Below are 137,263 nucleotides of genomic sequence, written 5' to 3'. Positions count from 1 at the left end.
GGGGGACGCACGGTGAGCGGGGCCTCAGATTGGCGGGGGGGTGGGGGGGACGCACTGGGCGAGCCGGTCTGGGTGCTCCACCTGCAGGGAGGGCTCCCGTCACGGGAGGCCGGAGGAGGGCCGGTGCCCTGCTGGCCTGAGTCTGAGGCCCGAGGGACCGGGTGGTCGCCTTGATCGTGACCCCTGGAGGGGGCAGCTCCGTCCAGCCCGTGCGTGGGATAGCTGCCGCCGGCCCTGCGGGAGGGGCGTGTTTCCAAGTTTCCAAGCTGGGCTTGTGGTATCAGAAGTTTCTCCAAAATACCCATTCGCTCTTGGCCGCGCAGCTGTTTTTCCTTAAAAAGAAAAACACAAATCAAACCCAAAACAACCAAGTGGGGCTTCAGTGGCGTGCTGGCCAGGCTGCTGTCGGAGAGCGAACAACGCGAACAGCTGTGCTGGCCAATTTCGGCTTAAAGGAGCTCTGGTCCTCCCTGCTGAAGTCGCCGTGTGAAGGGCCAAGCACTGTCCACCCGCAGTCCCATCAGGCCCCTCTGCGGACAGAGGGGCAGCGGGGCCTCCCGCTCGGAGCCTTTGCGCAGGCTGTTCCCTCTACCTCCAACACTGTTCCCTCGATGTCCTCCCTGCAGCTCCTCCTGTGGGAGCTGTTCCCACCCAACCCCTGCTCCCTGCCTCTTACCCATCCGTGCGAGGCATCTGCTTCCGTCCCACGGACGTGCTGTCTGTGGATGTGGGCTGGGCCACAGCTCTGTGGTTCTCCTTGGGGTCTCTGAGCCCCCTGTGCATACGACAAGCATCCGGTTACTGCTGGTTGCACAAAGGCCTTCGTGGACTGGGCCCCTGCTGCTTCCTGGGGCACAACAGTGCATCACCTGGGCCTCTGCCCTCTGCGATCGCCTCTTTTTTTTTTTTTTTTAATTTTTTTTAACGTTTATTTATTTTAGGGACAGAGAGAGACAGAGCATGAATGGGGGAGGGGCAGAGAGAGAGGGAGACACAGACTCGGAAGCAGGCTCCAGGCTCCGAGCCGTCAGCCCGGAGCCCGACACAGGGCCCGAACCCACGAACCGCGAGATCGCGACCTGAGCCAAAGTCGGACGCCTAACCGACCACCCAGGCGCCCCTGCGGTCGCCTCTTTAAAGCTTCACGCAATTAGCAGGGAGGTAGGATGTCCTTGCGGAGCCCATGCTAATGCTGGTCATTGCAACACCCCGTTTCCGAATTTCACAGCCAGGCAGACTCAACCCAGCCTCACCTCCTCTAGGGAGCCCTCCTGTGCCCTTCCCCGTGCTTCCCTCCATCAGAGCCCCGCTCGGGCTGGCCACCCCCACCCTGCATCGGCCCGTTCTCTGACGGCTGTTCCAGGACGTGGGGCACAGGGAGCAAAGCAGGGAGCCCCTGCTCCTGTGGCCCGGACATCTGGGGGGAGAGGTAGATTCAAACAGGAAACAATAAGGAGAAATTGTTAACGAGTAAATACATAAAATGCCAGACAGCAGTAAGTTCTGTGGGGAAAGTGAAGATGGGCAGGGGCAGGGGAGCAAGGGCAGAAGCAGGGAGACGGCCAGAGGCTCCCGCGGGGCCATGCCAGCTGCCGCTCGTGGCTCGGAGCAGCAGAGGTGGGGAGAAGGTGCTAGATCGTCTGCAGGTGGCACCTCTCGAACTTGCTGGTGGGTTGCACACACCACGCGAAGACAGGGGAGTGACGGCCACGGTCCAGTCGAGTGGAAGGAGGGGCGGATAGTCCCCAGGATGGAGACCCCGGCGGTCAGTTTGGCTTTGAAGGTGGTGGGGAGGCAGGTGGGCAGGGCAGGCTACGGAGGGGCTTCGCCTGAGCCCTGCTCGGCCCTTCGTGAGCCTGGCCACCTGGAGCGAGTGACAGGCTCCCGAGCCCGGCTTCCCAGCTGTGCAAGGGAGACACGGCCCCGCCGGGCAGCTGTGGGAGAGCGGCCTGGCCTGCGCGGAGGAGCCCTCCACCAAGGGGTCCAGGTGGCCACCGTCCTCCCGAACGTGTGTCCTTCTCCCCGTCCTGGGCCCCAGCTTCCCGGAGCCCCCGGGAGTCATTCGGGGCCCCAGCTCAGATGCCACGGGCCGCCCTCGCGCCTGCACATCCTCTCTGCCTCTGGCTTCGCGGGCACAGCAGTTCCCGTCCCTCGTCCCCAAACCTGGGGACCCCTCCACGGGGACGTATGCGGGTGGGGCCCTCGCCACTGCCTGCTCCTTTCCCCAGTGGCCTTGGCCTGGGGTGTCCTCCGGGAAGCCTCCCCTGGGCCCCCCACCCCTGGCTCCTTCTCCCTCCAGCAGAGCCTGGCCTAGCACCCTGTTTTCTCTAATGTCTGCCCCACAAAGCTAGAGAGCTCACCCGGTAACAGGCTCCGTTGTAGGCAGCCAGCAGAGAGTCGCGTGCCTCATCCCCAGGCGTTCTCTCGTTCACGGAGGAGGAAACCCAAAGCACAGAGAGGGCAGGTGCCTTGCCCAGGGTCACACAGCCGGCAGGGGGGGAGTTGGGGTTCAGACCAGCGCTGGGCTCCAGCGTCTGCCGCCTTCTGCCCTTGCTTGCCCTCAGCCCCGGGCACGGTTGGGTCCGCCCACGACAGAGCGGGGGCTCCTAAGGGTATGCAAAATGCAGGAGCGCTCAGATACGATTCTCCCCACTTTCCAGGGGAGGAAACTGAGGCCCAGGCAGTCAGCGCGTCCCTTGCGTGTCCTTAGAGGCTGTGTCCAGACTGGAGCCAGCGGTCCTCTGAGCCCCAGCTGGCCCGGCCCCGGGTTTGAGGCCAGAGAGTTGACGCGTGCGTGGGCTCGCCCCAGGGCTCGGTCACTCCACCTCCCTGAACCTCACCTTTCTCACCTTTCTCGACCTTGGGTGATTGGGGTGGGAATTCAGTCCTATAAGCCAGAGTGCCCTGAACTTTAACCTCCCCGGTAACAGTTGAATGCAGATCCCGGGTCAGTGGGACTCACCTTACTGTCAGGTCTCGGGGGGAAACCAAAGCTGCCTGACGGCAGCCCACGCTATAAGCAGCAAGGACGAGACCAAGCACCCAGAGGCCCCTGAGCCAGCCCTCCACCCGTGTCACTGCCCGGGGCACCCGGGCACCCGGGGCTTGGGGCAGATTTAGGGCTTAGCAAACTGAGTCCTTTGTGTTGGCCATGGAGCTCATGGGGAGACAGAGTGTTCACAGCTGTTGTCAGAACTGCAGAATTTGCCAGTAATTTGGAGAGAACTGGCCCCAGCGCAAGGGACAGCTGGGGCCCGTGAGCACGGATCCGTATCCCCTCTTCCCCGAGCGAGGAGTTGTTTGCTCTCGCGCTGGGGGCAGAGGCACAGTCATTCTATTTTTCTCGGAATATAATGAGTCCTGGGCCTCACTCCTATGTCCCTCAAATGGGAAAAAAATCGCATCGGCCCTACATCTGGTGGCAGAATCAGGAGGACAAAGCTCCAGCATGGCACGAGGGCTGGCCACATGGGCCCATAGCACCAAGCACCAGCTGGTCCCCAGGCCTGGGCCCACAGCCCCCACACTCAAGGGACTCCAGTTAGGATCTAGGAGGAGGCAAGAGCGAGGTGCCGGAATCCCCCGTCCCCGTCCACACGGCCTCTGCTGCTGTGACTTTCCTGCGCATCTCAGGGTGTGAGGCCAAATGTCTTCCTCCTACACAGCACACAACACTGGGAAGGGGGACATGACACCACACAGTGGGGACCCCCAGGCCCATCTATCTGCTGGACTCTGAAGTCTATACCCTCCACCAGGAGCCTGTGGCCCTGAGATCTCATGCTTCCCCCTCCCTCTGCCTCTCCGGCTGGGACGGCTCCCCATCCCCCTCTGGGACACACGTCTCAGGCCACCATCCGAGCTGTTCTTTTCCACGGCTCACAGGACAGCTTTCCTTCTGTCTCATTTTACATCAAAGCTGTATGCGCTTGTGATCTAAGGAATTATATCATTCCCAAGGCTTGTTATGAACCCGCCCACTACACCAACTGTTCTTCCCCAGAGGCAACCACTTCCTTTTTCCTTTTGAAACTAATTCTTTGGGTGTTTATGTCTGTATTCCAAAATAGCCTTCTTGTGTTGCCGATTCTTGCTTTTTTCAGCTTGGTCAATAGTACTGACTTCCTTTACGGAGGAGAGGCACTAGCTTTCTCTCATCCCTACTCCCACCCCACACACATCTTCTCATCATCCCTCCCGATCACAGAGAGTGTGGTGTGGAGTGGATTCATATGATCATGTAAATGTAACCCACAGCAGAGCCAGCAGAGCCAGGTCATATACGATGATCACTTTACCTGCCTTACGTTTTTTCCCCTATAGTTATCAATCGCTATGTTATTTTATCTGGTTTTCGTGTGTGTGTGTGTGTGTGTGTGTGTGTGTGTGCTTATTCCTAACTCAACACCAAACTCTTTGTCTTGTCTAAATCTCCAGACCTTTGGGGGCACCTGGGTGGCTCAGCTGGTTAAGCGTCCGACTCTTGATCTCAGCTCAGGTTTCGATCTCGGGGTCGTGGGTTCAAACCCCTCGCTGGGCTTTGTGTGGAATGTGAAGGCTACTTAAACAATAAACAAGTAAGTGCCCAGAACTTTGGACACACCAGGTGTTCTGCATCTTGCTTGGTCTGAGTTGACTCCCGTGTGGGGCAGAGCTCACACTCTGTTGGCTTTGGTGTCTGGCAGGGACCTGCTTCCTGGTTCACAGATGGCACCTTCTGCTTATTTCTCACAAGGCAGAGGGGGTAAGAGGGGCACTCTGAGGTCTTTTTGGTAACAGCACCGATCCCATTCTTGGGATCTCATGACCGAAGCACCCGCCAAAGGCCTCCCCCTAACGCCGTCACATTGGGGGTTAGGGTTTCAACGTATGAACCTGGGGGTGGGGCTGCAGATATTCAGTCTATAGCACTGGGTAGAATTCTAGTCTGGAAATCATTTTCCTACAGAAGAAGCTGGGCAGGGGCCAACTGCGTAGGACTGGCTCCATCCCCTTCTTGTCAGTGTAGCCATCGTCAAGTCCAAAGCCGTTCCCACTCCTAATTCCTTATAAGTGACCTTGCCCTCTTGTATTACCTACTGAAGAATAAAACATAAAAATAAGTTAACTGTCGAGCAGTCTCATTTGGCCCACACTCCTGTGTCCTTCAACTTAAAAAAAAAACAAACAAACAAGAAAAGCCAGTCTCGGTCTCCTCTTGTGGTCACGGGAGCTGGACTGCAAATCCAGAAATAATCAAAGGAACAAATCATGGCTGTGTTTTCCCCTCAAGCCCATCAAGTGTGGAGCTGCGGGAACGTAATGAAAACTGCCATCACCTCACTGTTGTCAGGAATCTGGCCCGTCGGATCTGCGTGCTGTGGGCGCTGGCCGTAGGACACTGGGGAGTCAGCCTGGCACCGGTGGGCCCGCGGGGGGAGCGGCCAGCACTGTCGTCCCCGCACGGGGCACCTGCACCTTTCTGGAACACACTGCCCTGGCTGCCCCTGCATCAGCCCCTTGGTGCTCTCCGTGGCCCTCCCTGCTGGTGACGGCTGACTGTGCACATCTCCCCAACTCGGGGTGGCCCCAGAGGCCCTCCCCCGCCCCGTGCCGTGGGCGATCCTCTGGGAGGGGAGCAGACTGTCCCCTCCTCCCACCTACCTCGGGTTTGAGTGTGATTATCTCACCTACAAGCACCGGTGGGAAGGATAAAATCACTGGGCTGCCTTCCCAGCTGTGCAGACCGAGGTTAAGGGCTCGGTCCTCTGGGCCTCAGTCTCCTCATCTGTAAAGTGGGGAGAAGAAAGCTACTTTGGAAATGAAAGCAGTAACAAGATGCGGTTTGACAAATGCCTGGCACACAGTAGGTCCTCATATTTGCCGCAGAACAGTCTGCCAAAAAGCCGGGGGTCCTTGGTGGGCCCAAATGCTCGTGACAGACCCCAGAGGCTCTGCCTGGAGAAGCACCAGGCTTGTCTGACGTAAACCACAGCCCCCTTGGCCCCGGCCCCGGAACTGCAGCCTTCTGGGATTGGAGAGGCTCCCGCCAGGAAGGGCTGGGCCGCCAGCTCCCTCTGGTTCTCATTAGGACTCCTCACCCCCCTCCCCTGCTGGGCCGCATCCCTCCTCACAGTCGCCTTGGGACCCTCACGGCCCAAGTCCCTGCAGCTCGCCAGGGTCAAGCCAGAGGACTTGAACCTTCCAGAAAGGAGGTGGAATACAGCCAGACCCCAGGCTGGGCCGGGGATGCTGAACCAGGTGGCCTGCGGGCCTCCGGACGTGGGTGAGGACGGGCTGGGCCGGGCAGACCCCGAGACAGAGGCAGAGACTGGGAGGCAGGATAGATAAGGAGCCGGCCCTTACCTGAGGCTCTAGGGGACCCCAAAGGGTGTGCACTCCCTACACGCGGGGTTGAGCGAGCGGGTGGTGTCAGGACAATTTCTGGGTGACCGGGGCGGGGCAGGTGGGGCTGATCGGTGGGATATCTAGGAGGTCACTAGGCACCTGGTCAGGCGCTGGGACAGGGCTTCCTGTGTCCCCAAGGCCTGCCGTGGCGCTCCGATCGCCCTTTCCTGGGTCATGGCTCTTGGGTCTTTACCCCCAGGGTCCCCTTCCTGGGCAGGCCACGGGCGGTCCACGGGTCTAAATCACCAGGGCCTCGGGTACCGACGCCTTTGTGGGAGACTCGAGCAGATGTTCAGCAACCTCCACCCTCTTCACCAACGCGCTTTTGCGGGTGGACAGTTTCCCTCCGTGACAGCTCTGCCTGGCGTTCGGGCAGGTGGGGTGGGTGCTGGGTGGGTGGGGTACCCACGGCTCTGGCCGGCCGGTCAGGGCCGGCACCTCCGGCGGGCAAGGGCACACACAGGCCCACAGGACCCTGCATATGTTCAGCTTTAAGTCCTTTTGGAATCAGAAGGAAACGTGAAGATATGTATATGTAATATGAAGATATGCATATGTAATATGGAGATATGAATATGTAATAAGAAATACGGCCTGGGCACATTCATCTCTGGACCAACATGGCTGTAAGATACGATTAAAAAAACTTTGTTCGGTGTATGTAACTTATTGTCACGTTGGCTAACATACGGCGTATGCATTGTGCTCTCGGCTTTGGGACTAGATTCCCATGATTCATCGCTTGCATATGACGCCCGGTGCTCGTCCCAGCACGTGCCCTCCTCGATGCCCGTCACCCATTTTCCCCACCCCCACCCCCCCATCAACCCTCAGTTTGTATTTAAGAGCCTCTTATGGTTGGCCTCCCTCTCTGTTGGCCTCTCACGTTTCCTTCTTTTCCCCTATGTTATCCGTTGAGTTTCTCAAATTCCGCGGAGGACTGAAATCATATGATATCTGTCTTTCCCTGATGATATGACATTCATCTATCTTTATCTGTCCCTTGCTCAGTAGTTCCATCTATGTTGTCGCAGATGGCAGGATTTCATCCTTTTTCATCTCTGAGTAGTATTCCATGGGCTGTCTATACACCCCACCTCTTCTTTATCCATTCACCAGTCAGTGGACATTTGGGCTCTTTCCATAACCTGGCTGTGATTTGTGATGCAAATCTTCTGATTATGACTTTCGGGCGCAGAAGACCCTCACTGGGTTCGTTTGGACCCTCTCACGACAAGGCGTCGAAATGTGACTCAAACCAGCTTTAATCTAAAAGGGCAGTTGCCTGACTCAGTGGCTGATACGGGCACAGCTTGTTCCGGGGCCTGGACAGAGTTGTCCGGGCCCAGGCCCCACCTGTGGCTCTTAGACCGGCTCTCTCCTCCCTCGGCGGCCCCCTGGTGCCAGCTCAGCCGGCAGTGTAAGGAACGCCCCTCCGTGACCCTGGGAGCTCCTGGCCGGTTAGCAGCAAGTGGGGGTTTCTGTCCCTGGGGACCTCCCAGTGACAGCACTGGGCCGGTGCATGAGGCACTCAAGCAGTGCTCTTGGGGGTGCAGACATCGGTCTTACCTGGGGGCCAGTCCCCCCACTTCCTTCCTTCTCTGCACTATGCCAATCCCAGGTAAGCTTCAGGAACCTTCCGAGGGCAGCCTCCTTGGGTTCTGACAGGTTTTCGGGTGGGAGGTGGCTGTGCCTGCCTTAGGCCACCAGGACAGGCTCCAGTGTCCTGGTCCAATGGATGTGGCGCTCCCCGGGGGGTCCGAGGCTCAGATGCTGCGCGTGCGGGACGTGGCGGGGGTGGGAAGCGGGAGGAGGCTCCTCGGTGAGCTGGCGGGGCACCGCCTGTGCTCAGTGGCCCGCATCTTCCCGGGGCTTGGAGGGCGCGAGGTGCATGTGAGCGCGTAGGTGTGAGTTCGGTCTGCTGTGAGCGCACGGTCACGCACGCTGATGACCTCCTGTCTGTCCCCCGCATCCTCCCCCGCCCCCGGGGCTGCAGGCCAGCCCAGCCACGGGACGCGTCGCCGGCCATGCCTCGCTCCCCCTGAGCGTGAGTTCGTGGTGCCTTTAAAACAGGAGGCGTTGACGCCTCTCTGAGCTGGTCCCCTTGGTGCCCGTGGGGAGACTGAGGCCTGTGGCCCGTGACCCTGCTTCACCTTCTGTGGCCTTCGGGGGTCTCCCTGTCTGTGGGTCCGAGGCGGCTCGGACCTCACCCCTATGCAGCTCGCCTCCCTCTGTGCCCTCCCGTGGGCCACAGGCCCGGGGACTTCTGCACCCGGCTTGCTTGCGACCACGCGGCTCAGACCCTAAATGGCGCCCAGCTGCTCACAGGTGATGGGTGTCACGTCTTTGCCGTCGGAGCCTTTTGCAGACTTGCCGGCCTGTGACCGAAGGCAGCTGTCTCTGCCCGGGGGCCACCCATCCGCGGGACCGCGTGTGACCCTCCACAGGCGTCTCTGGCTGTAGGTGTTTGACCGTAAACAAGAGACGCCCTCTGTCCCTGTGACCTCATCTTTCCTTGGCTCTCCCAAGCCGTCCGTTGGCAGGACCCCAGGAGCGCAATCAGGGCCCGAGGACCTTCCATTGCTTCCCTCGGACCCCAGGGAAGAGGCTGGCTTGGGGTTCTCTCCTAGTGCACGGGGTGGGGCTGCGGCCCTGGGCGGGGAAGGGGCTGGGCAGGGCTGCCCGGTGCCCCCCTCCCCGTCCCCACCGCTCGCCGTGCAGAGCGTCTCCCAGTAAGCCTGCCCTCCATACCACTTGGCACCCGGTGTGCCCTCACCGCGTGGGCACCAGACCGCGGCCGGGCACAGACAGTACCTCATTCACCCAGGTCTGCCAGCTGCGGGACCACGGCTACGGCCAGGAGAGGGCACAGGAGGTCCTGAGTCCGCCTCGGGCAGGCTGTGGGGCGGGTGAGCGTGCACCCTTCCCACCTCAGACATTCTAGAATGGTGATCTGCCGCTCACACTGGGCAGAGAGGGGGAGGGGCTTCTGCCGGGAGGCAGGCACTGTGCCAAGCACTTGACCACTGGACCTGGGCCGTCTCTGAGACCCTTCATGCTGACTCTGTGAGGTGGAGACTCGAGGACCCATTTGACAGACGAGATGAGCTGACCAACTCAGGATCTCACAGGCGGGGGCGGGGGGATCAGGATGCCAGGCCATGCCCCTGTGGCTCCAAAGCAATGCCCCCCGGGTCACATGGACTTTCTAAGGACAGGAAGACGCAAAGAGCCCCTGAAATCCCACCGAGACTCAGGTTGCGCAAAGCCTGGCAAAGCTTTTTGCGTGGTGATGAGGTCCAGAGGTGACCCCGGGGTCGAAGGTCTTCCGTGGTCCAGCGTCCACGGTCGAGGCCTGCACCCCGGGCGGGGCTGGGAGGGGGAAGAGGGGACCAGGGTGCAGCCCGGGGGGAGGTACCCCCTCTCAGGAGGCAGCACGTGCTTGTGAGGCCCTACAAGGGGGCACCTCCCTAAGTGCTGCGTCCTGAGACCCCTGTCCGCAGCCTGTCCCGGCCCTGATCAGCCACCTGTTTTCGGCAGAGGGGACAGAGGGGGCGAGGCAGAGGGAGAGAGAGCGGGAAGGATTTGGGAGGCAAGGGCTACTCAGAACATGAGGGCCACCCTAGAGCTCCCCCGGCCTCGCACAGAGGGGTCTGGGCCATGGTTCCAAGAGCGGTTCTCCCCAGAGGGCAGCATTGTTGTGACGTTGCCCGGTTTTGATTTCTGGTTAAACGCACTGTATTTCTTGCTGATCGTAAACGTAGCATATTCTCACCCGACACCATGGATTAGTGGGAGCCTGGGTGCTGGGGCCACATCGTGGACCCACCTGCAGTGTCAGGCTTCAGGCAAGTTATGTCTCAGCCTCCCCAGCCACACGCACGGGCACGGGGTCGCCCTTGCCTTCTGCACGGTGACATTCCAAGATCCCAAGGTTCGGAGTTCCAGAATTCAGCATGTGGGTTTTTTTTTTTTTTTGGCAGGGGGTGCTATGGACTGAATGTCTGTGCTCCCCCCAAAATGACATGGTGAAACCCTCACCTGCAGCGTGGAGGCGGGAGGAGGGGGATGATGACCCTCGGGAGGTGACCAGGTCGTGAGAGCAGGGCCCTGTGACAGGATTAGTGTCCTTACAGGAAGAGACGGAGGGGGTGATCTCTCTGGGCCACATGAGGACGCGGCAAGGAGGTGGCGGAGAGAGGATCGTTCTGCCAGTGCCTCGATCGAGGCTTCCAGCCTCCAGAACCGTGGGGAATGAATGTCCGTTGGTAAAGCCCCCAGACCCCGGTGTTCTCTTGCAAGAGCCAGAGCGGACCAGAAACCCGCCCTTTCTTTCCCACCCTGCCCCCTTCCGGTTTCCCGGGGGACACCGACAGCCAGGCGGGTCCCAGCGTGGACGCACAGGGCACAGGGTTAACCAGGTGCCCACTCTCAGCGGGGTGCAAGCGCAGGGCTGCGTCCGTCACGACCCGAGGCCCCACCCCCCAGGGACTGTCTCAGCCGCTGTGTGCCTGGGGGCTGCAGGGCCCAGAGAGGGCAGAGCCTCCTGGCCCGAGCTGCTGGGCATCCTCGCCCTCGGCTTCCTCTGCCCGGCCTCACCTGTCTTGAGTGTGTGTGGAGGTCACCCACCCGGGGGGACACCCAACAGTGGCGCCTGGACTCGGGGCAGCTCCCAGGACTTTTCCCCTCACCCGGACCCCAGGTGACGGCCGGGGCCCCTGTTCCCGCACCCACATCCCAGGGCCAGCATCCCGCCTCCCGTTTTCCTGAGAAGTCACGGCCCGAGGGCTCAGGCACAGGACCTGTCCCCCCATCCCTCCTGGCCTCCCCGGTTCCGCTGGCCTCCCCCCGGGCCGACCCTCTGCCTGCCTCTCCACCCACCTGCCGCAGCTCCCCGACCTCTGGCCGCAAACGTCAGCGTCCGTGTCTAACAGCTGTCCCATTTCCTGGCCGGTCTCAGCGCAGGGGCTCCTGAGGGGTACGGGCACCCCGGGTCCGTCTCGGGGTCCCGGCCGTGGGAGACACGCTGCCTGGGATGCACCTCCACCCTCCTCGGTTGGGGTTGTCACCGCTCGGTCCCAGAGGCTGGGCCTCTCTGTCTTCCTTCTCCCCCAAGAACCCGACCTGGGGCTGGCATGGCACCACCCCCGGCAGAAAACCTTCCCGTTTCCCAAGGAGCCCCAGGCCCTGTGCAAAGATGGGACCGTGGTGGCCTGCCCCCATCCCCCAGGGAGCGTCACCCTGATGTGGAGGCTCTGAGCAGGGCGGCATCGTGCGTTCATTCATTCGTGATCCCTAGGCGTGGCCCCAACTCAGGCAGGGTATGATGACAACTGGGCTCACAGATGGGGGGACAGAAAGGGGTGAGGGAGAGCGTAAAGTCACTCAGGGAAGACCAGACGTAACCCGGTTCGGCAGCTGGACTACAGGACGGGCAGAACCGGGCTCTGCAGTCAGAAGTCAGGTCACAAGAGAGCAGGGTTCCCGGCTCCCGCACTGTGGACCCTTGGGGCCGGATGATTTGGGGGGGGTCACCCTGTGCATCAGAGGACGCTTAGCATCACCCCTGGCCTCCACCCACTCGATGCCAGCAGCCCCCCCTTGGTGTGACAGTCCAGACTTCCGCAGACACTGCCTGATGTCCCCCGGGGGTAGCTGGGATAGATGGTCACCCCCGGTGCTCCTGGGGAGCTGGCATCGTCCTCCCTCAGATCTGAGGCCGGGCAGGTGGTGCGTTTGTGTTGCGAATTCACCAAGCTGTCCGCTCGTCATCAGAGACCCGCTCCATAGGTACATCACAGCCGGGACAAAGTCTGGAACGAAAGGGATCCCGGCAAACAGGACGGAGACGCCACGGGCCTTCGGGGTCTCCAGCGGCCGCCAGCTCTGAGGGTGTCTGCCTGGGACAGAGTCTCAAAGAGCCCCCAAAGGAATCAGCTCGGGGCTGCTTTGAGCACATAGCTGTGCGCCAAGGTCAGCCCCGTGCGCTCAGGCTGGGCCACGGCTGGCGGCGGGGCTCCCGTCCTGACCCCACACTGGCAGGCGAGTCCTGGGCTCCGAGTCCCCAGCGCTTGGCACACAGAGCAGGCCTCAGCGATGACCCCTGCCACAGCGACACGGTCAGCCGCTCCGACGTGCGCGAGCTGTCTTCTGGGCTCCCTGCTGAGCTGCTCCCACGCTTCTGCGAACAGAAGACAAGTGTCTCTTTATTGTCGTTGGCGGTGCTAAGAGTGAGCCTGGGGGTCAGTACTGGGGGTGGCTGGCAGGTGTGGGGTCTGCACGCCCGGGAGACCAGGCAGAACCACAGCCGTGCTTGGAGGGGGGCTTCACTTCCGCGTGGCCCGGCAGGACAGCGAGCCCGGGAGCCACGCACAGTGCGACGTCGGGGCTCAAGCCTCAGGCGACGGAAAATCTGGATAGTCGGGGCACGGGGAGGGACCCCATGTCCGCAGCCCGGGAAGCCCCGGGACCGTCCAGATGCCGGTTCCCCGACTCGATCTGCAGATTCAGAGCAGCCCCCCGCCCCCCACGCCAGCAGGTTACTCGGTGGGCGTCGGAGACGACCGGAAACCCGCACACCTCGTCTCTGCAGGCTGACGTCAGGCGTATTTTCATTGTGTTCTTTGTGCTCTCCTGGTTTTTCTGCTACGGACCGTGTTACTTTTAACACTAGAAAAGGGCAATCAGCATATTAAGTTTTTGAAGGAAGAAACGCAGAAAGAGGGAACAGGCAGGCCGGGGCCGGGGCAGATGAGTTTAGCAGCAGAGCGTTTCGAGCTGGCCGGACGGGCCGGCAGGGCCGCTGGGGCCTGCTGTCCCACGTCTCCTTCCGGCGTCTGGCAGCCCCGGGCCGCGGGCTCTGGCGGGGAGGGAGGCCCGCGGTGAAACTTGACCCGGGCTGGCCTGGGACGTGGGCCTCTCTGCCTCCTACATCTGCACGGGGGGGGGGGGGGGGGGGGGGGGACGCCTGGGAAGCAGTCCGCTTTCTAGCCTGGCTGGGCTGTGAAGGGATGAGTTCTCCAGCTGGGGTCCTTTCTTTTCAAAGCCCGTTAAAATAGATGAAGGGGCAGTTTTTCATGGTCAAGCCCCATCCTCAGGGCCCACCGTGCAAAGGGCCTGAGGAGGCCTGCGGGCAGTCAGGAGCCGGCCCCTCACACTGCGCTCGGCCTTCAGGGCCTGGCTCGCGGGCCGCTTCCTCTAGGAAGCACCCTCCCCACGTTCCTGGGCCCGCAGTGCTCAGTCCCCAACCTGCAGTCCTAATGGGCCTCACCTGCCCTGTGCCGGGTCGCTGGCTCTTTCTCCCTTTGTGGGGGAGGCTGGACGACCCAGCCGACCTTGGCAGGGGAGCCGGGAAGGGAGGACACATGCCTGGCTTGGTCCCACGGAGGCACGAGGGGGCTGGTTTTATCCACAAACAGTCATCCCTCTCTGGCTGTAGGCTGCTCTTGGCTGTTGCCTCTCCGGCACGTGGGGCCTGCCCCGGCCACTGGCTGGCACACTGCCAGGCTGGTCCTCTGGCCTGAGATCAACGTAGGCAGAGGCAGGAGTGACGGGATGGTCTGCAGGCGAGCTGGCCAAGGTGTGGGGATGGGCCCCGCCACACCTACTCCTGTGTCCTCGGGCAACCGGACCTCACGCTGCACCCCCGTGGCCTTCTCGGAGACGGCATTTGATGAACAGCACGTGCCCGGGACCCAGGGGGACCCAGGGGGGGCCGCGGGCCCCTTCCCTGAGCCCCTCTTGCCTTGGGTCTAGAGCAAGTACTCGCGGGGGTTTGATGAGGGAAACAGCAAGGAGGGTCCGTGCCAGTTCTAACCCAGTCCTGGAGCGGCCGCAAAGCAGCCACTCACTCAACCGTTCCTGTATCTGCCCGGCTGTGAACCCGAGCCTGTCGCAGCGGCCGGTAGCGGCTCAAAAGGAGGACCCTTGGTCCCCGGAAACCGGACAAAGGCTGGGGACGGGCGGCGGCTTTGCAAGCAAGCCGGACGCACGGGGCTCACGGCTGGACTTTGGAATCAGACAGATGCAGGCCCACCTCAGCCCCGCCACGTTTGTGCTGTGTGGCCCCGGGCAAACGCCTCTCCTCTCTGAGCACCTCTCCTTGTCTGCAAGACGTGGGAAAGAAGTTGTTGACAAAGTCAGGAGAGGACAGCCCGTGCCTCGGGGGCTCAGATGCCCTCCTCGCGGTGAGTGGGCCACACAGCATCGCTGCTGTATTGGGCAGCTGGATGGGGCTCTCGTTGCCTGGAATGTGCTTCCAAGAACAGAGCGCGCTACATTCCAACCCCTTCTTCTGTACAAAGTTTTCGATGTCTAGTTTTGAGGGAGAGTGTGCGAGAGGGGGACGGGCAGAGAAAGAGGGAGACGGAGAACCCGAAGCAGGTTCTGCACGGTCCGTGCGGAGCCCGACGTGGGGCACGAGCCCGTGAACCGTGAAATCACGACCTGAGCTGAGGTCTGACGCTCAACGGCCTGAGCCACACAGGCGCCCCTCACCCCTTCTAAAGAAGGATCCTGACCCTCTGGAGGGAAACCGACCTTAGCCGTCCCCTGCTTCTGCCGAATGTGATGGACGGCGGCGGATGGATGCTCAGGAGACAGCTGGCCCGGCCTGTCATCTCCAGCCCCGGAGGAGGGGGGTGTGCAGCCCCCAGGCCACGCGAGGGGCTGGGCAGAGCTTGGCTCGTTTGCAGAGACGAGGAACACACAGCTTGGCCCTGGCCCTGGTGCGGGGACCCGGGTCGGGAGCGCTGCTCCTTGGGGAGTGTGACGGGTGAAACGCTCACCTTCTAGAGCGGGTGGCACGTGGGCCTGCCCGAGAGCCTTCCCGCCAGACAAGCGGCCCCAGGGAGAGCGTCTGAGTAGGGTGACCTGTCAGAGGCAAGGGAAGCGATGACACTTTTCACCCTTGCCCCCCACCGCCCGCCCCTAATCTGTCCTCAGCCCCAAAGAGGGCTCGTTAGCCACGGACCTAACGGACGCATCTGTGAGCACATGTGTCTTTGCACAAGCGCGTATGTCTCCGGGACGGGTTTCCGGGAGTGGCGTTGCTGGGCCAAAGGGCATGAGCCTTCAAACCCTTAATGGACGGATGGAGCCAGACCGCCCTACGAGGTCACACACCCATGGCCTCTGCGCGGCCTGTGTCCCCACCTGGCCTGCAGTAGACCTCCATCCTCTAATCTGCCTGTCCAGGTAGGGTGGCATCTCATGGCTGCTGTCACTGTCGTTGCCCTGGTCCCTGGGAAACCTGGTTGGGACCACTTTCCTCAGGGGAGCTTCGTGGACACTGTCCCCAGCCTGCCTGTCATACTTCCTTCCGAAACGTCGGGGACATGATCTGCATTTGACAGGGTGTTTTAATGAGACTCAGAGGAGGTCCCTCACCCAAGGCCACACAGCCGGTTCCAGGTCCCACGCTGGTCCCACCGCGAGAGCAGCACGGACGACGTAGTGGCTGGCCATGGGCACGTGCCCGGCACATGCTTCCCTCTGGGAACCGTCACCTATGGCCTGTGCCACCAGGGTGAATTCTTGAAAATCTCCAAGCTCGGTTTCTTTTGGAAATAACTGATGGGGTGTTAGCACTGGGCCGGATGCTTATTCTATGTGACACTACGGGACAAACATATGGAAGCCGTTGACTGTCCTGGGATACTTTGTGGGGAAGACACCTCAGCACGCTTGAGTCAAGAAAGGCCTTCATGGCCCGAGTGAAGGCCTTGTGCCCCAGGGCCTGGTGCCACTGGGGGAGACTCTGGGAAACAGGACAAGGGACTTGAAATTCCTTGGGGACACCTGGGAGGAGAATTCCTACCCAAATTCCTTGGGTGCCACTGGGGGAGACTCTGGGAAACAGGGCAAGGGACTTGAAATTCCTTGGGGACACATGGGCAGGTGGAGTGGGGTCAGAGGGGAAGGTGGCTTCCAGTGAGGCCCGGGGTTCCAGGAGGAGCCCACCCTCCTTGGGACTGTATCTTCACATTGTTGCTCTAAGACTGTGATGTGATTTCCTTTCCTTCCCTGCTCCCGACAAAATATCTTCAGCAATTCAACATTTTCCTCTTCTATCATTAGGCAAATAGATTCTTCTTGAGGAACACTGAGGACAGCAGAGAAGATGATGGTGATGATGATGGGGACGGTGAGGATGACGGTGGCTGCAGATATTTTGGGGACACTTACTAAGTGCCAGGCAGAGGTTTCATTTTATTTGACCTGAATTATCCCATTTAACCCTAGCGAATCTTGTCCGAAGCGCATGTCATTACTGTTCCCAGTGTGAGTCCGATGCCCAGGCAGCTCCAGGTGCCTCCACCTGCTCTTGAAGGTGCCGGAGTCTAAGGGCAGTGAGAGGGGAGACGCCTGGACATTCCGAGACCCACAATCAGCCCTGTGGGGAGGGACTGCTGTTCTGCTCCACAGGCGCAAAAACCGAGGCCCGTAGACGGAGAGTGACTTACCTGAGGTCGCAGAGACGAGGTGAGGACTTGGGTTTCACTAAGCACGTAGGGCCGTGCCAGGAAGGCAGAGATGAACCAGATGGGCCCCTGGTCTCACGGGAGAGGTAGACAGGTGAACTGACAGGAGGGAAGGAGCAAGGAGGCTGCCCCCTGCCAGGTGGTCTGGAGGGCTTCCCAGAAGAGGCGGCATTTGGAGACAGGGAAGCATGCTCAGACCGCGGGCCCCTGGAAGCCGGCAGGCAGGCTCTGGTACGTGCTCTCCCCATCTGCGCCCCAGACCTGCCGTGCAGGATCCCGGCCTCAGCGGCCACCTTTCCCAAACCTATTTTTAGACCCAATTCAGTTCTAAACGCAAACACATTGTCAAGACAGTGGCCAACTTGGGTCCCATCCACGAACCTTCGCTGAGACGCCAAAATAGAAAATGGCTCTATTTGTGGACGACACGGACTGTTGGCAGAGGTGTTGACTCCCAGTGGACGGAGGCCAGATTATGGCCCAGCCCTTGGATGACCCGACACATCGATGCTTCCTACCCAAATACAGTATAAAAATGCGTGCACGAGTGTGTTGCAAGGAGGCAACTTTCTCCGGGGGCAGACCGACCGGGGGGCCAGCGGACCTCAGGGAGAGAGCACAGGTCCTACTCGCTTGAAGGGAGACCCTACTCGCTCCATATGGTCTGTTATTTTTGCTTTTTCCAAGATAGAAAGCCACCGGGGGGGGGGGGGCTGGGAGGACCCCAGCCCTTTTGGACCATCTTAGCGACGTCAGTCCCAGGTTGCTTATCACACGCGCACTATGGGCGGGGGTGATGCTAGATACCTCACCTGCCTCTGACCTCAATCTCCAGAGCCATCCCGTGATGAATGCGTTATCGTCCCATTTTATAGATGAGAAAACCGAGGCTCAGGGTGAGTTGTTTGCTTTACCAGCTAGTAAGCGGGAGGCTTTGGATTTGCATTCGGGTCTGTTGGACCGCGGAGATCCCGGGTTAATCTCTCCATGACACTGTTTCTCTCTCTTTGCGAAACTTCCTCCTCCCGTTCATCTCCAAAGGCTAGGTCAAATGTCACCTCCTCAAGGAAGCAGGTCTCACTTGCCAGGCCAGGTTGGGGACTTTCTCAGCAGTGATGATACTGAGACACCATTCCTGCCAGACTGGGAGTCCCTGGAGGCCAAGGACCGCGTGCAATCATCCCTGATCCCTGTCATGTCCTGAGCCCAGCCGGGACAACCCGCTCCGAGAGGTCTGGGGACGCAGCGAAGGAACGAACGAAGCTTTTCTTTCCACAGCGGGGGAAACCGAGGCCCGGCAGGCAGGACGGTGTTGGTCAGAGGGACCAGGGTTTAACGGATGCACTGGCACTTTTTAGACATTTGGTGTGGAGCCTTGGTTTCTCAAGTGTGTTTGGGGGTGATGGCGGTGCTCCCACAGGGGGCCGGGGTCGCATCAAACTGGGGATGAGGCCTCTGGCGCCCGGCACACAGCTGGCACACGTCAGGCTCCACAGATGACCGTGTTCGCTGGTGTGCAAAACCAGACCTCCATTCCGCACAAGCCAGGGGAAGCTGATCGTCTTGTTTTACCCACATAAAGTTCCAATGTGCCCGGGGGGGAGGGGGAATCTTTTTTCACTTTCAAAAGTGGGGTAAAATATATACAACCTAAAATCGTATGTTTTGACCACTAAAAATACCTTACTGCGGTAAAATACACATAACACAAATTGCCCAGCTCAGCTATGTTTTTCGGCGTCTGGGTCAGTGGCGTTCAAGTGCATTCCCAGAGTTGCGTGGCTTCCTCACCCTTCATCCCCGGAGCACTTCCTACTTCGCAGCCGAAACTCCGTCCCCCTGAGACTCTCCATTCCGCCCTCCCTCGTGCCCTGGCACCTCCCTCCCCATCTGCTCTCTGCCTCTGCGGACCTGACTCCACGGGGGGCCTCGATGACACGGGATTTGTCCTTCCGTGACCGGCACGGACCGTATTGGATGGACCCGTCCCTCCGTTGGTGGCTATGTGGGTGCTTCCAGGATACGGCTTTGGGTCCCCGTCCTCTGACTCTGGGAAAGATGCACGAAGAGGTCATGGCACGGGGCGCTGGGGCGTCGGCAAACTTACCGAGCACCTGCCCCGGGAGCACGTGCACCCTCGGAGCGGCCCGGCGGGGCCCGCGGAGGCGCGGCGCGGGCAACTGCGTGCACGCAGACCCACGCACACGCACGCACGTGCGCGTGCACGGGGCACGGTGTCTGCGGGCGGGGCACGCAGAAGGGTGGGCGGGGCACGCAGAAGGGTGGGCGGGCCGACGGCTGCTGGGGGCACCAGGCGCAAGAGGTGTCGAAGCACCATTGGAAACGCGGCGCTGTATTTGTTTCACTGCACGCGCAGCAGGAACATCGAATGTGCCAGAGCTCTTCGCGGGAAGACAACTGTGTGTGGCAGCCGTCGCGTGTCTGCGGAGCCCTAGGGCGAGGGCTCCGCACTCTGCCCGCCACTCACAGCCGCGGACCTTGCTCCGCCTCCTCCCCCTCCCCCTGCCCCCCCTCCCCCTGCTGCCAAGTACCAAAGACAGAGAGAGGACCTTAAAGCGTCTGGAGGGAAAAGAGCACTGACCCGCAGAGGAGTGGTAACCCTACGGACCCAACGCCCCCGTCACGGCCACCGAGGTGCCGCGGCTGCCTACGGTGCACGGAAGGGCCCCCTGCATGCCAAGAAGAGTGCCGGAAACGGACACGTCAGGACGCTACAGTGTACCGGGGCTGGGAGGAAGGTCCACGGCTCGGCCCTATTTTCTGTTCTTTGCTGTGCACTGGAAATATTTCACACTTAAATTTTTTTCATGTTAAAAGCACCAACGAGGCAAAAAGCCTTGAAAACATGTCTTAAGGGCTGCCAGACTTCGAACCTCCTCCAGCATCTCACGTGTCTGCCTGCCCCGGGGATGTGTCCATCGGCCGCGGGTGCTCTGGGTTCCCATGCACGCGCTCCCCCCGTGATCGTCCCGGGTGCGCGCACAGCGTCTTATCACAGGTTCCTGCCACTCTGCTCAAGTACTTTGCACTCGCTCAGGACACGCCCCCCCTCGCCGAGCAGTCCTTGGCCAGTGACGCTGGGGACTGGACAAGAGTGCCCTGTCCCTTCAGGCGGACAGTGCTGCGTGACTCACACCGTCTTCCAGGGGTGCCACGGCAGTGACCCGCTCACTGGCCCTTGGCTTCCTTTCCTTCCCTGTCTAAACTCCGGACTCGTCACAGTGCTTCTGGAAGTCACTTCTCAAGTAGAGCACTCGTGCCCGAGTCCTTGTCTCTGGGCCCGTCTCGGGACCCAGCCATGCTGGTGGCACAGGCAAGTGACCAGCTCCTCTGAAGATAAGAGGTCTCCAAGGGTGGGTGGCGCTCCAGGGGAAGCCCTCTTCATTTTGTCAGTAGGCAGACGGTCCCGCCTCCTGCGTGCCCTCAGTGAAGTCTGGCAGGAGGCACAGTGCCCGGCGCCCACAGACCACAGCCCACGTCTCAGCAGGGAAACCACATGGCTGCCACTCACTTACGCCCCCAAGTCGCGTGTTTCAGCAGATAAGCAAGGACCAGCTGACATGAGAGGAGAAGCAGCCAGGAGAAGGACAGAGGTGGACCAGCAGGGCTGACTCCAAAGAAAATGAAGTTCACTCTGATTTCGGACGTGGTTGACTTGAAACCATAGTAATCGCTCCCCTGGAGAGATCTGGCGTCCATCAAACAAGAATTGGTTACTATAGAAAACAGAAAAAAGAGGCAGTCCCAGGACAAGAGTTTATGGAAAAGTTAAATAGAATCAAAGAGGGAAAAGTCAAGGAAATCTTCTTGAGTTCACCAACGACAAAGAAATGCAGAACGGGTGTAACAGAGGGGGAACAGCTAACAACATTGTGAGTGCACACCCTGTGCCAGGCACTGTGTAAAGGGTTTTAATTATTTAATCCCCAGCTGGGAATTATGACCATCTTCATTTTACAGATGAAGGAACTGAGGGATGAGAAGTCACCTGGACGTGGTTGCCCAGCTAGAAAGTCACAGAGTTGAAGTTCAGATACAGATTGTCTGGTCCCGGACTCTACACTCCAAACACAATGTGCAACATCGCCTGAAGGGAGGTCCAGGAAAAACAACCTGGGTGATCCAGCTAAAGCTGTGTTAGGAGGAAGTTATACCTTCCAGTGCCTACATTAAAAAAGAAGGGGGGAGCCCGGGTGGCTCATTTGGTTCGGCGACTGACTTCCGCCCAGGTCATGATCTCGCGGCTCGTGGGTTTGAGCCCCGTGTCGGGCTCTGTGCTGACAACTCAGAGCCTGGAGTCTGCTTCAGATTCTGCGTCTCCCTCTTTCTGCCCCTCCCCTGCTCATGCTCTGTCTCTCAAAACTGAATAAAAGTTTTAAAAATTTTTTTAAAAAGAAGAGAGACCAATTAACCCCACCCCCAAAAAGTAGAAAAAATAATAAAGGTAAGAGCAGAAATTAATGAAATGGAAAACAAAACAAGTACATGGTGAAAAGGATCAACAAAACGAAATCTTGTTTTGTTTTGTTTTAAGAATAATAAATTTATACCCTGGCAGGACTACTCAAGAAAAAAAGAGAGAAGACAAAAATAGTGATGTCAAGAATAAAAACGGGGACATACTGTAGAAACTGGAGACAATTCAAGAAATAAAAAGAGAAGGGATGCCTGGCTGGCTCAGTTGGTGGAAAGTGTGACTCTTGATCTTGGGGTCATGAATTCGAGCTTTCATGTTGGGTATAGAGATCACTAAAAAAGAAATAAAACTTAAAAAAATAAAGGAGTGCCTGGGTGCTTAGTCGGTTAAGCATCTGACTCTCGATTTCGGCTCAGGTCATGATCTCATGGTTGTGAGATCGAGCCCTGTGCGGGACTCTGTGCTGGGTGTGGAGCCTGCTTAAGATTGTCTCTCTGTCTGCCTGGCTCTCTCTCTTTCTCTCTCTCTCTCAAGAAAAAAAAAACCTAATAAATGAAAAGAGGAAATTATGAATAATGTTATGCCACTACTTTGAAAACTTAGATGAAATGAATACATTCCCAGAGAAAGGTGACATACCAAGCTGACAGAAGAAGAAATAGAAAGTCAAAACAGTCCCATGACCATGAAAGAAATTGAAAACCATCATTTAAGTGTTCCCACAAACGAAACTCCAAAAACAGAGGTCTATTCTTAAGTTCTATCACCACTTAGTAGAAAAATAATGTCAGTCTTACACCAACTTACCTAGAGAAAAAGAGTAGACACTGCCCAAGTCAAGTTAAGAGGTCATTGTAGGAGCAAACTCCAGTGTGAACATTAGGAAAAAGGAAACATATAGAACTATTGTACTTACAAACACAAAAATCTCAAACAAAATATTAGCACGAATATGAAAAATGATAAGACTTCATGATAAAGTTAGGTTTTGTCCAGTAAGTCAAGGTTGGTAAAAATATTTCAAAATCAATGCATTTCAATGCAGTAACAGAAGAAAGGAGAAAATCTTATAATCATTTTAATAGAAGCAGAAAAGTTTATGTTAGCATCGGTATTGGTGCATAATAAAACGTAGCAAACTAGGAATAAAAGGAAACTTTCCTAAGCTGACAGAGCATAACTACAGCAAACCTACAGCAAGCATTATTTTTAATGGTGAAACATTGAAAGATTTCCTTTTGAGATCTGGAACGAGATTAAGATGTCCATTCTCATTATTTCTGCATGACATTGAACTTGAGGGTTAGCTAGTTCAGTGGAGTGAGAGGAAGGAAAAGGTATTAGGATTGAAAAGGAAGAAATAAAACTCATTATTTATATGTGATATGATTGAGTATGTAGAAAATCCAAAATAATCGACTGGGAGAACTAACAAGTGATTTTGGCAAGAATGTTGTTTATAAGTCCAGTATAAAACATGATAAAAAAATAAGAAGAAATCATAAAAACAAGTCAATATACCAGCAAGAGTAAGGAAATTTAAAACAAATTTAAAGGATACCATTTATAATATCAAGTGTAAGCCATTTACACAGAAAACTATACACTATTTGGAGAAATTAATGAAAATGTGAATAAGTGGGGGAATACCCAAGTTCCTGTGTTAGAAGCCTGAATATCACAAATGTCGCCTCTCTCGGAACTAATCTATAGATTCAATGCCTTTCTAACTAAATTCACAGGCGGTGGAACTTGGTAAACTTATTCTAAAACACGTGGAAAAGCAAAGAACCGAGGATAGGGAAGCATTCTTGACGGAAAAGCACAGCGTGGCGGTTACCGCACTGGACAACAAAGTAGGTCATAAAGGCCGAAATAACTGGGACTGGATGGTGTTGGGGCAAGGACACAGAGGAGGATCAGCTGGGCGGAAGGAGTCCAGAGACAGACCTACATGCACACGGGGGGCCTGGTTTATGACAAAGGAGGAAAGCAGTGCCTTTCAGAGAAATGGTTTGTGGGAAAACCATGGGAACAAATGAAACTTGACCTCTCCCGTGCACCACACACAAAAGTCAACGCCAGGTGGATCGCGTATCTAGTGTAAGATGTAGAATTATGAAGTGTCGGGAAGCTAACAGGAAGGTAGGGACCTCGGGGGTAGGAAGACGCTTTCTAGATCAGGCACGAAGACACTAGTTATAAAGGAAAAGCTTGGTAGGTCGGGCTGTTAAAACCGACCTTTCTGTTCGTTAGAGGACGCCATTTGGGGAGTGAAGTGCGAGCTGTAGATAGGAAGACGGCATCTGTGGTGCACGAAACAGAAAAGCGTTCATTTCCTGGTAAGAGAACTATCCAGCAAGGAGGAAAAGGCACGTCGAGACAATCAGCAGCCGGCCAGACGTGAAAGGCGTGCGACAAGGACGCACGCCTGCACGGTCCACGGATGTTTGAAAAGTCGCCCGACCTCCGAGGGGTCGTGAGAGTGCCAACCGAAATCCGGAGGCACCGCTCTGCGCCCACAGGATGCCTCAAATTCAAGGCTGACCGCATGCGTTGCTGCAAATTCGCAAAACCACTTTGGAAAGCTTGCGTTTCTACCAGAGCTGAGGATACGTCCCCCCAATGACCTGGTTGCTTCTCTCCCAGGAACACGGGCGACAGAGATGCCCACACAAGTCCCCGGAGACACGCGCAGAGAGGTGCGCGTGTGCATGGCGGCCACAGCCCCTCTCTGAAGCAGCCCGAGTGTCCGTCAATGGGACCCCAGGCGTGTGCCAGCCGGATGTTGCACCATGATGAAAACCAACGCACTACCTCCACACACAGCAGCCTGGACTGAGGTCACAAGCACGCTATCCGGCACAAGCAGCCGGCCCCCAGTGAGTATATGCTGCGTGATTCCATTCACAACAGTTGAAGAAGCGGGCAACCCCCAGCTCGTGTCGAGCGAGGCACGCACAGGCGCCAGAGCCGCGAGGGAACTCGAGGGGTGTTCACCACGAGGCGCGGTTGTCGGGAGCCGCTGGCGGGGACCAGGTGGTGCCGGGGGCTGTCGGGGCTCTTGACGCGGGGGTGGCGACGTGCACCTGCTTTCTGATAATGCGCGCGACCCCTGAACAACACGGGTTGGAACTGCGAAGGTCCACTCAGCCGCAGATTTTCTTCCATAAATACAGAGCAGCGCGTAAACGTATTTTCTCTTCCTCGTGCGTTTCTCGGTAACATTTTTTCCTCTAGCCTACTTTATTATATAGTACACGGCACATACGACATGCAAAATAGGTGTTAATCAACTTTCTTGTTATCGGTAGGGCTCTGGTCAATAGCAGACTATTAGCACTTGTGTTCTGGGGGAATCAAAAGTTGTATGTGGATTGTTTAGGGGCGCCCCGGGGGGCTCAGTCGGTTAAGCGCCAGACTTCGACTCAGGTCACGATCTCACGGTTCGCGGGTTCCAGCCCCACGTGGGGCTCTGTGCTGACAGCTCAGAGCCTGGAGCCTGCTTGGGATTCTGTGTCTCCCTCTCTCTCTGCCCCTCCCCCACTCATTCTCTCTCTCTCTCTCTCTCTCTCTCTCTCTCTCTCAAAAAGAATATAATTAAGAAAACTAAAAGTCGTATGTGGATTTTTGACTCAGTGGGGGTCAGTGCCTCTAACACCCATGATGGGCGAGCATCAGATGTACATTCAAACGTCAGGCTCGGGCCCTTGTCTCCGTCACGCTTCGCGACGACAACGATTCTGAAGACATGAAAACGTTTCAAGCATCTTTCAAGCATCCCAGCTCTTCAATCCCCTCCCCCGGACTCCTTTGTGAAAACAGTTAGTGGAGAAAACATTTCGACCGAAATGAAAAAAAAAAAAAAAAAAAAAAAGAAACTTACAAAATGAGGAAGAAACTGAATCCAGGAAAAGGAGGCGTAGCCCTGACGTGTGCAGCGAGAAGAAACGTCCGCAAGGGCACATGCCAAAAATTGTGTGATTGAGGGCTGAGCAGTTCCATGGGCACGTGTCGTGTGCACGCTCACGTAGGCCGCGTGCACGCGCGTCTGTGCCCTGGGGATGCTCACACGTGCCATGTGCACACGCACGGCTGTGTGCACACTCACGTGGGCCGTGTGCATGGATGTCTGTGCCATGTGCGTGCTCGTGAGTGCCGTGTGCACATTCACATGGGCCGCGTGTGCACACGTGTCTGTACTGTGCGCGCGCACGCCTGCTGTGTGTGCACACGTCTGTACTGTGCACGCTCACGTGGGTCATGTGCACACATGCATGACTGTGCATGTGCACGCTCACCTGGCTGTATGAGCACGCACACACACGTATCTCCATGAGCGCACAGATTCACGCGTGCTGTGTGTACACGCGAGCTGTCACATCCCGATTACGTTGACCCGGCCAGAGTCGGGAGGGCCCGGGTTTGGGGTCTGGGAGGACTGACGGAAGTGGGCTGGGGGTGCATTTCTACAGCTGGCCAGCCCTGGTCTCTCCTCTGGAGCCGAGAGGGTAGCGGGCGGCTGCCTGGGACAGGGAGGTGCCCGTGTGGTGAGCACTGTGTGAGGACATCAGAGCCAGTGTCACTGGGCTGAAGTCAAAGTGTTGACAGAGCTGGTTACTCCTGGAGGCTCCAGGGGAGAACCCTTTCCTCCAGCTTCCAGAGGTTTCCTGTGTTCCCCAGCCCCTTCCTCACATCCCCTCCCCAGCCTCTGCTTCCGTCCTACGTCTTTCACTCTGACCCTGCGGCCTCCTCTGATAAGGACCCTGTGACCCCGGAGGCCTGTCTGGTCATCCAGGATAACTTTCCGTGTCAGGAACCATCACTTGACTGTGGCTGCAAGGTCCCTCTGGCCGCGTGAGGTGACGTCCCAGTTCCCGGGTTCTGATGCAGACGTTCAGAGGGAATAGGGCCCGCATGGGGGTGCCCAGGCAGGGTCCAGGTGGTTGGAGCGCCTTGCACAGGGCGGGGCTGGAGGAAGCAGGGGGAGTGGAGGGAGAGAGCTCAGAGCCGGCCCCCCAGAAAACCTGAAGAATGTGGACCAAGAGCAGAGCAGCCGGGGGACAGGGTGTCTACACGGACAGGGGGCTGGGGCAGGGTCGGCAGGCAGGCCCCCCGCCCCGGCCTCCCCGGGCGCTGCTCAAGCCGGGGGAACACTGCCGGATGCCCAGCCGCCTCCTGGCATCTGATTCATTCCACAGCCTCCTTGTCTGGCCACCTGTGGTCTGGACCCACTAATCCCCTTGGGGGTGGGGAGGGGCCCCGGAAGGAGAAAGACGCTGTGACCCTCGGGCTGCGCCCCTCCTGGAGACCCTGGCCCGACCCCGAGTCAGGCGGCGGATGTTTGTCTTGCTGCGGCTGAGGCCACAGCTGTGCGCTCCAGCCCGGCCCCGGGCCCCTGGTGGCCGGCCACGCGCTCACGTGTGACCCCGAGTCCTCCTCTCTGGGCCTCCGTTCCCGCCGCTGCCCAATGGGGCGTGTGGACTCAGGGACCTGTGAGGCTCCTTCCCGTCCTGTCCTGCCTGGATTCCGGGTGTTTATGAAGGGCCCCCACGGCCACGACGGGGTGCTCCTGCCCGAGGACGCTGCCGTTGCCGGCACCCCGTGCACAGGTCCCAGGACGGATAGCGGAGGGGCGGGCCGCGAGCCCAGCCACCCGGGGTGGCGTCAGGACCCTGAGGGTTGCGCAATAGCTCCAGCGGCAGCTGGCGGGCTCTGGAAAAGTTGTTTTTCACCGGCTGCAGCTGGAGGAGTGTGAGGGAAGCCAGCTCCTCGCAGCTGGGGGCCGGGGGCAGGCTGGGCGGCTGGAGGGGGATAGAGGGCCCCAAGACCGCAGGGCCCACCCTCGCTGCACAGCCCCCAGCACCAGGGGAGAAAGTGGCCTCCTTGGATGCAGCAGCACAGGGGTCGGGGCCCCAGCAGGGTCCGCCAGACGGGGGCAAGGGCAAGACCACAGCGCAGGCCCGGCTGACGCCTGAGCCCAGAGAGCCCCACATCCCGCCTCCCGCTTCACCGGCGGACCACCTGAGGCCGGGGGTGGCTCTTGCTAGACAGCAGGCTGGTGGCAGGGAGTGACGAGGTGTGAAGTGACATTTGGGGGCACTTTTGAGGCCAGACCCCGAGGCAGGAGCCTCCCACGTGGCATTTAATCCAGTGTTTACTATGGCACAGCAGGTGCCGACCGGCCGAGCCCGGCTCCTCTCTGGGCACCACCGCCTTGCTGCTCCCCGCATCTGCCCCCCGCCTCCCCTCCAAAGTCAAGGGTTTCCTGCAGCGGTGGTGGGGAAAGGGGCGATGCTGACGGTTGGGGCGCCACTGATGTCCTCGGAGGCCACGCTCAGGGGGCCTGATCCATCCCAGGGGCGAAGTCCCCCCAAATGCCCAAGGTCCCCGAGAGCAGGGGCTGCAGCCCCGCCCACGACCGCCACCACTGTGAGGTCTCCTGCAGCCGCAAGGGACGGTTCTGGGCTCACCGTCGGCCCAGCTGCCTGTGGCCCTCTGCCCCTCGGCCGGAGGGTTTTCTCCAGCTCTGCGGACAGCAGCTCAGCCCCACACAGTGCACCGCGCGCCCCCCCCCCCCCCCCGCCCCGCCCCGCACGGCGCAGGGACCCAATTCCCCTCAGGGCAGACCCAGGGCCCCGGTGCGGCCCGGGTGTGGGGAGCGGCGCTCAGTTCACAAGGTAACCGGAGCCCCGGGATTGCAAAACCGGGGTGCTGAACCAGACACGGCGCCCTCGTCAAAGCTGCTCGCGGCAGTTTCTGGTCCTTCTGCCGAGTGCCCTGTGGTCTGATCCCCGCCAGCTCCTGGTGTGGCTGGGTGTCCTGTGCATCCCTCTAGGTACCAAACAGAATCCCGGCCGCTGCCACGGCCATCTGAGGCCACCCTCTAGACCTGCCCCGTGGCGGGAGGGGGGGGCCGGGTCACTGAAACACGGGCCTGTCCAGCCCCAGGCTCCCAGAGCTGGAAAGGGCTCGAGGCCCCGCGGTTGTCCAGCCGCCCTCAGGGAAGGTGGCTGGTGCTCACGCGGCTGCCCAGAGGCAGACCCTGCCCCCTGCGAGGCCTGCCCCCTGCGAGGCTGGGACCGGCGGGGTCTCCATCGCCCCGGGCTTTGCGGCCCAGAACCCAGGCCCGGCCCCCTCCCGCTCAGACCTGCTGGGCGCCCCTCCCCCTCCCCCTGGTGCCCCCTACTTGCTACCCTGGGTGAGCTCCTGCCTCTCGGTCTCTTCCCGCCTCGCCCCGCCATCGCTGGCATCAGGACCGGAGGCAGGAACAGCTGTGGCTGGGGCCGGGGGTCGGGGGAAGGGCTGCCCTCGGCGCCCCTGCCGGCCAAGGACCATGTGCTTGTAAACTTTAATTTTCATACAGTAGAGAAACACACAGTACAAGCAACATGGGGAATCCATTGTACAGCAAAGGCCACCGATGCACCTCAGAACACACGCGCGCCCCTCCCCCCCACCTGCCACCTGCCGCTTCAGGGCCGACTGCCCCACGCAGAACGGCACAGGGGAGGAGGAACCAGCTCGGTCCTTGGAACCCCAACCCCTGTCAAGGGGCTTCCTCTGCCCGCCGTCCGAAGGCCACCTCCAGGGGGACAAGCGGCCTTCCAGAGGGTGTCAGGTGCTCTCTGCTCCCGGCCAGTCTCTCTCCTGCCACAGGGCTTGGCTGGGAAGCCAGGGCGCCTCCGCTCGGCACCTGCTGTGGGCCGGTGCTTGACTCCCCGAGTCAGACGTGGCCGCCCCCCAGGGCCTCCAGGCTGGCGGGGTCACAGCCCTGGTCATTCAGTGCGGTGGGCACTGTGGTGTTCAGTGGAGGGGGATGGGAGGCATTCCTTGCGGAGGATGGGCTCGGGGACCGACCTGAGCAGGTAGTTGGAGGGGACGGAGGGGTAGGAGTAGGTTGGACGTTTGGACACAGGTATGGCAGGTGTCGAGGCAGGGGTGTAGGACAGAAGGTGGGGGCTGCAGGGGACTCCAGAGGAGTGTTCTAGATATCCCGGGCACTTGGAGGGTGGCCCTCAGGAGCATCTGTACGCGGGGGACATCCAGCTGCCCCCGTGGCACTGTGATGAGGGAGTCGACCCCCCGAAGGCTGAGAGGCAGGTCCCTGGCCAAGCCCTGCCCGCGGCACTGCCCCTGGACAGCCAGGAGGAGGGCTCTGGCTCTGCTGAGGACCGTCCGTGGTCCTTCGTCCCGACCCCGTGGGAGGCAGCGGCTCCGGACGGGACCTCTCGGCTGGCACCTGTCCTGGGCCGCAGGCTCTGGCACTCGGCGACGTGGGGAGAGCTCCCCCTCACAGGACCACCTCGGGCGCGATGCTGAACAGGAGGTCATCGTTCCCCCGACGCACCTCCAGAAGCAGAGGGGACTCCGTCAGGACGGCCTCCTGCAGCTCGCTCGAGTCCGCCAGCGGGCGCCCGTTGACCTTGACGATGATGTCGCCATCTTGGATGCCCCCCCTGCCGACGGAGAGACACCCGGTCACCGCACATCCCTGCGAGGCCAGGACCCCGCTCGGGGGACGACCTGGTTGCACAGCAGCGGTTGAAGAAACACCACTTCCGCAGGTGAGAACAGCACCCTGACTGCGGGGTTCCTACCCCAGTTGAAAACCAACGTCCTACGAGGGCCGGGGCTGTGTCGGCCTGCTTCTTCTACACGTTAGGAGGGCTGGGTCCAAGTGTGGCCTGCCGCCTTCCTAGCTGGGCTGCCTCAGGCCAGGCACTCGGGCCCTTTGAGCCTCAGCTTCTACACCTACAGCCCTATGTGGGGACACGCTTTGCAAATTGCGAGGTCCAGGCCGCGGTGAGGGTTGACTGAGGAGGTGCGTATGGAACGCTGATTCACGCCACGGCCTCAGCCATCGGCAGCCACCGTGGCTCCTGGTCCCACCGCTCTGGCCCTGAGGGCGGCCGCCTGCTGAAACCCTGAATAAGGGGCCTGAGCTGGGTGCTGACTCTTTGCCTTCACGGATCTGCGTTCTAACAACTTGTCCTGCAGGCCGGCTGCAGACCGAGCGCGTGTGCTGGGGGCCCGTGTCCTCCCACACAAGCAACATGGCACATGCAGGAGGAAGGGGGTCCTGGTGGGGTGAAGGGGCCCCGCAGGGCTGGAGGCCCGCCTGCCTGGTTCCTCTCCGCTCCACCGCCTGCCCTCGTGCCCCACGGCCCGTGAGCTCACCCTCCAGCTGTGCGAATTACCATTTAGACCAGTGACGAATGCAGCCCACCCTCCAACAGCGGAGACCTGGGGCAAAGGAGGGAAGGGGCTCGTCAAAGCCCCTCTGGGCCTGGATCGGCCCACAAGCGTGCCGGGCCCGTGCCGCACTGGCTGCCTCAGCTCATGGTGTTGGGAACAGTCAGTCTTTCCCAGCACTCGGTGGTCTCAAAGGAAACGGGGCTTTATCTCATCTGAGCTTGACCAAGACTCCTCAGGGGACAAAGAGTGGGCTGAATCGTGTCCATCTTGCAGACAAGGAAGGAGGCCCAGGCTGGCGGGAGTCAGGGCGGCATGGGGTTTGAGCTCTGGGGGGTCTCTACTGCTCTGTCTCCCCAGACCCAAAGGAAAGGACATTCTGGGGGCGCCTAAGGGGCTCAGTCGGTTGAGGGTCCGACTTCAGCTTAGGTCATGATCGCACGGGTCGTGGGTTCAAGCCCCACGTCGGGCTCTGAGCTGTCAGCACCTGGAGCCCACTTCGGATTCTGTCTCCCTCTCTGCCCCTCCCCTGCTTCCACTCTGTATCTCTTTCTCTCTCTCTCAAAAACAAATCAATGTAAAATGACAATAAAAATAAAAATAAAAGAAAAGGATATTCTGAACCAAGGACGGTGACTGCCAATGCCCCAAGGAGAACTTCATCTTTCCAGCCTCCCCTGGCTTAGACGACAAGCCGGAATCCCACCTGCCACATCCATGCCATATCACGTGCCAGGGGGCTCAAGGTCGTACAAGGTCACCGAGGCGAGCCCACCCTCGGCCTCATGCCCACCCAACCCCACCCACCAGGATGTCTGCTGGCCCCGTCCAGCCTTCCTGCCTCCTATAGGGCAGCCTACCTCTGAGAAGGTGAGTTTGGAACGACCTCCTGCACGTAGATCCCACTGCTGACCGATGGGAAGTCTGGGTCGCCGGCTTTCAGTTCTTCCAGCAAACTGAAAAGGCAGTTCCGCGGTTAAGGCACGTCTGCCCCCATCCTCACGTGGGGGCGGCTACAACCCCCAAACCCCTGGAGCCCCCAGAAGCCGGGAGAGGCAAAGAAGGACTCTCCCCGCAGAGCTTTCGGTGGGAGCGTGTCCCTGCTGATGCCCTGATTTGGGACTACTGGCCTCCAGATGTGTGAGAGAAGGAAGTTTGTGGTGATTTGCTACGGTAACCACAGAGGCTTCCTGGAGGAGGCAGCACCTGAAGGGAGCCTGAGGGAGCTGAGGAAACCTATGGGACAAAGGGGGAAACGGCATTGCAGGCAGAGGGACTGGCCTGAGCCCAGGCCTGGGAGCGCGAGTGCGTCTGGCCCACGGGAACAGCTGCAGGCAGCCAGGCATGGCTGGACAGGGTCTGGGAGGAGGAGAGAGGGGCAGCGGGAATGTATCATCCTTAGACACTCACCTCGGGGTGATGGTCCGCATCCGTATGCCAATGAAACGCTTCTTCCAGTCTGGAGACAAATCATGACAAGACTCCGTTAGAGCCTCTGTGAAAACCTCTGCCTTCTCTGAGGGGCCATGTGGGGAGTAAATTTCCCCCAGGAGCCAAAAAGACAGCGGGAGTCTTTTGTGTAGTCACAGGCCTAGAGCTGCTTCTCTCCTCTAGGCTGCTCTTGAAGGGCTGGGAGATGTCCTGCCTTGTCTGGTGGCTTCATGCCCACCCCCGCCCTTAGGACCCACACACCCATATCAGTTCCCACATCTGCTCTGTCGTGAGACCTACACCCAAACCCTGGTGGGCATTGGGGCTCTCCTCTCCAGCCTTATCTCCCAGATTTCCCAGCCTTGCCTGCTCAGATCTGAACTTGTCACCTTCTCCTGCCTTCCCCATAAATGATAATATTAGCCGATAATGCCCAGCGAACACTAGCCACATGCCAGGCCCTCTGTTTAGAGCATTATACACACAACTTCCCCCTGGCTGCTCCAGCCTGTGACTTAGAAGGTGTCCTAGACCCAGAAATAACATTTACCTGTCTTGAACCATAAAATATGTCTCAGTACATTTTAAAATGTCCTATCATAAAAACATGCTCTCTGACCACAGCAGAATTAAAGAAGTCTCCAAGAACTTAGAAACGAAATGACATACTTCTGAACAACCCGTTTTCAAAGAAGAAGTCAAACAGGAAAGCAGAAAGGATTTTAAACTAAATAAAAATGGCAAAACGACGTATCAAAACTTGTGCGATGCAGGTAAAGCAGTACGTGGAGGGCAATGAATAGCACCAAAGTACCCATATCAAAAAAGAAAAGGGTTTCACATCAACGACCTCAGCTTTCACCTTAAGAGCTAGAAAAAGAAGATCAGATGAAACCCAATGTAAGCAGAAGAAAGGAAATACCAAAGATTGGAAATCCGTGAAGTAGAAAACAGAAATATAATAGAGAAGATAAAACTTTAAGCTCTCAGCCACACTGATCAACCAAAAAATGAAAAAAAGGACAAAGGAAAAGAGAAGATAATTATCCTCACCAGGACCGCGAGAGGTGACATCACCACGGATCCTACAGGCATTAAAAGGGTCATAAGACATAACGATGAATAACTTGATGCCGATACATTTGATGACCCAGACAAAATGCACACGTTTCTTTAAGTTTCCAAACTGCCAAATCTCACTCATGAAGCAGCAGACAACCACGTAACCTCGCCTCTATTGTTAAAAACTGAATTTGTAGTTAAAAATCTTCCCACAAAGAAAACTTCAGGCCCAGGTGGTCCCACGGGAAAATTCTACTAAATGTTTAGGAAGGAAATAGCACCGACTCTGCACAAACTCTTGTAGAACACTGAAAATGAGCAAATACTTCTGGGATGTCGTGATTTATAATGAGAAATACGTATTTTGATGTCCGTTTGTGGTTCCCAGCACACACCCCCTAACACTTTTGTAATCCCTGTGATAAAGGCTCCGGGGACATCTTTTGCTGTCAGATCCTGAAATGGTGACAGTGACAAATGTGAGATGGGTTTCTTCTGTTACCTACACCACAAGCCCCTTGCAACCACTCCTGAGTATATGTTAGTGAGTGATTTTGAGAAGCCCCTAAGGAAGGGGCTGGTTGCTAGGGAAACCCACCCATGTGGCCAAGGGTCAAACTTTCAGCCCCGACTCCCAACCTGCCTCTGGGGAGAGGTGAGGGGCTGGAGGATGACATAATCACCATGGCGGGGATGTAACCAATCATGCCAACACCATGAAGCCTCCGTTCAAGCCCGAGAGGGTGGGTGGGAGAGCTTCCCAGTTGGTGATTCCTCGGAAGTACTCTGTGCGTCTCCCCAGACCTGCCCTGTGCGTCTCTTCCATTGTTTCCTGAGCTCTGTGAGCCACTCTAGCAAATGATCCAACCCGAGGAGGGGCCATGAGAACCCCCAGTCTATAGCCGGTGGGTCAGAAGCACAGGTGATAGCCCACGCTTCTGATTGGCATCTGACTTGGGGGGGCGGTCTTGTATGACCTTGACTGTGGGGTCTGACACTATCTCCAGGCAGACAGTGTCAGGCTCAGGGGAGAACAATAGGACAGCTAGCTGGCTTTGGGAAGCCCCTCGCATTTGGTCCCCAGGGTGTCAGGAGTGACGCAGTGTCGTGGCAGAGAACTGAGGACAGATAAGAGGCACGGGAGGGGAGTTTTTCCTAAACAACTTCCCAACTATCATCCCGATAGTAAAACCAGAAAACTAGACCCACACCCCTCTGGAAGACGGCTGCAAAAACCACGTAGACATTTTCAGTGAACCAAATCCAACAATATGGAAAAAAGGATAATACCTCATGAGTAAGGGGGCTTTATCCCAGGAATACAGGGATGGTTCAATGCTCAAAACTCAGCCAACACAATTTGCCACATTAACAGACTCAAAACGAAGACCGCCGTCTCCAAAGGTCTAGAAAAAGTGACAAAATCTTCTAGCATCTGTGCCTTCGAAAACCCACGAATGGAAGGGAACTTTTTCCACCTGGGGCGGGAAACCTGCGAGAGACCTTGAATGAGCATTCTGCTCACTGGTAGAAGACTAGAGACGTCTCTCCAAGGTCAGGAACAACGTAAGGACATCCTCTCTCACCACTTTTATTCAGTGTCTTATGCAGGCTCTGGCCAGACAAGAACAAAAGAAAAGGCATCCGGACTGAAAGAGAGAGGCAAAAACTGCCTCTATCCACAGACTGCAGAATAATCTGTGTAGAAGATCAGATGAGGACACCTGGGTGGCTCAGTCGGTTAAGCATCTGACTTCTGCTCAGCCCACGATCTCACAGTTCGTAAGTTCTGGGGGAGGAATTGACAAGCTGATTCTAAAATCCATACGGAGGGGCGCCTGGGTGGCTCAGACGGTTAAGCATCCGATTCTTGGTTTTGGCTCAGGTCAGGGTCTCACGGTTTTGTGAGTTCGAATCTCGTACCTGGTTCTGTGCTGACAGCGTGGAGCCTGCTTGGGATTCTCTCTCTCTTCTCTCTCTGCCCCTCCCCTGCTCATGCTGCTGTCTCTCTCAAAATAAATAAACTTAAAAAAATAAATAAAATCCACATGAAAATGCAAAGGATCCAGAAAAACCAGACCGACTTTGGAGGCGGGACAGATTGGGAGGGCTGACGTTGCCTGACCTGAGGACACTGCAGAGCTGCGGAAATCAGGACGGACAGACGGACAAGTGGGGCAAGACAGGCTCATTTTTTTTTCTTTTTGACAAAGGAGCAGTTTAGGGGAGAAAAATACACAGTGCCGGAACAACAGACTATCCAAAACAAAAACAAACAAAAAAGAACGTTGATTCATACTTTGCGCTATTAAAAAAATTAATTCAAAATACACCATCGTCCTGAGTCTAAGACCTCAAAAAGTAAACTGCTAGGGGCACCTGGAGGGCTCTGTCAGTTAGGCATCTGACTTCAGCTCAGGTCAGGATCTCACGGTTCCTGGGTTCGAGCCCCGCATCGGGCTCTGTGCTGACAGCTCAGAGCCTGGAGCCCGCTTCCGATTCTGTGTCTCCCTCCCTGCCCCTCCCCCACTCACACTCTGTCTCTCTCTGTCTATTGAAAATGAATGAACGTTAAAAAATTTTAAAATAAATAAAAAAACAAAAGAAAGTAAACTGCTAGAGAAAAAGGTAGGAGAAAATATTCCTGGCCTTTGGTTAGCAAATATTTCCTACATACAACACCACATGCACGATCCATTTAAAAAACTTTGTTAAATGAGACGTCATAAAAATTCACAAAACTTCTCTTGGAAGACACCATTTAGGGAACGAAAAGTGAGGCCACGGGAGGAAACATTTGCAGCTCGTCTCTCTGACGAAGGCTCCTATCCACAATGCTCTCAAAACCTGCTAAGGACACAGACAACCCAATCTTTTTAAGTGGGCAAAATATCTAAACAGATTTTTCTGCACAGAAGATGGATGGACAGGACCAGGTGGCTCCAGGTGAGGGGAGGTCAGAGCAGTGGGGTGGGGGGGTGCAGGGGGGCTGGGCCCACGGGTCTGCAGTCCGGGCAGCTTGGGTGCTCACCCCCAGCAGGTGCAGCCCGGGAGGGCTTTGGAGCAGAGATGGCCGTGGTCTGCCCTAAGTTTTGAAAGCGCCCCTCAGCCGGGAAGGTGTGTGGGGGTGAGGACAGCGGTACATCCCAGGCTGGGGTGCCGGAGAGGGAGGAAAAGGCCAGGCTGGAGATGTAAATCTGGGAGTCACCCCCCCAGATGGCACTTCAACCCTTAAGGCTGGGCGGGGCCCTCAGAGGAAAGGAGAAAGGCCCCGCACAGAGGCCTGGGCCCCGCATCCCGCTCCCGACGTGAGCGCCGGCCCCTGGTCAGCATTGCCTAGAACCCCAAGGTCATGCTTCAAAACAGGAAGGAGCCTGAGCCTCCTGTGCTTGTGCGTGAGCAGCCCCCTGGCTGGGCAGAGGTGTAGCCCTGTCACCCGCGAGGCAGCCACCATTGTGTTTGAGTCCTTGGTCACAACCCCGCTCAGCACCCAACCGGGAGCCAGCGGGCCCAGCCCCACGCGGCTTTCTCCAGAAACACGGGCGGTGGGGTGGGGGGCGGTGCGGGGTGGCCTGACTGGGTCCCTTTGTGTCCTCCTACGCCGGGACGGCACCTAAATGCGAGGGTCCCGCGTGGCGCTGGGGACACGGAGGTGGGCTGGAGGTCCTGGCTCTGTGTCTTGCTAAATACGTCGTGCAGCCACTTTGGACCCAGGCGAGGCGACAGTCAGTGCAGGAAACGAAACACGGCGAGGGGGGGGGGGGGAGGGAAGACTTCGGGTCCCGAGTGCTCCCCGTGGGGAGACAGGCAGCTCCCCACACCGCCGGCGAGCTCGTGTCGCCAGACGACGCACTGAGAGCGGTCGGCTGCAGGGCACGTGAACGTCACCTCGGCATGAAAACCAGCCAAGCCACGGAGAAGCGTGGGCTGGGGCTTTGCGGGCACCAGGGCGGATCCCTGAGGTGCCCCCTGAACCCGCCTCCCGGCAAAGGCCCCTCTGCCCCAGCTCCAAGTTCAAGCCTCGCCGGGGACCCCACCTCTTCTCCCCTGTAGCTGCCGCACCCCAGCCAGGCCGCCAGGAAGGCAGCGGGGCCCCTCGTGGTTCCCCGCGGTGGACCCCCCGCCCGGCACCCACGGCTGCCTGCCAGCCCGCGCCCCTCTCTGCACCCCTCTCCCGGCCCTCTGCCGGCCTCCCTACTCTGACGTCACGGCGTAGACTGGTGCTCCCTTCCCCCCCCCCCCCCCCCCCGCCCCAGCTAGAACAGAAGCTCCTGGCCAGAACGCGTGTATTTGGCTCACGGCCCCCCCAGGGGCCGCGGCTCCGCGAACATTCGCCATCGTGGCCTCTGCTCCGAGACCCACCCTGCAGCCCAGAAAGCGGACTGACGGTCCCAGCCACGGAGCTGGGAGAGCGCCCAGGTCAGGTTCCAGGGACACTAAAGCCTGCGGCACCTTGAAGGAGCGACAATGGGTTCTAGGGCGCAGGCCCCGCCCACCAACCCCTGCTCCTGCCTCCTGCTGCCTCCCTGTCTATTGCACGCGGTGCCCCGAGTCAGCCTGTGACTGTGCGGCCGGGGAACGTGCACGGCAGTGCCCACCCCCAGCGCCTCCCTGCACCTCTCCCCGGGCGCATGGGACACAGAGACCCCTGGGGCTGGAGGTGAGTGACGTTTCCACTCCCCAGGCTGGACTGAGCACTGAGGATCCATCTTCCACAGTTCCCAGGGGGGCGGACACTCCAACCAAGCAGCCCTGGGGGTGCACGCAAGTCCTAAGGCTGGCTGAACCCCCAAACCCTCGCGAGCCCCAAAGCTGAGACAGGACCAAGAAGTGCTCCTTGACATCTCCCGAATTTAACTTAAGGATGGTCTGTTTTAAAGAACTTTGGATTATACTCTGGTTTTTCTTCAGATCGTATAAATCTTTCGCCTTTTAAAGAACTTTAGATTAACTGGCTTTACGTATTTTTGAAACTTTTATTAAGAAAAAAAAAAGCAAGAGTGAACATGTCAAGCTCAAAGGTTTTAAATTATAGATTCAGTCACCCCGCTAAGAATTACTGGGCTCTTTGATTAGTCCACATGTCCTAGGGGAGGTGACAGCTCTGGGGGCAGGGGATGACTGTTTCCCAGGGTGTCCAGGGGACGGTCACAACAAAGGAATGAACCCTGGTGGCCCCCGGTGGGCTCTGGCCCGAGAGCGGAGAGGAACACAGCAAGAAGCGAGGAGACACTACCATCCAGTTTCCCGGAACAGTCACCTGACAACTCAACCTGCACCACAAGCAGACCCACCGATTTCCAGGAGGCGGCCAAGGCCAAAGGCACCGCTGGGGCAGATGGCAGTTACGCCAGGGACACTCAGCTACTAGGGAAAGGACCAAGGCTGTGACAGCTACGAAGGCGAAGCCCTGGGCTAAGTCCTGAGCTCCCCAGCAGCCAAGGAGTAAAGGGCTCCAAAGGGTTAGATGGCCCCCTGTCTAAGAGAAGAGGCCGTCAGCCTCTCTAGGGAAGGCCGGCTCTGCCCTGGCTCCAGGCCGTCTTCACACAAGGGCCCCCGATGAACCAAACGGTGTTCTCGCTCGAGAGTAGTTCTTCAGGTGACCAGCCCTCATGGCACTGGTCGCGGCTGCACTGGGTTCCGAGTGCTCGGCTGGTGGGACCGTTGGGGACGGGGCAAGCACGAAGAGGCCCCCTGCTCTCAGCGAACTGCTGGTGAGGGGGCTGGGAGGAGACAGGGGAGCAGTCTGAAGGTGGGAGTGGCGGGGGGAGGCCTGGGCGGCGAGCAGGTGGGCGCGGGAGACAAAACGGCGGGAGGGAGGTGCTCACTTGGGCTAAAATGAAAGGCAGGAGGGTCGAGGCCGCCAGGAAAGCTCCTGAGATCAGGAGACACAACCCTACTTTGGAGAACAGCCGTGGCCACCAACTGTAAGAAGGCGCTTGGCAGGCCCTCACTGGGGAGTCACCTGTGCCTGGCCAAGGCCCGTACCGGGTGGATGCCCCTGGCTGTCCAGAAGCGGGCAGGGGAGGCTGGGCATCCCTGTGTGGATGGGGATGGAGAGAAGGAGCTGAGAGAACATGACTTCCAAGGATCAGGGGCTTGGGCACCACTGCTTTGGAGTCGAGGCTACCCTCCTGGGCTGTCGACCCGACCAGCAGACTGAGAGGGGCAGTGTGCAGGGATGGGCGGGTGGGAGGAAGGAAAGGAGGGAGGGAGAGATGGAGGGAGGGAGGAAGGAAAGGAGGGAGGGAGGGAGGGAGGAAGGGAGGAAGAAAAGGAGGGAGGGAGGGAGAAAGAAAGGAAGACAGGAAGGAAGGAAGAGAGGAAGGAAGGAAGGAAGGAAGGAAGGAAGAGAGGAAGGAAGGAAAGAAGGAAAGAAGGGAGGGAGGAAGGAAGGAAGGAAGAGAGGAAGGGAGGGAGAGAGGAAGGAAGGAAGGAAGGAAGAGAGGAAGGGAGGGAGAGAGGAAGGAAGGAAGGAAGGGAGAGAGGAAGGAAGGGAGAGAGGAAGGAAGGAAGGAAGGAAAGAAGGAAGGAAGGGAGGGAGGAAGGAAAGGAGGGAGGGAGGAAGGGAGGAAGGAAAGGAGGAAGGGAGGAAGGGAAGAAAGAAAAGAGGGAGGGAGGGAGGAAGGGAGGAAGGGGAGGGAGGGAGGAAGGGAAGGAGAGAGGGAGGGAGAAAGGAAGACAGGAAGAGAGGAAGGAAGGGAGAGAGGGAGAGAGGAAGGAAGGAACGAAGGAAGGAAGGAAAGAAGGAAGAGAAGAAGGAAGGAAGGGAGGGAGGAAGGAAGGAAGAAAGGAAGGAAGGGGAGGGAGGGAGGAAGGGAGAGAGGGAGAAAGGAAGGAAGGAAGGAGGGAAGGAAAGAAGGAAGAGAAGAAGCAAGGGAGGGAGGAAGGAAGGAAGAAAGGAAGGAAGGGGAGGGAGGGAGGAAGGGAGAGAGGGAGAAAGGAAGGAAGGAAGGAGGGAAGGAAAGAAGGAAAGAAGGGAGGGAGGAAGGAAGAAAGGAAGGAAGGAAGGAAGGAAGGAAGGAAGGAAGGAAGGAAGGGAGAGAGGAAGGAAGGGAGAGAGGAAGGAAGGAAGGAAGGAAGGAAGGAAGGAAGGAAGGAAGGAAGGAAAGGAAAGGAGGGAGGAAGGAAGGGAAGAAGGAAAAGAGGGAGGGAGGGAGGAAGGGAGGAAGGGGAGGGAAGGAGGAAGGAAAGGATGACAGGAAGAAAGGAAGAGAGGAAGGGAGGGAGAGAGGGAGAGAGGAAGGAAGGAAGGAAGGAAAGAAGGAAGAGAAGAAGGAAGGAAGGGAGGGAGGAAGGAAGAAAGGAAGGAAGGGGAGGGAGGGAGGAAGGGAGAGAGGGAGAAAGGAAGGAGGGAAGGAGAGAAGGAAAGAAGGAAAGAAGGGAGGGAGGAAGGAAGGAAGGAAGGAAGGAAGGAAGGAAGGAAGGAAGAGAGGAAGGGAGGGAGGGAGGGAGGACAGACGGACGAGTCTGCAGCCGCCCAGAGAAGTGGAGCCTGGGGAGCCCAGGTCGCTGGAGGCGGGTGGCGGGTGGTGGGTGGGAGACGCAGCCAGAAGGGGACAGTCTCGCGTGGTGGTGGGGGTTGCACGTGGACAAGAAGCACGGGGCGGGGGGGACAGAGAAGGAGGCCGTGGCTGAGCGGGTGGGGGCCCCAGGGCGCCGGGGGACGGCTCGGAAGGCCGGCGTCCCTGCCCCGGCACCCCCGGGTGGCACCGTACCTTTGGCGTGCCTGTCCTGGAACTCCGTGAGGAAGCGTGTGATGCGGTCCGAGGGGATGGCGAAGGAGATGCCGGCCGCAACCTTGAGCGTGTTGATGCCGATGACCTCTCCGTCCTGTGCGGGGCCGTCCGAGGGGGCGGTCACCCGGGGAGCCCGAGCCCCGTGGCCGCCGCCTGGCTCCCGTGGCCGACCGGCCGTCACCGCCCCCGAGGGGCTCCCGGAAGCTGTCCGGGAAAGGTGCTCCGGGGTTCGCCTCCGGGCCAGGGACCCCCCCACCTCTCCCTCCAAGCCGGACCCCTCCTCTCCCTCGCCAGAGAGTGTCGGTACGGGAGCTCGCGGTCCGCCCCGCGAGGAGGACACCCCCAGCAGCATCCTGGGAGCCCAGACGGGGGAGGGGGGTGATGAGGTGTACACGCCCCTCTCTGCCTTCCTTCCAGAAGCGCGGCTGGGGGCGTGAGGTCGGGGTGGCTCCCGGCATCACCCGCCCCCTCTGCACCCTGGGAGCTGGCCTCCCCCGCCGCCCCCACCCTGCACCCCTCGAGGCTGCAGCCGGGGCCCCGGACACACCTCGCTCTTGACACCCTCCCGGGAAGGCACTCCTCTCCATACCCAGCACGCACCCCTGCGCCGGCTTTTCTGGCCTCCAGCCTGAAGCCCACCCGCACGACTTTCTCGAACACCAGTGCTGCAGCCTTCGTCCCGCTGAGCGTCTGACCCCTCCCGCTCGTGCCGTGCTGCTCCCCGGACTATCTTTCCCCTGCACGTCCCTCTCAACCCCAGACCCTCGGTCTCCACAGTGCAAGTTAGATGCTCCCTCCTCCAGGAAGCCCTCCCTGCCTGCATCCCTGCAGAGCCCCCTCACTGCTCCTCACGTCACACTTGCCCACAGGAGCTCCCCAGGACGGGAGGGCATCCAACAATTCTCAGGGCCCAGAGCCGGACTGATTTCTGAACTGAACTTTGGGTTGATTCTGGAAATCTCCCCTGGGATGGGAAATGAGCCTGACTCTGGGGCCCAGGGCAGACCCGAGGCAGGGGTGACCCAACAGGGCTGGGACGGAAGGAGGACGCCCCCACACCCTCGCACGTAAACGCAAGGATGGGGGGCCCAGAGCCGTGACCGGCCGTGACCTGTGTCTCCCCTGCCCCAGGTCCTTGATGGGCATGTGGTCCCCGCCTGGCTGCTGTTCTGGGTCACCCTTACTCAGCATCCCTGGGGGCTTGGGGGGCTGGGCAACAGGCCCTTGGGGTCATGCCCTCCCCCGGGGCCCCCAGCCCAGCCAGCGGGTGCGAAGACTCAAGGCACATCTTCGAGGTCCCATCCCCGCCTCGGGGCCGTGCTGCCATGTGAGTGGAGGACTTGGGGACACTCACCAGGTTCACCAGGGGCCCCCCGGAGTTCCCGTACTGCAAGGGAGGAAACGAGACGTTAGCTGAGCCCTGGGCCCCTCGCGGGTTCCTGAAGCTCTGTCTCCCGAGCCCTCACTGTTAACCAGCACAGAAGACGGGTACTCGGATTTTACCCCCAACAGCATTGAAAGGCCTCACTCCTGCCCCCATTTCACAGGTAAGAAAGCTGAGGCCCCGGAGGCCACGTGGACGCCGTCTGGCCTGGGCCGGAGCCCTCTGCACACGCCGCACGCCTCCAGATTCGCCTCACGGGGTACAGTTCTTCCCCACCCGCCTCGAGGGGTCTCTACAAAGACTAACATTTCCAGAAGAGCCCGAACCACGGCAAACCAGAGAGGTGGGTGTGGGGCGCCTGGGCAGAGCGCGCCGTGAGCCCCCCGATTCGGTAGCAACACTGAGGACGAGAAAATCGAGGCTGACAGTGTGAGTGGTTCGGGCGCGGCTACGCCTCTGCGTCCCCCAAGGGCTGGCCGGGGTCAGGAATGAAGCCGCGGACTCCCAGGGCGGGCCTGGCGCCCGCGTGCAGAAGTCACAGGGAGTCCAGGCTCTGCTCAGCGTAAAGAAGGACCTTTCTAGCACGCAGGCCGGGCGATGGGGAGCGAGCCCCGCCGGAGGCCCCGCGAGGACTCACGTTGATGATGGCGTCCGTCTGGATATAGTCCATGTCTGAGTCCCGGAGGCCCAGCTCCTTGCCGTCCCGCTGGGCCGTGCTGACGATGCCCGTGGTCACCGTGTTCTGCAGGGCAAACGGACTGCCGATGGCCACCACAAACTCACCGGGCCGCAGGTCTGCCGAGTGGCCCAGCAGCAGGGCCGGGAGCTTCTTCTGCGGGGGGGACACGGGGAGGGAGGCTCAGCTGTCTGCCTTGGGTGGGACTGGAGCCAGATCAAGGCCGGGACGGTCCCAGGAGGGCCGGAGCGGCTGGAGAGACCCATCGGGGGTGAAGGCCGAGGCAAGCTGCCAACTCAGACGGAGGCCGGGCCGGCCTCCAGCCGACCCGTAGCAGGAGAGACCCGGGCTGGAGGCCTTGGAACAGAGCCTCAGCCGCACCAGTGACCACGGGGGTCCCCAGGTGGGCTGCAGGGGTCACACACAGGGAGGAGGCCCACGGGGTCCGGCTGGGCACGGCCTCTGAGGTCATCGAGCTCAGTGGTTCGGTGGCCACAGGTCCCTCTGAAAGTCTGACAGGGGCTACGAATGCCGTCAAAAATGCATCACACACAGACTGGTGCCTAGGACTGCAGGGGCTCTGGAGCCCTAGTTTTGGAACCCTTGACCCAGCTCAACCAGATCTCCCGATGTAGACACACAGGGAAACTGAGGCCCAGAGCGGCGAGGTGACTCAGCCAAGCTCTGCCATCACCCCCTGCCCACGGAGACGCCTGCCCACTCCAGTTTCATGTGGAGCCAGCCCGTCTGTCTGTCTGAGTCCACGGCCGGGCCGGCAGCTCTGAGGGCAGCCGTGTTGGGGGTCGCCTCCGTGTCCCGGAAGCTGCAGGAGACACGCTCAGAGGGGGTGCTCCTGAGCGGGCTTAAGGTGCCCAAGTGCGCACAGTGGCAAACGTGGAATCCACGGCGGCCGAGGCCCCGTCGCCAGCACCTCCGTGAATCTGGGGGTCCGGTGTCACACCCCTTACGTCCGAGGCCACCACCGGGGAGGGGCACTGCTTCTGGGGGCTCCCGGGGGGCGGCAGTCATTTGCAGACACAAAGCTTTATGAGAAGGTGCCGGCGACCGTCCTGTCCCGATCGCGGGGGGCCTCCCTCTAGCTCTGGACAAGGACCCCGCACCTCGGGCCCTCTGAGCACCCGGTTGTGTGTGGTCACTCCCCTTTCCTCCCTGGCAGTGGCCTCCTCTTTCTGCTCTAGCCACCATGCCACTTAAGGTCTTCTGTCCCAGGGCAGCTCCCAGTACAAACGGGGGGACCTGTGAACGGGGGTGAGGCGAGCCGGCAGGGCTCCACTCGGCCCTTCCTCACCTGCCCGCGTGGCCGCGGGGCCACAGCCCCCCCAAGGCTGGGGGGGCCACCACGCGCGGGACCCAGGGGCTGAGGCAGCTCCCGCTGGGAGGTCGTGCAGGCCTTACTAAAGTCCACCAGCCCCCGGGGCCACGGACGGCTGCTGTGTGTGCCCCTCGGGATTGTGCTGCGGTGCCTGGAACAGGAGAGACCCGGCGACCGCCAGACCGGCGGTCCAGTCTGGCTCTGCGTCACCATGTGGGGGTCCTCGGCAGGGGCTGCACCCTGTGGCCCTCGGGCCAAACGCAGCGTGCTGCCTGTTTCTGTTTTGTAAATAAAGTTTTATGGGGACACGGCCACGGGCTCGTGTGGCCTGTGGTGGCTGCGTCGTTGAGAGGCGTCCCCAGAGGGCCCGGACCCCACAAAGCCTCGAAGTGCTTACTATCTGGAGCGTCACCGAAGACGTCTGCCAGCCTCTGTCTTTGAGCACACCCCGTGCCCCGCCCCAGCCTCAGTTTCCCCATCTTTAGAACGGAGGTGGTGGCCCCGGGCTCAGTAACTGCCGTGGGGAAGGGTCCCCGTTGGGATAAGCCTCTCCTCCTCCCTGGATCGGGCAAGAAGGAGCCTCCTCACAAAAGATTCATTATCACCAAAACCACACACTTTCATTCAGAAAGAGCAGAAGCCAGATTCCAAGTGAGCCAAGCCAGACTCACCAGCACAGACAGCCGCCTGGTCACCGACCTCACGGCAGGGGCAGGCTGCCCTCACCGAGAGTCACGACCACAACACCGGACGTGCCCTGCCCCGGCTTAGCCTGACCTTGGGCAGTGACTTAACCTCTCTGACCTCAGTGTCCCCTCGGAAGTAGCAGGACACCGACGCCCCTTCTGTCAGGGGCGGTGGGGCGCAGGCACAGTGCCAGCCCCTGGCGGTGACGCGGGACGGCTGTGGCCCCGCTGTGGGCCCCGCCTGGCCAGCTGGGGGGACGGGACGTGGAGGGACCGGGGCGTGTGTCCCGGAGCGCCAGGCCGGCGTCCCGTCAGCCCCACGGGGGAAGCTGCATGTCCTGGAGTGAGCCGGGAGGGACGCAGGCAGCGTCCCTGGGCCTTGGAGGACGCCCCTTCGCGAATGACTTGGGGGCACATCGCTGGCTGGCGGGCGGCAGCCCGGTCTGCTTGCACACGGCAGCTCAGGAAGCAGGGGCGGGGGGTCTGGAGACCCCGGTTCTAGGCTGGCCCGCCCCGTGGCTGGGCCTCGGTTCCTCCGAGCGTCCCACAGGGAGGTCGGGCCGAGGCGTCTCCGAGCGCTGGGGCCTGGGAAGGCGTCCCCGCCCCGCCCGCCGCCCACTCACCTTGGGGTGGATCTGGATGGTGGCGATGTCCGACTTCTTGTCGATGTCTTTGATGGTGGCCTCGTATGTGTCTCCGTTCTGCAGCTGCACCTTGAGCTGCTGCCGGCCCGAGACGGCATTGGAGGTGGACACTACGTGGGCGTTGGTGACGATCAGGCCGGCCTCCGACATGATGAAGCCCGAGCCGCTGGACAGGGGCACATTGCGGCCAAACAGGGGGTGTCTGCGGGGAGCGAGCGCGGGCGGGGGGGGGGGGTGGTCAGGGCGGGCGGGGGCCTGCTGGAGGGGAGCGGAGCCCCGTGTGGGGTAAGAGAACGCGGTTCGGGGCCCCCCACCCCCACCCCGCCCTCAGGCCCAGCCCTGCCACCTTCGGCTGCGGCCTTGGCCGGCTCACTTAACGCTGGGCCCTCTTCACGGCCTCAAGGGGGGGCGGTGACCTCTGACTTGCAGTCTGCCGGGAAGGGACGCGAGGCCCACGCCTGGCAGGCCTGTTAGGACAGGCGGGCACAGAGCTGGAGCCAGACAGGCCGGCACTCTAATCTCAGGGCCGTCCCGCTCATTACCTGCCTGGCCGTGGGCAGGCCTCAGTCTCCCCAGCTAGGAAATGGGGCATCTACCCTGCTGGGTGTGACGCCTGTTGTCCAAAGCGCCTGGGGGCAGGAAGCCACTCAACAAACAGGGCTGGGGGACAGCGCAGCAGATGCCGGGGTCCCCAGGGGGGTACTTCTCCGTGGAGGGGCAGATCGGACCGTGCAGGGAAGGGGCAGTGCTGGGGCGGTTGCGTTCCCAACCCGCCCGGTCCCTCCCCTGCCCCGAAGCCCCAGACGGCGTGACAGGCAGTGCTGGTGGCAGGCTCTGCTCCATGATGACACCAGGTGTCATCCTTCCGGGGACTCAGGGGGCGGAGGAGACAGCGGACGGTGCAGGGCACGGTGTGTGCTCAGACACAAGCAGACGCCGGGCCCGGCCTCTGTCTCCGTGAACAGGAGCAAACGGTCAGAGGTCAGAGTTCCCTGATGTGTGACCACGCCCAGCCACCCGCAGGGCCAAGAGGGAACCATGGCCTCAGGTTCCCTCTTGGGAACCTGGCTCAGGACCCTCTCTGGGGCGGGTCGCCTCTGGGACCCCCGAGGGGCCTGGACGGGGCAGGAGAGAAGGAACTCGAGGGTGGGGGCTGTCTCAGGGAAGTGAGGGTTGCACAAGACCCACCTCAGCGGGCAGGACCGGTGACCAGAGCCAAGGCCACCGGGCACCCCGAGCCAGACTCCCCGAGTGATTTAATGCTCACAACCACCCTACACGGTAGGAGGCCTTCGGTTTGCGGGTGGGGAAACTGAGGCCCAGGACTTGAACTACTTCTCTGGGTCAGGCAGGCAAAGGGCAGAGCAGGGGTTTGAAGCAGGCAGCCTGGGCACTCGGCCCCAGGGGGACCACGGGATCTGACCACTCACACGGGCCGTTGCCCCCGCCCCCCAGCTCCGTGTGGCCCTGGGCGAGGGCTGCACCTGGCCACACCCCTGCACCCACGGCTAGGGTCTGGCGCTTGTCTGTTGGAGGGGCCCGAGGCGGGCCCGAGGCAGCCCCGGGGCCTCCCCGCCCAGGCCGGGGTCACAGCCAAGGCTCCCAAGCTTGATGAGCATCTCATCTGTGTCTGGGATCTTGCCCGCTCCGTCTCGTCCACCCACCCACGTGGACATCGGCCTCGGAGGCTGATGTGGCAATGGCACTGCCACCTGGCCAGACTGGGCTACAGTCAGCAATTGGCTGGCTCGAAGCCTGGTGCCCGGAGCCTTCTGGAAATACACGGTCCTCGTCTGAGCCACTGGCAAGGCCAGGGACATACCACTTAGCGTGTCCAGTTATAATTTCCTCAATGATATGTCTCAGGGTCTGGAGGTTGCAGAAAGGGCAGCAAGGGGTCAGCTCTGGGGTCTGAGAGACCTGGGGTGAAACCCCGACTTGGCACTCAGCCGCTCTGTGAGCTCAGAGAAGTTTCCAGGCCTCTGCTCCACACCCAGAAAATGGGAACATCGAAGCTTAGCTTCTGGGGCTCAGCCCTGAGTGATAGCAGTCCGTCGGGGTACAGTCTCAGTCAGCACTGAGGGGCGGGCCCCCCAGGCCCGACTCTTGGGGTGACTCCTGTGCGTGCCCGGCCGTCTCCACTAAGAGGTGGGCATTCACCAGGGCTGTTTAGGCAGATGCAGGCAAAGCAGCCGAGGGGGCTCGGAGCACACGGCAGGTGTCCAGGGATACTGCTCTTCCGACAGTGAGCTGCTGGGGAACGGGGCTCTGGCCCTGCATGCCTCACCTGGGCCGTCTGGAGGCCCCCTCCCACACAGGGGCCACGAGGTTAAGACAAGGAAGAGGAACCCTGAACGCGAGACGTCGACTGTCAGCGTCTTCTCTCTGGGGAGCACAGGACGCCCCGGGAGACCTCAGGACTGCCCTGAGCGATCAGCCGTCGGGGCCCCGGAGCTTCCCAGAAGCAGCTCTGACAGTCTCAGGGCCACCAGAGCTGACATCGCGGTGCGCCTGCTTACCACGCCCTGGCGCTGTGAGGTCGGTATCCAACCCCCCCTTGGCGGGGAGACCAGAGTCAGAGAGGGGCCGCCCTCCCCAAGGGCGCCAGGTGTCGGGGAGGTCTGCCGGACCCCACGTGCGCTCGGCTTCGACCGCCCCCGTGCTAGAACGGGGGTGGGGGGTGCCCGGGAGGGGTTCGCACACCTCAGGAAGAGCTCTATGTGGACCACGGCCGGCGCGATCTTCTCCACCACGTCTGCGATGAAGTTGAACTTGTACCTCGGGCTGGTCAGCTGGTGGAGACCTGCGCTGGCAGGAACAACCAGGCGCATTAATGAGGCCCAGACACCGCCAGCGGTGCCCCGAACCCCCCCCCCCCCCGGGAGGAAGCTCCAGCGAGGACCCCCCCCCCCCCGAGGCTCAGAGCCCCTCAGGGATGCCCGACACTCAGCCCGGTGACACCCAGATATTTGGGAGGGGGCTCCCTCGTCCCAGGAATGGTTACTGTGGACTCTCCTCACTGGACGCGATACCACCGGGCGGGCCGGGAGGCTCAGAGATGTCAGGACACTTATCCTGGGCTGCAAAGCAGTGACGGGACACTTGAGCCAGACCCGAGCCAGCCCCCTGGGCCCTCACCCTTTCTCTCATCCAGAGCAATGCCCTGGCGTGAGGCCACCGTCCCCTCCCCCGCCGGCTCTGGCCCATCCTCCGGCCCGTGCTAGTGCCGTGATCGGGCAAGGTGACAGCAGAGGTCCCCGGCCATCCCTTCGGAGCTGCCCCGGTCTGGCCCTGGGGTGGCCCCCTCCCAGGCCCCGCGGGACTCCGGATGTCTGCGTCGCCACGGCCCCCCATCCAACTTGGCCAGACCCCAGTCCAACTTTCCAGGCGGTTCATGAACCCCCTGGAACCCTTGCCGGCTCAGATTTCTGCTGCTGTCAGCAGTGGGGGCCGCCGCCTGCCGGGACCGCGGGCCTGAGGGATGTGGGTGGCACCGGGCCCACACCCCTTCGGTCTCCCTGCTCGGGCATGTGCTGAGCTCTCTCCCAGAGAGAGCTCTCTCTCTCTACAGAGACTGGCGGTACCTGGAACCGGGCCCGCCCAGCACTGCTTGTAAGCGGCTCCCCGAATGAGCCGAGTGCCGGGAGTCCCGCAGGCCGGGCTCGGCTGGGCAGCCCCACTTCCGGCTGTGTGGCTTCAGGCAAATCACTCACCCTCTCTGGGCCTTGACTCCTAGTCTGAAAAGGAGGCTGAAGGTGCCCCCCAACCCCCGACTTGTGGGAACCGGGTACGGATGTGACTTGTGAGCCTAACCCTGCACCCCGGGACTGGTGCTGGTGAGCTAAGAGGTCTCGGCCCGTGAAGTCCAGTTCTGGGAGGTGAGGGGTCATCAGGGTTGAGTGAGAATCCGGAGTTTTCCGTTTTGCCCAGAGGGACAGGAGGTAAGGCGAGTGCAGCCATCATCGGTGTTGCATAAACATCTGGGGCAAATGCAGGGCTCTCCACACCCCGACTCGTCTCCCCACGTCAGGAGGCGGCCAGGGCGGGGGGCACTGCCCCCATCTTAAAGGTGGGAAAACTGTGGCTCCCTGAGCTCAGTCCTCTTGCCTGGAGATGCGTCTCTAGTTAGAGAAGGCAGGTTCTGAGCGCAGGCCGAGGGCTCTCCTCCTTAGGGGCCCCGAGTGTCCCTTATGCCTGAACCGGAGAGAGCTTCCCTCGGGGTCCAAGGTCAGAGGTGGGGAGGAGCCACCCCTCCCCCCGCCAGTTCTGTGATGTCTGCCTCTCAGCCAGGCAGTGGGCGCTGGACAGGGGGGCCCAGGCCACAGTGGTCAGCCTGAATCAAAGGCTGCCTGTCCGGGGTGGTCAGAGCCTGCCCGCCACCGCGAGGCCCCTCACCCATCAAAATGCAGGCGGCCAGGGGCTACCCGGCCTGGGAGCCCTCTTCCTCCGGGTGGCAAAACCCTCAGAGGGGCGGGGTGTAAGGCTCAGAGCTCACATTAACGGGGGCCCCGGGGCAGGGCCCACTGTGGGCCAGGGTTCCTTCCACGCTCCCAGCACGCCGTCGCGGTCGGAGTCTGTATCTCCACGCGGGATGGCTAAGTCTCCCTGATGCTCTGCGACCGAGGCCGCCAGTCAGCTGGGGGGGCTGAGCCCAGCTCTGCCCTCTCCACCTCGAGGCAACCCCCCTGGGAGCCCACGTCATACTCTGGCCTCCGGGCACAGGGAAGGAAACCAGCCACAGAGTCTGCGGCCCTGTCCAGGTTCCAGTCTCTGACGAGACGTTCCTGGCCGGGCAGTTCCTGTGCCCTGGGGACCTCAGAGGACCCCGACCCCAGGCCCTTGTCTCTTCCACCGGATGGGCGTTTGGCAGGGTCTGCCGGGTTTCCCCGGCCGAGGCTCGCGCCCACCGTGCTCTGCTGGGGCGGCCAGTCCCCGAGGGCCCAGTCAAGGGTCACCCTCTCCCTGCTGTGTAACCTGTTGGGCCATTTACCCCCAGTCTCTGCTTCATCACCCACCGTTCTGCGCCTCACCTGCACAGACCATTCCCCACTTCCCCCCGCAGGACGCGCCAGCTTGTCCCGGGCACAACTCCAGTGCCGTCTCTTCCAGGCAGTCCCCCGGCAGGCTCCTTCCAGCCAGCATGAGTCTCTCCCTCCTGGGGTTCCCAGTGTAATGCCCCACCCACAGCCCTGCCTCTCATGCGGGGTATGTTCAAGCCACACTGGCCGAGCGCCTCTGTGTGCACCTGAGTTCAGGCGAGTCGGGCACAGCACAGTGTGACGGGGGATGGGGCACAGAAAAGCCCCCAATCCGGGTCCCAGGGACTTCAGAGCCTGAGTCCTCCTGACCCAGAGCCTGGGGCACCCCTCCGAGGCTCCTGGGTCAGCCAGCTGATGACTAGAGCCCCGCCGGGCCCTGTCCCTTTAAGCAGAGCCCCGCGGTGGGCGGTGGGGAGGGGGTGGTGGGGCGGGGCAGGCCTGTTTCCTGGTCCTCCTCCCTACACACAGATGAATCACCCCATGAATCAGTGGGAAGGGAGGACTCGGTTCCCACAGCCTCTTTCCACATGAAAACCGTGGGCCCCACGGCTGGAAAGCAGACTCTGTTTATTTGGGCTTTTGACAACCCCCACCCCCACCCCCTCCTCCAGCCAAAGTTCTGAAGTCAACAGTCAGTCCCCAGCAGATTCAGCCGTTAGCCTTTGTCGTTGTTGTTGTCGTGTTTTGTTTTCAAAAATAAACTGTGACCCACGGGCTCTGGAAGGTCCAGTTCGTGCGGAATTTGACACGGCAAAGCAACCGAGGCCAGGTGTCCAGTGGGGCCTCCCGGGAGAGGAAGGGACACGGCCAGGATGGGACGGACTGGGACAAGGGTTGGCAGGGAGAGAAGATGGGCGTCAGGGCTCCACCCCAACACCCTGGCGTGGCCGAGCTCCCTGGAGGGCTCAGGGACGGCGGCAAACCCCGAGAGAGGACTTTACTACGTGCCAATTCTGGAGAGCCATACTGCCACGGAACAACAGAGGGGGAGACCAAGGCCCAGAGTGGGAAAGTGACTAGCCCAGACATCCCGCCGGGCCGCCCTATAGTGTTGTCACACAGGCTGTGGACTGCACCAGCCCAGGACCATTACTAACGAAGGTCACAGCATGAGTGGCTTCCCTTGGAGTTGGGCAGTGCGCAGCCTGCCCGACTACGCATTACCCCTCCAGCGCATAACAGGCACTGAGACCCAGTTCCGGCCCTCTCTGAGCTCATTGCCTTGATTCCATCAGAAGAAGCCCCCACCTGTCACGCCGTGGTTAGCTGTGAACTGGGATGGAAGGGCCGTGGGCAGATGACCGCAAAGCCTGGGCCTATGCGTCCGTAATGCTGAACACAGCTTGCAGACCAGATGACGACGTCTTAGCGGTGCCTTCGAGGCCCAGGCTCCACCTGCACCTGTCGCTCTCCCCTCTGGGCCCCCGGCTCCCTTCCCTCGTCCCTCCAGCCCAGGCCCACACCCCTCCTCTGGGGAGCCTGCCCCGACTTGGCAGGCTCAGTGACCACTCTCACCCCTCTGGGTCCCACAGCGCCTTGTAACACCTCCCTTCCCGAGGCATGTCCTTCTGTCCCCATGGCCTGGGCGCCCCAATCCACAGCAGGGAGCAGTGAGACAATGAGTGAACGAGCAAGGGGGGGTGCATGGATGTTCTACAGGGACCGGGGTGCTGTCCCAGGGGAACCCCCACGGCCCCCAGCCCCCACCTGCAGGCCGCTCTCACCCATCTCGGGGGGGGGGGGGCTCTGAAGCCCCAGGAGCCGCCTCCAGGGTCTAATTAGCCCCCAGAGCCAGGAACAGGGGCTTCCGATCCCACTGTGGCTCCCAGGGGCACGAGCGCCGCTGTCCGTGGCCCTGGGGCCCCAGGCGCCTGTCCCTGGAATGCAGGCCTCCTCCCCCGTGGGTCCCTCCCCACAGCCGCCATCCACGGGCTCCAGGCCCGTGGTCCGGTGAACTCTCGTGGCAGTTCTCCAAGGCAGGTGTCTCTGCCCATTTTAGAGGCCAGGAGAACCCCCCACCAGGGCCCAGAGCCAGGTCCCTTGACGCTGACCCCAGGTCCCTCCTCTGTCCCGGGCTGGTCCTCAGCCACTGCGCCTGGCTGTCCTGCCCAGGGGCGCCTGGCCTGGCCAGTCCTCGCCTTGGGGCCAGCCTGGCTCCTCTAATGTGCCAACGTCATGGAGGAGAGGCCCTCCCGCCGGCCTGTCTGGACTTTTTCAAGGTGGGTATGCAGGCCAGTCGCCACGGAAGCCAAGGTGTGCTCGGCCCCCGGCCCTCCCCCGACGGGAAGCCCTCCCGGCCCTGACGGGTCCATCAGCGGCTCCTCTGGGCTCAGGCTTCCCAGCCGGGTCCTGGGAAGTCCCCTGGGCATGTGGCAGCCCTTCCACAGACATTGCCTTCCGGCACCTTCTCTTCCTCGACTACCTACCTCTCCTTCACCCTCACGGTTATGGCAGGAACACCCAGCCGTCGGCGCTCAGTCTGCTGGCGCTCAGGGCTGTTAGCCTTCACGCTGTGCCAAGCGCTTTGGACTCCTCGCCTGACCGCTCAGTGGCCCGGCGGGAAGGACACCACTGCCATCCCCACTTCACAGAGGAGGGATCCGGGGCGCGGAGAGCTTAGGAGACCTACAGGTGGTGTAGCTGGGACTCAGCCCTGAGAACCGAACAGGGTCGCGGTTCTGGCTCTGCCCGTCACGCGCTCCAGGGTGAAAGCATACAGTTGGGCAGGTTGGACACTGCACATCTCCAAGGGTTCACCTGCTCCCCCCTGCCTCTAGACCTGGTGTTCGGTGTGGGGCACACGTACGTGCATCCTGGCCACACCTTTGCTGCACTGAGGGCGAGGGACCTGCGACTTCATTCTCTTTCTTACCTGCTTATTTAACAACCTTATCAAAATCAGACAGAAAAGCCACTTCCCCAAGGCGCTGGAGGTCTGCCTCGCGTGCGGAACAGCACATGGAAAATCAGGGGAATCTGGGCTTGGGCAGAGCTGTCCCTCCCCAGCTGGGGTAGCTCGATGCCCCCGCTAAGCTTTTTCTTCCAACGGGCCATGAAAATAAGACCTCAAGAATGTGTGTTTAAGGCTTTGACAGCCTGAAGCACAGCTTGGCGTCTCCCCCTTGACCTTGGGGAACCTCGGGGCCTTCCTCCCTCAAAGCAAGGCCCGGGAGGAGGCCTAAGACCCTCGGGCAGGGCACAGCGCTCACTCCGCCAGGCGCCCGCCCACTTCCTTGTCTGGTTTGTGCAAACCCCAGGCCCCTGGGGAGGCCACGCGCGTGTGGCTGGGCCCCGTCCCCCCCAGAGCTCCTGGCAGGCGGGTGAGCTGGCGGACGACCGAGGGGTGCCCGTCGGGTGCCTGGAGCCAGCGGGTGGAGCCTGGAACACCGTGGGTCCAGCTCACCCAGCACAGGGCTCGTCTGGCTGAGCCGCGCAGCTCCGGTCATCCCGACGTGGCTGCGTGTCTCCCCTGGGTCCCCTCGGATACGAACCCGGAGGCAAGGACGGGGCTTCGGATCTGGGCGGGCCCACCGCTCTGCCGGCCTCACGGGTCGCGGAGGGCCACCACAGGCTGGAGAGGAAGCGGCCTGTCCGGAAGCGAGGCCGTGCGCGCCTGACGAGGCAGACCCAGCGACACGGCCCCTGCGCACGGACGCGGTTGTTCGTCAGCCGGTCTCTCGGAACCCTGCCCCCGCCCCGGGCACCGTCTACACCAGAGTGGCCCCAGCACCTGATCCGCACCTAACACCTTGCCTCTCTGGACCCGCTCCTCCAGCGGCCCTGACTCCAGGGGGCCCCGCCATACTGTCACTCCCCCACCAACCCAACCCCGACGCCCATCAGGGACCCTCAGGCCCTCAGCTGTCACCCGCGCTTCAGCCGCATCGGCCCTCCCCACCAGGGCACCGCCCCCCCAAGCCGGGCCCCTGCACCCTTCTGCACACGTGTCACTCATCAGCCTTGAGCTCCGCACCTCCTGACGACGGGCCACCCTCCCAGATCCTGCGCTCTCCGTGCCCGCCTCTTCATGGCCGTTTACGTGCCACCTCCTCCAGGAAGCCCTTCCTAACCTACCCTTCCCCAATTCTGGAGGTGGCTTCCCCCTCACCTGGGTTCCACACATAGTCCTCTGTCCCTCGCAAGACAGGATCGGGGATTTCGTGGGCGATCTGCTAATGGTGGTGGGGCCCGGCAGGAAAGGGGAGGCCAGGCTGCAGCACAAGTCAGTGCTGGGTCTTGAAGGCAGTGGGAGCCATGGCCGGGCTTTTAGCAGGGAGGTCCCAGTCTCGTCACTCCCCCCGGGGCCGCTGCGTGCAGGTGCGTGTGGCAAGTGGAGACGCCCGAGCGGGCGGACCCCAGGGGTTGCTGTGGGGTCCCGGCCGCGCCTCTAGGCTTATGTCGGGAGCACAGGGGGTGAGAGTGCTTCCCGGGCCCAGCCTGGTCGGCGAAGGCCAGCTGCACGGCACCCCGGGTCTCAGGCTCCTCTCTGCAGGGGCTCCTGGCTCAGGAGTTGCCAGATGCTGTGTCTCAGCCCTGCCGTCCAGGGTGCAGGGAGCGGGGTGGGGGGCGGGGGAGCGTCATCCTGCCTGGTCCCCAGTGCAGAATTCCACACACAGGAAGCTGCTAAGGGGATGAAAATCAAACACCAACCAAAGCTCCTAATAAATAAAACAAGGGAGAGACGCCGCCTGAACCTGCACCGGGGTCGCACACGGAACACGGATTCCTAAAGGTCACGCCGTACGCTGCCCTCGGGCTCCAGGTTTTGAATTAATTGTACGACCAAGGCCTATTCGTCTGCAGGGGTGGGCAGAGAGGCTTTGAGGGGCAGGGACTCTGGCTAAGTGCAAAAGGGAGCCTCCTCCCTCCACGGACACAAGGAACACATTTACGTCTGTGTTTATCATCCCGGTGACAGACAGGTATCCACGCCAGGGAGTGGTTCTGTCCACCGTGGAGAAGGGAAAATGCAAAGCTCCCGGAAAGGTGGTGAGGCCCCATCGCTGGGGGTATGCAAGGAGGGTCGGGATGGAAATAAGGCAGATGATCCGGGTCAGAGAGGTGATATGAGGGTCTAGAGGGGCCCTGGGGAGTGCTCGTGAGGCTAATGAGGGGGTTGCAAGGTGCGGTGATCAGGGAAGGCAGCTCAGGGGTGGGGGTCGTCTAGGTCCAGACAGATGAGGACGTGGCCACATGAAAGTGAGAAAATGGGCACTTGGGCTGCAGGCACAGCATGTGCAAGGGCCCTGAGGTGGGGAGAAGGGCAGGCTGGAGCACGGAGGATGAGGTGGCCGTGCAGGGTGGGGTGGGGGGACCAGACGGCACAGGGCCTCAGGGGGTCGGGTCAGTGTCGGGGAGCTGCCGAGGGAGTCCTGCCGGTGACGGGCAGAATGGATTTACCAAGGCCATCCTGGCTGCCGCATGGAGGAGTGGCGGGAGGGAGGATGAGGGAGGTGAGCGGGGGAGGCCAGCGGTGTGGGGACAAGTAGGGGCAGTGGTGGCTTGGGGGACGTTTCCAGGCCGAAGACTCGCCTGTGGCTGGTAGGTAAGGAACGAGGGAGGGTGACAAACACTCCTGGCCTAGACTTCCCGGTGGAGGACCACGGCCAGCAGGGACGCAGGACTCTAGCCCCGGGAAGAGGCAGGCGCTGGAGACTGGCCCTGAGTCATCAGCGCCGAGCATCTGAGGGCGGGACCAGCGAGGGGACAGTGGGCGGGAATTCTGTGCAGAAATGCCCGGGCTGGGCAGTGCCTCACCTGCCGTCATGTGTAGACATCACCCGGCACCTTCTGGCTGGACCCTTGGGAAGGCGGGGGAAGGGTGGATGCTGCTCTATGGCGGCCGAGCCCAGTGGAGCTGACCTGACTCCAGGCCCCGGGGGCCCTGCGGTCCCCTGCCTGAAGAACGAAGCCTGGGACCCACGACGGTGCCGCCTTCCAAGCCAGCCAGAGCCGAGGCCTGAACAAGAGGCCTCAGACCCCCTTGACCTCTCCCTGCCTCACTGAGCGCCTCTGCGGTGCCTGAAGGGCCAGACTGGCAAGGCCCGATGAGACGGCACTGGCCCGAGACCCCGGCGCAGCAAGGATTCCGCAAGGACAGGATTCTGCACGGGTAGCCGGCAGAAACCTAGGTGTCTGAGGTCCCTGTACCTGGGGCGATGATGATGGCACAAGGGCCAGGAGTGAGGGCGGGGCCACACTGCGCGAACGGTGCTCACGGACCCCAGCCCCGCGCCCTCCCCACCCCTCTCTTTAAGGCTCCCGCCCCCCCCCCCCCACCCCGAGGCTCACAGGGTCCTGTGCCCGGGGGACCTTGCCCTCTGCCTCTGCTGTGCTGCGTCCCTCCCGCCGCCCCCTCCTTTGCTGGGAGAGCTCCCGCTCACCGTCCACGGCTCGGCACAGAAGCTGACTCCCCGCGTGAAACAGAGATGGGGGTGGGGGCAGGAGTCCTGGCAGCGACAGTAACACGGGAACTAACACACGGTCTGCGGATTGCCCATCAGGGGCACGTGCCCACGCACCTCGGCCGTCAGTCCCCGCCCCTGCTCTCCCCGGCGGCTGCTACTGGCTGCCTCACTGTCATCAGAGGGGAAGGGGGGCGGTAAGCAAGCCGCCTGAGGCCACGCAGTGGCGCCCTAACCCGTGACCCCTGCGCTGGCAGCCGCCCCCTGTGCACCGAGCGACCTGTGCACCTGTCTGCCGTCAGGCTCTCGCCCTCTTCTCACCCTCCCACGTGTCTCCCCGACCCTCAGGTGTCTCCAGGGCAGGGCGTGGACAGGGTCGGCCCCATCCCAGCACCCTTGCCACCAGCCGGGGGCCAGCTGGACACACAGGGAAGGTACTTTACAAACGTGGACTCGATCAGTCAAGAAACGAGGGTTTCCAAATGCTCAGACGGCCTCCAACCTCCCTGCCTTCCCTGCCCCCAGCCCTGGAGCCTTATTCTAAGAGCGTCCCCCACATGCGGGAGTCAGGGTTGGGGGGGGGCCCGTGGAGACAACCACGCCGTAGTGGGCAGGCTCCAGCCCCACCCCGAGCCCCCTGTGTCTCAGAGACATCGGCGTGGCCTGAGGTGGGCCCGCCAGTCCCAAGCCCCAGGGCGGATGGGCCACCCGCGAGGGGGCAGTGTCTAAATACCCACCACCCGTCCCTGGGACTTTGCCCGGCACCGGGCTCTCCTCCCTCACTCTCCTGGACACCATCCAAACACAAGCCTGACCATATCACCCTCACCTCCCTCCAAGCCCTTCACTGGCTCCCCCAAACAATCACACTTAGGCCTATCTAGTGTTTCCCGGACTGGGTTCCTCAGAACCCCAGTGTGCCAGGAGGTCATACGTGCTCTGCTGACACCTTCTTGGAAAACGCTGGGTTTTATTATTTTTGTGTGTGTGGTGTGTGGGGAGGGGGCGTCCGACCGCAGGTGTCCCTGGAACTTCTGACAGACTCAGGCATCAACTGGGGAAGTCCGGCCTGCAAGATGGAGTCCAAGCCACTGGCACGACACTTATGGCCACTCGTCACCCATCCCTGCCGACCTGCCAGCCCTGGGTGTCACACACGCACACACACACACACGCGCACACACACACACGCTCACGCTCACGCGCGCACTACTCCCCGTTCCCGGAGAGCCCTTCCCTACCGCCGCCTGGAACATCCGTCCCCGGCGTGAGATTCAGTTCGGATGCTTCTCATCCCTGAAGCGCTGCAGGTGATATACTCCCCACGGGGCTCCCAGGGCCACAAGCCTGTCCTCGAGGTTAGCGTCTCCCGCCCTGAGGCTACGAAACGAGGGCCCACACAGGGCTTGACTCATCCCCCTGACCTTGGGGCTCAAGCACACCGCGACCCCAAGCACCTATTGGACCAACGCCTTCCTAGGAGGCGCCCCAAACAGATAAAGGGACGGCAGGGTTTTCTAGCATTTTCTTCCACGCACAGGGTCCAGCTGTGCGGCAAGAAGCAGCCCCGGGCCAGCTCCGGGTGGGGGGAGGTCGTCCTGGGGTTTGGAGGGACAGAGCAATTTCCTGCCTCAGCAGCCTGTCCCAGGAGGCTCCGAGCCGCGCAGAGACCCCACAGGCTCCATCACCATTCCCAATAGCCCTCTGGAGACCGGCACGCTTAAGACCAGCTCAAAAGAAAGAGGACGTTGGATGTCGCTCAAGAGAACATCCGGACTGGGTGAGATGTAAGACCAGGAAAGACTGCCTTCCACCCAACACCCCCGGGGCGGAGCAGAGCGGAATACGGGACCGCGGAAAGGATACGCAAGACAGGTACGAGTTGATGAGACCAGACCCCTTGGCGGTCAGGAGAGCACCGAGTTTCCCCCTTAAACCACTTCTGTGACCCTGGGCCTCAGTTTCCCCACCTGGAAGACCAGGGGTCTGGCTAGATGATTTCCAAAGGGCCTGCCCACGATGCCCAGCCTGGGCCGACGTCCGGGCTCCTCCAAGCTCCGCGCCTCAGTTTCCCCGGGAGGGGCCACCCCCTTCCACCCCGCGCCCCCCTCGCTTACCCGACGGGCAGGCGCCCTTCTGCAGCTGGCGCACGGGCGTCCCGGAGAGCTGCAGCGCGCGCCGGCTGGCCGCCTGCAGCGCGCACACGCTGGCGTAGGTGTGCCCGTCGGTGCCGCACACGGCGTGCGCCCAGCGGCAGCGGCACACGCCGCGCGCGCACTCCAGGCTCTCCCCGCACGGCGAGTCGAGGGGGCGGCCGCACGGCTCGCCCTCGCTGGCGGCGCACACCAGGCAGCAGTTGCACTGGTCGGGCACGTAGCCGCCCGGACAGCGGGGACTCGGGCACCGGGACACGTCGCAGCGCGCGGGGCACGACGCGGCCGGGGGCTCCCGGGCCAGCGCCAGCGCGGCCAGCGCGGCCAGGAGCAGCGCGCGCGCCTGCATCGCGGCCGGGCCGGCGTCCGGCCGCAGCAGCGCGGGGGACGGGCCGGGGACCAGCGGGGGCGCCGAGGCGGTGCTGGGGCCGGGCTGCGGCCGCCTGCGGAGGGGACGGGGAAGGGCGCGCCGCCACATGCGCCGGCGGCTCCGGCGGGCGGGCAGCGGGACCGCTGGGGCACGCGGGGGCGGGGACCGGAGAGGCGCCCGCTCCTTCTGGGCCGACGCTGCGCGCCCGGGGCCCCGCCGCACTTAAAGGCGCGCGCGGCCCGCCCTCGCTGGAAGGGACGGCCCGGCCCCTCGGCCAGCCCCGCCCCGGCCCCCGCCGGCCCCCGCCCGGCCTGGCCTTCCGGGGCCTAGACCCAGCCGGCCGGCCTGGCCTCGGAAACGCGGGCGATGGGTTTGCTGGGGGGCCTGAGGGGCGGGGCCGCGGGCGGGAGGAGCCACCAGGGCACAGGCCTCCTTCGGGCGCTCCCGGAGTCCCGGTGCCAGCCGCGTCCCTGTCCGTGCCCAGGATTCCTCTCCCCGTGGAAATTGACAAGCCCGGATCTCCCTGCCCCGCCTCCCCAGCGCGTCCCCCCCCCCCCCCCCTCCTTGCCCCAAGTCCAGCTTGGAGGTCCAGCAGATGTCACCCCGGCCTGGCTCCCCACCTCCACCAGGGACAAAACCTCCAGGAAGCACCGCCCTAGGCCCGGACTTCCCTCCTCAGAGCTTGGAGGGCGCGACCTCTTACTGACATGCCCGACCCAGTTCTGCCTGTCTGGGGGTTCCGGCCCTCAGCGCTCTGTGACCCTGGCAGCCGTCCACAGCTCTGTGCCTCAGTTTCCCCCTCCACCAGAGGAGAAGGAAGAGCACTTTGCTAGCTCACAGGATTGCCGGGAGGAGCCCACGGAGGGCTTGGGGTACGGGACTCTCCTCTGGCGGGCGGCAAACCAGGAGCTGGTCACCACCTCGTGGAGCCGAGGCTCCGAAGCAGAAGCCGATCAGTCAGAGTGGCGGCACGTCGAGCAGGGAAAAAACGCCGGCGCGCCAGCCCTGGGACCGGAGATCCTCACCCTGTTTGTGTCGTGAGCCCCGCCGGGCACCTGCTGAAGCCTGGGGAGGCAGGCTGTCTCTCGGAAGGACGCTGTTGTAAACGCATGAAACACACTGGGCAGCATTGCGACGGAAAGGAGCCACCCAAACGCAGAGATTAAAATAGAGCAACGAAATAAGTCTGTGATGGACACACGGGCCTCTTTGTGAACGTGTTAAATAACAGCGTCTGGCCAGGGGCGGGGTTACCAGCCGAGATCTGCAAGCAGCTCGGAGCAGAAGGGACACTTGGGGTGCCCGCAGCAGCCACGGTGGTCATGGAAACACCTGTGGCTTCTCTCGGCGACGGTCACAGGCGGCTCCGTGGCTTGAGCCTACCTCGCCACGGAAGGAAATGCTGCCCTTCAGGGAGGGGCGTTGGTGACCACAGAGATGTCGGTTCTCACCCAAGTTTACGGCCACCCAGGGTGGGAACCGCGGGCCCAGAGGAAGGAGAAGGAGCGGGGGAGGGACGCGGGGCAGGCGCTGGGGGGCCCCCGGCCGTGAGCACCGTGGGGTCCCGAGAGGCAGTGGCCACGAGCATGGACGACAGGCGGTGGGGTGTGAAGGGAGGCTGGGGCTTCCTCTTCTCAAAGGGGCAACAGGGACATGTGCTTTTGCCCCCCCAAAACCGGAAATGTCTTTTTCTTTGAAGACGTGGAGGATTTCAGGCCCTTTCCTGGAATGACCCCGAACGCCAGGGGTTGGGGACTCCGGGACTGGGCTCCTGGTTTGCATCTCCTGCCGGACGGGCTCAGGCCTCAGCGGTAGAGGGAGTGGCCTGCCCAATGGGGGCATCGTGACCCAGAGCAGACCCTTCGTAGGGGTCCCATCATGCTGCAGACGCCCATCCCTCAGGCCAGTGCTTTCTGGTGCCCGGATTCTACAGGGCCCAGAAGAGCAGAGACCTCAGGAAGGGCCAAGAGCTCACTTCTTCTCATCTTTTTTGTCTACAGGTGGGGAAACTGAGGCTCCCCCAGGGCTGGCCGCTGCTACAGACCGAGCTATACGGCCCTCCATAGCTACTGCTGCTCCTGGGCCCTGGGGGCTCTGCATACGTTGTTTGGCTCAATTTTCACGGTGCCTAGGAGGCTCCGGAAGGCGCAGGTCACAGCGTGTGGCAGGCTGGGACTCCAGTCTGGGTCTTTCTGCCAGTCTGAGCTCTTCCGTCCAGACCACACTGCCCCCAACGGTCACCTTTGAGTTTTACAACCGCCTTGCAAAGGGGTGTTTACTCCTAGCACAGAGCGGGAAACCGAGGCCCAGAGTGAAAGGAAACATACAAGCTTCCCTCCTCCACTTGGACGGTGGGGTGTGGTTCCTGGGGTCACCTTTGTGCGCCCCTGGCGTGGGCAGGCTGGGCTCACGCGGGCTGCAGCGAGCACGGGTTGGCCCCAGGCCCAGACCTCTGCTGGAATCTGTTTCCAGATGTCAGGAGCCACTGCCTGGGAGACAGTGGGAACAGCGCCCCCTGCTGCTCGTGCTCCTTCCTGCCTCCCGCCCAGCGAACCAGGACGCCCCCCACCCACCAGGAGGCGGGGCGAGGGAGGCTATGGGACCCCTTCCTGGGCACCTGAGTCTCTCCCGGAGCCCTGCCCTCCCGTGGGTGCGCGTTCCTCGAAGGGTGGCGCTTTAAGGAAAGCAGACGCTCCACTGTCAGGACCTACAGGGAACGGGAGGCAGGCTGTCCACGGTCCAGCCTTCACGACTGGGCTGTGCGGGTGTCCCCGGGCACCCTGCCAGGCCCTCTCTGGTCCGCCACTGTCATCCGCTCTCCGACACTGCCCACAAATGCTGGACACTATTTCGTTGGCAGAAATGTGTCATCCATTCGTGTGCATTTACTCCCCCTCCCCGCTCCCACGTTTAAGGCTCTTCGTGAGCAAGAACAAGAAAAAAAAGAGAAAAGAGAAACAGAACAAAGCAAATAAAAGGGGGGGGAGGGAAGAAACATAATGGGAAGCCAGAAATGAGGGTAATATGCAAACTGGTTTTAGCGCATGCCCATAAATTTGTCTCCGAGCTTCCTTGTAGCCAGGGCAAAGAGGGAAACGTGATGTCCATGTGATGGAAACGAGCCCATTATCCCAAGCAGCCTATTTTTTCTCACCGTCGAGGAGAGAAGGGTCCCCCGGGGAGCCTCAGAAAGAAGATGCTGCCGACGTCCTGAAAGCACGCTCCACGGTGGGGCCTGTGTGGCTTCTCGTGCAGTATTCCTCGGTGGGGACCCGGGCCAACACAGCTCAGGGATCCCGCGAGACGCTCCATTGGTCAGCAGGCGTGACCTGCATTCTCCTGGGGGTTTGCCACTCCTCCGGCAGTGGGGCCTGCGCTTGGCAGAAAGTTGTAGAAGCTAAGTCGGGAGCAGGGGCTGAGATCCTGAGGTTGGTGGGAACCGCCTCGCCCGCCCACTCATGAGCACACGTGCCCCACGCCAGGCCTCCGCAGGTGCCACACGGCCACAGGCAAAGAGATCCACGAACCCTTGTTCCGTGAACAGGCTGGACTCAGCCCATGTAGTTTGGGGCACACAAGACAGCAGGGCAAGAAGGTTCTAGAAGAGGGGAGAGGGTCTGTGGGGACTGAGGGCCCTGGGAACCGTGTAGCAAGGGCCACAGATGCTGCCGTGGGACCGTCTAAGAAAACCTAGCTCAGGGGGGCGCCTGGGTGGCGCAGTCGGTTAAGCGTCCGACTTCAGCCAGGTCACGATCTCGCGGTCCGTGAGTTCGAGCCCCGCGTCAGGCTCTGGGCTGATGGCTCGGAGCCTGGAGCCTGGAGCCTGTTTCTGATTCTGTGTCTCCCTCTCTCTCTGCCCCTCCCCCGTTCATGCTCTGTCTCTCTCTGTCCCAAAAAAAAAAAAAAAAAAAAAAAAAAAAAGAAAACGTAGCTCAGGGACTGAGGCGTTGTCCCCAGGTCAGCGCTGGGGGGGGGGGGGGGGGGGGGGCCTGGCGTCACGGCAGCAGAAGCCGGCCGGAGGGTGGTCCTGGCCCTGCACTCTGCCCTATCTATGAGCTCGTGACAAGTGCCTTCTGGGGGACACCCTCACATTCTTGGGCAAAGGGGGATACTTTCCGTGGGGCTCCGGGTCCTGCACCTGCGGACGAGGGTTCTTGCTGTAAACAGTGACCTTGCCTCTGGGGTGCAGTTATGATACGACCATCTAGGTCATGCCTGACCCGGCTCCAGGCGGCAGCCCCTTGCGGAGAGGGACAGTGTCTCATCTCCCCAGGGCTGGAGCACGCTGGGCGTCACACAGCGTTACCACCCACGATTGGAATGGAATTGAGCGCATCCGGGCCGGACCTGGGCTGGGCCGGGGTCTGCCTCCCCTCCCACCCCCCGGGGCTCCCCCTGCCGTGCCTCTAGCTCTGCGGAGAGCCGGACGGGGTTGCCAGGCCCTGGTCCTCGGGCCGAGCTGTCCAAACGCCGGGCAGGCTCTACCCCGTCCCCTGACCCTCGTCCAGGCCTGGGCTTCACATGGGGTGAGGTCATAGCTTATGTCACTTGGGGACCTCAAAGACCATCCCAGGCCACACCTCAGCCTGCGATAAGACTCATCAGCCCACATCAGTGGGTGACTCAGAGGGTGGGGTGGCCAGGGGTCAGTGACCTGGGAGCATCTGTCTGCAGTCCCCTCCCCTTGGCATCCACCACACTTAGAGGAAGCGAGTCCCTCTGAGAGGGCGACCTTACCCTTCCTGGGGGGAAGGAAACCTGGGGGCCTGGCAGGGGGCCACTCCAGGACCCGGGGATTGGAGGGCCTTCCTGAGTGGGTGGCATTCGAGAGGGGCTCCGACCACCAGGGCAGGGGCTGCAGGAAGGGGGTGCAAGAAGGCAGGACACCTGGAGGGACAAGATGATTCCTCAGCTCCCGGTCCTTCAGGGTCAGTGACAGAAAGCCCCGCTCCAACTGGCCTCAACAAAAGGGAATTGACGCGGTGGGCTGGCATCAGGTATGGCCCGATCCAGGGACTCCCAATGTCCTCCGGCCCGTGTGGATTATGTTCCCCTGGTGCTGGCTGCATGACGGCCACCAGCAGAACCAGGCACCGTGCTCCAGGGCGAGTCCCCAGCAGCCCTGCAGAAGTCTCAGTGCATCTCATTGGCCCTGGGGGCTCTGCTGTCCATCCCTGACCTAGTCACGGAGGCAACGGAGTCCGGAGCTGCGTCCCGTCGGTGTCTGATCACCTGCGGGCTCGGCGTTCTCCAGAGGACGATGGTCCCTGCTGGCAGGAAGGTATATCCAGAGACCGAGCTGACAGAGGTGCTGGGTGACCGCACCAGGAGACGTGAGCATCCCCTTCCCAGGCTTCCTGGCAGGGCCTCTGCTCACACACCTCTGATGACGGGGAGCTCACCACCATCAAAGCAGTCCCTTCGGTTGGTTACTAGAATGTTCTTCCTTTGAGTTAAATTCTGCTCCTGTAACTCCCACCTTTGGACTCCCCTCGACCCCACAAGGCTGTAGAGAATACATCAGTCCCCTCATGGACAAAAGGAGGCCGTAAACACCTGAGGCCGGTCCCCAGTTGTTTCTTCTCTAGTCATTTGCTAGGTGACCTGGGGCCCCAGTTTCTTACCTACTGGAGGATGAGAAGAAAGAGGCTTCCTCCTGGGGCTCCCAAGAGCCAAAGGAGGAGATGGGTGGGGTGCTAGGATGCCCCCCAAGATTCCTGCCCCCTGGTATGCACACCCTGCGTAATTCCCTTCCCCTTGACTGTGGGTGGGCCTGACCTAATCAGGTAAGCCCTCAAAAGGAACTGGGCCCTTCCTGAAGTCTGAGGCTTAAAGCATAGAGAGCTTGGAAGTGCGAGGGGCCCAGGAAGCGGGCCACGGGGCAAGGACCCGGGGCGATCTCTAGGAGCTGAGCAGACCCCAGCTGACAGCCAGCAAGAAAACGGGAACCACAGTCCTGCAACCACGAGGAATGAATTCTGCCAACACCCTGAAGACGCTTTCCTCGCTGAGCCTCCGGTCGGGGGTGCTGCTGGCCGACCCCCTGCGAGACTTTGGGCCAGGACCAGCCACGGTGTGCCAGCCTCTTGACCCACGGAGAGAGCGAGGCAATGAAGGTGTGTGGTTTTAAGCCGCTAGGCTTGTGAGGATTTGTGACGCGACACAGAAAACAAACAGGGGGGCGAGGGCTGGGTGAGCCTATGGCCGAGGGAGCGCGTCAGGGGAGGCATGGAGGGGTGGGAGGGCAGATGGCCGGACGAGGGTGGGAGCGGGTCCTGGAGGCGGGGAGGGACCCCACTGCGGCCAGGTAGAGTGGAGCCGCCCTCAAGCTCTGCCCCGCTCACCCGGCTCTGCCCTCCTCGGAGCTTTTCCTTAAATTCTGGGAACAATGCCACCCAGGGGGCCAATCACGCCCATTTCGTGGAGGCAGAAAACTGAGCTGAGAGAGTCTAAGTGGCTTTCCCAAGGCCCCTGAACCATTGGACGAAGGACTCAGGATTAGGGAATGGTTGGGTCCGACCCCAAAGTCCGTGCTCTTTTCTCAGCACTATACTTCTGTTCGGACCCGTTTTATAGGAGGAAAACCGAGGCCCGGGGAGGGCAAGTGGGTTGCTGAGACCACCAGGCTAATCGACATGAGGTCACAGGGACTGAGCCTCTCCCCTGCAGCGGCACGAACCCTTTTACCACGTCCTCCGAAGCAGCTGCTGTTACTGACATGCCCGTTTGACGCATCAAGAATGCGGGGCCCAGAGAGGTCCAGTGACGTCCCGGGGTCACACGGCAAGCGAGCCACAGAATCCGGATTCTAACCCAGGCAGAGGGACTGGTACCTCTCGTGCGCAAGTTGGCTGGGAACCGGCCGACGCCGAGGCCCAGGCGGGGAGGCTGAGCCAAGATGGGCAGGGTAGGGGCCCGGCTGATGGAAATGATGAAATCGGGGCCCCCGGCCAGCAGGGCTTGGGCTCTTTCTTTTAAGACAACAACCCTCAGCTTTGTCTGCAGCCCAGGCCCTTCTGGGAAATCACCCCACCCTGCCCCATCCCCCACGGGGGAGGTGTTGGACGTGACCCCTCTCTTGGGAGGGTACGGCCTGTCTGTTCCGTCAGGCTCGGCTGCTCTCGGGACCGCCAGCCCCACCCACCGGGCTGGTGGCCGCGGGCCTCCACCGCCTGCCTCCCGGGAGCCGTCCGGCCTCAGGCCCCGAAGCCCTTCTCTGGCCTCATGGGAGCCTCGGGCCGGGCGATGCCCTGGGACAGTCACTCTGGCCGTCCAGGGTGTCAGGCATGGGCAAACCTGCCAGGAGCCATGGGCAGGAGTCTGGAACCCCTTTCCCTGCGCCCCCGGGCCGAGCCGCTCTTCAGACCCCGTGAGCTGTGTCCTCCGGGGTCCCCGCGGGCCAGCTGTGCTGAAGGTGAGCCAGAGACAAAGCAGCTCAGAGCTGAGGGCGAGGAGGGCGCTGATGGCCGTCTGGGGCCCCCCTCAAAGCTTTCACGTGGTGACAGGACACAGGTGCCCCCAGGAGCCCCCCTCCAACGGTCCCAGCGCCAAGTCATTTCTGGGCGACTACTGTGTTCCCTGTAGTTTGAGTCCCCACGTGTCCCGGTGGAGGGTCTCCTACCATTCCCATGTCACAGGGAAGAACACCGAGGCTCAGAGAGCTTAAGTGACTCGCCCCAGGTCACACAGCGGGCCCTGATTTGGGGGGCGGTGTGGGCTGGGGAATACCGAACGTGCTCAGTTGGAGGCTGGGGTCACGCAGTCACAAAGTGACGTGCTCCGGGCCAGAGCTAGAGCACCCCCACACACACCCAGGGGTCGTCCCGAGGGGCTTGCACACCTTCCGGGAAGGGAGCGCCTCTCACACACCCCCCCGGGGCAGCCTGCCTGCCTCGTTCCTCCAGCATCTCCTCTGTCGGCAGTGCCCCACGCCCCACGTTGTCCTGCCAGGCTGGGGTGCCCACAGCTCCCTGGGCCTCTCAGCCTGGACCCAGCGCCCACCCTGCAGCCGTTTCAGGCTCGGGCCTCAGGTCACGCTGTCTTCCTAGAACTGCTCCCCACTTTCCCAGTCCACAGGAGCCAAGTTTCAGGTCCTAGGACCTTTCAAGGGTAGGCCCTGATTGGCCCAGCACATGGGCATGTCCCGCCCCCCTTCCACGGTGATTGGTTCAGGCGTGGGTCCCCTAACCCATGAGAGTCAATTCCACTTAAGGAGCCAGTTGCCTGAGCTTCCGGCCGGAGGAGATTTTTGCCTCCAACCCAGTCTTTTTCTTTCTTCAGATGTGAGAATCAGGACCCGTGACTCTGTAACCATCCGATGACCTTGAGGGGAGTGTCTGCCTTGGCACGAAGCCACATGAGAAGTGGAACTGAGAGGAGAGAAAAAGCAGAGCCTGGGTCCTGGATCCTGGATCATGCCACGCCTGAAGCTGTACTCTGTTCTCAGTGAATTAAGTCAATAATCAGCTGGGTTGGGTGTCCTGTGGTTACCCGCAACTTAGATTGTTGCACAGAGGCCGTGTGCAGCCGGACCCCGACAGTAAATATAGATTCACAAGGAGCACTCAGCCCAGGGGCAGGGGTTATGCACCTACTGTTTACAGAGCGCCCATGATGGGCTGGGCACTGTCCCCTTTATGTGCACACCAGGCCCCCACTTTACGCGTGGGGACCTGAGGCTAAGGCCTGTGAAATGGCGGCTGGGGCTTGGCCTCTGCTCTGTCTCACCCAGAGCCTGTGTGGTTCCCCCTCCCCAGGCGGCCCGATCCCAGCGGCGGCCCAGAGCCCGGCCTCACTGGACATCTGGAACCCGGAGCATCTGGCTGCAGGCGGGAGGCCCGGGCATGGCTGGCGCCCGGAGCTCGCGGGGGGCGCACGGTGTAACCACGAGCCAGCTCTGTGACGCAGCCGGCTCCCGACCCCGCGTGTTCAGGCTCTAACGCGTCCTGCCTGCCATGTGACTGTCAGAGCCCCGTCTCTCCTCCTTCGCACGGGCACACCTGGCCTCCGCACTCTTGTGCACTGTGCCTCTCGCAGGCTGCCAGGGCACCAGCCGACCAGCCGGCAGAGACCGGGGCCCCGGGCACTGAGTGCCCCCCTCCTTGAGGGCAGCGGCACCCCACGCCTCCCACCCTCCTGGACGACGGTCTCTGCCCTCGGCCTACCTGTCCTGCCTTTGGCTTTCATCCACCCTCCGACCCACCCTCCTGCCCCAGGTCCTGGCTGGCACCTCCTCGTTCCCAGGACGCCTCACAGCGGGGACTTCCTCCTCCGTCCCTCCGGGGTTCCGACTGCACACCCCATCGCTGGCATCTCCAGTTTGGAAAACTGTACCGGCTTCAGTGACACGTGATTCACACGCCACACAAAGTACACGCGTCAGTGCGTTTTCATGTGTTCACAGACGTGTGCAGGCGTCCCCACACTTAATTTTAGGACGCCGCCGAACAAACCCTGCGCCCGTTAGCTGCCACTCCCCGCCCCCCGCCCCCCAGCAACCAGTAATGTGCCTCCTCTGTCCCTGCAGACCCGCCCTCTCCGGACATGTCAGGCACATGGAGCCCTACAAAGTGTGGCACCTGTCAGCACTCTGTTCCCTTTCACGGCTGCACAGGGGGTCCACCGCACGGCACGCGACGCTTGGTTCATCCAGTGACCGTCAAGGAGCATTTGGGAGCGCACTCCCGGGAGCAGAATTGCCGGGGCTCGCGGACCGACCTCCGGAGGAGCCGCCAGCCCGTCTTCCCGGGTGACCGCAGTGCCCTGCGCCCCCGCCGGCAGCGCCCCCGGCTCCCGCCCTCTGCCTCCTTGCCAACCCTTGCTACTTTCCGTCTCCTAAAAACGCATTAAAAGTCACCCTAATATATGTGAAGGGCGTCTCTTTGTGGTTTCGATTTGCATTTCCCTGACGGCTCATGATGTTCGTGTGCTTTTCGGCCATTTGTATGTTTTCCTTGGAGAAATGTCTGTTCAGATCCTTTGCCCGTCCTTAAATTGGGGGGCCTTTTGAAACTATTGAGTCGCAGGAGTTACCTGTAGGTTCTGGATAAAAGTCCCTTATCGAATATATGATTTGGGAGCAGTTCTCTCCCATTCTATGGATTGTATTTTAACCGGTGTCCTTGAGGCACAAAAGTCTAATTTTGATAAAGCCCAATTTGTCCGTTTCTGTGTTTGTTCGCTTGCGTTTTTAGGTGTCACATCTGAGAAGGCCTAGCCTACCCCAACGTCAAGAGGACAGCTGTGTTTTTCTCTAAGGGCGATAAAACCTTGGTGCTTCTCTATGGGCCCGGGACCCCTTCGGGTCATTCTGTGTGTCGTATGAGGTAGGGGTCCTGCTGCACCCACATGCATCCCCCTGCACCCCTGCATCCCCTGCACCCCTGCACCCCTGCGTCCCCTGCACCCCCTGCACCCAAAGAAGACACAGATGGCCGGCAGACACACGAAAGATGCTCAGCACCACTCGTCATCAGAAAATACAAATCAAAACCACGGTGAGATAGCACCTCCCACCTGTCAGAATGGCGAAAGTCAGCAACTCAGGCAACAACAGGTGTAGACGAGGATGCGGAGAGAGGGGAACCCTCGTGCGCTGTTGGTGGGAATGCACACTGGGGCAGCCGCTCTGGAGAACCGTGTGAGGTCCTCCCAAAGGTCAAAACAGAACTACCCTACGACCCGCTTCAGGGATGGACCTAAAGGAAGTGCGAGCGGGCGGCGGAGGGTTCTCTGCGCCCCCATGGTCTTGGCAGCATCATTCACGCAGCCGAGACACGGACGCAACCCCAGCGTCCGCTGAGGGACGAGCGGGTAGGGGGATGTGGCGAGTGTGGACGATGGGGCGTGACTCAGCCGTGAGACAGACGAACTGCCGGCGCTTGCGACGACACGGGCGGACCTGGGGCGCCAAGCTGAGTCGCGCGGAGAGAGACAAACAGCGCACGACAGTGCCCGTATGTGGGTCTACGGAGGCGGAGCTGGTCGGGACGGGCGGTGGGGGTGGGGAGACGCTGGTCCGGGGACACGAACTTCAGCGAGCAGGCGAATGTGGGGGCCCCACCCCACGGCGCGGTGGCCGCACCGTTTACTTGGAGGTTGCACAGAGCAGCTCTTAAAGTTCTCCCCACGAACACACGGACAGAAGTGGTGATTGTGTGTCGGGAGGGAGGTGAGCGTCCCCGCCCGCCCCTACCGCGCGGGCTCATCTCGGTGATGAGCGGCCACCCACTCCTGCAGGTGCGAGGACGTGACACAGACTCCGCACCCTGGGTGTTGGTCTTGGCCTTCGTGTGGCCTCAGGGAGACAGCTCCCGCCGGTCCTCAGGCCCCCGCACACTGGGGCTCCTCACACCGGGTGCACACTGGGCTCAGTGGTTCTAAATCTCAGGAGGCTTTGCACACCAGGGCTCTGCACACCAAGCTCTGCACACTGGGGCTTTGCACACTGAGCTTTGCACACCAGGCTCTGCACACCAGGCTCAGTATTTCTAAGTCTCAGGAGGCTTTGCACACCAGGGCTCTGCACACCGGGCTCTGCACACTGGGGCTTTGCACACTGAGCTTTGCACACCAGGCTCTGCACACCAGGCTCAGTGTTTCTAAGTCTCAGGAGGCTTTGCACACCAGGGCTCTGCACACTGGGCTCAGTGGTTCTAAGTCTCAGACAGCAATGGGACAATGTGTAGAATTTTGAGGAAAAGCTCTGCCCCACCCCCCAAAATTTCATTCCAATCAAGTCCCTCTAGTTTGTGAAGGAAACATACTGGTGCTTTAGATCTTTGAGGGCTGGGAAAGGTACGCCCATGTACTCTTGCTGCGAAAGACCGTCCCCAGATGAGCTAATGCCTCAGAGGTGAGTGGAGTCATGTGCCTGGCAGTTCATAGCATGTGGCATAAAAAGACTGGAAGCAGCTTCTGAGGTGGTTTAACCACAGAGTCAGGGAGGTAATGACACATCGGTCGCACAACGACAAGTGCCAAATTTAGTCCTAAAGGCAAAGTTGTATCTGTCACGCGTTCACTCAGCAAATAGTAAACATTGCAGAGGACAGCGGGCAGGGGCAGGTCTTAGGTCAGTGGACAGAGTCCCTGCTGTGCGGGGCTGAGGTCAAACGGAGCAGGCAGACAACGAACGAGGGAGCGTAACAGGTGTCTGGTGGTGTGACCGCTCTGGGAAACATAAGCCAGCTGAGTGGGAGGGGGCCGTGCGGGGACTGCGCTTGCACTGAGGCAGCCGGGAAGGCCTCCCTGGGAGGGGCACACTCAGCCCCGACGGGAAGGAGGTGAAGGAAGGGGGATCCTGCAGGTTTGTGGAGAGGAGGGCCGCAGGCAGCAGGGAGGGCCTGTGCAAAGGCCCTGAGGCGAGGGGATGTTTGGAGTGCTCTGGACTGCTTGGAGGAGGTCTGGTTGCTGGCCGCTGACCAGACAGCCTTGTTGGGGGTCTGAGAGCTGGGAGGGGGGTGGAGGGGGCAGAGGGAAGGGACGATGTTTACCTGCAGTTTTGCTCTAAAGAGCGGCAGAGGGAAAACTAAGAAAAGAGCAAAAACCAACAGCGTGTCTTGGCCTGAAACACCAGGTTATGTTAAGATGCAGGAAGGGATTGGTGTGGAGGGAGGAGCACGGGATCCCCGTGGGCTTGTGGGGCCGGGAGCCGGGACTGCAGGACACACAGCTCAGGAGGTGTGAGGGAAAGTGGGAGCCTCCGCCTCCCAGATACGGTGGGAGGAGAGCAGGTTTGGAAATTCTGCGTGTTATATGATTGCGACATTACAACACACACACACACACACACACACACGGTTTTTACAGGAGGAAATGTTTGAAGTTGTCACTTCTCTGTACATGGTCTGTGGTTGGAATGTTCTTTTTGACTACTTTTCTACACAAGAAATGTTTCTTAACTGCTTCTGTAAGCAGTATATATATATATATATATATATATATATATATATATATATTAAATTTCCTTTTAAGAAATCCTCTGGGTGCCTGGGAGGCTCAGTCAGTTGAACATCTGACTCTTGATTTCGGCTCAGGTCATGATCTCGAGGTTCGTGGGTTTGAGCCCTGCATCGGGCTGCATGCTGACAGCACAGAGCCTGCTTGGGAATCACTCTCTCCCCCCCTCTCTGGCCCTCCCCAGCTCTCTCTGTCCCTCTCAAAATAAATAAACACGCTTAAAAAAATAAAACAAAATTTAACAAGCCTTTTTACATCCTTATACAAAAGAGTGAAGCTGGACCCCTACCTCACACCATATCCAAACATTCACTCAACGTGGATCAAAGACCTAAACGTAACAGTAAGACAATAAAACTCTTGGGAGAAAAATTAGGGAAAAGCTTCATGACGTTGAATTTGGTGACTGTTTCTTGGATAGGACGCCACGGGCACAGGCCTCCGTCAAAACGAAACCCCTTGTATGTCAAGGACACAATCGGTCAACAGAGGGAACAGGCGACTGACACACACACCTGCTGGTGGCACATCTGACGAGGGGCGAGTGTCCAGAATGCACGGGGGAGGTGACCACACTCTGGAGATGCTGGTGGTTGCACGTTATGAATGCGCTTAATGCTGCCGAACTGTATACCTAAAAATGGTTCAAAGGTAAATTTTATCTTAAATATATTTCACTACAATTAAAAAGACATCACAGCTCCTTTAACAGGACGGAATGGTCCCGTGCTCTAGCCAAGGTCAGCCTCGGCCATCCCATGCAACCCCTTCCCGGTCCCCACCTCAGGCCTGTGCCCACACTGTCCTTCTGCACGGCCGCCTTCCTTCCACCTGCCCCTGTCCCTAAGGCCCGGCTCAAGGTCCTGTCCTCCACCCACACAGTTGTACTCGGGACCCCAGGCAGCGAAACGCCCATTCTGGGGTCACTGGGCAGGCTGGTGTCCAGGGTAGGTCTGACCCCAGTGTTTCTCACCCACGCCCAGCCTCCCCAGCCCTCCCTGGGCACCTGCTCCCGGGCACGTAGCTGCGTCCTGGGTGGTGTTGCACCGGGAGGGTCTCAACCGTGCCAGGTGCCCAGAGCCTCGTTCTGTGTTCACTGCGGCCACGGAGTCCACTGGAAGGAGGGTGTTATAAGGCCACGTTTCCGTGAACGCAACCCCCTGGGGCTGCTCTCCAGCAAAGCTGCCCTTTGCAGCCCGGTGAGAAGCAGAAGTGGTTCAGGGTGGCCCTGTGCGAGGACAGCCGCGTGGTCTCTCGTACCAAACCGAGTGAGGCTTCAGGGCAAGGTCCCTGCCTGCTCACCCCCAGCCCGCGGCTCGCTCTTTCAGGGTGGGGCGGGGAGAGCCGGACGCACAGACAGGGACAGACTCCCCTGCAGAGAGAGCTGCTCACCGCTGGGCTCCAGGGCTCCCAGGACCTCTCCTGAGGAAGAAGGCTTCGCATAGCACTTAGCTGTGGGTGCTTCTCCCCACGGCCCTTTCAGTCCGCCGAGCGCTGGGATCGCCTCGGAGGCCACACGGCCGTTGCTCAAGAAAGTGTGCCCCACGGGGCACGAAGGCTTCATGCTTCGTGAAGAGGGTGTCCCCGGGGTGAAAGAGACGACAATATGCACGGAAGGGCCGTATGATGCCTTTTTGTAAAAATCAGAAAGGGTATGTGCCTACTCGTCCCTCCTATCCGGGTCTGGGAGGAGATTCTCCAAACTGCGCCTCTCGGAGGTGGGACTCGGGCTGATTTTTCCTTTAATGATTGCCTTTCTCTACATAGACACGTACTGAGGGTACGACAGTCGAGAGTTACTTTGGAGCCGTGTTCGTGTGTGTGCACACGTGTGTGGGGGTGTGTGCGTGTGCAATGTAGGCGTGGGTGTGCACGCACACACCTGTGTGCACATCGTGTGAGTTCGAGCGGTGTGGGCAGGTGTTGTGGGAACGTTGCTCCGTCTGGGTGCGTGTCAGTGTTTACAGGCCGGTCACTGTCTTCTCCAGCAGACAGTCCTGGTCCCCAGGGCCATTCCCAGGGCCAGGAGGAGGGTTCTTCCCAGACTTGCGGTCCTGGGGTTGTTTCCGGATGGGGGAGGCGGGCTGGCCGCCTCCAGCTGGTGGCCGGCGGGCGTCTGGGATGCTCAGAGCTCAGGACTGACCTCCGGCGCCCGGAAGGCGGAAGGTCAGGTCCACCAACAACCTCAGGGAAAAACACTCACTTTCCCATCTGTCACCGCAGAGGAGCAGAGTTTGGCCGGGCCGGGAAGCAGCCGCCTCCATTGTACAGATGTGGAAACTGAGGCCCAGGGAGAGCATGAAACTTGCCCAAATCACGGAGCTGGCGAGCGGCCGCAGGGCACGGACTCCTGGGCTCAGAGCTTTGCCACCACCCCAGGCTCCAGGTGGACATGATTTGGGGGGACGCTATTCAACCCGCTCCCTGTCCTCAGGCTCTCTCCAGGCTCCCGAGCCAGATTTTCAGCCTGTTGGCAAATAGCTCTTGCTGTTAATTTCTCGACCCCCCCCCCGCCCATTCCCGGTGCCGCTTCTGTCCCCCAGCCGCAGGCCCGCGGCCCTCATGAACGTGAAAGAAATGAGCCATTAGTGAGTAAGCAAAGTGTCAAAACAGACACAGGTGATGGGGGCGGGTCCTCCCCTCACCCCTCCCAAAGGAAAGGAAACCCAGCTCTCAGAATCCAGACCCCAGACCCAGAACAAAGGAGCCCTCGGGGGGAGGCAGGATCACACACACACCGTGGAGGCCCTGAGCCGCCGGCTTCCCCGGAGGAAACCGCCAGCTTCCGCCTGGGCTCCTGCCTCCCACAGGGCCAGCCGCGCTCACACGGCCCAACCTTCCCAGGGACCCACCACTGCCGGGAAGCCGGTCTCCGGTCTCCTTCCCAGGCTCCAGGACGGGCTTCCCGCTGTCCCTCCCTCGGGGGACTCGGGCGGCTGGTATGGAGGGGACCGGCGCCCCCTGCCCGCCTCCGTCTGTGTTTGGTGGGGGGCCCACAGCCCCACCTCCCTCACTGCCCTCTATGGGGCAATGGAGGGGGGCTGAATGGCCCTCGACAGGTGGCAGCGGCAGGAAGACGACCCCCCCCCCCCCCCGAGAAATGTCCACATCCTAACCGTGGTCGTGTGAATGTGACCTCATACGGCAAAACAAGGAGTTTGGAGATGAGTTTACGTGAAGGATATGAAGAGGGGGGTTATCCCGGATTAGCTGGTGGGCCCGACCTGGGTTCGCAAGCGTCCTTCTCGGGGGGTGGGGGGAGCAGAGTGTGAGCACACACACGGGGGGGGGTGATGGGGGAGGTTTCCAGGATGCACCCTGGAAGGTTCCAGAGACACAGCCACCGGCCCAGCCGTGCGGCAGCCCAGCCCCCGAAGCCGGAAAAGGCAGGAAGCCATTCTCCCGGGCCCCCGGAGGGAGGAGCCCCTGCCGACTCCCCCATTTCAGAGTCTGGCCCCCAGACGGTGAGAGGGTAATTTCTGTCGTTTTAAGCCCCCCGCGTGTGTTACAGCCGCCACAGGAAGCCAACGCACTCCTAGCCTTGAACAAATGAATATGAAGTTAAAAAAAATCCTGAAATACTGACTCGCAGTCCAGACCCCTACGTCCACCTGCCGCGTTTCCCTCACCCCTGCCCCTTCCCCCAAAGGACCCACCCAGCCCGCGGAAGAGAGAGACGTGCCGGCACCAAGCCCACCAGCGCCGGCAACTCGGGCAGCGGGAAGGGTCTGAGAGCGGAGACTCAGTCCCTCGGTGGTCCCCAAGACTGCCCGCTGGACTCTCTGGGCTTTCGAAAATTCCAACGCCGGGTCTCCACCTCGGGCCAAATGACAAGAAAGTCGGGCCCCAGTGACTGCAGAGACCATGTTCTTTCCATTCGTAGCGACCCAATCACTTTGGTTTTATTTGTGTATGTATTTTTACTGTTTACTCATTTTTGAGTGAGAGTGCGCAGCAGGGGACGGGGGGACAGAGGGGGGGACGGGGGGGACAGAGGGGGGGACAGAGGATCTCCGGCAGGACAGCAGAGAGCCCGAGGTGGGGCTCAAACTCCCGTACCGTGAGATCACGACATGAGCTGAAGTCAGATGCTTCACCAACTGAGCCCCCCAGGCGCCCCTCACTTTGGTTTTAAGTGTGGCCACCTTAGGATAGGAACTTGGCCAACTTGGGGTGTTCCTCCCCTTGCCCTCGGTTCTCAGGGGTAACGGTTGGCTCAGCTGCCGAGGAGACACCCCCAGCCCTGGACGCCCCTGCTGGCCGCGGGGTCTGGTGCTGGGGGCGGGGTGTCCCATCCTGCCGGCCCTCGCTCACACCCTCCTCGAGGGGGCTGCCAGCCGGGTGCCCCCCAGAGGACTCTCGACACGTCCACGGCCTCCACGCCGGGGGGTCTGACAGGCCGTCGCCCTCGGCCAGAGTCGCTCTGTTGCTGGGGCCGCGTCGGATAACGTTCTTCCCGCCACCCCGATCTGATTCCCTAAGGGAGTTCGGGGGCCCCACGGCAGAAGGGGCCCTTTGTAGTCAAAGTCCCCCCCCCTTGGCCCAGAGCCTCCCCCACTCCCAGCGCCCCCACGAGAGGGCGCTTTTGTTAAATTGGCGAACCCGCGTGGGTACGCAGCCCCCAGTTCGCGTCAAGGTCCCTCTCGGCATGTGCCTTCCGCGGGCTCGGACGCACGTGTGATGGCAGGCAGACCCGCCGTTACGGTCTCGCCCGGCGCAGTCCACTGCCCTCGACACCCCTGGGCCCCGACCTGTTCTGCCCTCCCCGGCCCCCAGCCCCCGGCCACCGCTGATCTTACCGTCCCCGCCCTCCTGCCTGTTCCGGAATGTCCCGTGGATGGTCGGCCACACGGCGTGCGGCCTTTTCAGACTGGCCGCTCGCCCTCAGTCATGCGCGTCCACACTTCCTCCGGGTCTCTTGCCGGCTTGATGGCTCGTCTCTTTCTAGCGCCAGGTAATACCCCGCCGTCTGGAGGGACCGCGGCTTATTCGTCCGTCACCTGCTAAGGCCACGTTAGTTACTCCTGGGTTTTGGTGATTATGGATAAAGATGCCGTTCACACCCGAGCTCAGCTTTTGGTGTGGACATAAGCCGTCGGCTCCTTTGGGTAAACGCCAAGCAGCGCGATTGCGGGATCCGGTGGCGGATGTTTACGTCCGTGAGGAACCGCCGCCGATCTCCCGAAGCGGCCGCACCGCGATTCTGAGTTCCCGCCAGCCGTGACCGGCAGCTCCTGTCGCTCTGTGTCCTCGCCACGTGTGTGTGTGTTGGGGGGGGGGGGGGCAGAGTCCTGGATTTGGCCGTTTGAATAAGTGTGTAATACATGTATGTCCCCATTTTTGGTTTTTAATGCAATGCTCGCCATGATAGAGTGGTTCCCACCTGTCACCAGACGACGTCATCACAACATTGTGGGAGGAGTTCCCGGTGCTGTAGTTCCATCCCTACGATTATGTATTTTATTCCTGTAGGTTATTTTGTAACAGTAGCCGCTTCTAATAGGAAACCGTCTCTGGTGGCTTCGTTCTTGTTCTTCGTTTGTTAAACGCAGGTTCATCGTCCCGAGCTGTTCTCAGCCCTCCAGACTTTGCTCTGAGCCCTACGAGCCCGGCCCTCCCGGAATTAAAAACAAAACCCACCCGATGTCGAGGGCTGCGGAGCCGGGCCGGGCCGGGGGAGGGGAGAAGGGGGGAGGGGTGCCGGGGAGGCTGCTACAGGCTCAGGACAGCCAGACAGCGGCGTCTGCTCCCAGAGCTGCCTTCAGTGACCTCGGGTGGGCCCCCGGGATTGGCCAGGCTGCGAGGGTCCCCTCCGCGGGAATCAGCCTCAAGGTGGCAAACCTCACGTGAGTCGAATCAGGATGGCGGTCGTCGGGGGCACCTTGTTTCTCCTGCCGGCGGCCTCGTGCTCGCCAAGGGGGCTCGGCTGGCTACGCCGAGGCCTCGGGGCTCCCGGCCCGCGGTAAGCAGCCGAGCCCCGAGCGTGCGGCCACGCTTTCCAAGCCTCTGCCTGCGTCCTGCACGCTCATGTGCACCGGCCAGAGCCGCTCAGGGGGGAGGAGACGCCGTCTCTGCAGGGAAGACGGTACCCGACCTCCTATCACATCTGCCGACACAAAGGGTGCTTCGGCACGAACCTGGACGTCTCCCGGGGCGCCTGCGTGAGGCTGGCCGGGGACTGTGTGTGCACGTCTGCTGTGGCATTTGCCCCTTTATTTAAAACAACCCACCCTGTGTGTGTGTGTGTGTGTGTGTGTGTGTGGTTACATTGTATACACGTGCATATATATGCTGCACGTATCACATATAGTAAACATACACACACACACACACACACACACACACACACACAGAGTTACCCCCGCTCCAGACGCATGCAGGTGTCTTCTCCAAGTCTGTGTCTTGTCTTAACACCATGTCCGTGATGTCTTTTCATGCAGGATGACTTATCACTTCTTAAAAATGTTTATTTAGGGTCACCTGCGTGGCTCAGTCGGTTGTTAAGCACCTGACTTCGGCTCAGGTCACGCTCTCGCGGTCCGTGGGTTCGAGCCCCGCGTCGGGCTCTGTGCTGACAGCTCAGAGCCTGGAGCCCGCTTCGGATTCTGTGTCTCCCTCTCTCTCTGTCTCTCTCTCTCTCTCTCTTAAAAAATAAATAAAACCATTAAATTTTTTTTTAAGTTTACTTATTTTTGAAAGAGAGAGTAGAAATGGGGGAGGAGCAGAGAGCCCACTGTGGGGCTCAAACTCACGAACAATGAGATCACAACCTGAGCCGAAGTCACGAGCTGGACGCTTAACCGACTGAGACCCCCGGGTGGTCCCCAGTCGTTTATTTTCCTTGGTTTGATGGTTTTCTGTGACCTTCAGGACCAGGTGGACTAGAAGTGGGGGGGCACCACCCGGCCCCCCTTGGGCCCACACGGAACCCGTTCAGGCTCCACGGAGGGGAGAAAGCCCTTGTGAGCTGGGGCGGGTCTCACTTGCTGAGGGTGTTTATCCCCGGGGGGGCTGGGAGGACGCGGAATGCCTTCCTGCATCCGCCGAGTGGCTCCGGGGTCCTCTGTGGGTCTGCCCCATGGTGTTGGCAGACATTGGGGTGCAGCCAGATGAGCGGCTGAGTCCAGAGTGCTCTGGCTCCCCCAGAAGGTCCCTTCCTGCACAGGGAGGACCGTCCCCCAGGGCCAGGCAGAAGTGGGAGGCGACCCTGCCCAGGCAGGACCGTCTGGGCCATGTCCTGGAAAGCAGATGTCCCTTTGGTCAGGGCCCCCCCAACCTTGCACTGGGCTCCAGGATCCAGGCCGAGGCAGGAGCGGATGTCTGTCGTGCTGGACCGAGAATTCCTGGGGGCATCAGCCGTGACCGGACCCTGCAGGATCCTCCCTGCTGGCCCGCGGGCCTTGAGCCTGGGTAAGGACGGGCTCAGGGCCGGATGTGCACAGGAGCTGCCCCCATGGGGCGGGGTGGTGCAGAATGTGAGGAGAGGGGCCTGCTCTGGGCCTGTCCCCCACCCCCCGCCCCCGCGCCCTGTCCTGCCCCAGGGGTGGGGCCTGTTCTGGAACCTGAGACAGCTTCAGCTCCCTCCCTTGCCCTTCTCTGAAAACCCCGCCCAGCCCTCCTCTAGCCTCGCCACTTCCCCAAATTGATGGGTCTCCAGAGAGGTTCCCCCGCCCTGCAGACAGGCGCACCAGAGCCGTCACAGACACGGAGCCCACCCTGCGTGTTCTGGGGGGGCGCCCCTGTTTCCCGGAGACACCCCGGCCCCGTGTTCCCTCTTCCCCGGGACGCCATGTAAACCCAGCCCAAAGCCACAGAGGTTGTGAAATGCTTTCGGTTCTGGCTGGAGGTGAGGGCCGGCCTGGGGAGCACAGGCGAGGGTGGACGAGGGCCGTGCTCGCAGCTGGAAACGGCTGCCCCGGGGCGACGGCAAGGCCCTGCACCGCCCCTCGTGTCCAGGGGCGCAGGCCCACCCGGAAGATCCCCCTCTGCTCAGGGGGACCCAGACTGTCTGGGGCCCGCAGCCGTGCGGAGGGTGGCTGAGAGCCTGGGGTCCCGATGCCCGGCCCTCCCCGTCTCTCCTTCCTTAACTGCAGGTGCGGGAGCCAGGCCCAGGCCTCACACGTGGACGAGTGGAGCCCGGAGAGCACGGACAGGTGGGCGCACAGGTGCACAGGCAAGGACAGCGCTGGGGAGGACAGCCAGTGGCGAGGCGGAACGCGGCCCCTGCAAGGTGGGGTCAGGCTGCAGGGCCGCCTGGCCTTTGGCCTTGGTGTGTGTTATCCGAGCCTCGTAGCAAATGATCACGAACTTATCGGCTGAAAACTACACGCATTTGCTGCTTCACACTTTCTGGGGGTCAGGAGTTGGGCCCGGCTCTCTGCTCAGGGTCTCAGCCGGCTGCCGTCAAGGTGTCCGCGGGGGCTGTGATTTGAGCTGAGGATCGGGGACCCCTCCCAAACCACATGGTTGTTGGCAGAACTCAGTTCCTTGTGGTTGCAGGACTGAGGTCCCCATGCTCGAGGGCAGCCGCAGGGGACCCCGGAGCTCCTTGCCATGTGGCCCCTCTACGGGAAGTTCACACCGTGGCTGTTTGCTTTCTCAAGGCCACAAGGAGAGCAGCTTAGATCTCTCCTTGCAGGGAAGGCTGGACCCTCTGTTAGAGGGATCGCCTGGTTAGGTCAGGCCCACCAGGATACTCTCCTGTTTGAGTAACCCCGTCCACTGATGAGACATAATTACATCCACAAACCCACTTCACCTTTTCCATGGAACATAACCGACTTCTAGGAGTGAAACCCCATGGGTACAGCTCACTCAGGGAAGGGGGTTCTCCAGGGCCGTTTTGGAATTCTGCCTTCCGTCTGGGGGAAAGCACACCCTGTCCTCTTTCACCTTGTCACGTCGGCCGTGGTGACCCCAATAAGCCCCCGTTTGTTACGGCACCAGTGTTTCGAAAGCCGCCGTCAACCCTCCTAACACCTTGGCACGGAACTTCTCTCGTCCTTCGCATACAGGAAGCCGAGGCTCGCGGAGGGCAAGGCCCATTGGCACACGTGACTTTGCCGGGCGTCCCGGGTCACACAGGGGAGGACAGAAGCAAAGCCTGGGCTCGCACAGACCCCCCGCCCCGCGGCCGGCAGACAGGTTCCCCGAGCCGTGCAGCTGGTGGCCGACAGACCCCCTCCCAGGCCAGGTGCACGCGGCCCAGGAAGCTCGGGCTGACCCCCCCCCTCCCCCCCCAAACGCAGCTGCGACCACGGGCCACGCAGACCTTCTTGTCCCCAGCAGAGTGTCAGGGCCGCAGAGACACCTCTCCTTGGCGAGGGAGGGCCCTCTGCAGCCGGGGGTCCAGGTCTCCCTGAGGGGGGGCCCTCCCGTCGCCAGAGACCCGGCCTGGGAGAGCACCCAGCCTCACACCAGGCACGACCACCGCCCGCAGCTCTCGCCCGCTCCCTGTTCGCAGGTGATGGGGCTGCGTCACCTCCACAGTGACGATGAGGATGATGGATGCTGTGTGTCCTTGGGACGGTCGCTATCCCTCTCTCAGCTTCAGTTTCCCTATCCAAAGCCAGGACCCACCTACGCTTGGGTCAACATTTGTCCCTCGTAAGAAGCCGGTGCCGAGAAAGAGGTGGTCTCCACGGAGGCAGAGACGGCCAAGCCGGGGTGGGGATGTCCGGGACCCTGAAGTTAGGAAGTAGGGCTGTGTGACCCTGGGGGGGTTGCCTTCCCTCTCTGTTAGGGGAGGTGGATGGGCATCTCCCGGGACCCCTGGCAAGGAGTGGTTTTATCCCTGGCCCGGGGGCTCCTCCTGGAAGAGGGGCCGTTTGTGCCCCCTCGTCATCCCCACGTGGCTCAGCCCTGAGCACGGCCTGCAGCAGCTGGTGATCCCGCACGCGGGTCCCTGAACGGACCCGGTGGAGACGCCTCCTTCTACGGCTGGGGCAGCGGGGCTCCTGGGCCGTGTGCCCGGTCGGCGCACGGGTGCCAGGCACGTGCCCGTCTCACACGCGCTCTGCTCCAAGAGGGGCTCCGGGGTTACCGCCTGGGGCCCTGGTCTCTGAAGGGCCCCCCCGCTGCCCGCCCCCACCTGGCCCTGGCCGAAAACGAGGGACTGGCCGCCCAGCTCTGCGCCTGGCACGTGCTCTCTCTTCTTCCTCAGGACCTTGCGGTAGGTTTGGTTTTGGTGACAGATGAAGAAGAGACTGAGGGTCTGAGAGGCTAAGAGACGCGACCAGTGACTCAGCCTTTGGTTCAGAGTCCCGGAGCCTGTGGTTGTTGGACCGCATCCCGCGGTGCGACGTCAGAAGGAAGCAGGCAACTCTTAGCCCGGGGTCCGGCACCGAGCCCTCGGCTCCGTGAGTCCTCCCTCGACCCCCGTACGGGGGCCATCGGTCTCGTTTTACTTCCGACCAAAACTGGGGCTCCAGTGAACTCACCCCAAATCCCCAGCCTCTGAGTGGGGGGCTGCGGGTGGAACCCAGGAGTTGAACGACAGAAGGTGCCCTCGGGGCCACCAGGCCCGCTGCCCCAGGGCAACGGGGGGAGGGGGGTCCCAGCGGACAGGGGTGGGGCGCTGGGAACCCCGGGCGGGAGGGGTGAGGGCCACAGCTGGAGGTCAGGGAAGGCGCGGGTTCTGAGGCAGGTGATGGCCCCCGAGCGACCTGCCCAACAGTCCGACCCGACACGGGGAGGCTGCAGGCCCAGCGCGGGTCGTCGGGTCGTCCTGTTTTCAATTACAGCGCGGCCTCCTCCCATGTTCCCCTCCCAGCGACCGCGAGAAGCCAGTTTGGGGTCAAGGTTAGAAGCTATCCCGGCTTCTGCGCCAGCTTCTGGAAGGCTCTCTGCTGCCCCCTGGTGGGAGAGGCCGGGGCGGGGCCTGCAGGCCGCCTCTGAGCCAGGCCAGGAGCGGGGGCTCCCCCAGACCCCAGCAGCAGAGGCAGGAAGGATGACGGAGGGCCCCTGCCGGCCTCAGTTTCCCCTTCTGCTAAAGGAGGGTCGGGGAGGAGGGGGAGCGAGAAGTGACACGGGCGGCGTCTGCGGGGAGACGAAAATGTATCCGAACCAGGCACAGGCGGGTGGCTGAGCCACATCTACCGGCACAAAACGCCTCTGAGTCGGTCACTTTAAACGGTTCATTTTATCTTACGTGAACGTCACCTTGTTTGACAAAATAAATTAAAGAAAAAGAGATCGGAACAGTGCCGTGCGGGTGAGAACCACTTGGGACGCCCACGGCCTCTCTGAGCCTCAGTTTCCCTGACTGTAAATGGAGGGTTCCTGGCACGTGGGGGCCCAGATGAGCCCCTAGATGCACTCACAGCAGCACATTCCGCACAGGGCTGGAGGCCCCCCCCCCCCCCCAGCCTGGCTGGCTGGCGGGAGCAGGTGGGACCGGCCGGGCCGGGCCAGAGGACTCTCAGGTGAGGGAGCGTGTGGGCCGCGTTCCCCTCGCTCGCCTTCGGGACGCAGGAAGGGGCGGAGGTGCAATGACGTGCTAGCACCTTCTTCCAGGACGCGCCCCTGGGTCCTGATGCTGACACATCCCCCCCCCACCCCGAGGCAGGCGGGCAGGTGGTACAGTGGTTACAGCTCTGCCCCACCTACCTGCTGTGTGACAGCGGGCAGGGCACCTACCCTCTCTGTGCCTCCGCCGGAAATGGGGACAATACCAGACCCAACGGTGCAGGCCCGGTGAGGTTGGCGTGAGGGTTAAAGGCAGAGCACAGAGCCTGACACACAGTGAGGGCACGAGGAAGGGGGAAGATGCCCAGGGGATCCCACCACCGCCTTCCGCTCTGACAGGCCAGGAAATGGGTGCGAGGGGCGTGATTTGCCTGAGGCCACACCGCATGGGGCCGGCAGGGGGACCTGGCCCGGGGTCGGTCCGACTCAGTCCTTCCAGCTCACAGCAGCAGGGCGGGCCCCCGGGGACGGGGCTTGGTCCCTGGACGCTCCCCAGGCGGTAGGCCAGGGGAGGGGGCCTTGCGGGCTTTGGCAGGCTGCCGCAAAATTGTTTATTGCTATCAGACCCCTACTGTCCTGCCTCTGTTTCCCAGAAAATGAGCCTCCCAGAGACACTAGGAGAGGCGAGGACAGGGGTCCTCAGGGCGAGGGGCCGGGGGCCAGCCAGGGCGGACAGGGGACCTCAGGATGAGGGGCCAGGGGCCAGCCAGGGTGGACAGGGGTCCTCAGGACGAGGGGCCGGGGGCCAGCCGGGCAGACAGGGGACCTCAGGGCGAGGGGCCGGGGGCCAGCCAGGGCGGACAGGGGACCTCAGGGCGAGGGGCCGGGGGCCAGCCAGGGCAGACAGGGGACCTCAGGGCGAGGGGCCGGGGACCAGCCAGGGCAGACAGGGGACCTCAGGACGAGGGGCCAGGGGCCAGCCAGGATGGACAGTGGACCTCAGGACGAGGGGCCGGGGGCCAGCCGGGGCAGACAGGGGACCTCAGGACGAGGGGCCGGGGACCAGCCAGGCAGACAGGGGACCTCAGGGCGAGGGGCCGGGGGCCAGCCAGGGCGGACAGGGGACCTCAGGGCGAGGGGCCGGGGGCCAGCCAGGGCGGACAGGGGACCTCAGGACGAGGGGCCGGGGGCCAGCCGGGCAGACAGGGGACCTCAGGGCGAGGGGCCGGGGGCCAGCCAGGGCGGACAGGGGACCTCAGGACGCGGGGCCAGGGGCCAGCCAGGATGGACAGTGGACCTCAGGACGAGGGGCCGGGGGCCAGCCGGGGCAGACAGGGGACCTCAGGGCGAGGGGCCGGGGGCCAGCCGGGCAGACAGGCATCCTCAGGGCGAGGGGCCGGGGGCCAGCCAGGGCGCCCGCCCCCAGCACCGCCCCGGGGCCAGGTTGACTCTGCGGATGTTGAGCTCGGTGGCGAAGGTCCTGGCCTTCTGGTAGAAGAAAAGGGACTTCTCGCGGTCCAGGAGGAAGTTGTGGTAGATGGTGGCCAGGCGCGTGTAGATCTTCATCTGGGCCTTCTTGTTGCCGAGGTCCACGGCCGCTGCCAAGGCCAGCTGGTAGTACCCCGCCGCGTCGAAGGGGTCCTGAAGGAGGCCCCACATTAACACGCCCCCTGGCTGCAGGCAGGGGCTGGCCGGCCTGTGTCCCCAGAGGCTGCTCCGTGCCCGGCCCCCCATCACCTCCACCCAGTCCCTCCCGACGGACCACTCTAACTGGGACAAGCCCCAGTTCAGCAGCCCTGGCTCCTCCCTGCCCCCACACAGAGAGAGGAGACAAGGAAATAAAAGCAGGTACGCAGAGCAGTTCAACAAACACTCCCGAGCCCCCACCAGGCACTGGACCCCGTGCAGGGCGGGAGCCACGGCCGACTCTGGGGCCATGTTGACCACAGGGGTGACCGGCAGCCGGTGGCAGCCCCGGGTGGCACCTGAGTCAGCCTGAGGTGGACTTGGAGGGCTGCCTGGAGGAGGGGACAGCTTGACTAAGGAGCTAGAGAAAGTGGGTGGTTGGGAGTTGGGTATCCGTGTGCATGTGTGTGCGTGTGTGTGCGTGTGGACGTGCACACCTGTGCCTGGGGCAGCCAGTGGGCGGCAAACAGGATTCACGCCCAAATCTGTCCCGTTCCAGCCTTGTTCTTTCGTCCCTGAGGCCCCGCGTACAGATGACCTCGATTCAGGGAGACCATTGGCAAAGATGCCCATGGCCCCCCAACCTCTAGAGCGGCACTTGCCCAGGCCTGTCCCGTAAAGGGGGCTCGGAGGAATCTCTTGCCCTCCTGGGCACGTGGCTGACGGTGTGAAGTCGGCCCGTGGCCCCTGATGGAACTTCCAAGCCGTCGTCACGGTGAGGACAGACGTGATGTCGACAGAGCGGCCATGGTGCGGCTGGGAAGCTGCCTGGTCCCAGCCTCTCGGGCTCAGGGACCTGGGCTTCTCAGCTGCAGCCCTGCCCTGTGACACCGTGGAGAGATAAGGTCCCCGTCCCCAGGGCCTGGGCGTCAGATCAGCTACCTCTGGGCCTGCAGCTGCCCCCGGCCTGGCCTCCTGACCCCCATCTTGGACACCTTTTTTGCCTCCCAGCCTGTTTCCCCCTCTCGTACACAGCTGCTTAGGAATCAGTCACATGGCACCCGGGGCAGGCCCCACCCTCGGATGGGCCAGGGGTCAAGGGCGTGTATTGCAGATGACACAGGGCTCTGGGTGTGAGAGCTCAGGTGAGGCTGGCCAGTCCTGCCCCCCCACCAGGCTCCGTGGCCCCGACACAGGGGAGGGCCCGGCCCGGAGCCCACCCTGGGACATAGACGTGTATGCAGGTCGCAGGGTCAGAGGCTCGTGGGTTCTAGGATCCCGGGCACTGGAGCCCCACGGAGCTCTGCTAATCCTACCCTGGTCAACTGACCGTGCCTGGCCCTCAGCCTCTGCCCTGCCTCCAGGGGGCTCCACTCTTCTAGAACAGTAAAGCGTTCGCAGGCAGAACCAACCACACGGAGCCTGGGTCACACGGAGCCTGGGTCACACAGACTGGAAGGTAGTGAGGCTACGTTGCAGTACCCCCCCCCCCCTCACCGGCCGACAGGCTCCCCAAGAACCACCCAGCGGACACGGGAGGCTGTAGTGACCACTTGTGACCACCAGGTGTCACCGGTGCACAGCCAAGGCTGCCCCGGGGAAGGGGGCTGGGGGCTACCAACTGGGTGGGGGTCTTCTGGCGCCACCCCAGCTCCGAGGGGCCATTCAGTGGGGAGGAGGAGGGAGAAGTCGGCCCCTGGGCTCGGGCACCCGCCCTTCAGCCGACACGGAGCAGGGACACCGCGCAGGGACGACGCTAGGCCCCGGTGGGGTGATGGGGGCCCCTGCCTGTGCAGGCGAGTGATGGAGAGACATCTCCGGGTTCTGGTCTGTGAGGTCCCAGCTCCAGCGCCTCCAGCCCCCACAGGGCAGGAACTGCCCGGAGTGGTGTCCCTGCTACAAACCCCCGGGGGACATGAGGGTTAAAGGGGACTCGGGATTCCAGGAAGGAGTCGCTCTGCCCACAGTGGTAGGCTTCCTGGAGGAGGTGCCGGGATCTGGGTAGCACCCTACAGCCTGGGTCTCTGGTGGGTCTCTAGTGACTCGTCCCCCTGCCCCCGGAACGTCCTGTCCCCCTCCTACTGCCTCGGCGGCTAACTCCTGCTTGACCGTCACGACTCGGCTTTGCCGTTACCGTGCCCGGGAGGCTCCCCCGACTACACGGCCGTGTCTGCTCTGACCCAGTGGCTTCCACGGTCCGTTCGCACGTCAGCCTCCCCCACGGGCTGGGGGAGCTCCGACGGCATCTGCTGACCTTGCCTGTGCCGCAGAGCCAGGCCCGGAGACGCCGGGGCCCCGGGGCCCGTGTGCGGTCCCCCTCCACGCGGGGGCAAGGGCTCCCGACGCGCCCGAGTCCCGCCTCCCCCCGCCCCCCCCCCGCCCGCGCCCACCTTCAGGTCGTAGAAGATGATGTCCCCGAGCACCAGGTACACTTTCGCGTAGTACAGCGTCTCCTCGGGGAACTGCAGGGGCGAGCTGCAGAGCGACAGGGCCTTGAGGTAGAAATGCTCCGCCAGCTCGCCGTGGCCCAGCCGGTGGTGCAGGGCGGCCAGCCGGTGGTAGGCCACTCTCTCGTTCAGCCGGTCCCCTAGGGTCGCAGGGGAGGGGGCACGCGTGAGGCTACGGCTGCGGGTGGCGGCGGGCACAGGCCAGCTCCGGCCCCCAAGCCGGCCGCTTCCTGTCCCGAGACTCACTCTTCCCATCTGCACAATGGGCCTGATGTTGCAGGCTCGCTGTCCACCTCAGGAAGGTGGACCTGCCCGCGGGGCCTGCTCTGTACCTGCCCGCGGCGCCCGGAAGGGGTGACAGGGAGCCCCAAAGTCAGGCAGTCGCAAACCCCAGGGCTCGGTCCACCCGCACACACGACGACGCTCACCCTTCCTGGTGTATGAGCTGCTGCACCCCCCCCACCACCACGCCCTCCGGATGTCTCCAGATCGTCCCCCTTCCAGGCGAGCACTGTGGGGTCTGCACACCCAGTCCTGTCTCGGAGGGGAAGACAGGTGGCTGGGAACAGCACAGTTAGGTGCCCGGCAGTGAGGGGATCTCGCCAGCCAGGTGACAGCGGGGCTGGCTGAGTGTGGCGAGGAACAAGGGTAAGGGACGGCAGGCAGACAGGCGCGTGCCGGGGCTGGTGACAAGCCGGGGTGTCCAGGCCGCGGGGCATGGCGGCCGGCCTTGGCGGTCAGCTGGCCAAGAGAGCCCAGCTGCCCCGTGAGCGTGACGTGTCCCCCGGGGCATCCCAGCCCGCCTGCACGGAGGAGGCGGCCTGCAGACAGAAGCGGCCCCGCACGCGGGCCGGGTTCCACGACCTCGGGCCTTCTGCGCCCGCCCTCCAGGTCTCCCCCGCCGGGGCCGGGGTACAGGGCTTACCCAGGGTGATGCTGAGCGCCAGGGCCATGTGGGCGAACTCCAGGCCCTCCCGGGGCGCGTCCAGCTCGGCCAGCAGTGCCACCAGCTTGTTGCACAGACGCAGCTCGGCCTCCTGGTTCCCTGTGGTGGAGGCCAAGGGCAGCGCCCGATCCTGCCCCACGGGCGGGTGGGTCAGGCCTCACCCGCGGCGGCCGGCCCGGGGCCGGCACCCGCTCAGAGCCCCGACCGCACGCTGGGGGCGTCCTCCCCATCATCCTGCTGTATCTCTGTTCGGCTCAGAGAGGTCCCGGCAGCCCCAGGGCACTGAGCCACCAGCAAGCTGGGATGTGGCCTGCAGCCCATCTGTCTCAGCAGCCTGGGACCAGCCCGTCCCCGGACGGTGAGAGCCTGACCAGGAGGGCCCAACCCCGCGCTCTAAAAACACACGTTTCTCTGTGCCCCAGGGCTGAGCCGCCGGCCGTGAGCTGGGCGGGCAGGCACACGCAGACCTGGGCCCCGATGCTGTGTGTCCCGTGATACACCCCTGTGCCCCTCTGAGCCTCAGTTTCCTCATCTGCGAAGTGGAACAGGACTGGCCTGCCCGAGGTTTGAGGCGCTGTAAGCCTAAAGCTGCCTCCGTCCCTCAAATGGCCTCTCCTTTCTCTGTCCCTCCCAGGTGAGGGTGGGGGACAAGATCATCCCAGGCGAAACCACCAAGCAAGTAAGCGGGTGCGTGGGGCAGTCCTCCCTCCTGGCGGGAGGCCTCCGCCGGCCCCCCCAAACTCCCATGGAAGGCGCCCCCACCCCTGAGGCCCACCCTCACCGCCCGGCTCACCCGGTAGAAGGACACGGCTTTCTCCCGCTCCCAGGTCCCGTTGAAGAAGATGTCCCCAGCCGCCTCAAACAGCTCCAGCCCCAGGTTGGGGTCCCCCGTGTACAGGGCTGCGTTCTGGGCCACCTGCGGGCGGGCAGAAGCTCTCGTGAGACCCACAGGGCTCCCCCAGACCCTCGAGGCAACCCCGAGGACCCCCAACACGTGCTCCGGGTGACTCTTTCCTCTCCCTCCAGAGGGACTGGCCTCGTTCAGTCCCTGTGCAGCTGGGGACATCATTTCCCACTATGTCCCATGGGGAGGCCCGTCCAGCTAGGGCGCCGGGGGTCCGCAAGTGCGGGCTGCTGAGGAGTTTGGGAGCCAGCTCAGAGGTGGCCTCCGGGTCCCGGCGGTCACACCCGGACCCCGGCACTCTCTCCGCTGGGGTCCCCTCCACTGTGTCCCTCCGTGGCCTTTAGCAACACCTGCCTGTCTCTCTGAGCAGACGACTAAGACCGCTGTTTCTCTGCTGCATCTGGGGCCCAGCGCGGTGCCTGGCCCATAATAGGTGCTCAACAAACACCAGCTGAGTGGACGAGAGTGGCCTAGCCCTGCCGGCCATCCAGAACCTTCCACAGTCCCATGAACCTTCGGCCTCTGCCCCCGTGAATCCCCTACTGCCGGGAAGCCCTCTTCCCAGTTGGGCACTGGCCCCACGCACCCTGCACCCCAAACCGACCGGAGCTCACCCTCCCGGCCCCTCTGTGCACAACCGCACCCCTGCCCGCAGCCCCGAGGCGCCTGCCCCCCCCACCCCCGTCAGCGGTGAGCCCCGGGACCGGGACCCTCGGCCCATGGCCCAGGGAAGTACACAGCAAGCACTCAAGAGTGAAAACACTCATTGGCCTCATGCGCCTCTCAATCTATTCCAGGCCATGTCGAGCTTGGAACACAACTGGAAATGGAGCGTCTGTGATAAGTGGGTTGTTTAAGGAGGCACGCCATCAGCCACGGAAGAAAATTCTTCTGTGTGCCAACGCGGTGGACGCGTCATTTGCACATTTATTGAGCGCTTGCTGTGTACCAGCACGGTGGTGGCTGTGGGGAGGGGCACATACCTCCGGCCCCTTAGGGGGGCTCGGATTGTTGTGGAAGATGCCGGGCAGTGGGGGTCCAGGGCTGGGGGTCCAGGGCTGGGGGTCCAGGGCTGGGGGTCCAGGGGTGGGGGTCCAGGGCTGGGAAATCAGGGATGGGGGTCCAGGGGTGGGGGTCCAGGGTGGGGGTCCCGGGCTCTAGGTTCAGGGGTGGGGGCCCAGGGCTGGGTGTTCAGGGGTGGGGGTACAGGGCTGGGGGTCCAGGGTGGGGGTCCCGGGCTCGAGGTTCAGGGGTGGGGGTCCCTGGCTGGGGGTCCAGGGGTGGTGGTCCATGGCTGGGGGTCCAGGGGTGGGGGTCCAGGGCTCGAGGTTCAGGGGTGGGGGCCCAGGGCTGGGGGTTCAGGGCTGGGGGCCCAGGGCTGGGGGTCCAGGGCTGGGGGCCCAGGGCTGGGGGTCCAGGGCTGGGGGCCCAGGGCTGGGGGTCCAGGGCTGGGGGCCCAGGCCTGGGGGCCCAGGGCTGGGGGTCCTGGCCTGGGGTTCCAGGGCTGGGGCCGCACTAGCAGCTGGCACGCAGCAGGTGCCCCGCCGGGGGAGGGGATGAAGCACAGGGCGCCCCAGCACCTGGAGGTACACGTCCACCAGCTCGTTCTGCTGGAGGATGTAATAGATCTTCCCCGCCTGCAGCCAAGCGTGCGCCTCCTTCTCCTTCTTCTGCAGGTCGATGAAAATGCCCAGACTGCGCTTGGTGTAGTCCAGCGCGGACCTGTAGGCCCTGGGATTGGAGCGGGGGTCAGAGCTCGCGCTCCCAGGCCCGCTGTCCCCGGGGGAGCAGACCAGGCTCTTCCTGGTGCCCGTCTGCCGGCTTTGGCTCGCCCGGCGAAAGTAAGGGAGGCTCTTTGGAAGGAAACGGGGACGGGGAGCGGGCCATTCCGCCCCTGCCCCACTCCCCGGACACAGGCGCACGACCTCTCTGGGTGCAGCGGGGAACGTGTGTGGGCAGAAATTGAGAGACAGCCTAGGCCAGTGGTTCTCAAACTCCAGTGCGGCCGCGGGACCCTATTCCCAGGGTTTCTGCCGCAGCAGGTCTGGGGTGGGGCCCGAGAATGTGCTTTTGCAGCGAGCTCCCGGGCGATATTCTCCCCCACTTTGAGAAGCAGTGATCAAGGTCACTGCCCGTTGGTCCTACTGTGAAACGGAGGCCCAGGTGGGAGGGGCAGGGGCCCCCCAAGTCCTGTGGAAACCTGGCTCCTTCCCTGCCTCTCAGTGAGTCCCCAGCCGGGAGGGGTGTTACCAGTGACGTCCCGGGGACCATCCATCTGATCGGGATGGTCAGTGTGGGCGTCACAGGGGACAGAGGACCCTGAAACCCTGCCCCGGAGAAGCAGGTGGGACAGCCACCTATTTCCCCATGGATGAGAATCCTTCAGGTACACGTGACCACTGTCCTCACATCTGAGGGGACAGCTGGGAACAGACTGCCTGGCCCAGAGCTGGGCTGGCTGGTGGACACTCAGGGCAGGCAGAGGTCAGCTTACAAAAGCCACTGTGTCATGAAGAATGGCCCAGGGACGCACGGTCTGCCTCCACTGTGGTGTGTACGTGGAGACGAGGGGACACCCTTCAGGGGAACCCTGTGCCACGAGCACTGGTGGGGACACCCCCAGGCCGGCCAGCTCGGAGCTAATCTGACACTAAGGAATGAAGTGGTCCCTGAGGAGGGGCCACCCCAGGACCAGGGCCGGGGTCCTCCCCGCCCCGCCCGCGGAACCGGCCCTCACCGCTCGGTGCCCAGGGACAGGTAGAGCCGGCTGATGGTCTCCAGGAGCTGCCCCTCCAGCACCTTGTCCGCCACCCTGCGGGCCAGCGACAGCTGGAACTCGTGGTAGACGACGCACTGGGCCTCGCTGGGCATGACCGTGCTGTAGAAGTGACAGAGCCTCTGGACGGCAAGCAGCTGGCCTGGGCGGGGAGAACGGGAGGAAGGCATCGCCGTCATGCACGGTGGTGACATCTGCAGGGTTTGAAGGCCCCTGCCGTGTGCCTGCCTCCTCCATGACTCTGGTGGGGTCAGTGCAGCGGGGAAACGGAGTCCAGACCGGCTACGCGATCCGCCTCAGGCCGCACAGCCAAGAGCACGCCGTGATGAGCCCGGTGGGGCACGTCACAGACACGGCGCTGACCCGCACGTCCCGGGCCCGGGGGTCCTGGCCAGCCTCTCCCACCGCACCGGGCTGCCTGCTTTCTGCTTCACAAAACCCCTCCTGGGGTGACGGACAGGGGCTGCCTTCACCCCACGCCGACGAGGCAGGGAGCACCGGGCTGACCATGCCACAGGCGGGCACACTGAGTCTGGGGCACACAGCGCGCAGTGGGGCTGCGATTCAAACCCAGCTCCCGGCGTTCCGGAGCCAGCGCTCCCTCGCAAAGCCAGGCTCCGGCCGAGAACGGCCGGACGCGCTCCCCGCCAAGCGGACCACCGACAAGGACACAGAAGATCAGAACAACACGGTGACCGGGGAGACCGCACATATCGCGTTCTCAGTCGCCGAATCAGCGGGCGACGCTCCGTAAATGTGAGAGCCTGACGTCTTACAGAGCGTGATCTCCGGCGACAGCGGGATGAAACCAGAAATCGGTAACGGACGGGAGTTCGGGAAATCCACGAATACGTGGACGTGACAAACGCACTGCCAGACGGCCGGGGGAGAAATCGCGACGGGAACCGGAAGGTACTCTGAGATGAGTGGAAGTAAACGCACGGCAGACCCTGACCCTGCGGGACGTGGGACGCGGGACAGCCGCGTCTAGAGGGACTTTCTAGCCGTAAATGCCTACCTTAGAAAAGAAGAAAATTTTCAGACGCAAAGGTTAAGCTTCCGCCTCGAGGAACGAGAAAGACAGGAGGTACCTACATCCAAAGCGAGCAAAAGGAAGGAAAAATAAAGATTCAAGAGTAAAGATAGAATAGTGACGTCGAGAATCGAAAAAACAAGAGAGAGAAACGAATGAAACTGAATGACGGATCTTTGAGAAGATTCACAAAATGGACTCATCTGCAGCCAGACTAAGAAGAAAAGGCATAAATGATCGGGATTAGCCGTGAAAGACGGGATGTTAGCACCGGCCTTACAGAAGGGTTTACGCCAACAAAGGGCAACCCAGATACAACGGATGAACCCGGGGAGACCCAGGCTGCCAAAGCCAACTCAAAAAGGAGCAGAGTGGCCCTCAGGCTCCTCGAGGTTCAGCATGGGGCAGAGGGGACAACAGGCCTGCGAGCACAGACAGGACCCGCCCGAGGCCACCGGGCACATCTGGGGACCCAGCTCTTGCTTCTTTCTGGAGATCCGCAGGGTCCCCTTCCGGGCTCCGTGAGCGTCCGAGTGTTCTACAACCCTCAACGGCTCCCCAGGGCTCTCGGGAAAAATGCCAAACCGCAGCCTGGGGTCCCGGATCCCTGCCTAGCGCCCCCAGCCAAGCTGCTCGCCACGCACCACCCGAGGCACCCACCCCAAACTCTGCATCTCCCTGCATGGCCCAGCTTTCCCCAGGGCCTTTGCACGGGCTTCACCGTCTGCCTGCCCTCCATCCTATGCTTGGCTAAACCCTCCTCCACACGGAGGTCCCACTCGTCGATGACACCCCCTTTTGCGGCTCCCGTGACCCGGGCATCTGTTTCCCACCCTTGGCGACCGGCCCCGTGAGGACCGCACGGGTGCCGTCTGTGGCCGGAGCCTGCCCAGAGCCTGGCGGGCGGCCTCGAAGGCACCCGCAAACACCTGCGGGTTCCCGCCATCCGACACTCTCGACGGCGGGAGAGTCGAGAGCCCCGGGCGCGCTCTGGACGGACGCGGGGAGAAGACGCGTTTCCTTTCCGCGAAGCCAGCGTGCCCGCCACTCACCTTCCAGGTGGTCCATCTCCGCGGCGACCAGAAAGGCCCACTCGTAGTAGCACTTGGCCTGCCGGGCGCGGGCCCTGCGGGCGCACAGGCGGCCCAGCCGCAGGAGCACGCAGGTGAAGTCCTGGCCGCCCTCCCCGCCGGGCAGCCGCGAGAAGAGCTTCACGGCCTCCCGGCAGTAGTGCTGGGCCAGGCCGCCGGCGCCGGCCCGCAGGCACAGGGCCCCCAGGTTGGCCAGCACCACCGCCTGGTTCCTCCGCCGGCCGCGGCCCCGCGCCACCCGCAGGGCACAGTAGTAGCCCTCGGCCGCCTGCCGGGTCCTGCCCGTCCTCGTCAGCGCCACGGCCGCCACGTTGGCCATCACGCCCTCCTGCTCGGCGCCGGCCACCGCCCCCTCCCGCACGCACTCGAGGACGCCCAGGGCCGCCGGGCTCCGGCCGCCGAGCACGTGCAGCCAGGCGAGCGCCAGCAGGTAGTCCAGCGCCAGGCGGCTCCCGGCCCCGGCGGCCGCCTCCGCGGCCTGCGCCATCAGGGCGACGGCCCTGCCGTGCTGGCCGTGGCCGCTGTGCAGCCGGGCCAGGCTGGCGCACAGGGGCCCGCGCAGCGCCCGGCCCGCGCCCGGGCCCAGGGAGGCCAGCGCCCGCCGGAGGTGGGGCGCGGCCTGGGAGGGCGGGCGGGGCAGGCGGGGGGCGTTGCGCAGGACCAGGTCCACGCTCCGGAGCGAGGCGCGCAGCGAGGCCCGGGCCCGCAGCGAGGCCGCCCTGACGCAGCCCAGCGCCAGGCGCGGCAGGCACCGCCGGCTGTAGGTGTCGGCCAGGAGCAGGTAGCAGTCGGCGGGCCAGGCGGCCTCCGGGGAGCCCCAGGCCTCGTGCAGGAGCAGCAGCCGCTCCAGGAAGGGCAGGGCCTCCTCCGGCTGCCGCAGGCGGGCGTGGTGCCTGGCCAGCAGGAAGCAGGCCCGGGCCTCAGCCTGCGGGCTCCGGCCGGCCACGGCCCGCCGCAGGGCGTGCGCCAGCAGCTCCGACCCGGCCTCGGTGCCGCAGCCGTGGCTGGGCGTCCCCAGCAGCAGGGCCGCGGCCTTGGGCGTCACCTGCGCGCACCTGTCTCTGTTCCTCTGCTTCAGGTGGACGGTGGCCAGGCTGCAGTACACGGCCGCCACCAGGAAGAGGTCGCCGAAGCGGCCCCCCAGGGCGCCCAGCGCCTCCTCGAAGTACACCCGGGCCTGGGACAGCTTGAGCCGGCGCACGCACAGCCGCCCCAGGAGGAAGCAGACTCTGGCGAGGGCCATGGGGAGGCCGGCCTTCTTGGCCGCCCCCCGCGCCCGCGCCAGGAGCCCGGCCAGCTCCTCCTCGTCGGTGCGGCCGCCGCACAGGGCGCTCAGCCCCGGCAGGGAGAGGTCGTACAGGCCGCGGAAGCAGGCCTTGTAGCCGGGCGCGTCCAGGAACAGCAGCAGCGAGCCCAGGGCCTCCGGGTCGGTCCGGTCGGCCCCCGCGTCCAGGCAGAAGGGGGGCTCCTCAGGGTCCGGTGGGCTCGCGCCGCCGGAGGCCGCGCAGAGACCCCAGGACTCTGGCTCCTCGGGGCAGTCCTGGCGGGATTTCAATTCTTCCAGAACGTTCTTCACCTTCTGCAGGGTCTCGTGTGGCTCTGGGTCCAGGTGAGGTGATTCTGCAAATCACCAAAACCCCCCGGGTGGATTAGAGGCCGATCTGGGCCTAGGCCGGGGTAAGGGACAGACATCCCTCCGAGCCTCGGCACCCCTGTCAGGTGCCGCCCGAGCCTCTCCTGCCTGAAGCCCAAGATTTACGCGCAACGCCGAGCCCAGCGCCTCGCACCCGGTGCGGACTCGGTCGTGGTTATGAGAATAGGGATCGATCTGGCCGAGCTTTTTGCCGAGTAACCCCTTCCGATGCTTCCTGTTTGAGAGCACCGCTCAGCGACCAGGGTCCTTTCCCCTCCAGGAAAAGCCACGTAACAGATGGACACGTCCACATTCCTGGCTGCCCCCGCCTCCGTGGGATTTCCTCAGCGCTTGGGGGTCTCCTGTCGGGTGCAGGACTCCCGTGAAACCATCATGGGCCAACCAGAGCTATGGGGCAGCACGTGCTCGGAAGCCACCCCCAGAACTGATGAAACCCGCCTCGATGGAGGACAATGTTTGGGTCCCTGGTCCAGCTCTCGCCCGGGACCACATCAGCTAGGACCCCCTGGGTCTCCACCTTCACCCTGGCTGCTTCGAGAACGTGAGGCCCACAGTTACTAAAGGGTTAAGAAGGAAAGGGACGAGGCGCTGGAGAACCTGGGGGCACCCGTACCCAAAAGTGCCCGTGTGCGGGGCTGTTGGCTTCGGATGGGGTCAGTACCCGAAGACACAGCCAACGAGCAAACAGCTACGCTTCCTGCTGGAAAAACACGAGCTTAAAGGGGAATTTGTTTGCAAGGAAAGAACCAGAATCTAAAGACTCTTCTGTTTCGAGTTCACATAAAAAATATGTTCAAAACTAACGCTCTCTTTATTCGTCCGTAAAGTCGAGGAATAAAGAAGAATTCAGTGTGGTTCAGCAGCAAACGTCTGACCTGACTAATCCGACGTGTAGGTGCGAATGCGCCCCCCAACCTCGCCGCCCCCACCCCCTCCCGTCCCGGCGAGTCCTGCCCTCCTCACCCAGCAGAGGCCCGGGCTGGAGGGAGGGCCCGGAATGGCCCCGGATGTCCTGAGCCTCCCCATCGAGTACCCCAAGTGGCCCCTCCCTGTTTCTACTTAGGTGGACCCCAAAGGGTCCTCGGGCATTCAAGTCCCCAGATTCTCCCCGATGCAGACCTTCTGTGGGGCGGTCAAGATGGAAGTGTGGAGGGAGAAGGAGGGGGTCTCCCTTACCAGCTCCCAGGGGAAGAAGCAAATCTTTGAGGGGCTTCTCCAGCGTGAGACTCCAAACCCAGCCCCCCGCACCCCCTTCACCCTCCAGACCCAGCATTTCACTTTCTCAAAGCCAAGAGTTTCAGATGTTCTAGGTTTCAAGAAAAGAACCCATGGCCAAGTACAGGCCCAGGCAGTGGAAGGGACCCCCACCTTAGCTGGGGACAGAGCGGGGACAGCCACGGCCAGGGCAGTGGAGGGGACCACCCTCCCCCCCCCTTAGCTGGAGGGCTGGTGCGTTTGCAGGAACCACTACCACAGCAGGGGGGAGTTTTACCCTCACCTCATCCCCTCCCCCTGCAGGACGGACCCCCTCCCGCCTTCCCCGACGGAGGTGTGAGGTCCTCGCCCAGAGCCCCATCTGCACCCAGCTCTGTGGCTTCTGCACCCCCGGGCCCAGCCCCTTGCCCGGAGGGACGCTGCCGTGTGGGGAGAACCCACCTTGTTCTTCCAGCGGCTCAAAGTCGGCCTCTTCTAATCTGTCTGAGAAGGGAGAGAACAGAGGCATCACCCTCTGGCCAGCACCTCCAGGTCGGGGCCGTGTCGGGATGGGTGGGGACACCAGGACAGAAACACTCCAGTGACCTGAGGGGCTGCAGGGCTGGGGGGAATCCCTTGGTCAAGAGGCCAAGCCCTTCCCTAAGCCTCAGTTTCCACCTCCTGAAAATGGGCTGACGCTAATTTGCTGGGAAAAGACGTGTGAAGTGTGATGTCAACTCTGACAAATGCACAGGGTCCGGGAAGCTAAGGGGCGCCTGGCGGAAGGGGGCCCCCAGAATGTCCCCCCGAGTGGGGGGCTGACATAGGTGCTATGGTCAAATTTAAGTTTGCCTGTTTAGGAAGAGAAACCAATTTGTGGGACCTGGAAAGTTTAACTGTGTTATTGGTGGAAAAGTTCCTGATACGCAAGTCGTGTCTGCTCCAGGGCCGTGAGGAGTGTGTGTGTGCATGCACATACGTGTAACTGTGCTCGTGTGTGTGCATGGATGTGTAGGTGTATGTGCATGTGGATGTGTGTGCTGCCTTATTTGAGTGCGCACGTGTGTAAGTGTGTGCACGTGTGTAAGTGTGTGTGCACGTGTGTGAGTGTGCACGCGTGCAAATGTGCGCGTGTGCGCATGTGTGAGTGTGTGCGTGCGTGTACGTGCGCGCGTGTGTGTGCGTGTGTGAGCGCGCATGTAAGTGTGCGTGTGTGCGCGCGCATGTGTGCGCGTGTGTGTGCGTGTGAGTGCGCACGCATGTGTGTGCGTGTGTGCGCGCGCGCGTGTGTGCGCGTGTGTGTAAGTGTGTGCGCGCATGTGTGTGTGCGCACGTGTGTGTGTGCGTGTGCGCGCGCGTGTAAGTGTGTGCGTGTGTGAGTGCGCACGCATGTGTGTGCGTGTGTGCGCGCGCATGTAAGTGTGCGCGTGTGTGCGCGCGTGCATGTGTAAGTGTGTGCGCGTGTGCTTCATATGAGTGTGCTGCGTGTGTTGTAAGCGTGCACGCACATGCCGCACGTATGTGTAAGCATGGGTGCACATGCGTGTGAGTGCGTGTGCACACGCGTATACTGTGCGTGTGTGTAAGCGTGTGTGCGCACGTGCATTCACCTCCACGCACAGGATGAAGGAACCGGCTAGATTGCGCCCCCCGCCCCAGGCAGTCCCCCAGCGGGTCTGTTCCTCTGTCACCTCTTTTGCCGATGACACGGCTCCCGCCCCCGCCCCCACTGCACGGCAGCCGACAGAGGGTCCTTCCTGAGCGCAGGGCAGCGCGGGGAGAGGGAGCAGCACCGTCTTTAGGCGCTGGTGGCCCTGGGGTCCGGCCCCGGTCCCTGGCGGTCAGGCAACCAGGCCAGCCCACAGCCACGTGAGCCCGGGCTCCTGGTCCTGTCACGGAGGGCGGTCACTGTCACCCAGGCTGGCGGAGCAGCAGCTCGTGGGCAGCGGGCCGGGCCCCGGTGCACGGCGGGCACGCCTCGCGGCCACTGCGGGCATCTCCCTGCCGCTCGCCCCGTGCCCCTCTCTGCCTCTGGCCCGCTGCCGTCCCTACGGGCCCCTCAGGCAGCAGCAGCACCTGTGTGGTCACCTTTAGGTGCCCCGGGGCGGGCCTTCTTGAAGGGACACGGGGAGGGGCGTCCTGAGCGGAGCAGGAAAGCCAGAACAGTCCACGCTCCGCCGAGGGGACAGGAGCCCGAGCAGCCCCGGTGCCGGCCGGCTGGGGCTCGGGGTCTCCCGGTTCAGCGGCAGACCCTCTTGTCCTTCTGGGAACCTGCCCACAGAAACCGTCCTAAGCACCCAGGGTCTGATGCAGGTCCTGCGACGTCCCCGCGGCCAGGGGGAGGGGAGGGAGGAGCCGTGCCCCCCGCCCCCGCGGCGCCCTCACACCTACCCAAGTTGTACACGGTGCACGTGTCCGCGCCAGACATCCTCCTCAGCAACTGCCTGGCGTCCTCGTCCGAGAAGCGCCCTTCGTTGCTGAAGAACGACCTCTCTTCCTCATCGAGAAAAATCACGTTTTCCAGCCTGGAGGAAAGAAGGTGCTTTATTTACAACAGCACATCTCCTGCCCAAGACCCCCATCTACTCTCCTGTGTGACAGACACCCCCGTCACACCTGCTCTGTGCCCGGCGGCCAGGTCACCGGGATAGAAACAAAATAGATCCGGCCCACAAGGCCCGCCTGGTCCAGCTGCAGGCAGAATGTACGTATCACACGTACGTGTGTGTGCACGTGGGTGTGCACAAGTATGTGTTACAAATGTGTGCGTGTGCACGTGTGGATGTACAGGTCAACCCCTTCGCATCACGAGCTCCCGGGCTCCCCACGACGCCCAGCACAGAAATGGGGCTCTCCTGTCCCCGCCAGGTCCGGGAGATGAAAAACGGGAAGGGGAGAAGGGAGAGAAGGAACAGGCATGTTTCGCTCGTGGGACTAAATCACCACCTTTTGGGATGAGCACTGGGTGTTGTATGGAAACCAATTTGACAGTAAATTTCATATATTAAAAAAAATAAATAAATAAATAAATAAATAAATAAATAAATCACCAGCGTTACGTGAAACTCTGAAATGCGCCTGGAAACTGGAAGGAGCTGTTTTGAGACGTTAAAGAAAATCTCAGAGTAGCTTCTGGTACATTCAACGGAACAACAGGCCCGTGTGCCTCAAAAACGTCAGTGTCCTAAAGGACCACGAGGCGAGGGAGGAGAGGCTGGTGGCACGAGGCCTGGAACTTTCTCTGGTTCTCTGGGACACGACTGGGACGCTGGCAAACCCCGAGTGTGGCCTGCAGGGCGCTGCTCCGTCACCGTCCCGATCCCGAAGGGCGCGCGGCGGTACCCAGGCGGGCGTCCTGGCTTTAGGAGACACGCGCCGCGCCACTCGCCGGGCAAGGGGTATCCTGCTTACAACCACCCCCAATGGCGTCAGTACGAGAAGGAAAAGCGGGAGACGAATGTGACAACGTGCCAACACTTGGGTGACCAGGGGGAAGGGATTACGGGAATTTGACGCTCGTCTTGCAACCTCCCTAAATCTGAAATTTTGCCAAAATAAAGGAAAAGAAAGAGCAGAGGCACCAGGAGGTGGTTCATGAAACAAAGGATGAAAACCCAGGGTCTGGAACAGGAAAGATGTGCAATCAGCTTTTGTGGAGTGAATGAGGGGGTCCGCGGGGCTTTCCCAGGCTTCCTGCCCAGGCCGCGGGATGTCAGGGCCAGAGGACCCCTGAAGATGGGCGTGGGAGGCCAGGTCCAGACCCAGTAAAGGCCCTGTCCCTACGCCCACCTTCTCTGGGCTCATGACTGAGGTCTTGACAATGATGCTTCAAGCCCAGGGGAACGGAATTGCCACCCAAGGATGGGCACAGCTGTGCCCACTGACCGCTCCCCCAAGGACACCCCTGCTGCTGCCCAGGGCCGCACCATGGGGACACTCAGAATTCTCCAGAAGGGCAGGGGCGGGCATGTCACCAGCAGGGTGTGGGGGGGTCCCACAGGGAGAGGAGCAGGTCCCCAGGGATGAGCCGCCGGAGATGGGGCCTGGGGGCCAGTGAGAGTCCCAGGAAAACTGGAGGGCAGGGATGGAGGGGGTGTCTCACGTAGGGGCACACGTGTCAAAGCAGACTTGTTCCGGAAGGGGCCTGACGGCAAGGGGCAGCTTTTGACATCGGCGGTCACCAGGGTCTGTGTCGTGGGGGGCCTTGAAGGCCAGGCCTAGAATCTTGAGCACCTGACTTCGGCTCAGGTCATGATGTCGTGGTCCGTGAGTTCGAGCCCCGCATCAGGCTCTGTGCTGACAGCTCGGAGCCTGGAGCCTGCTTTGGATTCTGAGTCTCCCTCTGTCTCCGCCCCTTCCCTGCTCACACTCTGTCTCTTTCTCTCTCAAATTTAAACATCAAGAAAAGAAAAGAAAAGAAAAGAAAAGAAAAGAAAAGAAAAGGGAGTGGCAAGGTGTATGGGGGTGAATAGTGTCACCTCAAAATTCATGTCCACCTAGGACCTCGGGAGGTGATTTATTCAATGAAGGGTCTTTGCAGATATAACCAGTTGAGGTGGGGGTCACACTGGGGCAGGGTGGGCCCTAATCCAATGACTGGTGTCCTTATAGGACGAGGCTCGGAGACACGTGCTGGGATGAGGAGGCCGTGGGAAGACGGAGGCAGAGACCGGGGTGATGTGGCCACCAGGAGCTGTGAGGAGGGCACCTCCAGAGGAAGTGGGGCCCTGTGGCACCTTGACTCTGGACTCCTGGCCCCGTGGGCGGGGACGGAATCTCCGCCTGCTGAGCTAAGCCCCCCCCCCTGGCGTGGGATGCCGTGTATTTCAGAGAACAGCCCCGGGCTGCACTTGGAGGAGGGACACAAGGGGTCCAGATAGGAGGCTGACGCCAGCCCTGGGGACAAGGGAACGGGCGCCCGGGCGGTGGCGAGGGGGAGGGTCAGGGGTGCCATCCGGGACCTCGTCCACGTGTGTCACCAGGCTGCCCCCGGGGGTAGGGGAGCGGGCTCGGGAGCGGGCAGGGCCTCAGCCACTCACTCAGACACTTGGCCCTGCACACTGATGTCACTCGTGCGCACAAACCCGACCTGGCCCGAGGCCGTGTGCCGGCCCAGGCACCAGGGCAGGCCGGGCACCCGGGCGCCCAGGACCTCGATGACGTCACCGCCTCGGAAGGTCAGCTCTTCAGGCCCGGAGCCCTGGTAGTCTGCCACTGCTGAGGCCAGGCCCACGGCTGCGGAAAGGAGGCCACGAAGTCAGTGCTGGGGGCGCACCCCGGGGCTCTTGTCCAAGAACAGCTGGTCAGGGCTGCCACGAAGTGTGGCCGCTGCACCCAAGGGGCTGGACATCTAGGGGCCCCCAGAGGGGCGCTTCCTCCGCACAGCGAGCATGGGAAACTGAGGCCCAGAGACATTAACTAACTTGGCCCAGGGCGGACGCGGCTGTAAACATACATCCCTCTCCCTCGGGGCCTCGCAGCCACTTCACCGGTGTACAGGGCCCTGCCAGCTTGGGGCAGAGCAGAGAGCACTGGACCAGGAGCCCAAGTCAGAGCCCCACTCTGGCCTTTCGGGAGAAGACCCAACACCTAAGCCTCCGGACCCTCATGAGCTCACGTGGCAACATCAGCGGGAGGCTAGCCCTCCCGTCCCAGGGCCCTCTGAGGTGTCTCAAGTGCGGCCGCAGAGAAAGCAGTGCTTGATGGGTGCTCTGTGAATGGGACCCTCGGGGCTCCCCGGAGGCAGCGACGGGGACGCGGCCCGGCTTCCCCGCACCCCGTGCGACGAAATCCGGGCCAGCCGGTGGACCTCTCTGAGCTTCGTTGTCGCAGCATGAACTGCAGGGGATTCTAGCCACCCCCTCTGGCTTGGGGAGGATTCAGGGCGAGCACAGAAGCTTCCAGAATGCGGGTGCCTGCCCCTCCTTGCCCACGCCTTTCCCAGGGGAGAAAGGCCAGCGAAAGCATTTACCCATCAGCGGAACGTCCGACGTCACAGGGCCGCTCACGGAGTCGTCGATGGGGTCCCAGGCGACCCTGAGGGCCCACCTGGAGGGAGACACGAGAGGATTTCAGATGTGAGGCGAGTGGACGATGCATAGACGGGATAAGTCAGCAGCCCCCAGGGACCCAAGCCAATTTCACCCCTTGCCACCACTATGCACATACAGGCACACACACACACCTGCCCAGGTGGGCAGCCTCAGACCTCGGCATGTGGCCGTGCCTGCAGGGAGTCCCCTGCCCCTCCTCCGGCTGGCTTCCTGAGAAACCTCCCTCCATTAGCCCGGGACAGCAGCCAAGCCATTGCCAACTATTTCACAGATTCTAAGCATCAGGTCATCATCGACTTTCTCTCTTTGCTTTGGCTGCCAGGAAGCTCCAAGCCAAGTTAATGCCCCAAGTTAACGCTCAGCTCCTAAGCAAGAACTGGGGTGCTACCCAAGCTTCCTCTGCCTTGGTTTTCATCTGTACAGATTTCCACATGCCTCCTTCCTACGGGTGCACGGTAGGCAGCTGGCTCCCGCAAAAGCTTTTCAGAACGAGCTAGAACACGAAGCAAGAGCTCCACACTGCACAGTCTGGTGCCATCGAATGCCAGCCCTGCCAGGGAATGTCAGCGTCCTCGGGCAGCTCGCAGCCCTGAGGCCCAGAGCTGGGCTCACTGTCACGGCCACACACCGGAAGCAACAAACAGGGTCAGGACCGGGTCTGCCTGGAGCACCGTCCAGCCCCTCTGGCTGAGGCTGGACCAGCGCCTGGGGGCGGGGGGCGCGGTGGGGGCTCCAGGAGGCCTGACGACACACAGGACGGGACCGGCCGGAAGCGGAGACACAAAGGTCGGTACCTACTGATGAAAGGGGATCAGAGGTTCCGGAGCGGCCACCGCTGCCGTGTCCTGGGAGCACGTGCCGGGGCTGGGCGCCTTAGAGTCCGCTGCCGGGGCTGCGTCTCCCTGGGGGACCCCCGCGGCTCGCCTCGGGGGCTGCGGGCCTGCGCCCCGGGGGCTGGTGGTCACTCTCACGTGGTGGTCGGGACACAGGACAAAGAAAGGGCCTTCGAAGTGACAGACAGTGGCCTTCAGTGTGGGACCCACCCGTCCCCGCCAGGCCGCACGCGGGAAGGCAGTCCTGCGGGGTCTCCCCGGCCCCGGTCTCTGCCGCCCGCCCCCCCACCCCCCGGACTGGAAGGCTGGTGCCGGCCTGGAGTCCCAGCTCTGCTCACACCTGCCCGGGGAGCCTCGCTGAACCTCAGACCCTCGGGGCCTCAGTTTCCCTTCCTGTGGTCCCCAGGGTCCTGCCTGCCGGGACCAGCCCCGGGAGCCCGGCCATAGCCGGCCGGCCGCCTTTCTTCGCGTCCGCAGCCAGGGCGAGACCGGCAGCTGTGTGTTCTGTTTGCTGCTGACCCGACCCAATGACGAGGCCCCCTCGGCGCTCAAAGCAAGACCGCGTCGGGTCAGGAACCCGGGATGGCGGTGCCACTTGGCAGAAACGCTTTTCTCCTCTTTCCTGGGGGCCTGGCCAGGTTTCTACAGCAAAGTGACAGGGCCTGGGCGCTTCATGGCTGGGGTGCCCCCCACCCCCCGCATGCTCCTCCCTGCACGAAGCCCCCGTCCATCCCGGCGTGCACGCCGGGGCCTCCAGGACCCTCCTGCGGCCCGTGGCCCCCGTGGCCCCAGCGTGGTGCGCCCCCGGCCGACGTCACCGTCACCATGCAGCGCTCACCCTCCTGGGCGAGGAGAATCTCCTGTGTCCGTGTCAAGGCCTCCTGGTCCACGTGGACTTGGATGGTCGTCTCCTCGTCTTCGCTGGGCGCAAGCAGCCAGAAGGCCTGGTCCACGAGCAGGTTTTCCAGGCAGTGGTGAGTGAAGCCTGGGGGCCAGACGGGCCTGGTGACCGGCAGGCCCCAAAGGGAGACACGGAAACCTTCACAGGCCGGCACGGGGGGAGCCCTGCCCTGCCCTGGGGCCTCGCGGTGCTGTCTACAACCCAGGCAGCCCCAGGTCTGACCACCTGGGCTGTGAGTGGACTGGCCGTGACCGTGGGCGACACAGTGGACTTCTGTGACCCTCAGTCTCCTCGTCTCTGAGACGGGACTAGAGGCTTCAAGGTCGAGTGTGCTGGGGGGTTGGCACAGGCCCCGCTCAAGGTGTGCAAGATGCCGTTGCTCTCACTGTCCACTCTGTCCGTCCTCAGACCCAGGTGGTGGGGCGAGGTCCCCGAGAGGACGCGGCCAGACCCTCGCGGATGCCTCCCGGCGGGCTGGGGGCACTTTAGAAACCGAGCCCTTTGGATGAGCTGGAAATAACCCGGTCTGCGCTCAGCCAGTCTGAGCTCAGCGTCCCCCGGGGTCTGGCCGTGCAAAGCTACCACACGGTGCAGCGCCGGGAGGAACTCGGGGCGCGGCCCAAAGGTGGGCACGGACGGGCGTGCCTGTGTCCCCACCCATCGTGCCATTTCCCCCCCGAGAGCAGGTGAGCGAGCCCCACTGCCCAGGCCGTCGTGAACAACCCTAACCTGAAGCCCGATCTATGACATAACGTGCTAGGCGTGTGACAGGTGTCCTCCGGTGGGGGGGGGGGCTCCCCATAACCAGCTCTGGGAAGGTCACCACCTTACCAAGAGCGTGGTAAGTGGAGAACTTCCAGATCTCTTCGAAAGTCTTAAACGACACCACAATCCGGTCCTGGTCACTGTGGATAGACAGCAGCCTGGCCGATAACTCCTTATGGGGAAGAAACAGTCCCGGGGGCCGTCAGGCATCCGACGGCCGGGAGGACGGAGCCGCACGACAGAGACATCGTGAGAAATGACCCAGGCAGGGGCGGAAGCACAGAGCCGATTCCTTGACGGCCCGAGGCCGGGGCCCTCGAGCCAGCCGTGGCTCCCCAGTGCCTCTGCCCAGCCCCCAGCCCTGCTCCTTCCCTGAGCCCCTGGGGGCTCAGACTCTGGGCCCCGCTCTCGGTGACTCCGCACCAGGGACAGCAGGCTCTCGGGCAGGCTGCGCTCTCAGCCCCGTGCAGCCCCTTGTCTCTCCCAGCCCCTCCCGCGGCACTGATGCAGGTGTCCACACTCACCCTGCACCCGTCTCCTCTGACCCCCGTCCCGTGACCTAACTCCCCTGCTGGTGATGGGGCATTGGAATAACACCAGCAGGTACAAGGCACAGCGTCGTGTGTCCTGGGGAAGGGGAGCTACCAGGGCCCCACCTGACACGCTGACGACGGAAGCCACTCTTCTAATCTGGAGCCCGACCCTCAGTAAGCGGCCCGCGGGATTCGGCCGCTTGCCTGGCCCCACGAAGGGCGGCCAGTCCCGGGGCACCGCGCTCGTGCTCGCGTGCCATCTGGACCTCCCCCTCCTCCCGGGGCCACCCCTGGCCTCTGTCCCCGTTCTCAAGCCCGGAGCCCCTGCTCCTTCGCTCCCGCGGGCTCGTTTTCCACCCAGAGGAGCCAGACTCACCCCCAGCACGCTGGCCACTTCGCGGCTGTCATTTTCCAGCAGGCGGAGCCGGGCCCGCATTGCCTGCTGCAGGCTGGGATCTGGAAGCCCCGTCTTCCTCCGCACGGCCAGCAGCTGCAGGGTCAGGTCTGGAAGGGGCCAACGCCCAGCGAGCACTCAGCAAAGTCACGGGGGTCACCGTGATCTCCAGCCCCGACCTCTCCCACCGCCGAGCTCCAGACGGGGGCGTTCGAGTGTCAGCGGACACCCTCAGGCACCCCGGAACCCACCGTCCTGCCCCCAAACTGACCCTTCCGCCTCTGTCCCATTTCCAGAAGGGCCCCCAGCCCCCGCCCTGCAGACCAAGGAGACCTCCCTGCACCACACGGCACGGCACGAGGGTCCACCTCGTAAAACCAGCTGTAAAACCAGGCCCAACCCACCGTGGCACCCCTCCCCGGGGCCCCGGGTCACGCCCCCCCTCCAGACCATCCTCTGGTCCACGGAGAGCCGGGGGGTCCCTGACACTGAGCTCTGGCTCACTGTCTGCCCCAGCTCTCGGCACCCCCCCCAGGCAGTGCCATCCGGTGTCCTGAAGGGCGGCCGCCAGCCATGCGGGGCCGTCGAGCTCTGGAAATGTGGCCAGTGCATCCGTGGGAACTAGATTTTAAATTTTATTTAAGTTAAATCGGAACAAAAGCTCCCCCCCAGCCTCTTCTGTCCCTCCCATCTAGCCTGCGGCCTCTCGGCTGCCCTAGGACATCAGGACATCCCCCACCCTGCCCCAGGGCCTTTGCACTCACCACATCCTCCACCTAAAGCACTCTCTCCCAGATCAAATCCTGGCCTGCCTGCCTGGCTGCCCTACAATTCAGATCTCGGCTCAAGTGCCCCAAGCCCACCCCCACCCCTGTCCTCCTAAGAGGCCTCCAAACCAGGCTACGGAGATCCCCAGGGCATGGACTGCTCCAAGGAGGTGGAGGGGGATGATGCCGGAGGAGAAGAGAGGGGGAAGGGAGAGAGAAAGGTGGGGGCGGAGAAAGAGAAGAAGGGAGATGGGGAAGGGAGGACAGGGGAAGGGAGGGGAGAGAAGGGCGGTATGGAGACTTCTGGAACCTGGCATCGGCCCCACTCCCCCAGCAGGAAGCGTGGCCGACATTTCACAACTGGTTCTAAGATGTGCCCCTGCTCCCGTAAGAGGGCGGGACCCAGAAACAATCTGCCGCTTGCTCAACGCGCCCGGTCATCCCGAGTGACCACAGGCAGAGCCGGCTGCCCGGAAGGAAAGTCGGAAGAGGAGGGTGGCGAGGCAAAGGTGAGCCACCACCGCTGGGGGTCAGGAGCAGGGGCTCAGGGGTAGGGGGCTTCTGCCCACCCCTTCCCCCCCACCCCCCGGCCACCCAGGGCTGCCTCCCGCATTTGCGCCCCGGAGAAAGCCCCCTGGCCCTCAGGGCCCCCTCCCCAGAAGTCGGTCCTTCCTCTGCGTCCCTAACCCGGTCATGTCCCACCTGTGACGCCTCCCCAGAGTGTCACTTCCCCTGCATGTGGTCCAGCCTACTGGGCCGTGTCCCCTCCTCGGGCAGATGCAAACACAGACTCCACAGGGGCCCTTTCCAAAGGCAGACAAACTCCAGCCTTCGGGCCCCAAGTGGAAATGCAGAGTCCTGGGCCCTCCCCCAGCGGGGCTGGATGGGAACCTGGGCACGGGACCCGGCCACCTGCATCTAGGCAGTCTCCCTACCCCCACAGGGCTCCTCAGGCAGGAAGTCTGGGGACCACACTTTGAAAATCACTGGGTTAGGGGCGCCTGGGTGGCTAAGCGTCTGACTTCAGCTCAGGTCATGATCTCACGGGCCGTGAGTTTGAGCCCCGCCTCGGGCTCTGTGCTGACAGCTCGGAGCCTGGAGCCTGCTTGGGATTCTGTGTCTCTCTCTCTCTCTCTCTCTCTCTCTCTGTCCCTCTCCTGCTCACACTCTGTTTCTTTCTGTCTCAAAAATAAATAAACATAAAAAAAAAAAAAGAAGAAGAGGAAATCTCTGCGTTAGACTTTCCTGAACCCGCAGGCCATGGGACAGTGAGGGGGGGCGCAAGGGGGGGCGCCCAGGGAGCCCACATTCACGTCCCCACCCACACTGAACCCTGTGGCGCCATGTGGCATGTGAGGACATCTACCTGTGGGGCAGGTTCCCATCTGGCCGGGAGGGGTCCCAGCAGCCGGCCCAGAGCCGCCAGGGGCCGGGGAGGCATCTGTAACACAGCAGGTTTGGGGGTCAAGGTCAGAACAGGCGCAAACCCCCCCAATATTTCTGGAGGAAAAGAGGTGTGTCCGCACACCTGCGAGGGGCCGAGGACGGGGCGGGTGAGAGGGTCTCTCCCTGTGCTGTGCAACAAACAGCACGAGTGTTGTCTTGCTGTGCCGGAGTCTAGAAAGTTCTCACCGGCTAAAACCAAGGTTTCGGCAGAGCCGGCTCCTGCTGGAGGCTCCGGGGGGTGGGATGGGGGGGGGGGTCTGTCTCCAGCTCGTCCGCCCCCCTCGATCTCTGGTTCTTCCTCCAGTCTCAGAGCCAGAAGCCCGGCAGCCTCAGTGACTCTGGTTCTGACCCTGAGGGTTTTTTTCCCATCTCAGGATCCTCGACTCACCCCCACCCCTAAAATCACTTCTGCCATACGTTCTGGGGATCAGGACATGGACTTCTTTGGGGCCACCGTTCTGCTGACCCCAGAGGAGAGGTGACAGCCCGGAAGGAACCCAGAGTCCGGGGCAGACAAGGCTGTGTGCTGATCAGTCTGTACCAGTCACTGACCGAGGGTGAACCGCGCCCCCTCGGCCTCGTGAGGTGAGCAGGGCGCGGCTGGCAACCTGGCTAGGGTTGTGGACGCACCCCGAAGTGCAGGGTCGGTGGAGGGGGCTCACGCAGGGCAAGCCCCCTTTGGGAGACCCCCCAACGGGCAGCCAGGCAGGGGACCGGGAGGAGGGAGGAGACGCGAGGACAGGGGAGCCTGGGGAAGGGCAGGAGGCACAGGCCGTCCCTGCCTCGGGGAGGGTCTTTCCCCTCCTTCCCTCATCTCCAGAGCCCAAGGAGGTAGACAGCGGGGTCCTGGAGATCACCTTGCCACCCCTCAGGTTCCCAAGTGGGGAAACCGAGGCCCAAGTCAAGCCAGTGACAATCAGGATTACACCAGGGCCCGGGCAGGAGCGCGGCCATGCTTCTCAGAACAGCCTCCTGAGCCCACGTCTCTGGGTTCATCTCCACCCCCGCCCAGAAAGAGGCCCTGCCTGGTCCTTGCCCGGTCCTTCCTGGCCACTGGGCCCCTCCCAGGGCGTCCTCCTCAGAGGAATGGGCTGTCCAATCCTGAGCAACCCCAGGGCTTTACGTCCTGAGGACAAAGCAGGACTGCGGGAACGCAAAGGTTTGTAACAGAGCCATTCATCGAGGTGCAGCCATTCTAGAACTTTCCCAGCCCCCTTCCCCTTCGCCACGCCAAGTTCTGCTATCGCGGACACGCACCCCTGGAGAATCACTAGCTGGGCCCCCGTCTCTTGCAGGGTGAGAGGGCACTCACTGGGCACGGGACTCTGTTTCGACCCACACTCTGGCCGCAGACACGGCTCCGTCCGCGGGCGGCTGGACAACAGGGAGGACGGTCCGAGCTGTACTCACCACCTCTGACCACAGCCTGGGCTTCCTCGGGCCCCACGCGCTCCCAGGCGACCGACGAGCTCACGGCCACTCTCTGGACCTCGTGGCCGCGGCCACCACCTCCCGAGGGCCCCGCAGGCCCCCTCCCCATCGGGGCCGGCCCCTCGCCAGCCGCGTCCCCTGGGCCCTCCATGACGGGCGGTGGCACCATCAGCACCGGGGGCTCCGCATGCCCGCTGGCTGCTGTGGGGAGAGGAGAGGGTGGTGGTCAGCGCTGAGGCCTCTCCGGGAACACGGGTGCCCACGGAGACGCCGCCACGGGGGCCGGGGTCAGGAGAGAAGCCTCCGCTTTGCCCGGGGGGGTGTCTCCGCTTCCTTTCAGAGGTCTGTCCGTCTGTGCGTCACTGCTTCCCCGGCTAGGACGACCCTCCGAACCCCCAAGCCCCCAGCCACGTGCTCTTCCCGAGACACGTGCGGCGTTTGCCCGGTGATGAGGCCAACACCGGCCTCGCCTGCAGGTGGACAGACGGGGCCCCGTTCTTGCCGGCCCACGGGCCACTAGGAAATAGCTCAGAGCCTGACCCGTCCTGGTGCCCGAACATCCCTGCAAGCACTGGACGGATGTGTGGGAACAGGGAGCAGAGAAGTCCTCGTGGGGCACCCGGCACCTTGCATTTGAGATGAGTCCCCCCTCGTGTTCCGTCCAGCCAGAGCTGAGACGGACTCCCCCAGAGGCAGCCACTCGGGTCCGACTCGCACAAGCCTCGGTGTCGCTGTGATTCTGGCCCCGGGTTCCCAAGAGATCCCGTTGCCCCTTACAGCGACCCCCTGGGCTCCAGCTGGCTCAGCGGGCTCAGCCTGGGCTCTCGTGGGGCCACTGGAACGCAGTCCCATCCCACTGGTCAGGAAATGGGCCAGGTTCCGGGCCGCCGCGGAGGAAAGGAAGCAGGTGGGGGACGGCAGGGAAGGAGGAAGTGGCCGAGGCAGAACCGAGGTGGATCGGGCCACTGCTCCCCACCCCGGGCACCCTTGGGCCTCCCAGCCCCCCTCCCCCCCTCCCCCCCTCCCCCCCCCCCCCACCAGGAGCTGTCATCATGCTTCACTCGTGCCTGGGGTCACAGATGAGAGGCTGTTACAAATGGACACACGGTGCTCCTGGGGTGGGAGCTCTGTCACCACTCAGGACACAGGGCAACAGAGTCCCCTTTCCAAAGGAAGGGGGGGGGGCGGTGGCAGGGCCAGGGCTGAGGAAGGGAGGGGAGGACTCCCAGCTGTGGCCATTGGGACTGGGTACAGCCAGGTCTTGGGGACACAGGTGGCAAGGGATGGCCCTGCTCGGTCACGTTTCACATGGAGGTCGGTGAAACAATGCTAGGACGCACAATTAAGGGAATCCCCCTTATTTCGAGCCTCCCTGATCCCTGATGATGAGCTATGGGATTTCAAGCCAAAGCCGGAACAGGCCGGCAGGAATCCCCTCTGCACAGAGCACACAGAGACAGGAAAACACCCCCGGCCCCCCTCTCCGGGGACAACAATGCCAGTGTGGCTTCTTCCCGGCCCACCCCCTTCCCGACGGATGCTGGGGAGCAGGGCCCGGGCAGCGGACAGAGAACTCGGAGGCAGCAGCCTGGACAGCCCCACCGGCCCCCGGCCCTGTCTCCCCAAGGCACCTGCTGCCCATGGCAGGAGGCAGGACGCACACTGGGGCAGCCGGGGAGGCGCCGTGGGTCTGGGGTGCAGCACAGATGAGGTGAAGGCCCCCAGAGGCGTTGAGCACCCCCACAAAAGCTGAGGAGCCACTGAAGCGTTTAAAGCCCAGAGTAGCGGGTTTGGTTCTGTGCCTTGGAAAGTTCCCTCTGGCCCTTGTGCAGAACGAATTGAGGAGATGGAGACAGGGCCGCCCTGGGCCTTGGGTTTATTTCCTCCCCTCAAATTTTCACCAAAAACAAAGGGGCAGCTGGACCTTTACTAGACCCAGTGTGGAATATTTTCACAACTATTTACAGAACCCCGTCCGCTCAAAGCCCCTGTTCCCGCCTCCCCCCAGACTCCCCAAACCCGAGGACTGGAGAGCGAGCCGGGTTCCCAGAAAGCCACCCGCACGTGCCAGGGCTGGTTCCGGGGCAAAGAGAGCTCTCCTGACGCTGGAGGTGAGGGGAAGGGCGCCGGGCAGCCAGGAGGGGCGCAGGGGGAGGTGGGGACCGCGTGTGGAGGGGCTGACAGGTGGCCGTCCACGTCGCCAACGGCACGGTGGGGCAGAGCCCCAGAGACAGCCAGACGTCCAAGGTCGCTGCAGCCCTGCTGTCCCAAGGGGGGCAAAGCATGAGTAGCCTCACAGCTGGGCGAGTCGAGAGCGAGGGCGGGGGCCCAGACCTCAGGCTCCCACCCCCTGACCCCAGGGGGCAGGCCGACCCCTCCCACCTTGTGCTCCTCCCAAGCTGAACAGGACGCACAGGGTCACCGGTAAGGCCCCCGCCCACCCTCCTTCCTGGCCTTGGGGATTAGTGGTCAGGGCTCCTGTGGCAGCCCCTGCTCGGCCCCCGACACACTCAGTCCAGCCACACGTGTCCTCCACGGGCTAGGCACCAGCAGGCGTCCCAGGGGCACTGGGCAAGCGGTGGCGGCTCGGCCGGCGGCCACGCACGCCCCAGGCTCCTGGACGGTGACTGGGGAGGGGCCTCGACCCCCAGGGGCTTTGCCCGGCCCACCGCCCCGCGGACCCTCCGTTTCATTCCCCGAAATGCTAGAGCCACTCCTGCCGGGGCCTTCTCAGCCCATTCCAAGCCAGGATTGCCTCTACAATCCGAACGACAAAGGCAGAAAGAAGGAAAAGTCGGAACGGCCACAATAGCTGCAGAGGCAGGGCTCCCCGGGTTTCTGGTGCCCCTCGTGTGGCCTTGCCAGACAGCCCCTCACTCCGGGGGAACAGGGACCCTCCCCCCCCTACAGGGACCAACACTCCCCCAGCAGCCCAAGGCCCCCAAGGCTTACAGAGGTGATGCCCCTGCCCCTCCTCCAACCGGGACCTGATTCCCATCTGAGGGGCACAGCCTGGCGGGGGGGGGCAGGAGGCACCTGACCCAGGGAGCAGCCAGCACCCCATCCCCCCCGCACACGGCCAGGCCCCGCAGCCCCTCCCCTCTCCAGGGATGCTGCCAGGGCCCAGGGGAAGAAGCCCGCTGGGGTCTGCAGTCACCCAGGGCCGTCTCCACACAGCCTCGTCACTCAGGCCCTGGTGCCTGCACCCCCTGCTCCCCGCGCCGTCTCCCTCCTCGTAAAGCACGAGGCCCCCTCCGCATCTTCCTGGATATGGCTCCGCGTGCCGGCCGCCGGCCCCAGCCCCCAGCCACGTCCAAGCCCCAGTTGATTTCTTTCCCTCCTCGCCTCACCAGCTCTGCTCCCCACACCTGCTCCCGCACCGCTGCCCGCCACAGGTGGATGTCAGGACCGGGGTGCTCAAGGGGCTTTGAGGTCAGTCCACCGTCCTTCTGCCCTTCCATTGCGAAGCCCACGCAGGGCCCCAGGCCTCCCACCCCGCCGGCCACGTCACCCTTCAGGGGACAGGTCCGCGTCCCCACCTTGGGTACAGGAGGGGCCCCGGCAGCCGGATGTCAGCCTTTCGTTCTGCCCGCCTCTGCCCGCGGGTCAGGACTCGCCCATCCGTGTGTGCGTCCGGGCCCATCGTCCGGGCTCCCGGCAGCCTCAGGGACAGCTTCCTGAGGAAAGGGGAGCTTCCTGGGCTCACAGACCCTCCCCCCTGCTCAGTGATGGATGTGCCCGAGCAGGCGGGGCCCCCAGTGACAGGCCTCAGCCCGGGGTTCCTAGTCGCGGCCGGAGATGAGGAAGTGAGCCCAATCTCTGCCCAGAGTTCCCTCCCCGCTGGTTCCTATAATGGCCTTGCCTGGCCTCGCAGGCCGTGGCTCCTGCCGTGGACGCGGCTCCCACACTGCCGGGGCCGCTGACCTGCGGTCCTGGGGGGCTGCTCGCTGGTCACCATCAACGACACACTCTCCCTTCCGGCCTTTCCCTCTCTGTTCGGTGTATCTGGGACAAACCCAGGGGGCACCCGCTGGGTCCGCAGCAGCCCCCAGGCCCTGGCCAGCGCCCAGCCCAGGAGGGAGGAGTGTGGCCCCAGAGCACAGACCACGTGGGGTCGATGGGCCGGGAAAGCCTGCGTGCCCCGCTCAGCCCACCTGGAGGGTGAGAACGAAAACTCGCGCCTCACGGGGACGTCGACCAGTAAACAGATGATACTCCAGGGTGGCAGCTGGCACTTAATAAGTGTGGGTTTAGCAGAGGGCGAGGGCGTACCCTTCCAGCCCGCAACACGTTCAGGGAGGTCTGGTCGGAGCATTCACTGGGCTCGTACTGAACAAATACCTTGTGGGCCCACGCAGACCTTGTCCAAGCTCCAAGAAGCATCTCTTGACAGCTGTCTGGTCACCCCGGGACTGGGGTGACCAGTGTCCCCCCGATTCGTACCCACCAGGGAACCTCAGATGGCGTCTTATAAGAAGAGGAGGGACACAGACAGACAGACACGGGGTGGGGGCCATGTGACCACAGAGGACAGGCGGAGGATGCGGCCCACCGCCCAGGAGCGCCTGGAGCCCCAGGAAGAGGCGGGAAGTTCCCTCCCCTGGAGCCCCTGGAGGGAGCTGGACCCTGGAGACACCTTGATTTTGGACTTTGGGGCCCTGGACCGCGAGAGAGTCAGGTCTCATCGCCGGCCGCCGCGTGTGGGGCTGTGTCGCGGCAGCCCCGGGGAACTAATTCACCTGTGACCCCCGCGCCTGCTTTCTCTGCCAGAGGCAGGATGGAGCTCACCCGCGTCATGGGATTTTGTGAGAATCAAGTCAGAACGGCCCATACGGGACGTGTCGCGGTCACCGACAGCGGTGCTGACGTTCTGAACAGACACTATCCCGAAGTGCTAACCAAGCACGGCCGTTTAATCGTCGTGACGACCGGGGGAGGGGGGGAGGGGGCTGCCACTGTGCCCTTTTCACAGGTGGCCAACCTGAGGCTTACAGCCAGGGACCCGGCCCCGCCGGGGTGGGTGGGGGGAGCACACATGGGATTCGAACCCAGAGGAGCTGAGTGCAGCACCTGTCTCGGGCCCCCGCCCCGCCTCCCGCCAGGAGTTCAGCCACAGAGCTGGGGGTCCTGGGGCGCCTGGAGGGGTCACTGGACGCCGGGAGAGGGTCTCAGTTGGTGTGCTGGGAGCACGTACCCAGGACAGGACCTGGCGTTGGAAATCCTGGGCCCGTGTCCTCCCCCACGACCGTCTGGTGGGTGCCCCTGGTCCGGGCACTCGCCCCATCTAGTTGACGGAAAAGAGGCCCAGGGTTGGTGACCTTGGAGTGGCCAGGCCACCGCTGCAGAGCCACCCTGGGCTGTCTTGTGGCCTCTCCTGCGGCGTGTGCCCGAGGTGGCGCCGTTCCAGGGCAGGGGACGAGACCCCCGAGACCCGGAATCCCTTATCGCAGGCCGCGTGCTCAGCCGGGGGACAGGCCAGCTGAGCGCCCGCACGGAGCGGGGTCAAGCGAGCTCACAGAAGCCAGGCTGGGCCAGCGTTCCAGAGTTCCGGCTGCCGTCTGCTAACCGGGACCCAGACCTCCGGGCTCCCCAGGCCACGGCTCTGCTCCCACGGTCCCAACACAGCAGAAAAGGCTTCGAGAAATCCAAAGTTGAGAGGCCGTTCTTAGACCCCACCGTGCGTGGCAAGACCCGACTCCGGGGCCAACACCTGCCCCGCCCGGCCCAGCGCCCCCCATACCTGCTCCCGCTGCTCAGACGCCGCTCCCCGCCCGGGGTGGGGGAGGGGTGGGGGGGGTGGGGGGGTGGGCGGCAGGACCGCAGGCACCCGGTGGCGGCTCCCGGCCCCTCCTGGCTGGCCCCGCGGGCTGTCTCGGCAGCCGGGGCGGCCGGCCGCCCACAGCCCAGCTGTCTGCACCGCGGCTGCCACCACCCCCTGCTTCCTGCCACACTTCCTCCCTGCGCCCCGGGCCGGTGGCGAGAGGTTGGCCCAGCGCGGCCTGCCTGGCGTTGATCATTAGCTCCTCCCTGGACCAGCTCCGGGCCAGGCCGCCTGCCCACCGCCCAGCCCCCAGGCTGTGAGAGCCGGGGAACCACCCAGGTTCCAGCCTGGGCCCCGGGCTTGGGGAAGTGCACCAGCCGTTGGCCGAGCGGCCCCGCCAAACCTCAGCCCTGCTCTGTTCCTCTTCCACTTGACCTGCACGGACACACACGCACGGACACACGTGCAGCCCCGTCCCCCTGCCAGGTGCCACCCAGCCCGTTGGCCCGCCAGGGACAGATCGGGGTCGGACCACAATTCTCCTTGCTCCCTGACTTCCCACCGGCTCTGGGCCCCACCTGGGGATCTGGGCTCCGCTCACCAGGGCGGGGGGGGGGGGGGGGGGGGGTGGGGTGGGGGGAGAGCTAGGCAGGGAATGAACTGGGGTCAGCCCACAGCCCCGTCCTCCCGTGTGCTCACTGAGGCAGGGGCACGGCTCCAGTCGCCGGCCCCAGCCGGGCCCCAAGAATCACCGCAGGAAAGCCACCTTCTCCCCTGTCCTGTGCTCAGACGGGCCAGGCTTTCACACCTGGCCTGGATCAGACCAGGAAAAAATCTCCAATTCAGTAGAAATGTGACTGGTTCACACACAGTGAAACTGAGGCTCAGGGAGGTCACGTGATATGCCCAAGGCCAGTGACGATTAGAAGAGCCCAGAACGGGTCTGACACATGCCAAAGCCCCGAGGCCGGGGTTTCTAAGGGCCGCACTGCTGACACTTGGGACGATCGCTCTTTGCCGTGGGGAGTGGCTGCTGTGTAGACGTGGGATTTCAGCAGCACCCCGGCCCGGCCAGCAAGATGCCCGTACCACCCACACCCCAGCTGTGACGGCCACACACATCTCCAGACGTTAGTCACCTGGGGGCAACGGTCCTCACCCTCCTGCCCGCCTGTCCTTCCTCTCACCGGCTCCTGGTGTCACCCACGGCCACCCAAAGTTACCAGTTCCCCTCCCTCCCTGCGGGGCCAGAGCCCAAGTGCCTCACTGGGTGGAGTCGGCCACTGAGGCCGAGAGCGGGCGAGGGTCTCCCTCTGGGGGCTCCAGCAGGTCACGGGCACAGCCATGCCTGGCACACGCCCAGCCCGGCCACCCCGCCCACTGCACAGAGACCCCACAGGGGGAGCCAAGGGTCAGGGGGAGGCGTTTTCACAGTCTCCTTGGCCGCGGGCAGATCTGACGCTCCTCTGTGGGTCCCAGGGGCCCAAGCAGGGGGTACAGCTGCTTCCCCGGGCAACTCCTTCCCTCTGGGAGGTGTGGCCTTGTCTCCCTGGAGGGACAGCTGTGAGGGTCACACTGCCAGTGTCCTGGGGCTGCCGTGACAGAGCTCCACAGACCGGGTGCCTTAGTCCCTCCCCGTCTGGAGGCCAGAGGTCTAAATCAGGCCTGGGCAGGCCGGCGCCCCCTCCCGAGGCTCCTTCCCGCCTCTTCCAGCTCCCGGGGCCCCGGGTGCTCCTGGGCTCCCGGCCACGTCGCTCGGGCTCCCCCAGCAGCACGTGGCCACCCCTGCACGTCTCCTCTTCTCTTCCGCCAGGGGGTGTTCTGAGGTTCCCGTGGGCCACCATCCCGCCCGGGACCCCTAAACGCCCGTGGGAGTGGGGAGCAGGCTCAGGACACGGCAGCTGGTGAACACTCACACCGCCTGCCTGGCCACAGCGCCGCCCTCTGGTCACGCCTCAGCCACCCGTCGTCCTTCAGGGGCGCGTCCTCCTGCCCATCTCTGGGAGGCCTGAACGAGGTCTGGGTGCCCTGTCCTGAGGCTCCTCCCGGGCGAGGGTCCTCACTGCCCCTTCCTCGCAGACACCTGCCTCTCCGTCTCCCCACCCTCCTCCATCCATTCCAGTTCTCCTTCCAACCTGCCCAGCCCAGCGGGGCCTGCCCAGCGCCCTGCGCCTCTGCCCTCACAGCCCTGGGGACCGGTGATGCCCTCGTCCGTGTGAAGGACCCACTGCGCATTGGAAGTTGGATTCTCCTTGCCCCCCCTCTGCAGCATGGGTGCTCCTCTCCTGCGGCCACTCTCCGGGGCGGGCCTGCCTCCCCCGTCCAGACACAGGGGCCCCAGGGCAGCTGGCACCTGCGGATGCCCACGGACGGGCCCACAGCACCCCCGGGCCCCCCTGTCACCCCTCCGGCCTTCTCACCGGAGGGGAGAGCTCCTACCACAAGGGGTAGGAGGTGGGCACCTGCGTCCGTGGACAGCACCTTGAAGGTCAGCTCTGCCGCGCTGGCCACACGACCTTGGCGTTTTGGATTCTCACGGAAGCCCCAGATGGGGTCAGATGCTATTCTGCGGTCTTACTCTCGGTCGTCACGAGGATTAAACTAGACGCAGGAATGCTCCAACAGACCAAGTGCAGACCAAGTTGCTACAGCTGCACGTAAATGTCTGTTCATTTTACAAATGCCCGTGTCCAGGCTCTCCGGTGGCCGAGGCCCACGGGCACCAGGGGCACAGCTCTCCAGGCAAACGAGAGCTCTCGGCTGCCCACCCCTCGTTATGCCCCTCGCAGCCCGGGGCTGGCCTGTGCCACGGCCCGGGGGACCCCGGGGGCTGCTCCTGGGCACCGGCACGGAGACCTCCCTCTCCGCCCCCTGCGTGCCCTCCACGCATCCCCCTGCTCCTCTCGACCTCCGCCCCGAGCCTGTGAGGTGCGACCCTGGCTCTCCAGCCTGCGCTCCAGAACCCCACCGTGCGCACGACACCAGATGCTTGGCCTCTTCTCCCTTTGTTTTTCTGGAAATTGTGCTGAACGAGGTCTCAGATGGGCTCCACATCCATAACAGGGTCTGGACACACTTCCTCTCCTGGCCATTGTCCCCTGCTGCGGCCCGAGACCCCGCATCCTGTTTGTCTCCGCAGCTACGCTCTTGGTCCAAGGCCGGGGGCGGGGGTTTCCCAGGGCCTCCCCAAGCGTGCCCAGCGTTCGTCCGCGCTGCAGAGCACTCAGACTCCACAGGATGCACCCCGATTCCCCACGGCACACCCCAATCCGGTGTCTCGACTTTGCACGGTGCACCCGGACTGTGCTGATCGCACCGACCCCAGAGCATGCAGCCCTAAGCACAGGGTGCCCGATTCTGCACCGTGCACCCCCAACTCCGGAGTGCACCCCAATCCCGCAAGTGCACCCCAGGAACCCTCCAGAGGAAGAACACGAGCTTTCTAGGGGACTTTGCAAACAAGGGTCCCTCGTGGAGGCTGGGTATGAGGCCGGCCCACACTGCCCAGGCTGTGAGTCCCTCTGGGAGAGCCTGTCACTCCCGGGGTCTCGCTGCCCCCCTTGCAGAAGGTGGAGTCCCACGTGGAGGTCTCTAAGTGCCCTCCCCCCACCCACACACGCCTCAACGGCTCTGGTGCCTAACACGGCTGCGGTAATAAATCCCATCACACTTGCCAAGAAGATGCCAGACGTGCGGGTTAGAGCCCTCCTGGTGTGAGTGTTACCGCCACGCACTGGACGCAGAGGCAGCTCCCGCCCAGGGTCGCGGGGCCCGCAGGCAGTGGCGCCAGCCGGGGTCTCAGGTCCACCCAGCACCGGGGCGGATGCCCTGACTCCCAGGAACCCGGAGAGCAAGTCCGGTCCGAGGCCGGCATTTTCCAAGTCATCAGACCCCGTGCTTCGAGCACCACAGTCTGACTTTAATTCTCTTGGACGGCAATTCTGCCCCTTTTCACATCACAGGGACCGGCCGATGTCTCGTTGAATCGTAAGGTGCCGGGGGGGGGGCGGGGGGGGGCACGTCTGGAAGCTGCCCAGCTGTCCACAGACTCGAGTGTCCGTAGAGCTTTTCCGAGCACCTGCCTCTGGGGCCCGCCTTTCCCCTCCTCCAGGAAGCCCGCGTGCAGCTATGAGGGTGCTGGATGGAAAGCAAACCAAACCTTGAGGGCAGCACTTTCCCCGACAGAGGGGCGAGCACGTTTGGGAAGCGGGATGGCTCGCGTCCCGCATTTTGCCGCTCGGGACGAAGAGACACGTTTTCTAGCCAGTGGGGAAGCCGTGGGCACGACTCCCCGCACCCGGGAGAGCACGCGCGTCCGCGGAAGGCCGGGGCCTGACACACCACAGCCCACGCTCAGGGTGGGAGGCTGGCCTGGCCTGTGTCCTCTGTGCGGCCTCGGGGAGTCGCGCAGGACTCGGAGGACACGGAGGCTCAGAGAGGGGACGGGGGAAGGAGCCGCACGGGCAGGGCCTCCCCGAGGGGTTATGTGGACGGTTGTGCTGAAGCACACGGAGCCTGGCACTCTCCGTCCCTTGACCACACGCTGTCACTCGGTCCCTGTCTCCCCAGGGTCCTTTGCAGGGAAGACAGTCTAAGGCTTCCTTCCAGATGGAGGCTGTCCCAGGTGGCCCTGGGAAGTACCCAAACCGGTTATGTGTCCTTCCCTTGGGAAAGTCTGCACCACCCAGGGGACCAGCTGCACCGGCAAGCCCCCAGCCCAGCCCAGCCCAGCCCAGCGGCTGTAACTTCTAGGATGCTCTCCCAGGGTTCCTGGCGGCCCCTCTCCCGCCCTAAATCCGCCTGACTCCACCCTGGACTCCACCTTGTGATACAGGCAGAGATTTCTTTCCTCCGAGCCCTTGGGCAGCGCCTGCCGAACCCGGGGCGCTGACTCACCCCTGCTCAGCGGGGATGGAACCCCGGGCTGCGATCCAGAGCTGGGACGCCGGGGGCTGAGGGGGCCCTGCCTTTCACCCTTCGTTTATTTCTTATTGTTCAGCTCTTGGGGCAGATAGCAACAGCTGTGGTCAAGTGAAGGTAAAAGGCAATTCTGAATTTCGTCATGTCCTCCTAAGGTATTTCCAGTTCTCTGGGACTGCGACCCAGGCCTCCCCCGGCCCAGCTGGGCCCCCCAGGACACCCTCCCTTGCCCGCGGCCCAGCGTCTTGCCAGATCCCCTACTCGATCTTGAGATAGCTCTGCTCTCTGGGGTTCGACGCTACCCGCCCCCCACCCCCATCAACGATCTTGGCCCTCCCATCTCCGCTCTGCCTTCCAGGCTCCCGGCCATCAGGTCCCACAGGCAAACTGGGGAGACAGACCTGGAAAGAGAGTGGGACAAAGTAGCACGGTCCTTACAGGGGCAAAGGGAAGCCTGGGATGGAAAGGAGAGGAGGGGAGAATCAAGGAAGACTTCTTGGAAGTGGAGGCCTCTGGGCTGAGTCTTTCAAGACGAGGCCAAGAGGGGGTGTTGCAGAGGTCTTCCCGGGGCCAGGGCCAGACAGAAGAGCCCTTAAACCTGGCCTCCACCTAGACAACCCTACTCCAGACACGTAGGTCTGCAGCGTTATGGAAGCTGGAGAGGCCAGGTCACGCTCTTGCCCCCAGGGTTAACCCACAGCCGGTCAGAGTGGTGAATCTCAGGAATGCAGAGGCCCCCAGGGGCGGTAGGGTAGGGTGCGCGACTTCTCCCTACTCCCTGGGCTCCGGGTCTCTCCAGCCGCCCTGGGCGGTAGAAAACAAGGCCCGCTGAGGCCACACAGGCAGTTCTAGAGCGGAGGCGACGATGCGTTCTCATCAGGCGGGTCCAGGCCAGGGGAGTGTGAAACAGGGGACACCACATAGGCGGTAGGCGGCGTTCACACAAATGGTCCACAGCAGGTGCACCTTGTGCAGGTGAGACCTTGTATACAAAACAGGGGTTGGATCCGGCCCTCAGAGCGGGCCCTGCTCTGGAGAATGGGTGGGGTGGGCACACGTGGAAAAGCATCTCAGGATCCCCCCAGCGTTCCCGTGGTCCACGCTCAGAACACCCCGTCGTCTTTCCCGGTCTCTGGCTCCCCATCTGTGTGATGCAGATGTGACCCGGCCTAATGCAATTTTCCAGACAGGCAAACAGACGGGGCAGCACGCACCCTCCGGGGCCCATGTCCCTGAGCCCCACCTGGGTCTAGGAACCCGGAAGGTCGGGCTGGACATGCCCGTCGGCACGCCCGGGTCTGAGGACAGATGCATTGGGGATGGAAACAGACTCCGCGGGCCTGGAGCCTGGCACCCAGCTGCCACCGGCCACACAGAAAGGGCCAGAACGGGGCCGTGCTCAGCAAGGCACCGCCTGTGTTTGTTATTTTTGGCCTCAGCGGCTGAAAATGCCCCAATCAAAGATGAGCAAAGCTCGAGTCGGCGAGATTTCAGGAACTGCTCTTTGCAAAACAAGGATATTGGGACCAAACAGGCCTGTGATGACTGACGGCCACCCCGGGCCGGGTCACAGGCTGCAGGAAGCTGTCAGCAGTTCCCGAGCCTCGGCCGGGACTGATGACGCTCCCTGCCTCCTCCCCCCTCCCCCTCCCTCCCCCGGTCATGACCATCCGGCCTTCACGCCAGGGACTCGCTGACTCGGCCGGGCAGGGCGGCCCGAGAGCTGGCCGGGCGCTCCTCCAGACCACGCTCCTGCATCTGGAGCGGCCAGGGAGGCCAGGTGCTTCCAGAAATGGAGACTTAAGTGGGGCGCCCCTCCTTGCACCCCAAATAATACGCCTCGGGTCCTCAGAGGAAGCCGGTTAGAAGGCATAGAGACTATCTTTGCTGCCCGCCTAGGGAGCCTGTGCCTCACGCCTGCAGGGGCGCCACGGTGCCCGCCAGCTCTCAGTAGCCCCCTCCTCGATGAGAGATGGGGTCCCAAGGGGCCACACGGCTGCGAGTGGCCAAGTCTCAGGAGCACGCCGGTTTCTCCCTTTGTGGTACAGGCGCGTCCTACCCACCGGACCGTCTGGCTGTGGGCCGTGGGGTGACCCAGGGCGGGGTGCACAGAGGAGGCGGGAGTGACGGCCCGAGTCGCCCCGGCTTACAGACGAGACCCCAGGGACACCCTGATCCCACTGAACCTCGCTCCCCAGAGCAGCAGCATTCCTGACTCTGGGTGTGGGACCCCGGCTGGAATTCTGGACATTCCCCGGAGCCCAGTCACCAGGGGGCGGATCTGGAAACTCGCTTACGCAAACATTAACCTTAACCCAGCGGAGCACACACTTCCCAAAGGCCTCCCGGGCATGAAGGTGAAGTCCTCCCAGCCCCGACCCATCTCCCTGGAAACCAGGCCCACGTCGGGGCAGTGGGGGGGTGGGGGGGGACAGGCTTAGGCGGGAATTTCCGCAGGACTCACTCCCGAGGCCCCCTTGGCCTGTGCTGGGACACGCAGGAGGGTGGCCCTGTCAGCCCCCAGGTCGCTGAGGGCATGCGGGGGGCACGTATTGTTTGCCTACTTCCCCTCTTCCTGCTCCCTTCCCAGCAGCACCTCCTTCCCTGCTCAGCCCGGCCTCGCCCCCCCACCCCCACCCCTGCCCAAAACCGGCCTCGTCCAGGCCACCTGCTCCCGCCACGTCCGCCTCCCTGTTTTCTCGGCCCAGCGGACCACACGCCCCCTCCGAATCTGTACCTGCACCGGCCACACCTCTCCGCCCGCACCGGCCCCGTGCACTCGCGCAGTCGGGGACTTCTGGAGCCGTCTGTCTGTCTGTCCACACTGGCGGTTCCAGGGTGCCATCTCTGAGCCCTGGGGGCGGGGCTGGAGCACAAGGCACTCCTCTTGGGGGGACCTGGACACCTGCCCCCCCCGGCCCCCGACCCGTGGCCGTCTGAGCCCCCGGCCCCGGCCCTGCATTTGCACGTCCCTCTTCCTGGTCAGCTTCTCCACCAGGCTCTGACCGCCACTCGCCAAAGCGTCCCGCAGGCCCTGCCTCCTTCCAGCCTCCCCTGAGCCGAGCGGCACAAGCCCCCCCTGCCCCAGCCCCCAGCGCCCTGAGCTCGTCCGCACTGTAACTGGGGTCTCCGCAGAGGCTGTCGCTTGGTTAACACACGAGGACCCACAACGGGGGCGCCTCAGGGGCGTCGATGGGCCCCACACGCGCTTGTGAAATGACGGGGACACAGAGCCGCTGAAGGGCGCGGTGGGCGGCCCAAGCCCCGCAGGACCCTGAGCGCCAGCCTGGGAGCACAGATCTGCCTGCCGGGCGCGCAGAAGGGGCGGATCCCCGAACGACGCTCCTCGGAGGCCCTGAGCCCTACAGACGCTGACCTTTTCCACCTGCCCATTATCCAGGGGCTCCCTTCCTTCCTGGCCTCCGGGGGGGGGGGGCCAGCTGGGCGGACGAGACCCGAAGCGAGTGTGAACGGCACCGGGCGGGCCCTGGCCACAGCACTCGTGCCCTGTGACCCATGTCACAGAGACGGGGTCAGGGTCACAGCCTCCTCCGCACGGCCCGCCATGGGCTCTGAGCCCCACACCTGTGCCCTTCCCACGCCGGCCGCCCAGCCGCGAGCTCTCATGGGCCGTGTCACGGCTTCCGAGACAGCCTAGCGGCCACCCCCAGGGTCCCCTCTCACTCGCTGTGGGATGTGCACCTCCTCCCCCTCCCTCTCCTGCGTGCAGAGAGGGTAGCTGTCTGCACCGGTTCCCGCGGACCCGACGCTGGCTGTGCGCAGCGTGGGGAGAGGGTCGCACAAAGCAGAGCTGTTACGGTCATCACTATACAATGAGGGCAGGGCTCGGGGGCTGCAGCACCGCCCAGCCCCACACCTGCCGGCCCTACTCGGTGCCCGGCCCAGGGCGTCAGACAGCCCCGCCTGCAGAGCCCTCAGCCTCCTGGTGACAGCAGCCAAGGAAACGTATGGAGACAAGACAGCACAGCCGGAGTGACCGTGACAGGGGATGCCCAGAGAGGCCGGGGCCACCACACAGCCAGGATCCCGCCTGGGGACCGCTGGGGAGGCTGCCTGGAGGAGGCGCGCGGAGCCAAGCCTGGGCACGTGAGCTACATCCCCCAGCTTGAGCTAAACACAAAGCCTAGAGCTTCTTATGGTCCCAGAAAGTAGGAAGTGGGAGGGAGGGAGGGACAAAGGACACACAGATGGATGGATCCCACCCTGGTGGGATGATGTCAAAGGGACGCAGGAGCCAATCAAGAGCTCCCAATGGCCAAAGCGAGAACACTAGGAGCTTCAAAATAAAGTAGAATCGGGTTGTAACCCAAGGTATAAAATAAACATCCTGCAGAGCTCCTCAGCTGGGCCTGGCCTCTCCTCTGAGTCCCCATCATCGGCCACCCCACTCACCCCATCAGGGAGGACAGGGAGCTGCCCGCACATCACCCCTCTCGGCCCTTCCCCACCGTGAGCGAGGGCTTTGCACAGGATGCTCCTCTGCCTGGAGCACAGTCTTCCCTCCCCGGCGAACTCTCATGCCTCCTTCCAAACACGACTCGGCCATCACCGCCTCTGGGAGCCTTCTGGGATTGCTCCCGCTTGTGGGAGGGGTTGGCAGAGGAGGGGAGGGAGTGCTTTGCCTTTGCCCTGTCCACCTGGGCCCGGCCGACCCTCCCACAGCTCACCCCTCACCGCACCCCTGCAAGTCTCCCAGAGCCGGCCGAGGGCGGACAGGCACTGCGCCCTCTAACATGGTGCCCGGTGCCTGGCGGGGGCTCAGCGACGTCCTGTTCACTGACCCGAATCCCAGGCTAACGGGCGCCTTGGGTGAGTCATTTACCTGTCAGCCTCAGGCACCCTATCCATGGGCAGGACAGGGTCTGGGACGGGGGCGTGGGTGCCCCATAATTACGGGAGAGAGCCCGGTGACGCGGGGCCACTCTCAGGGCCCGAGCGCCGGGCACCTGCAGACACAGCCTCTTTCTTTATCTAATTGTATCTAAAACAGTTCAGATTTAGAGAAACGTCGCCCTGAAAGCACGCAGCTCCCACACACCCACACCGGGCGTCCCCTGCGGTTAACGCGTCCCATGCCCGTTGCACGCCTGTCACACTTGGTGAACGAGTCACACACTGACTCGTCATTATTCACCAAAGTCCACACTTGGTTCAACTGCCTCTGTTTTCCCCTGATGTCCTTCCAGTCCTCAGAGCCACCGAGGGCACCACCATATTCGAGTGTCCCTGCTTTTCATGACCTTACTTTTGGGAAGGACTGGCCACAACCATGTTTGGGGAATGTCCTTCCATCGCGATTGGTCTGGTGTTTCCCCATTTAAAAAAATTTTTTTTAATTTATTTTTGAGAGAGAGAGAGAGAGAGCACGGGAGGGGCAGAGAGAGAAGGAGACACAGAATTGGAAGCCGGCTCCAGGCTCCAAGCTGTCAGGACAGAGCCTGACGCGGGGCTTGAACCCACGAACCGTGAGATCGCGACCTGAGCCGAAGTCGGATGCTTAACGGACGGAGCCACCCAGGCAGCCTGAAAAAAAAATTTTTTTAATGTTTATTTATTTTTGAGAGAGAGAGAGAGACAGAGACAGAGTGTGAGCGCGGGGAGGAGCAGAGAGAGAGGGAGACACAGGATCTAAAGCAGGCTCCAGGCTCTGAGCTGTCCGCACAGAGCCCGACGCGGGGCTTGAACTCACGGACCTCGAGATCATGCCCTGAGCCGAAATCGAGAGTTGGATGCTTAACCAGCTGAGCCACCCAGGTGCCCTTTCTCATTTCCAACAACCAAACCTGCTGCTGACCTGTCGCTGAGTCGGGCCAGGCCTGGGCCCCGCTGCCAGCGGCTGTTTTTAGCTGAAGCGGGCCTGAGAAGCCGGCCCTCTCAACGCGGGCCCTACGCCGCGCCAGAGGAAAGACCGAGCACCCCGCAGAAGAGCAGTGGGACCGGGTCCTGTCTGTTAAGACAGAGCAAATGATGCTCAAGCTCCCCAGCCAGGCGTGCAAAACGATCCCAAAGGACTTGGTCACCTCCCGGTTCAGCGAGACCAGGCCTCGGTCAGCCAGTGCCCGGGACCAGTGTGAGGGCGGGCAAGCCACCAACAAAACCGAGGCCCTGAGCGGCAGCCCCGCCTCCGGAATTCCCCCCGGGCACACGGCCACCCACCAAGGAAATGGCGGGGCTGCCAGGGCGTCCAGGCTCCTTACAACAGCTGCACCTGGGGAATAGCCCGGGCGTGGGACTGACGTCGCTCCAGCCAGCACCCAGCAGCCAGCAGCACAGAACGGGAAGCTCCCCGCGGCCGACCGGGAAAGGTCCCCGAGACCCAGCGACGGGGGAGACTGAGGTGCGGGGATATGTGCGTCATGCTGCGTCTTGGGCTCTAAAGGGGGTCGGAATGCGTCTGCGTTTGCTGGCATTTGTGGAGGGAAACCGTGAGGGGAAGAAAGGAGCAGGGGGGTTGAGTAGGTGAAGCGCGGGCATTTTGCCGGGCGGTGAACCTCGTCACCGGGTGCTGTGACACCTTGTGCACGCCACGTGTGTGGATAAGGACGCGGTAGGAGGTCGGGGCCGCCAGGACGGGCGCAGGGGGCGGAGCAGGGGTCCGTGTCACCGAGGCGTGAGCCACCCTCACTGAAGGTGGCAGCGGGTGGGCCAGACCGAAGCCAAAAGGAGCCACACGTTCTCACCGGGCGCCAGCCGATATCGCCGCTCAGCACGGGGCAGGGGTGACACATTCTCAGACTTCTGCACAGGTGCCGAGCCGCTGGAATTTGAACAATTAAGTACATGGACGGTGGATGGTGAAAGCCAGGTTTGTCACTGTTGGAGTAGGGTTACAGAAAATCAAGGAGAGGGGCTGGAAGAATCCATACGGCGATGGGTGACGGGCGGGGACATCAGGTCTCAGTTGACACAGACACATTCCGCATACGGAAGTGCTCACATCGGTGTGTGTGCAAAGTACTTAGACCCGCGTACGGAGACGGGTCAGACGCGCACACGCTGACTTGCAGATTCGTGCACACGCACGGGTCAGTACACCCATACGTGCAGATCTGTGTGAAAAAGAGAAGACCTAGGTAGCCGCAAGCACGCCCAGAGTGCGGACAGATCTTGGGTCCTAAGACCATCCTCCAACAGAGGGACTCAGGACCCTTGGAGAAACGGCCGGCTCTAGGACCAGGCCAGCAAAGGGCCAGGGTGGGGCCTGGCTTGTGGTGCCACAGAGGAAGGAAGCGAATGAGCGGCTGAGCGAATGGATGAAATGCCACCAGGACGGGGTGAGTCGAGGGGACACAGGAGCCCACTGAGAGAGCTCCCAATGGCCAAAGCTAGAAAGCTTTGAGCAAGAAAATTAATTAGTATCAGATTAGAACCCAAATTGTAAGATATCCATGAGTCTATCCAGGATGAATCCATGAGCAAATACATAAAGGAGGGAGAAGGGACAGATCTCTCCCCTGCAGAAGAACCTCCAGGGATTTACGTGGAGACACCACCCCTGAGGAGGGGGGCCCCCTCCCCAGTCCTCAGGTGGGCGCCGAGCGCCGTGACCTCCCCGCTAAGAGCGCAGTGCAGGACGGTGGGGAGGGGGCCGGGCGGTGAGGAAGCCCGGCAAACCTGGCCGGGGGGTCAAGGTCAGCATCCCAGTGACGGCGGGTGCCCTTGACGGGACGCGAGGAGAGGGCACTCCATCACCCCGGTCTTCCTCCCGGGGACCCGCGATCCCCGTGTAAGCACGGGAGACGATCAGACGAGTCCCGGCCGAGGGACCTCGCACACAACCCCTGGCCGGGACTCCTCGCAGAAATCGTCACAACATGGCAAGTCTGAGGAACCGTCCCAGCCCCGAGGAGCCGGGAGACGGGCGGACAAAATGTCATGTGATGTCCTGGGCGGGCTCCTGGGCAGGGAGGGGACACTAAGGGGAAATCTAAGGGCATCCGAGCCAAGGATAGACTTTACTTAAGAATAAAGTCTGGTGGCTCAGTCAGTTAAGTGTCCAACTTCAGCTCAGGTCATGATCTCACAGTTTGTGGGTTCGAGCCCCGCGTCGGGCTCTGTGTTGACAGCTCAGAGCCTGGAGATCTGCTTTGGAGTCTGTGTCTCCCTCTCTCTCTGCCTCTCCCCTGCTCTCTCTCAAAAAAAATTTTGTTTATTAAAAAAAAAGAACAATGGACCCATACTTGTGCACCAGCTGAGGCAAACACACCCTTCTAATGTAAGATGTCAACGGTCAAGGAGACTGGGTGGGAGGGTATGAGAAGTCTGTGCTAGCTTGGCAGTGGTTCTGTAAATCTAAAACTGTTCTGAAAGGTGAAAAAGGTGGAACACCAGGATGCGGGTGGAGAGGGAACCATTAAGACCCACACACTGAGGGTACAGCCGGGCCTGCAGCCGACTGCCTGGGGCGAAGTCCCAGGTCCACTTGCTGTGGCCCTGGGCCAGCCCAGGAGCCTCCCAGCGCCGCACCTGCACCTCCCTCAGCGGGGCTCAAGGACACCGAGGCAGGCCTTGGGCGGCCCATCCTAGCCCAGCCGCTACCCTCCAGGGGTCTCGGCCACGTTGCGGCACCCAGAGCCTCGGGCCTCTCCGTGTGAATCAAGGAGGAGGAACCCTCACGGTCCGTCCCGAGAACCCTGCAGCCACTGGGGAGGGGGACGGTCACAAGGGTCCTTGTGCCTGTGCAGAAACTGAGGCTCAGAGCAGAGCAGCACCTGGGGCCACGGAGGGGCCCCTCACCCCGGTCAGCCTGTGCCAAGTCCACAGCGGGGGTCGCAGGACTGTGGGAGCAAGGCCCCTCCCTGGTCTCGTCCATATCTGGCCCCATTCCTCTCCCCACGGCCCTTCCCTGCTCCAAGCCTCTCTCAGGCCCACCTCTGAAGGAGCTGTCGTCCCTGGGGCCGGCGGGGCGACAGGGACTTTGGCCCCTGGGGGCTGAGATGGGGGCTGGAGAAAGAGGGGGGGCAGAGAGCAGGGTGCTGAAGTCCAGGCAGGTAGGGCCGCACCAGGGCGAGGGAAAGCCAGGACCCCGGCCCCTGCCACCAGCCCAGGGCTGTGGCTCCTCTCCATGGTCATCAGCACAGACAGAGGCCGCTGACTGATTGTGGGCCTGCACGGGGCCCCCGTGACTCTCTCACCCTACAGACAGGGACACTGAGGTACAGAGGGGCAGGGTCACTAGCTCCCAGGTGCTGGGCCAGGATCAGAACCCCTGGGCCCACTGTCTCCTGAGCCCTCCCGGGGCCCCAACCTGGGGGCAGGCACATCCCCCCCTCACAGTGGCCACCGCGACAACATCCAGCGTCACCTGCCGGCTCTCAGCTCCTTTCTCAGGCGTGGGGACACCAGGCTGGCCTTTCCTTGGCCACCTGAATCCCAGCCTGAAGCAGCACCCGCCCTGCTGCTCCCCGACCAGGCGGGATTGGAGGGCACGCCCCACGCACGCCCTCCCCTGACCCCACCTGTCCAGACAGGTGAGCTGAGCCAGGCCGGGGGGCCGCCGCCGCGCAGGGGTGGCTCTTCCCGGGGCAGATCCAGCCCAGTGGCCGGGGACTTACCCTGCCAGGGGGCAGACGCTGCCAGCGAAGTAAGAGAGGGAGGGAGGCTGCCTGGGTCCCTCACCTGCGGCTGCCGCGGACACCTGCCTCCTGGTCCAGGGCCCCACAGGTCGGTGGGTCCAGCCGGGGCAGGATGCACACGCTTTAGGCCCTCAGGCTCCAATCAGGTGGCCCGACAGTCGCCCAGGTCATTGGTCACGCCCACGACTACGGCCCGCCCCTCGAGTCTCCTCCCCCTTGACCTTCCTCCTCCTTATCTGCTCGGAAGTCCCCGGTCAGCATTCCCGAGCTGGGAGGGGAGGGGTGGCCTGGGGGGAAGTGCAGGCTCCAGGTCTGGTGTGCGGGGGAATTGGGGGGGGGGAACCCTCAAGGAGGAGGGAGGCCTGGCCCCTGAACGGCTGCAGGGGGCGGGGACAACCCACCGCTTAGCTGGGCTGAAGAGAGCTCGCCCCTCCAGCGGGCCCTGCTTCCTGTAGCCGGGCCTGGGGGCAGCCGGCTGGGGCACTCAGCAAACACTTATTGGACACCTACTGTGTGCTGGGCCCAGCGTGAGGTCAGCAGTGGGTCAGCGAAGGGGGGCAGGGTCTCTCGTGTGGGGTCCAGAGAAGCCCATATTTGCTCATGATGAGTCACCTGCCGTGTCCTTAAATTTGGAGTCTAGACTCCAAGGTCCGGCCCAGAAATCTGGGTTTTCAACAAGTTCCCAAGTGACCTTTGACACCCCCGTCCCCAAAGGGCACACCTACCTTCAGATTAAGCGACAGGTGGGCGCTGACCCGCCCGGCCCTGTCCCCTCCGCAGACCCCTGACCGCGAAGGGAGGCAGACACCTGCCCTACCTCGTCAGTGCTCGTGAGGATAAGCGGCTCGCGACTGTTGGGGGCGGCACCCCAGCTGTGCATTTTCACCAGGCATCCCGGTGACTCTCGGCCACGGGAGGTGATTCGTGCCGTCACGGCCGGAGGTGGGCAGGGAGTCACTGGCTCAGTTAGGAGTCGGGACACGCTGGGCTGTGGGGCCTGAGCGCCCGTCCTCGTCACCTGTGGGGACGCGTGAACGAATGACCTAGGCAGTGTCTGAGGCGTTCTCCACTTTGTGAGAGCGCGGGGTAGGATTCTGCATGGCCCTGCCGGTTGACAGCCGATGGCACCGGCCGGGCGGCCCCGACGCTGTCCAGTCTAGAGACCTTCCCGCAAAGCCTCACGGGCTTGTCCGTGTGTCCGGTGCTGCCCCAGGACGGGGCTCCTTCCAGGGAGGACGGCCGGGTCCCAGAACTGCCACCCCCGTGAGGGCCACCCACCGCCAGCTGCCCTCAGCACGTGCAGCCTAGAGACTTCTGAATTCCTCTCAAGGATCCAGGGGGTAGAGATCACACAAGGAAGCCAGAGCCCCGCTCTTCCGGAAACTCCAAGAGCCTGGCTGCATGGGGCGGCTCTCCCGCCTGGCCCACTCGGGGCCGGGGAGCTTCCCAATGCCCACGGTCACATGGGGGCTCCACCGATTCACTAGGTGGCATCCTTTAGGGACTGAGCTGTGACCCCGCTTTCCCGGGCCTAGTGGGGGCCCAGCGGCCAAGCCCCGTGGCTCGGTCCCCAGGAACCTGTCGGGCGTCCTGGGGCCCGTGGGGATCCTCCAAGCTCTCGGACGGTGCCCAGGGGAGGATGCCAGTCACCAGCCCGGAGGGGCATAGAGGTGGTGAGGGCCTGCAGGGGGCCAGCACCCCACTCACGCCTTTGATCTCAAAGGCTCTGAGCACCCCACCAGGCTGCCCTGGGCCTCCTGCCGGCTGGGACAATAAAGGCCCCAGGCCACACAGCAATGTGGACACAGTCTGATCCCGAAAGTCTGCAAGCAGGGGTCCTACTGTGGGACTTTCTCCTGCTGGAGTCTTGGGGTCTAGGAGCTCTGCCCACCCCCTACCCCGGCCTCGCAGTTTCTCTCACGGGACCACACTGGGTCAGGGCCCCTGTACTTTTTTTTAATGCTTATTTTTATTTTCAGAGAGAGAGAGCAGGGGAGGGGCAGAGAGAGAGAGAGGGAGAGACAGACAATCCCCAAGCAGGCTCTGCACGGACAGCAAGGAGCCCGACGTGCGGCTCGAACTCACGAACTGTGAGATCACGACCTGAGCCGAGATGGAGGGTCGGAACGCTTCCCCGACGGAGCCCCCAGGCGCCCCAGGGGCCCTGTGTTTTTAATCCCGGCTCCATACAGACAATACACAGCCATCTCTGGGCCTCAGTTTCCCTGTTTGCAAGCTGGAAGTGTCTGTCCTGGGAGCCCTGTGGGTCAGACCACGGGGGTCACCACTCCTCACCTGCGTGTGTGTGGTCCTGGCTGAGGGGCCCGTGTGGGATGGCGCCATGCCTGTCCTTGCTCTTGGAGAGAGAATTCTGTCGGCGACACAGCGGTGTCCCACAGGCCCTCTGACCTAGGGTTGATGGGCTAAGGACGCGTGTACGAAGCCCCAGGGCCTCCTTGGTGTGGATGAGGTGGCCGGCCGCCGTCTCGCCTCGGGCACAGGCGCCAGGGGGCCCCGAACTCCCTTGAAAACGAGCCACCTAAGCCCTAAATTGATTGTCTCCGTCCTTTAGAGACCATATTAGAAATCCTGCTTATTAACAGTAAAGCCAAGGGCACCTTCCTTTCCGCAGCCGGGGCCCTAAAGGGCTGGCCCGGCCACCTGTCCCCTGAGGGGACACGACTGGACGGGGCAGCCCTGAGGGCCCATGCGGTCATATCGGAGTGAGGGATATGCACAGAAGCCAGGAGATCCCAGGAAATGAGCGTGTGTGTGGAGAAAGGGCCTCACGGACCTGTTTTCCTGTGGGATACACAGCGCTGAGCTCCCTGCGGCCAGCGAGACAAACAGGCCGGGAACAGGGGACCACGAGGGGGACAACCACCTGTACACTTGAAAGGGTGTTCTGCACGCCCCAAGGAGCCGGAGCGTGGTGCTTCTGATGGGGCCACAGGGCTGTCCTCCCCACACCCCTGTGCGGGGGCCGGGGACTCTCAGCGGAGGGGAGGGGTGCTGGGTCCTGGCTGGCCCGTCACTGAGCACAGGAGGACATTCTCCACGGCATCCTCCGGGGTGGGGCGGACTGTGGACGATTGGAGCCCCTTTTTGCTTTTGAAAATGCTCTTTAGAGGAAGCAGCAAAACCAGACTGGAGAAAACAACATTCACGACGTAACCTGAAGTTGACTATTTCTGTAATCAGGGAAAGCGACCAGCCTGATAATGAAGACCGTCTTTTGCACTCAGGTTTGTGAACGAAGGCGGATCTGAGCGGGTCTGTGAGCCTGAGAATGGCAGCAGGAACTTGAAATTCGGGCTCCTGGAGCCGGCGGCCTCAGTGGCCCCAGGCTGGAGGCCCCCGACACCATTGCGAACAAGCCCACGGATGAGCCCAGGGAGCCTGGGGGACGGTTCTCTCCGAGTGGCTTGGGACGAATCCCCCGCACAACTGGGCCTCGGTATTCCCCGTCCAGATCCAGACATCAGGCCAGCTCTCTGCAGGTCCCGTGTCCCCATGTCTGTCCAAACCTAGAGGGACGGCTCCTACTCACCACTGCCCTCTAGTGGAAAACCAGAAGACGGAGCACAGAGACCATATTGGTCACCGGCTCTGGGTCCCCTGTGGGCCACCCCCATGGGGAGGCCGGAGGCCCTGTGGTTATGACCGCCCCTCCTTGGTGACAGCAATGGCTCACCCAGGAAGTGGTGGGCTGGGGTTCTCCTGGTTCTCTCCCCGCCCTGGATCCCCGACTCTTATCACACAACGGCATTACTAGCTTAACGACGGATGAGAATGCCCCGGCCTGGGCTCACATGGGTCACCCCACCTGTCCACAAAGCCCCCTGGAGGTCGGGCTTCTGGTCTCACCCTCTTAAGAGTGAAGGGTGGAGAGGGGACGCAGGGAGAGAGGACTCACACAGCTGGTGAGTGGGGCCCACTCACCCCACAGGCAGGACCCCACAGGCAGGACTCGGGACCGGCCACAAAGTGGGGATCACGGGGTCGTCAGCTGACTGCGTCCCGGTGACGACCGCGTGCTAGCTCCAGCCGCTGGAGACGGACAGCGAGCTGAGTGACGGAGAAGAGAAACAGGGCTTTCAGCTGGCAAACCCGGCCCGGGTCCCCCTGCTCCAGACATCAGTAGGACACCCTGGGCAGATGTCCCGTCCTGGCCTAAGGGACATCTGTGAAGTCAGGAACCGGGCCCGCCGGGCCATGCCAGGACTCAACGCAGCGACGTCCACCCATGGTGTGGCCGCAGGTCCCCTCCCTTGGAGACCGCAAATGCCGCCCCACCTGGACAGGCGCAAGCCGTCCCCTGGCTGCACCCTCCTTGCAGGGAGGGGTGGGGGGAGACAAATGCACCTGACCCTGACAATTTAGGTTGTATTTTCTTGAGTCAGATGCTTAACCTCGCTAAGCTTCCGTTTTTATCTCAGAAATGGGACGCGTGCGTGAGCCAGCTCAGAAGTGATCCCCCCTGGCGGACCTTTGGAGGGGACCACGGCCCCGGCGACGGCCTGACCGCAGCCTCACGAGAGCCCTTGAGTCACAGAACCTGTGGGACAAACGTTTCATAAGCCAGCACAAACCACAGGGCCCACCCCCCACTCACCCGGAGGGTATGTACCTAAGGGAAGGCGCGAAAGGCGGTTCACACCATGGTGGTGGCACCGAGCACTCTTGGGGTCTGCACATCTATTGACGCTGACATTTGCTGGCTTCCAGTTGACCCTGGGGGCACACCTTCCTCGTGCCTCGGTTTCCCCGTCTGTGCAGTGGAGCCAGCAAGCTTGGGGCTGAAGGGGGCAAAGCGCAGGCGATGTCCACGCTGCGGGCGGTTGGCGGTGCTCCGAGGCCAGGTCTCGGCTTGCCGGAAGGTCCGCTCCCTTCCCTCACTGCCCCGGAAAGTCAGCTCCTCATTTGGAGAAGGAAACACAGGACCGCCGCAGGTCTGTTTGCACCTTGGTAAGCAAATGACAAATGGGACCTGATTTTCTGGAAAGACGAGGGAGAGTCTCATAAATGCTCTGGTGGCCCTCTTGGTCCTCGAGATCCACTAAGAAGCGCCTGTGATTACAAATCCCTTGATCTCGGTGGTGTTCCTGGCTCTGTTGATGGAGGCCCGTGTGACCTCAGGCAGGGTGCTCACCTTCTCTGAGCCTGGGTGTCCCCAGTTGTGACACGAATTGCCCATGGACCAGCAGACATGCGGTCATGCCTGAGTTCTCTCCTCCCCACTCCCACCTGCCCCCGAGAGTCCACCTGGGAAACCTCAGGTCCCCTCAACTGCCTTTTCATCGGAGTCCCAGAGTTTTTTGGGTTTTTTTTTTTTAATGTTTTATTTATTTTTGAGAGAGAGAGTGTATGAGCAGGGGAGAGGCAGAGGCAGAGAGGGAGGGGGACGGAGGATCGGAGGCAGGCTCTGGGCTCTGAGCTGTCAGATGTGGGGCTTGACATCGGAGCCCGATGTGGGGCTTGAACTCATGAACCATGAGATCAGGACCCAAGCCGAAGTCGGACGGATGCTCAACTGACTGAGCCACCCAGGCGCCCCGAGACTTTTGAAATCAATCAATCAATCAATCAATCAATCAATTATATGAAACCTTCAGGTGCTGCTCATCAGGGCAGGTCCTGACTGATAGCTTAATCCCCTAGAGATTTCCCTTCTTCTGTCTTATTTCTCCTCAACCACATTGTCATCATCCCCATTTTATGGATGAGTAAACTGAGGTTCTGAAGGGTCAGGAGGCTCGCCTGGGTCACACAGTACAGCTGGGACCCTGCTGGGGCTGAGCCCGGGTCTCCAGCACTCCCGAGTGCTACATCTTCCAAGGATCCAGGAAGGCCAGCACAGCAAGGCCACGGGTGAGGTGGGGGCCCAGGAGAGCCCGAGGAAAGCACAGGGGAGGACAGGTTCCCTGGGGCATGCCGGGCGCTTTCCCTCGCTCTGGCCCAAATGCCTGGGCTGTCTTTGCCAGGCCACCCGGGACCTCCGCTCTCTGCCTTAACCTCCAAGGGGCAGGCATGGTGGCCTCGGTTCTGGGCAGCTGCGGGCCGTTCTGTCCAGCAGGCGAGCTCTGCAGCAGAAGATCCTGGTCAATAAGCCACCGGGAGTGACTTCTCCGGAAGGACAGGCCCAAGCAGGCAGGCACTTCCCGCTCTCTGCGGCCCTCACGCAGTGAAGGGGCAGGGCCGGCTGTGGCCGACATTCCAGACCCCAGACTGGCCCCGTGCACCTGTTACGTGCCAGGCCCTGCAGGGCACCAGGGTGGGCCTGGGTCTCCGGTCCCTGAGCTGCCACCTCCAGAGATGTGACCCTGGGAAGGCCTCTCTCCCGATCAGCCTCAGCGTGCTCACCTGGGCACAGGGATCATCGCACAGAGTCGGGCGAGGAATGT

At 62.5% G+C, this 137,263-nt stretch overlaps 2 protein-coding genes and 2 long non-coding RNA genes across 21 annotated transcripts; 1 reads left to right on the top strand and 3 right to left on the bottom strand.

Moving 5' to 3' along the window:
• Nucleotides 1–2,289: 2,289 nt before the first annotated feature.
• LOC131507891 (uncharacterized) lies at nt 2,290–6,043 on the bottom strand. Its single transcript, XR_009259799.1, has 3 exons — nt 5,670–6,043; nt 4,876–5,078; nt 2,290–2,606 (listed from the first exon to the last, which is right to left on the bottom strand). It is a non-coding gene; the product is annotated as an uncharacterized LOC131507891 (long non-coding RNA).
• Nucleotides 6,044–28,643: 22,600 nt separating this feature from the next.
• HTRA3 (HtrA serine peptidase 3) lies at nt 28,644–59,635 on the bottom strand. 4 transcript variants are annotated; one of them, XM_058723196.1, is made up of 9 exons: nt 59,017–59,633; nt 48,160–48,259; nt 45,436–45,658; nt 42,755–42,949; nt 42,088–42,120; nt 40,713–40,827; nt 31,912–31,960; nt 31,362–31,457; nt 28,644–29,765 (listed from the first exon to the last, which is right to left on the bottom strand). In XM_058723196.1, exons 1-9 carry the CDS (start codon nt 59,528–59,530, stop codon nt 29,600–29,602), a joined length of 1,491 nt encoding a protein of 496 aa, XP_058579179.1. In that variant the 5' UTR covers nt 59,531–59,633; the 3' UTR covers nt 28,644–29,599. The 4 variants fall into 4 exon arrangements, 3 of the variants coding, with proteins under 3 accessions (XP_058579179.1, XP_058579181.1, XP_058579180.1); XR_009259796.1 differs by lacking the exons at nt 28,644–29,765; nt 31,362–31,457; nt 31,912–31,960 and adding exons at nt 37,960–38,717; nt 38,823–39,033 and having other exon boundaries at nt 59,017–59,635; XM_058723198.1 differs by lacking the exons at nt 28,644–29,765; nt 31,362–31,457; nt 31,912–31,960 and adding an exon at nt 37,960–38,717 and having other exon boundaries at nt 59,017–59,634.
• Nucleotides 58,441–69,293, top strand: LOC131507890 (uncharacterized). 2 transcript variants are annotated; one of them, XR_009259797.1, is made up of 3 exons: nt 63,405–65,538; nt 65,999–66,836; nt 67,703–69,293. It is a non-coding gene; the product is annotated as an uncharacterized LOC131507890 (long non-coding RNA). The 2 variants fall into 2 exon arrangements; XR_009259798.1 differs by lacking the exons at nt 63,405–65,538; nt 65,999–66,836 and adding an exon at nt 58,441–58,774.
• A 14,210-nt stretch (nt 69,294–83,503) lies between these two features.
• Nucleotides 83,504–131,017, bottom strand: SH3TC1 (SH3 domain and tetratricopeptide repeats 1). Of its 14 annotated transcripts, XM_058723188.1 has the most exons (22): nt 130,839–131,003; nt 110,562–110,783; nt 109,072–109,146; nt 106,921–107,048; nt 106,078–106,183; nt 105,184–105,330; nt 104,311–104,515; nt 103,431–103,507; nt 102,499–102,694; nt 99,851–99,984; nt 97,922–97,963; nt 96,879–96,962; nt 94,573–96,231; nt 92,449–92,629; nt 91,292–91,442; nt 89,601–89,723; nt 88,787–88,937; nt 87,805–88,001; nt 85,203–85,429; nt 84,701–84,732; nt 84,615–84,657; nt 83,504–84,529 (listed from the first exon to the last, which is right to left on the bottom strand). In XM_058723188.1, the coding sequence occupies exons 2-20, from the start codon at nt 110,749–110,751 to the stop codon at nt 84,702–84,704; spliced, it is 4,104 nt and encodes a 1,367-aa protein (XP_058579171.1). In that variant the 5' UTR covers nt 110,752–110,783; nt 130,839–131,003; the 3' UTR covers nt 83,504–84,529; nt 84,615–84,657; nt 84,701. The 14 variants fall into 14 exon arrangements, with proteins under 14 accessions (XP_058579171.1, XP_058579164.1, XP_058579173.1 ...); XM_058723181.1 differs by lacking the exons at nt 84,615–84,657; nt 84,701–84,732 and adding an exon at nt 84,830–85,042 and having other exon boundaries at nt 83,504–84,486; nt 85,086–85,429; XM_058723190.1 differs by lacking the exons at nt 84,615–84,657; nt 84,701–84,732 and adding an exon at nt 84,830–85,042 and having other exon boundaries at nt 83,504–84,486; nt 85,129–85,429.
• Between the last annotated feature and the right edge of the window lie 6,246 nt (nt 131,018–137,263).

Source organism: Neofelis nebulosa, chromosome 3 (assembly GCF_028018385.1).
Source record: "Neofelis nebulosa isolate mNeoNeb1 chromosome 3, mNeoNeb1.pri, whole genome shotgun sequence".
NCBI classification, from domain to species: Eukaryota; Metazoa; Chordata; class Mammalia; order Carnivora; family Felidae; genus Neofelis; species Neofelis nebulosa.
Note: the sequence above shows the minus strand (reverse complement) of the source record. Positions and strands in the feature narration are given on the sequence as shown.

Excerpts from the sequence above, each read along its gene's own strand:
- HTRA3 (XM_058723196.1), bottom strand. The coding sequence starts at position 59,530 with ATGTGGCGGCGCGCCCTTCCCCGTCCCCTCCGCAGGCGGCCGCAGCCC. Across the intron at positions 40,828-42,087 it reads GGGGGCCCCTGGTGAACCTG|GACGGAGAGGTCATCGGCAT; the intron begins GTGAGTGTCCCC and ends GGCCCCGCACAG. Across the intron at positions 31,961-40,712 it reads CCAGGACAGGCACGCCAAAG|ACTGGAAGAAGCGTTTCATT; the intron begins GTACGGTGCCAC and ends ATTTGTCTCCAG.
- SH3TC1 (XM_058723184.1), bottom strand. The coding sequence starts at position 110,751 with ATGGTGCCACCGCCCGTCATGGAGGGCCCAGGGGACGCGGCTGGCGAG. Across the intron at positions 104,516-105,183 it reads GATTCTCCTCGCCCAGGAGG|GCCCTTTCTTTGTCCTGTGT; the intron begins GTGAGCGCTGCA and ends GTCACTTCGAAG. Across the intron at positions 88,002-88,786 it reads GGCGCTCAGCATCACCCTGG|GGGACCGGCTGAACGAGAGA; the intron begins GTAAGCCCTGTA and ends CTGCGACCCTAG.